A 142,011-nucleotide genomic window follows, 5' to 3' on the forward strand; every position below is an offset into this window, starting at 1 on the left:
CAACTTTAACCATGCCCCCCAAAATGCTCGTTCACATCAAGCACGTCAATTTGCGTACACGTAACAGCACCGCACGTTCATGACAGCATGGTAATGTTTGTTATGATAGATTTGATATTAACGAGGCGGCAGTTAGCAGCTAGCGGTTAGCTAGTAATTATGCTAATTTACACATCAATCGTTATGTACTTTTATATTACGCTGTAACAGGATCTAGTGATATCCAAGCAACAGAGCTTCATTTAGCATGAAAGAATTATTGCACTGTATATATATATATATATATATATATATATATATATACACACAGTGCAATAAGCTTCTTAGTGCAATAAGAAGCTACAGGGACGTTAATCTACGTCGGTAATATTAACTTTATTTAATACAACATTTACGGTACAAGATTTAATCATACAGCCCATGTAGTATAATATGTTATAAATGATGAATTACAGCAAACATGTGCAATATATCCATTATTACAGCTCCGTGGGCTGGCAGTAAGGCGATATGGGTCCGTTCTTATTGTGCATCCATGGGTAAAGATAAACGCATGTAGTGCTGAACACGTAACATGAACGTGCCGGGCGGCGCGGTCCCGTGGGTTAGATGCGCGTTCATAATGCAGAGGGAAATAACTCTCAGAATAACGTTATTAGCACATTTTACAACTTGAGGAACGAATGTTTTTAATAAGGGCTATACAAGTGTTCATACTGGGTAGTTTATTTAGTTTAAAAAAAATTATCCAACGATTTACAGACCACTCTTTCCCCATGTAAGTCAATGGGAAAAAGTGTTTCCGGGCCTGGCAACCAAAAGGAAGTGTAGTACCGCCGTTTGGCCAGCACGAATATTTTCATCAGAGTCCGGCGCACTTCCTGGGGGCTTGGACTTGACCCGGAAATCGATCAAGACACGCCATTTTGAAGGACGTCCCAATAGCTGAAATGCACACGGAGGAGTCGAGGAGGGGTGAGGGAGGAGGGGTGACGAAAGGGAGGATACACGAGAGCAGACTACGCGGAAGTGTTTTCACTACTCGCGTATAAAAGCCCCGCCCCCACCTTCACAGCTGGTCGATTTCAACAGAGGAAAACGGAGAACTGGAAGAATGAGTGGAAAAGCGTCACATAAATGTCTATGTGCTCACAGCTCCGTGGGAATTATTATGTGCAATTCATTTCTTAAAGGTAGGGTAGGTAAGTTTGAGAAACCGGCTCGAGATACACTTTTTGTTATATTCCATGGAATGCTCTTAACATCCCGATAGCAATGAATATCTTAAGTGCTTTGACAAAAAATCCATAATAAAATGTCATACTGTAAAAAGCACGACCAATCATTTTAGCCGGCCCCTAAAATAACTGGATGGCCTACCTGCCTGTCAGCCTTCCATCTGTGCACAGACTTATCTCGTGCCCTCATTGGTCATGTGCGCGTTCGTGTGTGTTGGAGGAGGGGCTCTATAAGGAAGTGGCAGATTTTCTCCGGTTGTGTATTTTCAAATTCTAGCGATCTCGAGCCGGGTTGCGGTCGAATAGTCCATTTAGCTTAGGAACCTTCCTAACGGAGTGAAATGACCCGGAAGTCCCTCAGTGGCAGCCATGATAAGTGCCGTTCGAATTCTCTAAATGAAAGGAAAGGAGGTTTCAAACTTCCTTTATAACCTCCTTTAGCTTAGGAACCACTGGACCTCCCTAACCGAAAGGAGAGGAGAAAATGCTGCCCCACAATGCCTTGCTGCATTTGCCGTCACACAACAGTCGGCCATTCACGGAAACAATCGATTATGAACGAGAAATGAGAGAAGGGTCTAGCTGCGGCCGCGGCCAGTACACGACACTACACGACACGCCCACTACACGACACGCCCACCTGACACGACACTACGGTGGCTGAGAGACATTACCGTACATGGCAGATTAAAAGCGAATTGACGACACTGACGCTGACGCAAGGATATTTAAGGAGACATGAGGTTTACAGAGAACAGACAAACAATATGGCGCACCGAGTACAGGTAATTAACGTATTGTGGTTTTAGATATAATTACATACTATTTATTTAGGTTCTCGTTTGTTTGTCGATGTGGCTGTTTAGCGCAGTGTAATTGTGTTTATTTTGCTAATTTGTATTTTAAATATTAAATGTAAAGGAATGGAATACATATATATATATATATATATATATATATATATATATATATATCTTAGCTCTTAGCTTGACATGCTCGATGTTCAGTTAGCATATATGCTAACTGAACATGCTCGTTCAGTTAGCATGTCAAGCTAAGAGCTAAGATATATGTATATATTTTAGCTTGACAGATGGAACAATGCATGTACTCGCATTTTTTACAAGAATCTGATTTTGTGTAAGTTTTAAATATTCATTGAAGGTGTCTTTCACATTTGATTGTTTAAAAAAAAAAAAACATGTATTAGCTGCTATACTGACATGCACATATGTATAATTATATTATTATTTTAAGTGTGGTTTAAAGTTAAATGATATATAGTTATTGGGTAGAGCCAAGTAACCCAGGTGGATGCAATCAGGCCTCTGTTTTTAGATGGGGTTTGTGCTGTAGGCCTGACATTTAAACCATAGACTGTATATATAAAGATTTAAACTAGCTGAAGGGCTTTCTGTTCGAACCACAGTGACATCTAGAGGTTGTTTTGTGCATAACATGTCAACCAAAAGGGTAGAGCTGGCTGAATCAGATGGAGTTAAACTTTTTTTTTTTTTCAACAAGATATCAAGACACAAAATGTGCTCTACCAAATGGTGGCGCTGGCAGTTAAAGGGTTACCTTCTGAAAGTGAGGAAGTATGACCAGCTTTGTCCCATAGGATTATACAGGCCAGTCCATTGCTGCTTGTTTAAGGAGTTAACTATTTCCAATATTAAAGTCACTGAAATTGTATTCTATTTTATTCACCTATAGACAAACAACACAACACTCCGTGATGGAGCACGCCCAGAGCTCAACAAATTGGACTCGGACACCTTCCAGTGTCCATTTTGTGAAAGGACCGGGTCATACCCTGGTCTGATGGCTCATTTGCAGAGCCACCAGAGGGCACTTGTGAAATATGGAGGTAAGTACATCTATAATTCTATATGATCATTGTATACTTCATCACATTACATTACATGTTACTTGTTAGATGTGTTTAATGCCTCACACATTATGGATACATGTGTTATTTCTGTGCCCCAGGACATCCTTGGTGTAAATTAATTTTGAATTATAAATTGAACATTAAAAATTAGATTTATATTCAGGTTATGAAGTGTTAATAATGCTGGAAAAGTATCCTTATTTGGGGTAGGCACAATATAAGCATAATCACACATTCAATCTGCAAAAATTCAGTTTATAGGCAAAAATATTATTGTTGGTGACATGATTATTTATTGCTCTCGCACAAACACCTTGTTTCAAATTGCATATTTACAAGAAATTCATGTTGGTTTGTTTCTAGAATCCTCTAAACCACTTTCTGTCTCTTTTTAGGTTATAATGTATATCTCAAATGTGTGGCCAGCAGCCATTATCACTGTGGCTTTTGCCCAAGAATCATTGGGAGAAAGGAGATGTTTATTAGTCACTTTAAAAACTGCTGCACTGAACATCCAACTACGTTGGCGGAGGCCCCAGCAACCACAACGACTCCTCCAGTGATGGCCCCGACGACCGCTCCAGTGATGGCCCAGACGGCCGCTCCAGTGATGGCTCCGACGGCCGCTCCAGTGATGGCCCAGACGACCGCTCCAGTGATGGCCCAGACGACCGCTCCAGTGATGGCTCAGACGGCCGCTCCAGTGATGGCCCCGACGGCCGCTCCAGTGATGGCTCCGGCTGCTGCAGCAACATGGCACAATATTTCCACAGCCCCCAACATTTTGATGTCAAAGCGCAAAACCACAACATGTTGTTTTTGTAGCCTACAACTAAAAAGGAACATTTTTCACATGATGTTCTGTTCAATAAATGTTCATTGAGGAAAACGGTATCAGTGTCTTATTGTATATTCATCACAGTGAATGCTGAACTTGCCGGACCATATACTGTAGTTGAAAGTACACAATGAAACACTGGCTTGCTTGTATCAAATCAATACAATTCCCACATGCCCTACCCCGGAACCTGCGGTCTTCAGACTCTGGCCCCCCGCACCAACCTGCGATCCTTCGGGGACAGAGCCTTCAGTATGGCAGCCCCCACTCTCTGGAACGCTCTCCCTGCGGAGATCTGCAACATCCCCACGCTTGACGCCTTCAAAAGGGCCCTCAAGTCTGCCAAGGTCTTTGGCCCCAAATATATTTGTTTTGTCTGTCTAACTGTTCGTCTGACTGCCTTTTTGTTATGTTTGTTTCTACTCCTGTTCTTTTTAAAGCGACCTTGGGTCTCATGAAAGGCGCTATATAAATCCAAGTTATTATTAATACATCATTGGAACGGTAAGAATCTCAGCTACAACACTGACTAAAGCCTTCCCATCTCCAGTATGCCTACATGACAAGTATTTTTATAATATACAGTAAACATATCTTTGACTTATTGCAAAATTATAAAATGAAATTCACCCCTGCTGTCATTCTGGCTTTGACTGTTCAAATGAGATGTCAACCATCAAAATGGGATAAGGGGTTCCAGAAATATCACTGTGCAAAACACACCGGCCAATTTTGACCGATAATAGTATGGGAAGGGGGGTATGACCGAACGCAAGAGAAGAGACAATCATTAAGCCAGATACCAAGGTATTTACAACAAGCAACCACTTCAATTACTTTTCCTTTATGTTATTGTTATTTGGTTTTTATTAGTGCTTATGTCGTTTTGAAGGAAATTAAAATACTGTATTGAGTTGGTTTCTTCTGTTTTGGAAGCCTTGTATATCTTTTTGGTCTTGTTAGAAATACCCCATGGTAAAACTGTGTTCTAGCAGCAGTTAAAGAAGCTTAGTTTGCTGTCTTAGACTGCCAGATGTATTAAGATGGTTTGTTCACAATTTACACATAAAACCTAAATGTTCATCTGTTTATTGTTCTTCTTCCTTTATATTCAAAGCATGTTGATTGTCTATTGGCTATATCTTGACATTATGTTAATTTGATCATACTTGCCATACATTTATTTTAATTGATGCGATTCCTTCAAAGGTTTTGTAATAGACCCCTAGTACTTTTAATTTATAAAGTAATAATACATGTGAATGATTGAGCTCATTAGTGGCCTGACTGGCCCTCCTAATTGGTTCCTTAATGACCCCATGTGGTGATTATGTATATCTTAAAACCTTTAACAACTATATTTAGATGTTCACAAATATCTACATTTATGTATAAAATACATGTGTAGCAGTTAGACAAACATAATCAATAGATTATCTCATTAATACCTATTTTATATATTAAAAAAAAGTTTACTAAACCACCGTTTGTTGACAAAATGATTTGGGTTGAAAGTTATACTGTTGTGTCTCAAACGGATAGACTAGGTTATTAATTTATTTGCCTAATAGTTGCTTAAAATGCTACAATAACATTTGCAATTCGTTTTTAATCTGCCATGTACGATCTCAATAATAATAAGTGTCGTCAATTCGCTTTTAATCTGCCATGTACGGTAATGTCTCTCAGCCACCGTAGTGTCGTGTCAGGTGGGCGTGTCGTGTAGTGGGCGTGTCGTGTAGTGTCGTGTACTGGCCGCGGCCGCAGCTAGACCATATTGAGAAATGATATCATGAAAGTTACGGTTCAAAACGTATGTGGTAAATTGCCAAAGTGCTTTGTTTTGAACGTTCATCAGTATTATAATCAAAAAGAGAAATATGAACGTTAGTTTTTACTGAAATGATCAAATAAAGTCAACATTTCAGTCTTTACTAAGCTGTGTGGGGTTTGTTCAACTTTTAAAAAGATGTTTGAATGGTGATATACACAGTGATAGATGTTAAGGACTAACGTTTATAATAAATACATTTGTATTGCTTTTAAGATCTTTTCATAGTTCATACAATCATACGTATTGGGATCATTTGTATTAATGTGGACCGGAGGGAGAGGGTGACGAGCATAAGTTTCACTTTCCTTTTTTATTTCAATTCCAACTTTGGTCATGAAGAATATGTTTCTCTGTTGTCCCCGTTCATAAAGCATAAAACAACAGCATCAGAGCACGGTGCAGAGTTTACAGTAGTCCCTCGTTCTTATTAAACATCCCTGTTGTAGTCCGCTGTATAGAAAACTGTAGTTTCCATAGTTTCCCCACCGCAGCAGGCACACATTTATGACCTCCGCTGGCGCATCATAAACACGTCGGATAGTGAAAGTGCAGTCGGATTCTCTAAAGTACCGCAGTCTCTTCTCCTAAATCCTTTTGAATTCTCCTATCCACTATCCCTTAACCCCGTGACGTTTCACTCAGAGGTCAAGGAATAGACGATAGGGTTAGAACTTAGGAGCTGTTTTTTTGGACTATTCGACCGCAACCGAGGAGGGGTATTGAGATGAGGCTAGTGTACACGTCATGGATGTATAATAAGAACGTACACGTGCATCAGGTGAACACACCCTCATTTACATGACGCAAGCCTGCGTCCTTACGTAGCACGTAACACACACAGTGCGTTACAGTGCCTCACAGTGGTACAATAACAATATGACATCCCTACAGTACAGAATAGACAATCTCTCTACAGTATACATATAACTGAGGACATATGTAAACATTTCCCTTATCAACTATACTATGTAGTTTCTTTGCATATTTTTGACATGGTACAGTATGTCGAAAATATGCAAAGAAATGACAGGGTATAGTATGTGTACAATTTCAGAAAAAAAACCAAATTATAGAATATTGTTAGACACGTAATGTGCAACGTCATACTGAACTTAAACTAACATATTAGCCCCAATTTACAGTTCTAGTCTGTCCGTCCAAAAAAACTCAAGGACAGAGAAGAGATGAAGTCTGTGCTCTTTATCAGTTAACGTGTACGAACATGAACCCTGCGTAGACCCGCCCTCCACACAGGCGCGTTATGAAATCGAAACTTAGCAACACTCTCACCTTAGCTGACCGCCTCGTGACGTGTCCAGACAGTTTCGCCTGCCAACAGTGGATATTTACCAGGAATATGTCGATGGACGGGTGTTTTGTGTTTTTTGGGGTCTTGACCTTTCTGTTGACGACAAACAGAGCAGGTGAGTGAGGCGTTTAGGCACTTCCCGAACAATGGAAATCCCACATTTGGTTTGTCTTGTCAAAGAAAAAGAAAAAACATGAGACCGTATTAATTATGATCAAATCTAGAAGCATTGTCCAACTAAAATCACACAAACATTATCACACTTTCTTTCCTCCAGTGGCATTCAGATAGTTTCAATGTTATCTGTCAAAGTCTAAAAATGAATTACAAAGTGCTGTTGGGTGTCACTGGTTGAAAAAAAACATTTTACTTCTCACAACTCCTCATTTACACTGGAGTTATTAACTCTGAAAATCTCAGTAGACAGGAGTGAAACCAGCTATATACTGTACATGTGTCTAGAAATGATGGTGTTTTTCCATTTTAATAAAGGTTTTAAAAAGAAAAACAACTCTTACAATCAAAACGTAAGGAAGTGAAACCATTAAATATTCATGTTGTCTTAACTGGAATCTTGCAAAACATGACAGAACACATTCGTACACACCTACACACCCCTACACACACACACACTGAATGCTTTCAGTTTTAATTTCCTTTTATTTTTCTAACTTTTTAATATTTTGTTTCTTTTAATACATTTTCTCATATTAAAACTGCATTAATACGTTTTACTGTGTTTCAGATAAAATTTAAAAACAACACGCAAGTAATTTGTAACATTAACATGTTATGTATTGCTCGCCGATAACACACAGTTATACATATGATTTGAAAGCAAGGACTCATCAATCTCAAATATCCTCATATTTTGTACTTATGCATATAAGTGTTTTTAATTGATATGGTTAAAAAAGTGAATATTGAGGCTTTAAAAATGCCTACTTTTCCCTGAACTGGAGTTTCTTCGCTGGATGTTTTTACAGATGCTTTGGACTGTCTTTTGGAGGAGAGCTGCGTCTTACCGTGTCGTTTTGAGGCTGGTGACGAAGTGATCGTCCACTGGATTCAGTTAGCTGACTCTCTAGCCCACTCCTACTACCACGGCCAGGATCAGCTCAGCCACCAGAACCCTCGTTTCAGCGGCAGAACCTCGCTGTTCAAGAACCAGATCTCCGGAGGAAACGCCTCGCTCCTACTCTCAGGGGTGAAGGTTGAGGATGAAGGCAGATATAAGTGTTTTACCAGCACCGTCGATCACAATAAAGAGACCTTCATCCGCCTAAATGTATACGGTATGAGAAAAAACTACAAATATGTAGATGTTAACATAAAACATCAAATTAATTCATATATATATATATATATATATATATATATATATATATATATATATATATATATTATAGTGTTTCAATAAGTGTTATCCCTATGTTTCTCTTTTGCTATAACAGATCAGAAGTTTCTCATTGTAAAAAAAAAACCTAAAACGTTATGATGTACTTTTTATAAACTATAGAAACTACTCTTAGTACCCAGTATTTAAAGCAATAAAGATCTGTGTGATCTGTGTTGATACAGTAGGCCAGCTTGTTAGTAGAGGCTGACATGTAATTACTTTAAATACATGCACTTTAATTTGGTTAAAATCATTAATATAGCTATTTAATTCCCTCAAATGAATTTGTTAAAATATTGTAAGGAATGATATATAGTTTTGCTTTAATAGCTTGTTGATAGTGCAAATTACAGTTGATCATAAAAGCCTAGCATCAACCTTCGTAATAGGAGATACAAATGGAAGGAGTGGTTTTATATTGAAGTCGTTTGACTTGCAGGAATATCACAGAAACATTCAGTTAACATTAAAGATGATCAGGTTTCCTACAACACCAATTATTTTCCAGCTCTGGTCCGTAAAGTGGAACTTCATCAGGACGGAAAAAGGATCACCTGCAGCTCAGAGGGGATCTACCCTAAGCCGGAGATCAGCTGGTCCACGGACTCCCCGTCCAACCAGAACCTGCCGGAAAAAATCAAAGTGCAGCAGATTGGACAGCTTTATAACATCAACAGTTCTCTTACCTCAGTTCCTGATGTGGAGTTCAAGTGCACCGTCAGCACGGGCAGAAACAAGATGACAGCCACTTTGTTTAAACTAAGTAAGTGTTGCTAAAGAGACTACATTGGGAAAACAAAGTGAGATAAGAATACAACATTTTTTATTAACATTATAATGTTGTCTTCATTTCAGCTTCTCTTACTGGTTCCAGCAAAGAAACAACAATGCCCTGCACCTCTTCAAAGAGTCCTCCAACAGGCCTCATCTGGAGGTTCAACCACAGTCAGATCATCGTGAGTAATGGGTCAGTGATGAAGGAGTGGAGGCAGCAGGTGAAGAGTGCGCCTATGTCCGGAGACCTCACACTGAAGGATTTATCGACAGATCACGATGGGATCTACACCTGTGAGCTCCGTAATGCTGAGGGGACATATGTGACCAACACCTTCCTGAGAATAGAGCAGAGTCAAGGTAAGGATACATGAGGTGTATTTGATAACCAAAAACTGTTATCACATGTACAGTAAGTGTAAATATTAGGTGTTGTTTGGAGACTATATCCAAAATAATTAAATTACTCAGTGTGCTGAGTCATGAAATCATGAACCATCAATCCCAGAAAGAGTTAACGCTCCTGCTCCACCTGCAAAAACCATTAAATATAGAAAAAATAAATAAAATAAGTTATTATGGTGAAAGAATTTAAGAAAAATGCTGTAAGGTCAATTTCAACATTTGCATTTAATATAATTAAATTGCTTCCTGGTAATACATGTGTTGTTACTGATGTTTAAAATATTTGTATTTAGTTTAAGTTTGAAATGCTCACTTTGAATAACTGAATTATATCATTATATTTTTATTATTATACTTGATGATTGTTAAAAAAAAAAATGTATTCAATTTGAATGCACAGCAATCTGCCTTTTTCCAATCCATACATTTTGACACTTCAGTTGTTGACATTGCACTTGTGGAAGATTGTTTGATCAGAAATGTAAGAATTGTTTTTGTATTCAGCTTCAGCTCTGACCGGTGGAGCGATTACAGGCATAGTACTTGGAGTTGTTGCTGTTTTTGGTATTTTGACTGCAGTCGTGGTGGTTCTCTTCATAAAACAGGTAAAGGTAAATATTAGTTCTGCCTCCACAAATGTACCTTTTGTGTGTGTAGTTTGTTCTTATTGTGAATTATTTTGGATTAAGAGAGAGAGAAAAAAGGAAAATGGTGGAGTACCATGGTCAAGTGGCGTTGAAATCTATTTTAAATTCAATAGTTCCATTGTGTGCTTATCTTATCTGCTCTTTTGTTTTATTTATTTTGGATTCAGGCAGAAAGAGAAAGGATTCGAAAAGACTGTGAACTAAAAGAAATATCACTTCAAGTAAGTAACTGTATATTCTGTATTATATAAATATAAAATAAACTGTAGCACTTCTGCACTCTCTGAAGAAGAATTGAGCTGTCATTGACTTATAGCCAAATCTACTGCGGTCAAGTATATTTATATCTGTTGTAGCTCCTATAGTCTCTCTTGTAATCTGCATTTAAAGTTAAACAATTTGGAAAAAGTATAAAAAGGTCAATAAAAACACTAGTTCAGCTTTCAATTATTAACCTATTGCGTGTGGGAGTGTAGTTTGTTTTAATTCGATTTTATTTTTGGATTTAGTCAGAAACAGGTCATGGAAGAAACGGTGGACATCCAGAAAATGAACCCCTGAATGTAAGTAAACTGTTTATTCTGTATTCTATAAATATAAATAAAAATAAAAATACCAACAGCAATGCTCCTGTCTTTAACTTACAGTAAATCTACTTTGGTCAAGTCTTTTAATTGTTTAATTATTTTGCAGTAAATTATTTTATTACTAAATAATCAATTAAAAGCTTTTTTCTTAATTCAAATCTAGCTTGAAATTCACTGTTTGTTTGTAAACCAGAATGATATATCTGTGTTTCCACACATTAAGCATTATATGAAAATAAATGATAGTGACTCAATCAAACTGACCTTGTGTTTTCTGTGATAGTGTTTGCCTCCTGCACAAGTTATGTATAATAAAAGAATAAATGGGAGCTTGATGTGTTTTCAGGACTGAATTCTGTTCCATTTTGTTTGCAGGGAGGGGAACATGAAGTCAATACGTGATTTAAAATAAATACTTGGAAAAGAAAGCAGCACTACAAACCACAGCTCTGGTGAAAATGAAGAAACGGTAGCTCACCCTGAACAACATGTTTGCACTTTATAAGTTACACATAAACAGAGCTGGAGAAAACTACACTGCGAATTGAAGGATTTAAGAGCACTACGATGGACTAAGATGTCTTCCAATAACTACGACCTTTGGATCTTTGATTTGGAGCCAACATCTTTATCGAGACTGACGAACGAGGACATTGTGACTGAGACTCTGCTACACTTTCCCTGAGCTGCAGCTATTAGTTTGTGAGACTTTGGCTTTTAAAGACATGCATGCTGCCTCTATCTCACGTCCATGCTTGAACAAAACGATAATGAAGAAGTCATCTGTTTATAAAAACAAGCACAAAAACAGAACTACAAGGTTTTTTAACATCTCAAAATAATTGCTGGGTTAACCATACATTGTGTTTTGATTGCTGTTTAAAATAATATTTGAGAACTGTTTGTGTGTGTTTATGGGGATTATTAATGACTCTGTAAAATGCTTTGTGTTGTAAAGATTTGTTTTATAAAAAAATATTTATTGTAATCTGGGGGAATATCTGTCTTTTATTTAACTTACAAAATGTTTAAGGTTGATGGCAGTGATTTCTTTTGTTCATTGGAGTTTAAAAAGATAATATTGTTTAGTATCACCACCTGTTACCGCCCATTACAGGAAGAACGGGTTTATTTCCAATAAATGGATCTGTTTCATTTTACTCGTCATCATAAGGTGAGTCAGTGAGTCACCGCTCTCAGGGTGGAAATGTGTCGGTCCATTCATGGTCAGCACAATCTGGTTTTTCTTCATAACGAAACAAATGAAAGCAGAAATATCTATTCCATATCTCTCCTAAAAAATATTGTTCAATAGTTTGTTTGTGTCAAAATAACTGCTAAACTGATCACACTCCCATCAGCCTAAAACCATACTTAAGAACAAATATTGAAAATATTAACAGTATTCATAAATATAATTGTGTAATGACTCTTTTCACAAAGATATAAAGAATGTAAACAGTAGATGAAAAATACAAATCAGTCATTTATAGCACCAAGGCTGTTGCAATGCTAATGTATGGACGGCAACAAAGGGGACATTTTTTGGGGCAGTAACAAGGGTACATAAATGCACATAAAGAGCCTAGGTGGAAAGCTTACTTCTGCCTCTGTCAACGGTAGAGAGACTTTTTTCCCTCAGAGTAGTTTCTAATGCTCAGGTGACTAGTTGTACATTTACAATCCTTTAGTTTCCAGATCTGGATAAGAACCAACTATTGCAACACTCTGCTATCAGCTGGCAAAACCAAAATGTACAACAGAGTGAGACTCACAGAAGAGAAAACTATGCCACACCTTGCTGCTTTTCCCTCGATACCTGTGAGTTTTAGAAATGATATTAACAGATTACTGCCTTTTAAAGCCTATTTATTTGGAATCTACCAACTGTGAGCCTGATCGCTGCTTGACATCCTCTTATTCTGCCTCCTTAACTTGTCCATCATTGAGTATCATTGATACTCAATGATGGACAACCCTTCATGAAAAACTTTAAAGGTCTTAAGGTAAGTTATTATCTCATGGCTTTTCTTCACAGTAGGCGTTTGCTTTTAATGTTTTAATCAACTTAATGTTTCGTTTATTATACTTTGTATTCTCAATCGAATAAAAGCTGCCTACATTTTTTCATAAGACCGGTCAGGCCAGTTTCACGCTCTTAAAGGAGCGTCATTTAGATCTGAAATCATTTCCGTTGCAGGACAGAATACACTTTCCTCTGAGGGAGTTTAACATGAGTGGACGAGGATGAAACGTGTCGTGTTTCTGGGGGTTCTGACCTTTCTGCAGAGTCTTGCCAGAGGAGGTGAGTGAAGTGTTTACTGCTTGTCTGAAACAGAAATAAAAGGCATGTTTGAACTCTGTTGAATACATTGTCATGGTTACCTCTTAGGCAAATGAATTTATGATGACCAAAAGTCCTTAAAGACATGAACTTCGATCTTTGCTCACTATTCTTAAATTGTTGAATAAATTATCTATTTATGCTGCGAACTTTATAATATTGCTGCATGAACTAAACATTTCAGTATTAACATTCAGTGTGATCATCTGTTTTATGCTGCTGTACAGTACACTGACTGCTCAAATGTCAATTAATTCAACTAAATTAAAACATGAGGAAGATGGAATACCAGAAAATGAATCAAAGTTAATTTCGAGTTAAAACTTTGCAAATAAACATGGTAACTAGTCATTCAGATAGTTTGGTTATATTAGTCAGATACATTTCAACATATCCTCTGGAGGAGCAACACACACACACACACACACACACACACACACACACACACACACACACACACACACACACACACACACACACACACACACACACACACACACACACACACACACACACACACACACACACACACACACACACACACACACACACACACACACACACACACACACACACACACACACACACAGGCTGAGTACATTCCTGGGTTATGAATGTAACAGCAATTAGCAGAGCCTGTATTTCAACCTGCAGCATGCTCATCATTCCTGATACAGCATTCTTGGTTAAGGAAAAACAAAAATTCCAACACTAGAAGGTGTGTGTGTGTGTGTGTGTGTGTGTGTGTGTGTGTGTGCGCATTTGTAATATGAATTATTACTACTGTAGTTTACTACTAATATATATAATTATAAATGCATTAATATCTTGTGAAACGGCTTTTACTTCCATCCTCTATCTTCGCTAAAAGCTTTTTTAATTTAGTATTCTTAGCAATGTTACTTTTATGTTGTTTTAATGCAGGTCACCTTAGAGGTTCCCTACAGGTCTGACAAAATGTTTCTACAGGCAATATTCAGTTATTTAGTGAATCTAACTAAACAAAAACATGAATAATCCGATGACATTTTGGCTGAACTAACATTTGATGCATGTCTCTTCACCAGTTGTTGCAGAGAAGGTATCCTGTGTTTTCAATGAGAGCTGCATCTTACCGTGCATCTTTGAGGCTGATCTCAGGGAGGGTGTGGTCATCCACTGGAAACAGGTTTCAACAGAAGACACTACAGTCCACTCTTTTTACCACAACCAGGACCAGTTTGAGTACCAGGACCCACGCTTCAAAGGCAGGACGGCACTGTTCAGGGATCAGATTTTTAGAGGAAACGTGTCGCTGAAACTGGAAAGAGTGGAGATTCCGGATGAAGGCACATACAGATGCTACGCCAGCATCAAAGGAGGCAGCTCTTATGAGGCATTAATCAAACTAAAAGTGGACGGTATGAGAAACATTATTTAGAGCGCATCATATGTTTTATGCAATTCTTCCCATTTGTTTTAGTCACTCCATTTTAGAAAGAAATAAAGTAAAATGTTGACTGTGTTGTCACAGCCTTCATTAGTCTCTTGTCTTACAATCTTATGGGAAACTTACAATGTTCATTGCAAATCAGCCATGAATATATATTTAACAATTCTATAGAAAAAAGTGAAATAAAAGGCCTGTTAAATCCTTTATCCATTTCATTTTTTACCACGTTTTTAGCAATTATTTCTATATAAAATTGTAGTCCTCATGTTTAACTGCTGTTAAATACAAATGGACCTGCTTTAAAATCCATATTGACATAAGAAAGAGAAACGTTTTAAATATGCTTTTTTTGGAAATAAATAAGCGTATGTCACCCCTTTTTAAAATGACTGAAATTACACATAAAGAAAATCCTTTTTGCTGTCTTTTTTTTTCCAGCTCCAGTTCTTAAAGTGGACATTCAGCAAGCAGAAAATAAGACCACCTGCAGCTCAGAGGGGATCTATCCCGAGCCTCAGCTCACCTGGTCCACTGACCCCCCGCCCAACGAGACCCTCCACAACAAAACCACGGTCCATCAGACTGAGCAGAAGCTGTATAACATCAGCAGTTCTTTGAACGTCACAGTTACTGATGTGAACTACATCTGCACCGTCAGCACGCGCAGAAACAAGAGGGCAGCCACTTTGGTTAAACTAAGTAGGTGTTGCTAAAGAGACTACATTGGGAAAACAAAGTTAGATAAGGAAAAACATTTTTTATTGTATACGGTTTCAGCTTCTCTTAGTGGTTCCAGCACAGAAACAACAATGTTTCAATGTGCCACTTTGGTTAAACTAAGTAGGTGTTGCTATAGACACTGAATCTGAAACCAATGTTTGATAAGAAATACCAGACATTTTATCTTGTTTCGTCAGATAGAGAATGGAGAAATGTAAAAAATCTTGTAAAATAAGCTCATTGTTTGAAGTTTGCCAATCTGATTCAGCAGTTTAATCGGCTCAATTCGGATTGACAGTCCGAACAAACGCTACTCTCACTTTTTGTGCTCTATCATTTCAGCTTTCCTTAGTGGTTCCAGCACAGAAACAACAATGCACTGCAACTCCTCAAAGAGTCCTCGAACAGGCCTCATCTGGAGGTTCAACCACAGTCAGATCATCGTGAGTGATGAGTCAGTGATGGAGGAGTGGAGGCAGCAGGTGAAGAGTGTGTCTAAGTCCGGAGACCTCACACTGAAGGATTTATTGACAGATCACCAGGGGAAATACACCTGTGAGCTCCGTAATGCTGAGGGGACATACGTGACCAACACCTTCCTGAGGATAGCGCAGAGTCAAGGTAAGGATACATGAGGTGTATTTGATAACCAAAAACTGTTATCACATGTACAGTAAGTGTAAATATTAGGTGTTGTTTGGAGACTATATCCAAAATAATTAAATTACTCACTGTGCTGAGTCATGAAATCATGAACCATCAATCCCAGAAAGAGTTAACGCTCCTGCTCCACCTGCAAAAAAAATTAAATATAGAAAAAATAAATAAAATAAGTTATTATGGTGAAAGAATTTAAGAAAAATGCTGTAAGGTCAATTTCAACATTTGCATTTAATATAATGAAATTGCTTCCTGGTAATACATGTGTTGTTACTGATGTTTAAAATATTTGTATTTAGTTTAAGTTTGAAATGCTCACTTTGAATAACTGAATTATATTATTATATTTTTATTATTATACTTGGTTATTGTTAAAAAATATTTTGTATTCAATTTGAATGCACAGCAATCTGCCTTTTTCCAATCCATACATTTTGACATGACACTTCAGTTGTTGACATTGCACTTGTGGAAGATTGTTTGATCAGAAATGTAAGAATTGTTTTTGTATTCAGCTTCAGCTCTGAACAGTGGAGCGATTACAGGCATAGTACTTGGAGTTGTTGCTGGTTTTGGTATTTTGACTGCAGTCGTGGTGGTTCTCTTCAGAAAACAGGTAAAGGTAAATATTAGTTCTGCCTCCACAAATGTACCTTTTGTGTGTGTAGTTTGTTCTTATTGTGAATTATTTTGGATTAAGAGAGAGAGAAAAAAGGAAAATGGTGGAGTACCATGGTCAAGTGGCGTTGAAATCTATTTAAAATGCAATAGTTCCATTGTGTGCTTATCTTATCTGCTCTTTTGTTTTATTTATTTTGGATTCAGACAGAAAGAGAAAGGATTCGAAAAGACTGTGAACTAAAAGAAATATCACTTCAAGTAAGTAACTGTATATTCTGTATTATATCAATATAAAATAAACTGTAGCACTTCTGCACTCTCTGAAGAAGAATTGAGCTGTCATTGACTTATAGCCAAATCTACTGCGGTCAAGTATATTTATATCTGTTGTAGCTGCTATAGTCTCTCTTGTAATCTGCATTTAAAGTTAAACAATTTGGAAAAAGTATAAAAAGGTCAATAAAAACACTAGTTCAGCTTTCAATTATTAACCTATTGCGTGTGGGAGTGTAGTTTGTTTTAATTCGATTTTATTTTTGGATTTAGTCAGAAACAGGTCATGGAAGAAACGGTGGACATCCAGAAAATGAACCCCTGAATGTAAGTAAACTGTTTATTCTGTATTCTATAAATATAAATAAAAATAAAAATACCAACAGCAATGCTCCTGTCTTTAACTTACAGTAAATCTACTTTGGTCAAGTCTTTTAATTGTTTAATTATTTTGCAGTAAATTATTTTATTACTAAATAATCAATTAAAAGCTTTTTTCTTAATTCAAATCTAGCTTGAAATTCACTGTTTGTTTGTAAACCAGAATGATATATCTGTGTTTCCACACATTAAGCATTATATGAAAATAAATGATAGTGACTCAATCAAACTGACTTTGTGTTTTCTGTGATAGTGTTTGCCCCCTGCACAAGTTATGTATAATAAAAGAATAAATGGGAGCTTGATGTGTTTTCAGGACTGAATTCTGTTCCATTTTGTTTGCAGGGAGGGGAACATGAAGTCAATACGTGATTTAAAATAAATACTTGGAAAAGAAAGCAGCACTACAAACCACAGCTCTGGTGAAAATGAAGAAACGGTAGCTCACCCTGAACAACATGTTTGCACTTTATAAGTTACACATAAACAGAGCTGGAGAAAACTACACTGCGAATTGAAGGGCTTAAGAGCACTTCGATGGACTAAGATGTCTTCCAATAACTACGACCTTTGGATCTTTGATTTGGAGCCAACATCTTTATCGAGACTGACGAACGAGGACAATGTGACTGAGACTCTGCTACACTTTCCCTGAGCTGCAGCTATTAGTTTGTGAGACTTTGGCTTTTAAAGACATGCATGCTGCCTCTATCTCACGTCCATGCTTGAACAAAACGGTTATGAAGAAGTCATCTGTTTATAAAAACAAGCACAAAAACAGAACTACGATGTTTTTTATCATCTCAAAATAATTGCTGGGTTTACTAAGTTTTAATACATTGTGTTTTGATTGCTGTTTTAAAGAATATGTGTAATACTGAGAACTGTTTGTGTGTGTTTATGGGGATTATTAATGACTCTGTAAAATGCTTTGTGTTGTAAAGATTTGTTTTATAAAAAAATATTTATTGTAATCTGGGGGAATATCTGTCTTTTATTTAATTTACAAAATGTTTAAGGTTGATGGCAGTGAATTTTTTTGTTCATTGGAGTTTAAAAAGATAATATTGTTTAGTATCACCACCTGTTACCGCCCATTACAGGAAGAACGGGTTTATTTCCAATAAATGGATCTGTTTCATTTTACTCGTCATCATAAGGTGAGTCAGTGAGTCACCGCTCTCAGGGTGGAAATGTGTCGGTCCATTCATGGTTCAGCACAATCTGGTTTTTCTTCATAACGAAACAAATGAAAGCAGAAATATCTATTCCATATCTCTACTAAAAAATATTGTTCAATAGTTTGTTTATCTCAAAATAACTGCTAAACTGATCATACTCCCATCAGCCTAAACCAAACTTGAGAACAAATATTGAAAATATTAACAGTATTCATAAATATAATTGTGTAATGACTCTTTTCACAAAGATATAAAGAATGTAAACAGTAGATGAAAAATACAAATCAGTCATTTATAGCACCAAGGCTGTTGCAATGCTAATGTATGGACGGCAACAAAGGGGACATTTTTTGGGGCAGTAACAAGGGTACATAAATGCACATAAAGAGTCTAGGTGGAAAGCTTACTTCTGCCTCTGTCAACGGTAGAGAGACTTTTTTCCCTCAGAGTCGTTTCTGATGCTCAGGTGACTAGTTGTACATTTACAATCCTTTAGTTTCAGATCTGGATAAGAACCAACTATTGCAACACTCTGCTATCAGCTGGAAAAACCAAAACTTACAACAGAGACAGACTCACAAAAGAGAAAACAACTCCACACCTTGCTGCTTTTCCCTCGATACCTGTGAGTTTTAGAAATGATATTAACAGATTACTGCCTTTTAAAGCCTATTTATTTGGAATCTACCAACTGTGAGCCTGATCGCTGCTTGACATCCTCTTATTCTGCCTCCTTAACTTGTCTATCTTTGAGTATCTTTGAGTGACCCCACCTTTCATGAAAAACCTTAAAAGTCTTAAGGTAAGTTCTTATCTTATGGCTTTTCTTCACAGTAGGCGTTTGCTTTTAATGTTTTAATCAACTTAATGTTTCGTTTATTATACTTTGTATTCTCAATGGAATAAAAGCTGCCTACATTTTTTCATAAGACCGGTCAGGCCAGTTTCACGCTCTTAAAGGAGCGTCATTTAGATCTGAAATCATTTCCGTTGCAGGACAGAATACACTTTCCTCTGAGGGAGTTTAACATGAGTGGACGAGGATGAAACGTGTCGTGTTTCTGGGGGTTCTGACCTTTCTGCAGAGTCTTGCCAGAGGAGGTGAGTGAAGTGTTTACTGCTTGTCTTATTCCAGTCTGAAACAGAAATAAAAGGCATGTTTGAACTCTGTTGAATACATTGTCATGGTTACCTCTTAGGCAAATGAATTTATGATGACCAAAAGTCCTTAAAGACATGAACTTCGATCTTTGCTCACTATTCTTAAATTGTTGAATAAATTATCTATTTATGCTGCGAACTTTATAATATTGCTGCATGAACTAAACATTTCAGTATTAACATTCAGTGTGATCATCTGTTTTATGCTGCTGTACAGTACACTGACTGCTCAAATGTCAATTAATTCAACTAAATTAAAACATGAGGAAGATGGAATACCAGAAAATGAATCAAAGTTAATTTCGAGTTAAAACTTTGCAAATAAACATGGTAACTAGTCATTCAGATAGTTTGGTTATATTAGTCAGATACATTTCAACATATCCTCTGGAGGAGCAACACACACACACACACACACACACACACACACACACACACACACACACACACACACACACACACACACACACAGGCTGAGTACATTCCTGGGTTATGAATGTAACAGCAATTAGCAGAGCCTGTATTTCAACCTGCAGCATGCTCATCATTCCTGATACAGCATTCTTGGTTAAGGAAAAACAAAAATTCCAACACTAGAAGGTGTGTGTGTGTGTGTGTGTGTGTGTGTGTGTGTGTGTGTGTGTGTGTGTGTGTGTGTGTGTGTATATGCCTTTGTAATATGAATTATTACTACTGTAGTTTACTACTAATAAAGGAATATAATTATAAATGCATTAATATCTTGTGAAACGGCTTTTACTTCCATCCTCTATCTTCGCTAAAAGCTTTTTTAATTTAGTATTCTTAGCAATGTTACTTTTATGTTGTTTTAATGCAGGTCACCTTAGAGGTTCCCTACAGGTCTGACAAAATGTTTCTACAGGCAATATTCAGTTATTTAGTGAATCTAACTAAACAAAAACATGAATAATCCGATGACATTTTGGCTGAACTAACATTTGATGCATGTCTCTTCACCAGTTGTTGCAGAGAAGGTATCCTGTGTTTTCAATGAGAGCTGCATCTTACCGTGCATCTTTGAGGCTGATCTCAGGGAGGGTGTGGTCATCCACTGGAAACAGGTTTCAACAGAAGACACTACAGTCCACTCTTTTTACCACAACCAGGACCAGTTTGAGTACCAGGACCCACGCTTCAAAGGCAGGACGGCACTGTTCAGGGATCAGATTTTTAGAGGAAACGTGTCGCTGAAACTGGAAAGAGTGGAGATTCCGGATGAAGGCACATACAGATGCTACGCCAGCATCGAAGGAGGCAGCTCTGATGAGGCATTCATCAAACTAAAAGTGGACGGTATGAGAAACATTATTTAGAGCGCATCATGTTTTATGCAATTCTTCCCATTTGTTTTAGTCACTCCATTTTAGAAAGAAATAAAGTAAAATGTTGACTGTGTTCTCACAGCCTTCATTAGTCTCTTGTCTTACAATCTTATGGGAAACTTACAATGTTCATTGCAAATCAGCCATGAATATATATTTAACAATTCTATAGAAAAAAGTGAAATAAAAGGCCTGTTAAATCCTTTATCCATTTCATTTTTTACCACGTTTTTAGCAATTATTTCTATATAAAATTGTAGTCCTCATGTTTAACTGCTGTTAAATACAAATGGACCTGCTTTAAAATCCATATTGACATAAGAGAAACGTTTTAAATATGCTTTTTTTGGAAATAAATAAGCGTATGTCACCCCTTTTAAAATGACTGAAATTACACATAAAGAAAATCCTTTTTGCCGTCTTTTTTTTTTTCCAGCTCCAGTTCTTAAAGTGGACATTCAGCAAGCAGAAAATAAGACCACCTGCAGCTCAGAGGGGATCTATCCTGAGCCTCAGCTCACCTGGTCCACTGACCCCCCACCCAACGAGACCCTCCACAACAAAACCTCGGTCCATCAGACTGAGCAGAAGCTGTATAACATCAGCAGTTCTCTGAACGTCACAGTTACTGATGTGAACTACATCTGCACCGTCAGCACGCGCAGAAACAAGAGGGCAGCCACTTTGGTTAAACTAAGTAGGTGTTGCTATAGACACTGAATCTGAAACCAATGTTTGATAAGAAATACCAGACATTTTATCTTGTTTCGTCAGATAGAGAATGGAGAAATGTAAAAAATCTTGTAAAATAAGCTCATTGTTTGAAGTTTGCCAATCTGATTCAGCAGTTTAATCGGCTCAATTCGGATTGACAGTCCGAACAAACGCTACTCTCACTTTTTGTGCTCTATCATTTCAGCTTTCCTTAGTGGTTCCAGCACAGGAACAACAATGTCCTGCACCTCCTCAAAGAGTCCTCGAACAGGCCTCATCTGGAGGTTCAACCACAGTCAGATCATTGTGAGTGATGAGTCAGTGATGGAGAAGTGGAGGCAGCAGGTGAAGAGTGTGTCTAAGTCCGGAGACCTCACACTGAAGGATTTATCAACAGATCACCAGGGGAAATACACCTGTGAGCTCCGTAATGCTGAGGGGACATACGTGACCAACACCTTCCTGAGAATAGAGCAGAGTCAAGGTAAGATATGTTTATATCTTAGTTTGTGAGGAAGAACTTAACAAAAACACACCTGTTTGAATTTCTAGCTCCAAAATGGTGGAATATCAGGAATGCAGGAAACAAACATACTTATCAAATGTTCTTAAATAAGGAATAGAAAGAAGTTGCAATCAACTTAAGATAGAGAACAAATTAGAAATAAGACCGAAATAGTACATTTTAAATTTTCTTGAACATTTTAAGCATAACATACTTTTTTTCTCTTTCAGGGAATTTATCCAATCTAAAACGCAGAATTGTGGTGATTACACCCATTGCTATTGCAGTAGCTGTTTGTATGCTGCTATACTGTATAAGGTAACATCACATTCTGACTTCAGTTTTGTTTCGTATCCTTTACATTTTTAAAAGATTAGGTGTTTAAATCAGCAATTTAGTTTAGGCTTCAAACCCCATTTCCTTGGAGTTAAATGTACATGGGTAAATACCTCTATACATGAAGAGAGATAAACAAAACTAATGATAATGAATATCACTATTGTTATCAATTGCAGCAATTTGACTTCAATTCACAAAAATAAAGGCCATTAACTTTGTCATTACTTGTCAATTTGTTTTTCCGTATGTTTCTGGAGCAGGAAAGCACCTGGAGAGTCAGGAGAATCACACGAACTGAAGCCGATTAATAAAAAGAAGACGAGCAGTAAAACTAAAAGAGCTCAAGACAAACAATCCTCTCCACAAAGGATGAACTTGGATGTGCTCTGGTTTTGTGAACACCACCTTTTTGTCCTCCAGTTTCTATCCAATATGTTTTCAAAGCTCTGACTACAATATGCTTTTCTTGAAGGACTCCGGGTCATGAAGTAGAGCAAGTTACTCTTACTTATGTCTTGAGACTAAACGGTGAAGAAGAAGTTATAAAAATAGACTCACAGAGGATGTCTGACTACAATAGAAGTATGTCTGGTCTGTAAAAAGCACAAGTCAGATAAGAAGGTGTTAAAGTTATCAGACACATTTTTAATATATGCAGGAAGTAGTTAACTATGGTGCTAATACATTGAAATGAAGGCATTGTGACTGTATACACTTTAGCAGCTAAAAAGGGCTTTAAAATGACATAAAAGGCCCTGAGATTGTGATGTTTCAATTAGCTTCTCACTGTTAGCGATGGGGTTAATTTTGTATTTTTGATAATATTCCAACCTCCATGAGATATGTATTTATTTGGGTGGTTTGTTGAAGTGTTAAACTGTGGTACTGCCTGTGAAGTTTCTCTACATTTTAGTATTTCATTATTGTTTTTTTGGTTTCAACTTATATATAATATTTGCTTGGAATTATTGCCTCTTGTCTCCGTTGATTTTATTGGTAAAAGTAATGTTTTGTGTGATGGGTTCAAACCTCTGGCAACTATTTAAAAAATAAGAAACAATACATTTAACATTTATGGAGTGATATGAAGGAAAATCCAGAATCCCCCTCTGCAAAAACCTTTGACTATAATGTGTCAACAAAATAAAACAAGAATTCTTAACCTGAATTTATCCAATGTTCACATTTCTGTTACGGTAATGTATGCATATTAGCACAAATTAATGAGAACATGCCTCGTTTGCATATTTCAGAAAACGTAATGTTATGTAAGTAACCAGGTAGGAAGTCTCACGGTGATATCTATTAGTTATCTTTTTTACCCTATTCACCGGGTGTATAAGGGTTATTAGATCTTCTTATGACATGTTGTAGCCTCCATCGTTTCCTACATTATGGCTGAAAAATACTAATCTCTTATTTTCTCTTGAAACTGTAAAACCACATTTTAAACCGGATTATAAAACATGCCGTACTTCATTAACCAGTTAAGCCCCATGCCCCCGGTAACGAGGGGCTGCAAGAAACAGCGTCTGAGGGCTTCTTAACATTTAACAAAGACAAAAATAATATTAAAGGATTTTAGTGAACATTTCTATTCAAATCACACAAACAAAATTATTGAAATAGTAATATACTAATTAAGTTATTCACTCCATATTTAAGTCACACGGCTATTAAGGCAGGCGAGGGTTTATTTCGCTGTAGTCGTAGGGGTCTCCCTGGAAGGGCAGGGGGGGTGGGATGTTGTAGACGCCCATGAGGAAGATGATGACGGTGCCGATGGTCATCACCGGGGTAACCAAGAAGAGACACAGACGGTCCACCGTTCGGGCGACACCGCTCCAGTTGTCCTTCTCCTGAGGGGAGGAGGGGGAGAGTCAGGGGGTGGGTTCATATACAAGTGGAGAGAGAGGGGGAGATAGGGAGCGTCAGGTGCTGGTTTTACATACAAGTAGAGAGAGATGGGGGGGGGGGGGGGGGGGGGCAAGATAAAGAGAGAACATCACATGCTGGATTTATATATAGCCTAAAGGAGAGCTGGGAGACCAAGAGAGAGACAGAAGGAGGTAGAGTGAGAGAAGGAGAGCGAGGGAGAGAGAGAGGGGAGAGGGAGGAAGGTACGTGGGGGTGCAGAAGACAGAGGGAGTGTGAGAAAAGAAAACGGGGGAGAGTAGGGGAAAAAGAGAGAGTCGGAGAAATGGAGAGAAGGAGGGAGGGAACGGAACAAAAGAAAGTTGGAGAGTAACTGAGGAAAGGGAGAGAGGTGGAGAGAAAAGGAAAGAGGGGGCTAGGAGACAGAGAAAAAGAAAAGAGGGAGAGATAAAAAGAGGCGGAGGGAGGGTTAGAAGGAGACGGAGCAAGAAAGAGGGAGTATGAGCGAGGGGGGGGGCAGAGGGATGGAGAGAACAGGGCAGAAAGAGAGAGGAGTTTTTCGTCCCCACCGTCTCACCTCGTTGAAGTCGTTCTTGTTCCTCATTTGTTTGATGATGTAGTTCGCTCCGTCCACCGCCGGCTTGATCTCCGCATACAGCTGATCCGTCACCCCGTCTTCAGCCTGAGGCTTCACAACTACACACACACACACACACACACACACACACACACACACACACACACACACACACACACACACACACACACACACACACACACACACACACACACACCACACACACACACACACACACACACACACACACACACACACACACACACACACACACACACACACACACACACACACACACACACACACACACACACACACACACACACACACACACACACACACACACACACACACACACACACACACACACACACACACACACACACACACACACACACACACACACACACAGGGATTAATAAAGGGGTGAGAACGTAGCATCCTTTGGTTAACCATGGGGTGAACACACATTATAGCGCTTTTCACAGTGTACAAATCTTTTTTTATATTTCACCATATATGTATTTCAGTCTTTTAAAACAGCTTAAGGTGGCAGTTGTTATTAAGATATGTCAGAGCTTAAATACACTACATGTCTAAACAAGTTGAAATACATTTTTTGTTTCATCTGTTCCATTTGATATCTGTTTACTATATTTTACCTGGTTTTAAACAATGTTTAAGACTGATGAAACGAATGTAGTTAGTAGTTTTAGGCATTGGGTTAGTGCAGGGGTGGGCAAACTTTTTGGCTCGGGGGCCACTATGAGTTTTAAAATGTAACAGACGGGCCGGGCCAGTAGCAGATCGGTGAAAAAATATTTAGCTGTCCACTGAGTTATTGCGTCATTGCGTCATCGTTTGCGTCATGACGTAACCGTTTACGTGCCTTCTTATGACCCACATGGCGTTTTACGTCACTGATTTTCTCCGCAACACCGCTCACAACAACATCAATAGAGGACTGTAAGCGTGACGTATTTGGTTCTTAGATCTTGCCGGGTTGCCGACTCCAGCAAAGGTAATTTGTGTCTAGAGTGCGCCATCTAGTGGGATCAACTGAAATGCCGGGTATTGCAGGAAAAAGGCAAAATGAATGCGGTCTTTACTATAATTTGGACAATTTTGTACCAATATTCGATTGGTAGATTAAAAAGCCCAACGGGCCGTATATGGCCCGCGGGCCTTAGTTTGCCCATGCCTGGGTTAGTGTCAGGTGTTTTAAGCTTGTAAATGTGTCTGTATAAAACATGAATATTTATAACATTTTTGCTCTTTTTTATTCTCAATTCTTAAGAAGCATCCTGATCAAGACAGTTGATCGGAGTTCCCTCTTTAAATATCTCAATTCTGTATAACAATTGTTTTTTCAACTGTTTGCGAATAAAATGAATAAAATATTCCACCGTTGAAATTCATTGACACTTTTGCCGGTACCTGATGAGTGTGTGGCGCGGGTTATCAGTCCGTGCCTCACTGACTGTTTCTCGAACATCAGCTCGCTGCGAGACTTCACACTGTAGTACTCCTCCGCCGAGGCGATGTAGCCCACAGAGCTGGTTCGCCGTGGCAACGCTCCATCCCAGTATGGCTCCGCCGCGGTCTGGTGGGACATGTGAAGGATGCGAGGCAGTTGCTCGAGGAAAATCTGCAGGAAAGAAAAAAGCAACATTTTAAAGCCAAGGTAATGTGCATACTGTAGAGGGGTGCAGGAATGAGTCCTAAACCTGGGAATGAGTTAGCATTTTAGCACTTCCTGTTTCCACATCTGAAATTCAATAGTTTTTAGCATTTTGGTTTAGAAGACTGAAATAAGGTCTGTGGTTAACACAAGCTGTTGAGATTTTAATGTTTTTCAGGAATCATTAATTTTAGGGTGAAGACTTGGTTAGGTTGAGGGTTGTGTGTGTGTGTGTGTGTGTGTGTGTGTGTGTGTGTGTGTGTGTGTGTGTGTGTGTGTGTGTGTGTGTGTGTGTGTGTGTGTGTGTGTGTGTTACCTTCTTGGTCCAATCAGACATGACGTGTGTGCTCGGGGTCCTGAAGTGCAGGTTGAGGACGACCACACAGTTCAACACCACCACCGTCACCAACACCATGATGAACATCAAGTATCTGACACACACACAGATCAACAAGTATGAGGGGCAGTTTGGGTTACAAATAATTATCATAAACTAGGTAGGGGATCATTTTTAGAGGAAAAAACTGATGATTGAAGTCACAAGTTTGCAAAAGAAAAACTTGAATATTTAGTTTAAACTCATACATATGCAATAAGAAAAACATGGACCTATTCTGAGACGAGACAATGCTTAGAAATCGAATATATGTGAAAACTCAGAATGTATTTTTGTTGCAGGAACTACATGGCTTCAATTTGCATGGTTGGATGGGCATCATTTACAAGTAATGACTTGTAACTGTTAATGCCTTACTTTCTAGGTTTGTTGAAATTGAATTAAAATAAAATAAAGATAATTTCAAAAAAGGAAAAAACCAAGTGAGTGTTGCTTACTTGACAATAAGTGGAACAGACATAGAAGTCTCTGGCAGCCTCTGAGAGATCAGCAGCAGGAAGACAGACTGAGCCAGCAGCACGGAGATAGACAAGGTCATCTTCTCACCACCTACACAGACAGACAGACAGACAGACAGACAGACACGGTCAGTTCAGTGAAATAACAAAAAATGTAAATAGGTTCCTCAGAATCCAACAAACTTCTCCATCTACTTTCCAATAATCTCCATATAAAACTAAAACTTCCTGCAGGAGGTGAGAAAAAAAGCAATTTAAAAGCAGTGAATGTGCACTTATTGTTGAATCTATGCCAATATGAAATGTTATTTTATTGTGGGGGTTGACTGCTTAGAAAAGCTCTGTATGATTAGATGTATTATTGTTATTACTGAATGTCAAGAGGAAGGTATAAGAGTGAAGCCAGGGGATGATGATGATGTTAATTCATCAATCAATACAAATTGACATTACAGCATTTGAATTAATTAATAAACAATATAGATTTCTACATTCTTAAAAGATCAGAACCTAGAAATAACAAAAAAGAAGAATATGTATCTCAATATAAAACTAAAACTTGCTGCCAAGTGAAAAAAAAAGCATTTTGTATGCATGTTCCCATCAAATGTTTTAATTCAACAGTGAGTTTGATTCATTTAAACGTATTATAATATAACTGACTGTCAGCCGGCAGGTAGTAGACCAGGGACGCGAGGAAGGAGATGAGCACGCAGGGGATGATGATGTTGACGATGTAGAATAGCGGCTTGCGTTTGATGATCAGGTAGAAGGTGATGTCCTGGTGCTTGTTGCTCTCCATGGGGATGTGTTTGTACGTGTTTTTCTTGGCCGGGCGGTGGTTAATCTCCCACTCACCGTTCTCTGTCCAAAAACAGCAAAAAGCATAAAGGACGTGAAGCAGACATTGAATAAGGTTCACATGATAGAGATTGGAAATGGGATATTTTTTAAACCTGAGGGGGGCTTTGTGAACAAAAACGTTTTTGTTTTTTTAATATCATTTACATCAGTAGATACCAAACATATTTTAAATGAACATCAGGATCTCTTGCACATAATTAACAACATTAAAATCAATTGAAAAAGAGAGAGGATATTGTGCTATTTCATAATTTTCAGTTGTTCAATAACAAGTTGTGGTTTTTTTAAATATGTGTTTCTTTTATTATTCAAACCACTATTATCACTATTTATTTATTTTTTACTACAGTGCAAACCAAACAAAAGACGTCAGATATACTTACAAATAAAATATACAAAAGATATTTAGGTGAAATCTCTCGCTGGTTTATTATTTATGAAATGATGAGATTCAGATGTGAAGGACACTCACCTGTAAAGCTGGCAGGGTCGATGATGATCCACTCCACCAAGTACAAGAGAGTGTTTCCGTCTTCGGACCACTCTTGCTTAAGATTCATCCTGATCTCTTTGGCATTGTAGGTCAGAGAGCTGCAAAGCAACATGGGTAATGACAGTGTAAGATACAATGTGATAAGCAATAGCCTAAAGAAAACATGTATTAGATGTATCGACTAAAAAGAAAGTCACAAAGCATTTTCGATGCACAAATGTCTGGTCAACATGTTCATATTTGTGATTTCTTGGTTTAAATATATTAGTTAAGAGTTCCTCAGTATCTTGGTGTAAGATTATGATTTGAGGTTTAGAGGCTGAGCTTTCTGAGATAGTTTGGTGAATGTGTGCACCTTTAGAATCAAACAATGAGATACATCCTGATGTTCACTTATTTAGAAAGTTCAAAACTTATTGTCTAGTCTACAATATTCTGAAAATCAGATAACCTGATCTTAAACATGCGAACCTAGCAGTTTTTCCTTAACAAATGCAGATTAAACTTGCAAAAGCGACATTTGCGACAAGTTGTCTCGATATACCAGGATTCCTGTAAAGCTGTTACCGTGACACTGTGTGGTTTAGGCGTCTTACACAAATTTGAGCGTGCAGTTCTGCCAGTCGAAGGGGAAGTAGTTGACGTTGATGGAGCAGGAGGAGCGGAAGATGGCGGGCGGTAACCAGTAGCAGAGACCACTGGAATACACCACCACGTTACTGTAGTACGCCACCTCGAACTGGGCGTCGTTACTGGAGGAGAAAGACAAATCAAAACACAACGTTGGCTGAATGTAATGTATGGAAATTGAATAATTTGTAGTTTACCAATTTAAACTGAACGTCCATTAAGTAGCTATTCTGGAGCTTTCAGTCATATCGTGGAGTTTACATAGACAGGAGGCTCTTTAAGTCCTGATAAACTAAATTAAAATGTGTACAAGTCAACGGCAACTCATTTGATATGTTCGAAAGCATGTATGAGTCGAGATGGTTATGTCTCATTAAAGCTCTGTCAAAACTAGCATGTGGGCTCTCTTCTAGAAGTGCATCTAAAATTTGACATTCAGCCCATTTTCAAGACAAAACCAGACTTTGCAACCTAGAAAGAGGTACATTTATGAAAATGAAAGTAAATGGTTAATGAATAAAGTCATAATTTGCACAAAAAAAAATCAGAAACCAAACCACTTAGAGAGATCCATGATTTCATAATGTCAGAAAATCCAGTTTTTCTAGGAAATGTACTACTTTCATCCTAGAGAATAGTTTTTCTCTCATTAAACTACCACTTTAACACTAGAAATAACAAATTTTCTCTCGCAAATTAATTATCTTATAATCTCATTGAATATTTTTATTTTTTATTCTTTTAAATTTGTGATTTTTTCATTTATATTACAAAAAAAAAGGGGGAAATCTCACTTGTTTTCCAGCACGATCTCCGGCAGCCACAACATTTTGGAAGGCAGACGCAGCTCCGCGATGCCGTCAAACTCTGTCTCATTCCATGCAAGGCGGAAGTCATCCCACGTCTGTCAGCACACACACATCCTTAGTTATTAGACCAGAAAACATCAGATAAAGTAGAGACAGAGATGCAGGCATTCAACATAAAGTGACAGAATATCATTTCTTACATGATCTATCCATACGTTTGTCAGCAGAGTCTCGTCCACCTCTTTCTACAAATAGAAAAATGTAATAATATTAGAACAGAACAAACTTTTCTTCTCTGACATTTTTCAGACTTCTACTCAGTAAACTGGAATATCAAAAACTAAATATATTTTTTCAAATAGGCTTCATAGCAGAGGTGTGGACTCGAGTCACATGACTTGGACTCGAGTCAGACTCGAGTTACCAATTTGATGACTTTGGACTCGACTTGACAAAATCACAAAACACTTGCGACTCGACTTGGACTTGAACACCAATGACTCGGGACTTGACTTGGACTTGAGCCTTCTGACTTGAGGTGACTTGATAATTTAATTCAGGGGTCTCCAACACGCCGATCGCGAGATGCCGCTAGAAGAGCAGACTCCCGTCGGGGAGAGCAGAATCTTCAGCCGCTGCAACTCTTGCTGAGAATCCATGCAGGCAGGGGCGGGTCTTTATTTTGCTGAGCCACCATGCGGCCAATCATATGCGAGGACACACTAGGATCATACCATTATGTGAAAGAAGGGTGGGGGGCAGACGCTCCAAAGACAGCAGGTGTAGTGGTACAGGCCAGCTGCACAGAGCGACGGGGAGACGGGGAAACGGATTTAAATGCAAGCGCGTCGGAAAAAGTCAAGAAATGAGCGAAAACCGAAAAAAGAAGCAGCTTCTGGCTGCATTTCAATGATATTGGAGAAAGCAAAGCTGAGTGCAGGATTTGTAAAAATGAAAATAACCTTTTTTTTTGGTAACCACTCAGGATTTATTGCCAGAGGTGGGAGAAGTTCAGATCTTGTACTTGAGTAACAGTACCAGAGTGTAGGAATACTCGGTTACAATAAAAGATCCTGCATTCAAAATGTTACTCAAGTAAAAGTACAAAAGTATTAGCATCAAAATATACTTAAAGTACCACCTGCAGAGGGATCTAGATTCAGGTGTTCTTTTCCCCATAGAGACGCCTCGCTGCACATTATCCCTTGCATAAAGATAGATTGTGGGTCCCTTATAACATGCTGTACACAGTGGAAATAAACATTCTGGTCACCTCAACATCAGGGATCTTGTACATTAAACTCCTTCTGAATCAAACCGTAGCATTACCTTACTGATCCCTCTTACAATAGAAGAAAACACGTGACTTTACCAGCAGAGAGAAAATGGATTATTAAATGATTAATGTGACTAATAAAGAGCAGTTTGATTATTAAGTATTATTCTGTTGATCGATGTCCTTACATTTGTTGAAAAGCACATAAGGACTTGTTTAATACTCGTTTTGTCAAAGTTTAGGACTTGGACTTGACTTAAACTTTCCCATCCTGACTTGAGACTTGACTTGGACTTGAGCGCAAAGACTTGAGACTTGACTCGGACTTGAGCGCAAAGACTTGAGACTTGACTCGGACTTGAGCGCAAAGACTTGAGACTTGACTCGGACTTGCAAAACAATGACTTGGTCCCACCTCTGCTTCATAGTAACTATATTTGATAATATGAATTACGTTTTGGATAAGAAATGCGTGCAATCCCCAACTCCAGTTTTGTCTTATATATTATGTTCACTTTAATACGATATGAAAACAAAGAAAATCTTGAAATATTCACACTAGAGGATGAAAACAGTATTTTCAAGCAATTTTGCATGGAATTTACGATTAATCGATTATAAAAATAGATGTCAAATATGTATTCTGTTTATTGATAATTCATTGGCAGCTCCAGTTCCAAATCCTTATGTGGGATTTGAGTGTCTCTATTGAGATTATGCCTTTGAGTTAAATAAACCTATAATGCACGCTCAAATCCAGCATGTGACTAGCACCAAATACACACACGGTGTGTACCAGAGAGATGAGGTTGGAGAGTGTGAGGGCGAGGTAAACATCGACGACATCCTGCTGCCTCTTTACGGGTCGCAGCTCTTTGTTGTATCCTTGCTCTGTAATCAGGAAGTTGATCAGACGCTCCTCCTCGTTCCTGCACGAGCACTCGGACACACACACACACACACACACACACACACACACACACACACACACACACACACACACACACACACACACACACACACACACACACACACACACACACACACACACACACACACACACACACACACACACACACACACACACCCACACACACACACACACACACACACACACACACACACACACACACACACACACACACACACACACACACACACACACACACACACACACACACACACACACACACACACACACACACACACACACACACACACACACACACACACACACACACACACACACACACACACACACACACACACACACAGTTTAACACTCATAATTCACATTAAAGTCAGAAAAACACCAGTAACTACTAGAGTTATGAATCCAAAAAAATCCACCTTCATCTTTAGGAACATGCGATATTAGCAGCAAAATGTAGTTTAGCATATAATGCTCTAGGATTAATATTAATGCTAAATCAATATGTAGGCTTCATTTAGTTGTTTTTAACTCATTTATATACTGTGGCCTAGTTTAATCTTCAGGTCCTTTAGGTATCATTTTGTATTCAATTCTCTGACATTTTTCAATGAACTTTTGAAGATAATTATTCAGAAATGTGTTCATACATCTTCAGACTTTATTCACATGCTTCTTAGCATTTTACAAACCTAAATCCTTTATAAACTGTTAAATGCATCATATTCTGTAAAAATGTTTGTGGCTTTGTGCTAGGAGAAACACTTATCTTTACAAAGTGTCTCAGAACAACAGCCCTGTTTTCAGCTTTGTGACAATGCATTTTCCAGCTGATGTTTTTGTAAACTATATTTAGCTTAAGAAGAACAAGAACAAGAAGTAAAGGAGCAGAAGTATAACGCTGTGTAAAAGGGAAATATTCAAGGACATTGAATGTGTTCTTGAGTAAATGTATTTAGTTACATTCCACCTCTAGAAAACAAACGGGGTCGGGGAGTGTGTGAATACTTTCACGCCGGTCATATTTCGTGATGGCAGCTGCTCTGTGTTCAGAATACTACACTGCTGCTGTAACACCACCGAGAGGTTCCTTAAGCCTACATTTACATAAAAAAACTCAATAGAGATCGAACTGTATATCTTCTTTGAGATTATAAAGTTATTGAAAAAAAGGCTCTAGGGTTCAAATATAAAACATTCTTTCAGATATAAATGGTATATGTCAAACTCATACATTTACAAGAGACATTTTTTACTTGAAAGATGTTTAACTCAACTATAAAAACAGTCTATCAAGAAAACTATCAAATATCTACCTTTGAGATGCTAAAACAAGTGAATTACTGGCATTTTTGCTTTTTAAAAATGACCTAAATCAAATACTAAATTTTCAGATTTGTTGACGATTCATTTTGTTGATTGACTTATTTATTTAATCAACTAATGACTCCTAAACTGTTTATAATTTCCCTGAAAAGAGCTGAAACAACAACATTTTAGAGGAGAGTTAGTTTGTCCTACATTATAATTAAACTTAAAAGCATTTAAGGGGAACAAAAAAATGGTGTATGTATACATTTTAAAACATTTCAACTTTTTCTAACCGTTGAGCAAATAATTGAGGGGGGGGGGGGATCGAAGAAAATGGTGGTTTAGCATAGAAATTAAATCAAATAAATATTTTCGACTGCGTATATGCTGCTTTAATACTACGATAGTCAGTATGGGCCTTCAAAAACTCACATCAATTAAACTTGAATTCACTCAACCTTTGGATAAAAGCAGTTTTACTATAAAAATGTGTGGGTGAAATGTCAAACTCACCAGCTGAGAGCAGAGCGAGGAGGAAGACGGAGATCAGAGCGGCAGGCTGGAGCTTCATGGCCGACTGCTGCAGAGAAGAAGCTCGCAGAGATTTTACCCCCCGAAACCCAGCCTGCAGAGTGACGGACAGGCAGCAGCTGAAGGAACACAGGGGAGAGAAAATAGAAAACAGAGAGGGGGGGGGGGGGGGAGAGAGACGGAGAGAGAGACTGTACGGGAAACAGGAGGGAGGTTAGATATAGTTACAAAACAAAGAGCCGAGCTTCTGATCTAAATGTGACTTTATTATTTGCCCCTTTTGTTTATTTGTTTGTTTGTTTGTTTGTTCACCATGTAAAAGCGGCCGTGGGTCCCTTGGAAGGCACTATACAAATGTAATCTATTATTATTATTATTATTATTACATTCAAGTTAATTTCCTACTATTTCCATAGGGATTTGTAGCCTGAATTATAAATCAATCATATAATTACTCTGATATAATATATCATTCATATTTGTTGTTACTTTACTTCTCAAACCTATTTATCTATATTTAGAGCCTAACCTTTTATTTATTAGTTATTCTATATTTATCTAACTTGTTCTCATATGTAGCTTTTTTGCTCAGTGTTGTATAACTTTATATGGTTTTAAATTGTTTGTGGTTTTATTTTGTCTTGTGTTTTACTGTTTTTAAACTGCTTTATAGTTGTATACTTGCATGTGACATTAGAGGAATATCAAATGCTGTCAAAAATAACATTAACTGAATGATATAGTTTTCTTGTTTTAAAAGTCCACAGGACAGTTTTGGTCTCGTTGTTTCTTTCCTTCGCTTTTTGCACACACAGAAACTCAAGACAAAGTCAAAAGCATGCATGTTCGTACTTACCTCAGAATCTGTGGAACATTATTATTTACATTATTGTCTTCTTTAAATTGTAAATGTAAAAGGGTAAACTGTTCACAAACCCACCCAAACCCCTGAATGTGTCAGACAAATAAACTCTAATATGAACTTAACTTAATATAAATTCTCAAATGTAAGAGTGCTCAAGTTTAAAAGTTATTAACTATTATTTGTCCTCCTTACTGGAAAAAGAAAGATAAAATAACATATGGGATTAAATCTGATATATTAAGGGGTAGGGGACACTGGGTGTTTCTCAATGTCAAGGAAGGATGCTCCAGAGCCACTATTTCAAGGATGCTACGTCATCGAGTCCCGCCGAAGGACTGTTCCAATGTCCAGCATACTTGGAATTCTACCGAGCCCGGCGTCCTTCGTAGCGAGAAATTTCGAGGCTGCACATGTGTATCTTCTGCGGTCTTAAAATCCCCACAATGCTTTGCGCACGGACCAATTTCCCAAAATCTGTGGCGGAAACTTTAAGGCGGGGCCTCTCATATGACGCACACCTGCACACTTGCTCGCCTGTTCCACTCTTCGTTTTCCGAATGCCATGAAGGATTCTTGCCTAGCTTCTGAAGGAAGTGAGTCGGAAGACATGTCCTAACAAGGAAGCGTCCTCGACATTGAGAAACACCCACTATAAGCATACATATATTTTGGCTACAGTTAGCATTTTACCTGTAAAAATGTGGACTTGATGTGGAAGTTATCTTTGAGCAAACGTGAAATCATTTATGCAATTTCCTCAACAGGAGATAAAAAAAATAGAAATGCACCAAACAAATCCCAGAAGTAAGACTTATAAAGAAAAGATTTGGCTCTAGTAAGCATGTAACCTTAAAAAAATGTATAATTAAGCAATAGCTCACGACAGGCCGTGGTATATGCTCATTATATCACAGCTAAGGGGCGTGGTTCGGCCCGACGCGAAGCGGAGGGTCGACAACCCCCTTAGCTGTGATATAATGAGCATATATCACGGCCTGAAGTGAGCTATTGCTTTTATAAAACGGTTACCAAGTGTGGCAATATGAAAGAAAAATACACACTCTAATTTAAATAGTTTTTATTAGTAAATAATGATGTTCAAAATAAAATAGTCCCTCTGTTGCCTTCTGCACGAAACATAGTGTGAGGTGGTTGCTATGCAACAACACTAACAACAGCTAGCGAACATATTAGACAGAGAGCGTTGATCCATTATTTGGCTATTTATTTACATTAATGTGTATGTTGCCGTTTATTGTGCACCCACTGAAAAACTGTCCAGCATCAGTAGCATGGCTTACGTGGTTACTTGTATAGGCTGAGGTTGTTCTAGGCTGTTGCTTGGCGTGGCGAGAATATTGCTCCACTTTCTCCGGTCCCCGAGATTCGGCTTCCAGTAGCTCTGGAGAGAGCTTTCGCACCTGTGGCCACTAACGGTCATCATTTCTCTGCTTTGTTTCAAGACCCGCATCAGAAAGCTTTTGAATGGTGATACTTTTCCAGTTGGTCTACCTGCTCTTCACGTAGCTCTACATGTCGTCGTTTAGGTGCTTTTTGTTCTGGAGATAGGCACTCCTCAATCCACTCCTCCATAGTAAGACCCCCCCCCCCCCCCCCGGAGGTCGAAGTTAATCTTAAATGTTTTTGCGGACCTTTTTGATTACAGATTTGAAAACATCGTTGCTTGCTTTAAAAGTAGCACAATTCATTATGTCAAACCTTGGAAAGTATCTAAATATCCCTGCCCTAATGCCAAAGGAACTGCACACTGAATATGTTTTTGCCGTTTGATGTCTATGTCTGGACCGTTGCGTAAAAAGGAGGGTTTCTGCCCTGTTACTTCTCCGCTGCTTTCTTGTTCCAGTTTGAAAAGCAAACTGCAGGCAGTTTGCTTTTCAGCCCAACTGTATACTGTTTATCTCAGACGCGGAGGGATACTGACTTGTTGTGAAAAGTAACTTACAATTCTACCCGTGGTATACGCTCAGTATACCACGGCTAAGAACCAATCAGATTGCTTTATTTTACTTGTCCGTTTTATAATATAAGTTCACACAAACACATATTATACTGGGATAGGAGGCCAACAAGAATACAGATCCATCATTTATTTACCAGACATTAAAAACAGACATACAAATATTTAATATCACTTAGTTTAGTATATTTGATTAAGTGTTTGTTTTAAAAATGTTAAATCATAGTCCATAAAGTTTTAAAAAGTCCATCATGTTCCTATATCACTCATCTGCTTGCTGTTTGCGGTCAGAGCGACAGGTTGACGTCGTTCTTCTGCTTGCCGCTGCTCAGGCTGTGGATCATGGCGATCATGGAGGAGTGTTTGTTCAACTCGTCCTCCTTCTGCTTCAGCTTCGTCGCCAAAGTGCTCTTCTGCATCTCCAGAGACGACGCCTGAGAGACAGGGAAGGTTCAGAAAAGAGGAGCGTCAAATCTCTACAGCTGTGTGTGTACACAGATCCATCTCAACATTTGAGTCTGACGTGGTGAATATCTCTTTCTGACAGATTTATCAAAATCACCTTGATGCTGGCGTCCTTTCTGGCCTGCTCCGTCTTGTTCAGCTCTTTCCTCAAAACGTCCACCGTCTCCTCCAGATCTCTCCTCTCTTGATCCTTCTCCTTCATCTTCTCCTCCTCGGCCCGCAGTGCACCTCGCAGACCTGACAGGAACCAACATTCATGGAAGCATTAGGGATTAATGCTGGGAGTTGAGATCCCACGTCTACCAGGCTTTCCTCAAATCTGCTCTGGTTACATAGTAATAACACCTGGAGGAGGACCCGTGTGCTTTTCTATTTGCCTGTACTGACACAAAGTCGTTTTCTGCAAATATCATTAACAAAAAACCTCACTGTAAAAGACATAGTCTAAACCTTAAAACCCTACATGTTATGCTAACTTGATTAGATCAAGAGAAGCCCTATTTTTTCACATTTTGCATTTATTTATAAACAAATCTAACCAGTAGATTAGACTGTTTTGCCACTACGTACATTATATTTTTCTTTTCGATTTGTGCACACAACTTGAAACAGTGCCGATTTTATGTAGCATCGTTTACAGTTTTTTACACCTAAACGTTCATCCACTGCCTGCTGTTATACAAATGCATATGGAATAAAGATAGGGGCAAATCTGCTTTATACAATTAATCATTTCTACAGCTCTGTTGTTAAAAAGAAATGTAAGGTATGTTTATGGTGAGAAATCCTGGGGGAAAAAAAAGAATATATAGGATAATAAATAGTATATTCATGCAATTTCCGCGGCAGGAGATACAAAAACACACTCAAGGAATCCCAGATTTGCACATGCAGTGTTTACACGCTGTCTGATGTTAATGTTAGACCCACCTGTGATGTCGCTGTTCTTCTGCTGTAGATCTGCATGGAGAGATCTGATCTCCTGCTCTCTCTCCTCCAACACTGATGCCATCCTGAGAGACACACGCAGAATTTAGAGAGGGTGCTAATACCTGAACCTTTGAACACAAGGTAACTTCTAGGAGTAACTTTGAGAGAGAAGAAAGATGCAGATGTGAGTGTGTGTTACTTTTCGTGCTGCAGTGTCAGAGCTTCCTGGTTCTTCCTCAGAGTGTCGCTCTGTTTGGTGAGCGAGATGTGAGCGGCCTGCAGCTCCTTCAGCAGACGCTCGCTCTCGTTAAACCTGCACAGATCCACCTGTTAGGTACTTAAAGAGACTGAACATTCCAGAAAAACATGTGAGGCTAAAACAGGGTTTCTGTTTAAACCAAATTCAATGTAAGATTATAAAACCACATCGAATACAATCAAAGATTCAAAGGTTTTAATGTCATATGCACATAAGCTACAGTGTAGAAATGGCTAATCTTATGTCCCGAGCTCCTCCAACAACATAAGACATAAAACAATAAAACTTCAAAAAATATATATCACTACAATACAACGATGATTCCAAATATATTTAAGTGAATTATTGATACTTATTACTTGTATCTTGTTAGTACTTCCCAAGTGCATAATACAGTAATTCCTAGAAATATAATGAATCTCAAATCAGATAAGTGGCTAAAAATTGATAGATTGATTTCACTAATTTATAAGAAAGTAATGAAATCAATTAAAGACCTGACTTCGAAACCACATATAATTTCAATTATTTTTTACAGTTGTACTGCTCGAAAATGAACCTGAAAAAAAGCCCAGTAATAATAATAATAATAATAATTCCTTATATTTATTATAGCGCTTTTCCAGAGCTCAAAGCGCTTTACAAATACACATTACACACATATCATACATGTAACGGTCATGTACTGTGGACAATACCCACAGGAGCAAATTCAGGCGAAGTGTCTTGCCCAAGGACACAATGGCCTGACGCAGTGGCGGAGGCGGGTTCCCCAACACCCCCTTGATCTGATGATCAACGCACAACCCACTGCGACACTCCGCCCCAGTAGACACGAAGGCTTACAATTATTTAATAAGTGTATGAGTTTATTGATATCTGTATCAGATGTATTTGTCAGAACTTCCAAAAATCAAAGTAAAGTAATGCCTAGTTATAAAAAATGTTTAATCAATTTAAGCTTTAAGTTTATTTAAGCCTTTGCTAAAAATCTAAATACTTTTAGAAGTTACAAGAAAAGGTCTTGAACGTAACATGTTTTTTGAAAGACTTTTCAAGCCCTGCAGATATTCTGAATCTGAATGAATCTGTTGTGTTTGTCCTGCCTCGTACCTGTTGAGCAGCGCGTTGTAAGCTCCTTTGAGGCTCTGGTGCTCCTCTGAGTCCTTCTGCAGCCGGGCGTTGTGCTGCAGCAGCTCCTCCATGTCGGCCTTGCAGCGCTCCACCTCCAGCACCTGGCCGCTCAGCTCCGACTGCAGATCCTCCCGCCGACGCTCCGCCTCCTTCAGCAGGCAGCCCAGCTTACAGGCCTGCACACAGAAACACATAGAGAACCATGATGAGAACATTTAGGCTGTTAATGCTGAAACTGACCAGTTCTGTGGTGTTGCATGTCACATTCGAAGTAAGTATAAATAAAGATAATTCTGAGCATTGTGATATCCGGCAAGAAACCTAGGTGGAAATCACAAAAACCAGTAAAAAAGCAGCAATATTCTCACAATTAAGAGACTGGAAGAGAGTAAATGTTTGCCTTTTTTTGCTTTATAAGTCTGGGAAATGATTTATTAATCATCTAAATAGATGCAAATGAATTTTCTGTCGATTAACTTTTTGAAAAATCAACTTATTCTTTCAGCTCTACTTACAAAAAAGTTGCAGGTTTAACTGAGGAACGTAAGGGCAAGGCTTGTTTAACATGAGTACCAGTGTGTGTGTGTGTGTGTGTGTGTGTGTGTGTGTGTTTTACCTCTGCCTCAGCCTGAGCTCGTTGGAAGCGATACTGAGCGATGAGACGGTCGGCCTGAGACAGAGCGAGGGCCTTCGCCTCCAACAAGTCCTGCAGACGACTCTCCTTAGACTGACACAGAGAGATAGAACTGTTGGAAAAACTGAGCCAAACAATAAATGTTAATATAAAAATATAATTTAATATTATAAAACATACTGACCGCGAACGCTGAGAGCTTCTGTTCATAAACATCTATGATGTCCGACACATGGGAGTCCTTCACCTGTTCCTGCAGCTACAAACAACAACAGGACGTCAGTGAATAATGCTTTTCACTCTGGAGGCAATCACTTTATTTGTATACTGAAACAGTTATAGGTTGCAACTGCTGGCTACGGTATTAATTATATGTCGTTTATAAAAAGGAACCATGCACACACACACACTTCACCTCTAAGCCGTTCTGTATCCTGTCAGCCAGACAGTAGACGCTCCTGCTCGATCCACAAGAAGAGTCAAGGATGCTGGAGGGCGGGCCTTCCTGCACAGCGACACGTTTGACGGACAGCTCAGACTCCCGCTGGCGATAGGCGTTGTTGGCAGCCATACTTTCTCCCAGACTTGAGAAATATGGGTGGATTAGTACAGGTAACTGGCATCCACGCATAACAACAAGATGCTACAACAAGCTGAAAACCAAAACCCGGCATTAAATCATAAATGAAAGATCTTATTTTCAGTTTATTTTTGCAGAATGTTGTTTGGTGATTAATGAAATGTGTTTAATAAACCTGAGCTGCTTCATATTAGTAAAATAAACATGTTTTTTTTCCAGCAAGGGACTCACACCAGAGAGGGGAAGTCTGGAAGAGGAGTGGCCTCAAACAGCAGAGAGAGTCCCGTCTGGACTCGCTCTCTGTGGTGGGACGTCAGCGCCAGAGAGAGGGGGGTCACGATCCTCTGGTCCTGGAGGATAAACACAGAGAATGAGAGGGCAAAGAGAAAACACAGAAACCTGAACTCAGTCAACCACCACATGTTCCGACTAAATTAATACATATCTACAGTTTCTGATGGACAAAAACATTTCGAAATGTCACCTTGGATTCAGGGAAACTGAACGTGTGTGTGTTTACCTGTAACATCCGGTAGAAGCTGGTCTCCATGTCCTTCACCTGCTCTCTCAGTTTGCTCATTAACTCCAGAGTCTTCAGCAGAGCGTCTGCATACACCTGACTGGAACACACAACTTTAACTCTTTCTACCAAAACTGCAATTATGAATCTCATTTTTTGTTCATGAAATGAACACGAAATAAAGCATTTTAAAATTGTGATTCAAAACGGCAGCCGCCACTAACCTGAGATCATTGTCAGAGCCGGGGGGGTGGCAGTTGAGGGAGCTGTTGCTGTGACAACAGGAGAGGAGGGACTCGACCTGCGTGAGGCAGAGCTGAGCGCTCACCTGTCGGGACACCAGACACCTGGTGGAGTCCTCGGCACACAGGAGTGCAGGAGTTAAGGCTTTAAAAACAAACACAACACAGAGCAACACAGAAATACAGAGCAGACTGCCATGTGAAGGATATTGAGCAGCAGGCTGGTGACGTGTGTGATGCGGTGGCACTGTTTCCTGAGGTGAGCGTCCCCCTGCGCAGCTTCGAGGCCCCTCAGGAGCCCCAACAGGACGGGTAGCAACATTTCTACGAAGCTCAGCACACACTCAGACACACTCTTCGCTCCCAACGCCTCCTGCACGCAGAGAGAGGAGATAGCATGGAGAGGAAGAGAAACCATTATCAAATGTTAAGCTGTTATTAACAGCCTTATTTTCTTAAAGGTCACCTATTATGCAAAATCCACTTGTTCACGTCTTTTATACATAAACATGTGTCCCCTCTGTGTAAAGAGATTCTGAAAGTTTCAGGAAAAAAGATTCTCTCTCTTTTTGTCCTGATCCATTTATATAAAAACCTGTCTGAAAATGAGCTGATCAGATTTTGGCCACTTTATGATGTCATAACGATTTTTTTGGCTTGTGTAACCATTAGCCAATAACCAACCAAGGTAAGCCCCTTACTAATAATTTGAGTTCTTGCTTGTGCTTTAATCTGACTGGTTTGACCATAATTCAGTGCTTTGCTGTAGAAAGGAGTATTATGGCTAAGGAACTGTTTTAAATGTTTTAATTTCACTGTACTACTCCTCTTACTATCTTTTTAGATTTTGGTCAAACCACTACAACATGCTGCCGGCTCAAACCTCTCAGTATTAAATGTGTCCCTGTAGAGTTGCCGTACCTCCAGCAGCTCATTCAGCAGCTGCAGGGCCTGCAGGGAGCAGGACTCGGCACCCTCCACAGGCAGGCTCAGCCACTGCACCAGGGCCAGTCCCGTCTCTGTTTTGCGTCCCCCGTCCAGCCCGTCTGCCTGCCTGCGGCCTGCTGTTCTGAGTTTGGGCGCGGCGGGTTTGAAAACCACCTCACACAGCAGAGAACGCAGCCCCGAGACGCTGCACATGGCCAGGAGGAGCTCCAGCACCTGCAGACAATGCAAACAACACAAGATCAAATGTAAACTAAATGTTAGTTCTAGCAATAATACTGACAACTTATAATTAAATAATTAACTATTGTACATCATTTTTTTTATCAGATGCAGAAAACTTTAGTTATCCTCGATTAATTGGGTATATTAAGATAAATAAAAAATAGAAGTTAAATGTGCAGTTAAACATAAGAAGCCATTTTAGCATTTTCATTACAGAAACAACACCAACGGCTCAAGGCTTTCAATATCATCTGTTCCTCTATCATCATCTTTCAATATATATTTAAGGTTATTTTACTTGTTTTTAAAGCTCCCAATAGGTTGGGAATTGCCTACGTTTCTCACTCTGGTTTTGTTATCCTTTTTTATAATCCTCCTACTGCCTTTTTAAAAAAACACAACCTTTAAGCACAAGAACATGGGCAGCGCTGCTATTTTAAACTATGCTGCAAAACATCTCAACCCCCCCCATCTTCCTCTTTATTTCCTGTGGTTGCTCTATTGTCCTCTAATAGAATCAAAAAGTACTTTGACCTTAACCTTAACCTTTGAGTTTGTACAGACACAATCCGCTCTTTTGCATAGAAGCATTTTCTTAAGAGAAACATGATGAATGGCACATCATCTTTACAATCATTCATCCATCATGATAACATCTTTTTTTATAGAGATGTTGGGGTTATTCTACTTGTTTTTAAAGCTCTTCATAATTTGGTACTGGCCTACATTGCTGACTCTTGTTTTATAATGTTTTTATAATTTGTATAGCGCTTAGTTTTTTCGAAAACACAGAATCAGACACATAATAAGAAAATTGGCAGAGCATAGTTTTTTTAAACTATGCTTCAAAATGTACCGTCACTTACTGTCACTGTTATTTCCTGTCGCTGTACTGTGCTCTATTTCGAAAAGGCTCACTCTATTACCACTAAAAGACAGTGGTGACTGCATAGTTTCACATATGATTAGTTGCACCACATTAACCATCAAACACAACTGACACATTTTAGCCATCGCGGACGCTTTTAGTGTCTATTTGTGCAGTGGTTAAATACAGATATACAGAATAATGTGTCAAATGCACCTTTGCTGCAGAGTCAGGGTCCTTCGATTGCAGCAGTCCTAACACTTGAGACACACATGCTGAGAAGTGCTGATACCTTCAAATGGAAAACAAATGGTTTCATTTCACAGTCAGGTGGTCAACGGAGGATGAAGCAAACACTGTGGTGAATCGCTGAACATGAGGCATGTGGTCGCACCGTGAAAGGTGATCTGCGATCTTAGGGTTTCTCAACAAGTCCACCAAAAGGTCCACGGAGTATTTTCTGGTCAGAGTGCCGTCACCGTTCACGATGATGTTGAACACGAGCTGGAAAGTCTGGTGGATGTTTTTTGCATCAAAGAGCTGCGGGAAAAAGACACGTTATTAAGCACATAGCACAACATAATAGTTATTATTGTTTGTTACTACAATAAAAAGGGTTGCTAAGTGCTGATAGGCCAACAGGATTGAATGCAAAATGACAAAATATATGTAACTGCAAAAAAAAAATTGGTTTAGTTTAGTTTATTTATAGTGTCGTGGACAGTCCCCATCGATGAACTGTCACACAAACAGTAAATGGAGCAAGAAGATACAGGCGAAAGGACAAGTAGATACAGGCGAAAGGACAAGTAGATACAGGCGAAAGGACAAGTAGATGCAGGCGAAAGGACAAGTAGATGCAGGCTAAAGGACAAGTAGATGCAGGCGAAAGGACAAGTAGATGCAGGCGAAAGGACAAGTAGATGCAGGCGAAAGGACAAGTAGATGCAGGCGAAAGGACAAGTAGATACAGGCGAAAGGACAAGTAGATACAGGTGAAAGGACAAGTAGATACAGGCGAAAGGACAAGTAGATACAGGCGAAAGGACAAGAAGATGCAGGCGAAAGGACAAGTAGATACAGGCGAAAGGACAAGTAGATACAGGCGAAAGGACAAGAAGATGCAGGCGAAAGGACAAGTAGATACAGGCGAAAGGACAAGTAGATACAGGCGAAAGGACAAGAAGATACAGGCGAAAGTACAAGAAGATACAGGCGAAAGGACAAGTAGATACAGGCGAAAGGACAAGTAGATACAGGCGAAAGGACAAGTAGATACAGGCGAAAGGACAAGAAGATACAGGCGAAAGGACAAGTAGATACAGGCGAAAGGACAAGTAGATACAGGCGAAAGGACAAGAAGATACAGGCGAAAGGACAAGTAGATACAGGCAAAAGGACAAGAAGATACAGGCGAAAGGACAAGTAGATACAGGCAAAAGGACAAGAAGATACAGGCGAAAGGACAAGAAGATACAGGCGAAAGGACAAGAAGATACAGGCGAAAGGACAAGTAGATACAGGCGAAAGGACAAGTAGATACAGGCGAAAGGACAAGTAGATACAGGCGAAAGGACAAGAAGATACAGGCGAAAGGACAAGTAGATACAGGCAAAAGGACAAGTAGATACAGGCAAAAGGACAAGTAGATACAGGCAAAAGGACAAGAAGATACAGGCGAAAGGACAAGTAGATACAGACGAAAGTACAAGTAGATACAGGCGAAAGGCAGTAGTTTCCACAATGAAATAAGAATTCAGAAACAATAACTACTTATGTGCAATATATAATTTGTTTTAATTTAGTAATGTTATTACTTGCTGCTACTTCAATACTTTTAAATGTTCACTTACTTGTATAAAGCTGCAACTTATGTTTTAACCTTGGCTTTGTCTTAAATGGATTATTATGTAATTCATGTGTACTTACCTCTTTATTTATGTTTATGTTGTATTATTCATGTCTACTCATTTTATGTTGCCTTTTATCTGCACTTTGCTGTAACAACGTTCATTCTAGGACTAATTAAGTATGTCTGTTTATCAAGATTTTGCTTAATCTGAGTGAAAGGATAGGATACATTTGAAAAGATACATGTGAGCTCTCAGTATTTTGTATTTCACGCCTACCTTCTCTCCAACCTTCTCATTCAGAGTGAGGCTGGCCAGGATGGACAGCGTGAAGACGACCACCGTCAGACTGTTGTGAGCCAGGAAGTTGATCAGAGTGCGGTAGAATGGTTTCACGTTGTCCTGAAACACACACACAAACACATATTTACAAGATATCTAAAACTAGCCACAAACTGACGATCTTTATGTTTTGTGAAACTTTTGTCTGCCATGTTGAAATAGGTTTAGTCTATTATGTGGATTTGGAAGAAACACTTTAGTTACTGCTCAACAGATGACATTTATCTGATGAAAACCTTGTCAGGGTTGTCAGGACTTGTGATGCCTTTAAAAAAAAATTTTTTTTTAGATGCTTTGTGGTTGTTTATAGTTGTGTCAATGCGTCATCAGGCATGGACTAACCATCCAATTGCATGTCATTCAAACACAACACGCATCAAATACTCTTTGTCACTTAAATAACATCTAAAGAAGGTATTTTTTGCAAACATGTTTGATAATGTATGTGAAATAAGTTGAGGAACATTCTCAAAGAAATAAGAGAATGAAATGCTGCAAAATAGTATTTCCTTTAACAAATTATAAATTAAAACTGTTCCTAATTAATTGTTGTCAATTGACTAATCAGTTAATTAAGTGATTGTTCCTCTATTCTATGCTCTACACACAGATACACTCTGTAACCCCCTAACCCTATTCAAAGCAATTCACATCTCTCTTTAACCAGACATCCTGTTTATTTCCTGTGTGCAGTCACTCACCAGAGACTTGATGTGGCTCTGCACCGAGTGGTTATCGCGACACAGGTTAGCCATAAGGCCGAGGCACGGCATGATGATGTCCTCATTGTGAGACTGGCTAAGGGACCCAAAGTCAAACGGTTGGTGAAATGTCAAAAACACATCCTTCAATGAATCATACTTGGAGATGGTGGTTCTTACATGTTGGTCATTAAAAAAGCGATGAGCTCGTGAATGTAGTTTGTCGACTGGAAGATGCGAGTGTTGTAAGTCAGTTTCTGCAGCACCTGCAAACACTGAAGGACACAAAAGACAACATTACAATCAATTATTGTTTAGTGAATTTACCATGAATAACACTCAAAATTATTCAAAGATTGTATCTCAACCATGACCAACTGTAAATCGATTTATCGTATTTTAGAAAAAGAGAATTCATATAAATATGTGCCTCACTATTTGCCTAACTTTGATAAATAATATATAAAAATAACCAATAAGGAAGCATTAACCAGAAAATACAATAGAAATACAATATGCGCTGTGACGACCCCTGCTTTACTGTCTCCTGTGGTGTGTGTGTGTATGGCCCTTTAATGTTCTCCCTCTGTTGTGTCAGCGCTGATTGAGGACACCTGGCTGCTGGCACCGGAGGATTTAAAGGCCAGGGGCCTCATTTATAAAGGGATATACGCTCAAAAAATGGCATAAGCCAGTTTCTACGCAATGTTTGCGATTTATAAAATTCTAACTTGACGGGAAAATGTGCGGTCCTCCACGCAAACTCTAACCCATGCGTACGCACTAAGCACACAAACGGGAGAGACGAGAAACTGCGACACCGTTGGCAGAAGGAAGAATGGAGAGAAATATGTGGAAATAAATAAAATGTTACCTCTCATTTATCATATGAAGAATTCATTTTCAAACATTGATTAAAGCCAATCTTAAAATGATTAAACAAACGCCTGTTTGAGACTCCTCAGTGCACACAAAAACTTGGAGAAATAAATAAATACGGATATGTTATTTAAAACCACCTCGAATATGTTGTGTTAATGTTATGAAATGTTTTCTCATAAATGATGCGGTAAGCAGGAGGACAGAATAACATCTAAACTGACGCCGTTTTGCATTTCTATAGGTTGTAGATACGAGCATGGTTTTATATACTATCACGTTTAATCGTGTTTTATGCCGTTTGCCAAGACTTGATAAGTCGCTCGTAAAACACAGGAGGTATGGAAACAAGAACACCATATGTGTAAATTGTACAGCTAATATAACACAACACATTAGTTGTATTTCCTTTAACTGGTGGATTATGGATATATAGTTGCTGATCGACAGCTGGAACACAAACCACCAAATACAACAAAATAATTCAGATCCAGTCGTCATGACTCCACTCCGGAGGGATTCCCCGATCATTTCTTACAGTTTCTCATCAAGGGGGTGTCTCCTGTCCCCGGTACAAACACACTGCCTGAGGAAGGTTATGTGTCTTTTTTTTGTCATTAACTTTTTTCGGACCACTTTATTTATTTTGGTGACGATCCGACCTCCATGCTGCTACTCTGGTTCAAACTGCATCCACCAAACAATATGATTTATCTCGACCTCCCCACAATAACCTAAATCTGACACGGTGCGAGATGTCTTTTTTAGCTGTTCTATCGTCATTTCCTGCGATCTTCTTCATGCAGTCAGTCAAAATGAATGAATGAATGGGCGTTTCTTTGACTATTTATAGGCAAATATGGGCGTTACGAGTCGATTGTGATTTATCAAGGGAAACAGGCGTAGGGAGTGCCGTACGCACTTCCCTCGCCGGTACGCAATGTTTTGTGAATCGGAAAATGGCGGGAAATGTATGTACCTATTTTTGTGCTTTGTACTACGTAAGCAACCTTCCTACGTCAATCCTACGCAAGGCGTTATAAATGAGGCCCCTGAGCAGACTCTCGATCTCTCTCCCCGCAGAGGACCGGACCTCGGAGAGCAGCCACGTCGTTTATTCTTTTTTTGCCTTACCCTTTGGTTTGTCTTTGGCCACATTGAGTTTAGCCAAATAAATACCTTTTCCTATATATTCTTGTCCTTCCCACGCTTTTTGTTATGGCCAAGAGCCAGGCCATGACAACGCTGTATACTGAAGACATGCTGTAAAGTCCACTGAGACAAATGTAACATTTGTGATATTGGGCTATATAAATAAACATTGATTGATTGTTTGATTGATTGACTTTAATAGAGGAAATTATCCTTTTGAAACTTTATTCACATTATCATATAAAAAAAAAAACTTCATTAGGATATTTTCACATATTTTGCTTTGATTTCGGACATTACACTAGCCCAGGGGTCTGCAACCTTTTTGACCAAACGAGCCATTTTGTCCCCTTTTCCACCAATTTTTTTTGTCTGGAGCCGCAAAACATATTTGATAGCTTGATAGTTTATAAAGTTGTATATATTGTTACATCATAGACAAAAACTACAGTTTTTTTGCATTTATTATTTATTACATTATAGAAAACTGTTTACCTCTAATAATAAACAAAGAACTCTTATAAGGAGAATAAAAAAAAATACACAGGCCTACTTTAAAATAAATCAACACAGCACTTGGGGAGTCCTCTGCCCATTTGAAGAAAATTAATATAATTCAAATGGGCCCACTATGAAATAAATAAAACATATAGCTGCACCCTAAAAAGAGTTAACTGATTGAATTATGACTGAAGATCGTCAGCTGTCTTCCTCTTCCGTGTTTTTCCTCCAATACGTAAAGGCTGCAGCACCTTTGACAACTTCTCTCAACATATCAAATATACCGGTAAGCCAGCATCGTTTGCTGTGAAAGCAGATAACTCTAACCACGCAGAATTAAACCCTCTGTGTTCCTCCGATACTTTTATTTCCTTTGATGTATCCATAGTTCGCTCATCGAGCCGGGGGTCAGGTTATTCACCTGCAAGAAAAGGCGCTTCTTATTTTTGTCTAAGCTCAAGGGAGCCAGAGTAGAGGGCTTAAAGAGCCGCGGGTTGCCGACCCCTGCCCTAGCCCATATTACGATTTTGATATAATAACGATTCTATGTGCAAGCCCAACAATGACCAACTGGAGCTTATTTCAGGAAAAATGTGTCTCAGACTCAGCCTACTCTACCTTATTTTTTACAAAGAATATTAATAAAATAAACAATAGGTACTTTTTTAACAACTGATTAAAACAATGTATTCTGTGTACTGAAAATATGCTGTACACAGAAGAGAAAGCAGCTATGTGTGGACCCATGAGCGAAACATTTGACCAAATGCAGTGATGTTCTTACCTGCAGTACCAGGGGCTCCCCAGGTGTGGCGCTGTGGCAGTGGATGACAGACGCCAGGGAGCTGGTGAGGCTGTAGCTGCTGTGAAGAATCTCCCGACTGTCATCATCACAGGCTGGAGCAGCAGGTGGGAAGAAGGACAACGATTTTTTTAGAAAAGGGCTGGATGTTCAGTTTCTGCCTCATGAATCACACTTATAACTGCTTTCTCCTTTTAGTTTTTCAGTATGCATTTCATTGCATCTTGTGTTTTTCATTTTTGTATTTATGTTTTGATTATGTGTATTTAATCTCTTCAAATTCTATTGTATTATTTTCCTCGCTGAACTGCTAACGTTATAAGAATCATAGACGTCAAATTAAAGTGAAGAGTCATTGCTTTTACAAGGCAACATATGTGATATGTTATTAGTAACATGTGAGATTTAAACCAGCAGCAGAGAGACGTGCGAGATCCTATTTAGCATCTATATGACACCTATCATCTGTGTCAGAAAGATTTTACAAAAGTGGGTGAAACGCCAGCAAATCGGCAAAATAAATACCCTGGCTCCTGTTTCTCTGATGCCACCATGAAAACACTTACTTAGCTCATCGCGCATGTGGATGTTGATAAATGTGTCTGGTATGTACTATGTACCTAGTTGTGCCAGCAGGGAGATGATGGAGCTCGTCATGTTGGGGCTGGTGTTTGGGTTTCCAGCCAGCTCCACCAGCCCGCTCACACACTCCCGGGCCAGAGCCTGACCCGAGGACAGCAGCTGGTCACACTTGAGGCCTGACACCTCCTGCAAACAACCACAAACACAACATGCACTCATAGGGACCTGCAACTTGTTATGTACACATGCAACATTTCAACCAACATATAGTAAAGCCACAGCATCTCAGTTTAGCTTGTAATCACAAAGGAAAGGCTAGGCTGGAGCCACACGAGGATGATAACGCAAACGGACCGCAATCGTTATCAAAAAAGTCTTCCGTCCACACGCAACAGGCACCAGAAATGTGTCCGTTCACACGAGACCGCTCGAAAGCGCTGGAGACGCTGTTGTACATATGCCAGGCCTGTAAGTGGCGCTGTAGTCCTGCCACAAAAGCAGCGAAGAAGACTTCCCGCGCATGGTTGCCCTTCTGTTTATTCTCCGCTGTGGACGCTCTGGCTCTTTTTCTCCCTCCCAGAGGCAAGCGTTTGCTCCCGCTGTAGATCTCTCCGGTAGTCCACCAGCAGATGAAAAACACCCACCTCTCCGCCTCTTCCAAGGGACGAGGGGACCGTGCAGCAGTTTCAGTTAGATTTTTTTTCGCCGGTCAACATGTCCGTTAAAGTTTAAATCTTCCGGACAAAATTAGAAAAGTGCCGGTCAAAGGTCTTCTTTGTTATTTATCGAACAAATGAATAACGACTCTATATAATAATAAAAAACAGAGCCTCTCTTTTCCTCCCCCTCTTCTGACAGCCCAGCAGCTGATCTCTGAGCAGGAGAGGTGGGGAGAGGCGGGGCTATTGCTTCAACGTTATCCGGAAATTATCGTATAGGCATAAACACGGAGCCGTTTGCCCCCCCCAGAGCGTTTCATTTGCAGATCTACCCACCTTGGGACCCGTTATCGTTTTCTGCGTTTCCATGTCGGCCTCGTGTGGCCGAACCATCTATCTGATAGTGAACTGTAGCAGATACGACCGTTATCGTCCTCGTGTGGCCGGGGCTTTAAAACAGAGTATAATGTTATTAAGATAGTTTATACTCTTTTGTGAATCCAGGGACTTTGTCATGGAACTTAAAGCCATTTCCACAATTCCTTTATTCTTACTTTAATTTATAGTATCCAAGAGTGGGTTAACAAAATACAAAAGAGGCAGAGGTGGAAAAGCACTCAGATCTTGTACTTAAGTAAAAGTAGAAGTACGAGAGTATAGGAAAACTCTGTTACAAGTAAAAGTCCTGCAATCAATATGTTACCCAAGTAAAAGTACAAAAGTACTAGCATCTAAATATACTTAAAGCACCAAAAGTAAAAGCACTCATTATGCAGATTGGCCCATTTCTCAATCATATATTACCATATGTTTTGATTATAATTATTAAGGTATTGATGTGTTTAATAAAGCTGGTAAAGGTGCAGCTAGTTTTAATGACTTCATTGACTGCAGGGTAGCTTCTGAATTGGACTCCAGGTTAGCTAAATCGGATTTAAGTGTTGATTATATTTCACATCATTAATCCAAATCTGAAAAGTAACTAAAGGTAGGAAATAAATGTAGTGGAGTAAAAGTTCACGATTTACCTCTGAATTGTAGAGGAGTAGATGTATAAAGTAGCATACAATGGAGATACTCAACTAAAATTAAGTAAAAGTATTTCAAAATTGTACTAACGTACAGTACTTGAGGAAATGTATTGAGCTACTTTACACCACCGAAAATAGGCTTTTCTAACACAAAATAAACAATACACATCCGAAAGCCAACCATGCTCCCTTGGTATTGTTGTGATGTTATATGTCTGTTATAAAGTTAAATTAAATCCGATTATTAATTCAGGCTCACCTCCACTTGTTTGTGTAGCTGCGCTGCATTTTGAGCAGTCCTGCCGCCTCTGTACTGCTGGATAGCCAGCAACAGAGACTTTAAACACGTCGTCATGTCCATCCTGTTGAGCAAAAGTATTATCTATAGGGTTATAACAGTGACACAACACATTAGCTCGCTTTCAAAGAGAAGTAACTGACGTTGTACACCTCCATCTTGAACCTCCAAGATGCTAACGCTAACACTAACGTTAGCTAACCAGCCCACCTAAGAGCTTTATAACAATAGAAAATTACACTAATACAAAACTGGCTCAACATTTTTGGACTACTCGATATATATTTCTAACTATTACATGAGTTATGGTTGTGCTTTTTTGTGTATATCTGACTACCTGTGGTGCTTCTTCTTCCCCAAGAAACATCAACAACAACCGGCAACACAGCTACTTCCTCCCGCGCTGAGCTTCGAACGGGAAAGGGACGGACCATGTCAAAAGGGGGGGGGGGGGGGGCAAGGTTATCTCGACATTATAAAAGCTTGTATGATTTGTGAATGATATAAATGAATCAATCATATTATTTGAATACTGTACTATTAAATATGATGACGTCTGAAAGTTTAATGTGATTTTTGTTTTAAAAATCAAGTTGACTAAATATCAATTCCCCCCTTTTGCATGTATTGGGCGGGTACAGGCGAGGACACGTAACGTAAGGGGGCGTAACAACTACCAGACGCATTTAAAGTAAAATACAAAGAGTGAAATAAAAATATAATATCATGTAAGAAAATAAATACATGAACGAAATATAACAAAATCATCACCAGTTTACTTGTTCAGAGCAAGATCAGTCAGAATTCAACGTTTTTTAATTATTTATTTTTTACCAGATTTCTCAAGTAATTTATATATATTTGTGGTAAAAAAATAATATATATAAATATATATTAATATATTTTTGCCATTTTTAAACAGAGACAGTAAATAAAGCGGTTCATGCTGAAAGGGTGCTGTTATGGTATGCCATTAACCTCAACTTCTTCTTATTAAGCAGCTGACATATTTCCTACATAAAATGCTATTGGCTAATAATATCGGCCTGTTATCAGTGAGTCCATACAACCATAAACGAAATCATCAAACTTCAAATAAAATACAAATCTCATGAGTAGATAAAGATGCTCTGCTATAGAACATGTGAGTGTCGAAGCTGTTTATGTCGGTGTGGCGAAAATGTGGTTATACTATGCATGTATACTCTTGAAGCCCACCACTGAATTTGTTTTGCTTTTCATCTTGTCTCTTTGCTGTTTTCTTTCTTGCACATAAACAGAAGCATGCATCTGCTTAAAATATGCACAAATCACCCATAATTACAAAAATAACCTCTTACTAGAATTATGCTTACAGTAAAGCAATGAAAATGCCAAATGAAAACTATCTTTAAAATGTGTCATGAGTTGGTATTGCAGGTGTGAAAGCAACAGGATGTGAAGTGATATCAAGTGATGTTTTTGTCCAACAGACAATGCAGAAGTGGTTTTGTTTGGTCTCTTTAGCATAGTGATCTGCCATAAACTGATATAAGGTTCTCAAGTCATATCTTAACATAATTCTGCAAAGTGAGGAAGTTCTCTAAAGTCTATGAGTTTCAGGTATGTTGTGTCTGCAAGAGGGATATTTTACTGTAATTGCACATAAAACACAAAAGATTATACGGGTACAAAAGAAAATGGAATAGATTAGTATTTACAAAGCGTAAATGTATAACAAATACCAGCCACCCTGTCATTCTACATGTCTGTAGGAATGGAAACAAATGCCAAAATGTTCTTTACTGTATACAATTATAGAAATAAAAGCCATGACATAAGGAACTGCAGTGTAACTCAAAAACAAACACTGTTTTGCTGGATTCATGTAAATGCAATGCCCAGAGGCCAAAGAGTCAATATTCTTGGAACTGGAAACTAGTTCACAGTATGGTAACTTTGAGATAAAGGATATGTTTCCACATGCGTCATGATAATTCAGATGCAAATCTTGATAAATGCACTTGCAATCACATTTCAGATTGCTTTCAAATGGAAACTTGAGTTGAGTGTCTCACAGCAGGAGTAAAAAGTATCATGTTATGTCTCTGCAGATGAACAGTTCTATATTCTACACATGTACAGCGGCATTAACAAGGAATTAAATGCTAACAAGTGATTTCAAGTATATTTACTATACTGCACAAGTGTTATTTTTAAGTACTTTACTTACAAATATTGTATTTTTTACTTAAAAAGTCAACTAAATTTGACCTTTAGAGACTGTACAGTATGTTAAGTTATTAAAATTGGCTCGTCCTTAACCAGCTGCATCATCTAAATGATGAAGACAGTAATCCATCAATAATTATAATTTAGCTAATAATATATATGAATTTGTTCTGAAATGGGTGATGAGGTGTGCTTTTACTTTTGTACTTTAATGTAAGCTTGATTTTGAGGGCAGTATTTTTAAACTATCTGAGAACTTCTTCCAACACTGATGCCAACTATGAATATTGACAACATGCTAATATTTAACATCTTAGCTTAGCATGTTATAATAGCACTCAACTCCAAGTCACATTTTTGCAATTCACAAAAACAATTCATCCTCTGGGTGTCATGAATGAGACAAATTGCATAAAAGTCCATCCACTGGAGGCGAGTCTTTTTCTTCAGCATTTGTCCAACCTTATTTATATTTCTGAATTTGATCCAGTCTGTAAGTTTTTGATACCAAATGTATTTTCCACTCTGCTCGTGTTGTTTAAGCTAAATGTCAGAGTTGTTCATTGAGGCAAGACCTCAACGTAATCAGTGTCAGGAACATCTAGAGGAAAATAAAGACAATATCAGGTCAATCAATACAACAAATAAAAGAAGATGCTGATGATGTTTAATGGAAATTGTGTTTTAAATGTTTTTTTAAACCTATATGAAGAATACTATTATTTTTTAAATTGTCCTCGGGTTATCAGGGCACATTTTCTGCAGAAATCCCCTCAGTGTTATTTCTTTTGTGTTTTATATTGTTTTATTTTGTATATGCTCATTAAAAAGCTGCATGTTACTCACTGTAAGGAGATCTTAGGTTGATTATTATACAAATGTTGTGTTTTGTGCATTTTCTGCTTTACTCTCTGGACATAAACCGATTTTAAGATATAAAATATGTGACGTACTCGCATAGTCAGATTCGTCAGGTTCCTCATAGTCAGGTTCCTCAGGTTCAGCCATCCTCTGTGGTTCTGCCATCCTCTGTGGTTCTGCCATCCTCTGTGGTTCTGCCATCCTCTGTGGTTCTGCCATCCTCTGTGGTTCTGCTGGCTGCTTGATCAACATGGCTGTCTTTCTTTTGACAGAGTGCCGCAGGTGCATGGCGAGGCCCTGGTTCTTCTTCTTATAGTGCCGGATCAGATCGTCCAAATTCTTAAAATGTGTTTCTTCAATACCTCCTGCAGTCTGAAGGGAGAAAACAGCATCCAGTAAATAATGGAGGAGGAAAACACAATAAAAGAGACATTGCATGTTAAAGCAAGCTAAGGGTTGTCTATACATTTGTCAATTTGTAAAAAAAAAAAGAAGTCAAATAAGACATTTAAATATCCATTATCTGAGCATAATGTCAAATCCTCAGATTAAACAAGCACATGTTTTTGGCAGTTTTGCTTGAAATATTACTGGATGATTCAAGATAATAAGAGTTGTCAAGCAATGTTGAACTAACTGTTTCAGTACTAAATCTGACAACAACATATAAGAAGGGGAATAAAATAAATCATGTAAGAAGGGGAAATGATGAGAAAAGGAGTATAAAATAATGACTTTGAAAAAAAGATATGAATCACCCAAAAACAACAATCCAACGAAGAATAAACTAGATTGTAAATAATGAAAAAAAGAAAGAAAATCAAAGAGCCTTAAAAATATTGAATAGCCCTGTGAGTTTTAAATTTGAGCAGCCTGATAACCAGTTGCTATTTCCATCTCCTGTGTGTGGGCGGCTATTCAGAGTTCTGGAAATGTGTGTTTGTGTCTAATCACACGTCAGGGAAGTTCCTGTGACATGGGCATGAGTTTCCAGTTAGGAATCAAAACCAATCAACCCTCCTGATCTGTGGTGAATTAATTAATTATTTCTAAATTTAGAAAAATGACACTGAGGAAGTGCTTCTGCTGCCGTTTCTGTCTTTGAACAACTCAGTTTAGATGTGGGCATTTTAGTTTGGTTTCATTTTGAAGTGTTTGTCACTGTGGTCATTTCCTCAGTTTTAATGCACAAGCTACTTTGCATTTAACAATTACACTCAGAACCAGTAAAACGTTTGCACACACCTGCTAGTTTAATGTTTTTTCTGTATTATTATAATGTCCTACATCTTGGATTAATACTTAAGACATCCAAACAATTAAATTACATGAATGGAATTATGCAGAAAGTGTAAACAAAGCCAAATATTTTCTGTATTTTACATTATTTAAAGTATCCATCTTTGGCTTGATGTGGTAGAAATGTTGAATGAGAAGGTGTGTACTTTCTAGGCCGTCAAAATATACATAAATAAAGAACTAAGGAAGGGTGTGTACCATCCATTACTTTGTGGGACATTAACTTGTTTTGACCACCTTTCTCTTTACTATACTTACAATATATATATATGTGTGTGTGTGTGTGTGTGTGTGTGTGTGTGTGTGTGTGTGTGTGTGTGTGTGTGTGTGTGTGTTTACCATGAGAGTATAGTGTCCACTGTGTGTCTTAAGCACTCTGTAGGTATACACCACCTTCTGTTTGCTGTGAAGATAAACGTTAAATGTTAAATTAATTAATTATTGATAAGAGCTGCAAAAAACACGTAAAGGAAATGGTATTGTTCTTTACGGTGGCTGAGAGGTGCAATCGACAATTACAAAGTGTGAAACACTTTAACAAAGCTTGAGAACGGACAAAACATGTTTAACGACCATAAACACACTCGTACCGTCCATAGGTACCGGCGGTCTATCCGCCAAAACAAACTTAAGTTTGTGTCAATCTTTGAGTATTTGTTCTTTTAATTAGGTATAAATAAAATTACTTCAACAGTGTAATATAGATTTTCTTAAGTTATCTTATTGAATGTATCTTGATTTTTGAAATACATTCATAACATTCTCTAGCTTTGTACATTTTATGCATCGAACACCGAAGCAAAGTCCTTGCATGTGGAAGTACAGTACAATAACAGTTGCCTCTGAAATGTAGTTAGGTAGAAGTAGACAAGTAACATAACATAACATAGATTTTTCACATTCTTATTGTATTTTTCTTCCAGGCTTCTTGATTTTTGCAATTTTATCTTACTTTGTTTATGTTATGCACCAACAATCAATGCCAAATCCTTGCATGTGCCAACCTACATGACTTAAATCCATTAAGAGACTTTCTCCACTGCAGTTTACTCACTAAACACAGAGACACATGGCTCCCTGGATGGTCTCGCTTTCTCGGATCAGGTATGCTCCATTCTTGTTCTTCTTCCCCAGCATTTCCTCACACTCGGCTTTGGTGATGGCGCCGTGATAACTCACCGGCACAGCTGCTGCCATGGTGAGGAGAAACTGTCAGACATCCACAAACACGCCTCAGAACAGATTCATTTCCAAAAACAGCACCTTAGACTTATTACAGGGGCCATAGAAGCAGACCTGCAGAGGTAAAGGGGAATGAAAGAGAAAGAGAGAGCTTCACACATGGAGGTGTACAGCAGAGTGACTTGTGGGAGCTAAAAAGACAGAAGTAGTGGCCTGACGGTTTCACAGGAAGTGTGATGTGTATGTGACAGACAGAGCATGTGAGTAATAGAGCAAGGGGTGAAACTGACTATATTAACTTACACTGTACTTTTTGAGCAATAATGAGCTTCAGCTTTATTATCTTCTAATTATACGAATCAAACTCTGTATATAGTGTAATTTACACACGTTTACATAATGTTGTTAAGTAGTCAAATTAGCACATTTTTGTTGATACTGGTAATTCTTATGTTCACTGTATAAAATATATTTATTCTGTTTTATTGTCTTCTTTTATTTACATTTTTTTTTATTCATGTATTTAAATTCAAAATTATTATTATATGCTATTTTTCTATTTATTTATAGATTACAACTCAAGCAATGTTTTGTTTGTTTGTAAGATTTTTCTCAATAAAGTTTGGAGGGCAAAAGGAGCTAATGGCTTGAAAATCAGTTCAACTTTGCTTTAGTGTTAAATATAGCGATATAAAGTAACTTGAAACGTGTTTATCGGCGATACGGAGGGTAATGCTGGGGAAAGATGGAGGACGTAGGAGCCCGCCGCTGGTTGGAGTCTTCGGGGCGGTGCTCACCCTCCTGTCCACGGCCTTCATCCTCTTCACCTTCCCCCTCTCAGCCTGGATGTGTGCTAAGGTATCCGACACAAACACACAGAAGAAACACTGATTTATCATTCACCTAAGGCTTCCACCATTAAGATACACACTTTATGCAATTAACATGACATTGTTGTTGTTTTTAAAGTGTTCCGTAACGGGATTCTTGTTAACTAGTGAAGCTCCTTATTCAAATGTAAGCAAAAATAGTTAAAAGTTAAGAAACTGGTTTGGAAAATATTATTATAGTATTAATACCAATACACCACTGTAAATATTATTATTATATAAACACACATTTTTTATTTAACTTCAATGTTTATATAAGTATTTTCTTATCTTATATTTAATCTTATTCTTACTTAAAGGTGGGGTAGGTAAGTTTGAGAAACCGGCTCGAGATACACTTTTTGTTATATTCCGATAGCAATGAATATCTGAAGTGCTTTGACAAAAAATCCATAAAAAAATGTCATCTGTGGAAGCCGTAATACTGTAAAAAGCACGACCAATCATTTTAGCCGGCCCGGCTAAAATAACTGGATGGCCGACCTGCCTGTCAGCCTTCCATCTGTGCACAAACTTATCTCGTGCCCTCATTGATCATGTGCGTGTTCGTGTGTGTTGGAGGAGGAGGGGCTCTGTAAGGAAGTGGCAGATTTTTTCCGGCTGTGTATTTTCAAATTCTAGCGCACTCGAGCTGGTTTCTCCAAAATTACCTACCCCACCTTTAACTGCTTATGTTATAAAAATATTTGTATTCTATTTTATTTTTTATTTTTTTTAACCCTTTTTTACATTTCATTATAAAATGAAGCAACTGTTTCAAATTGTATTATTGTAGTTTAGATTCTTGTGTAAAAATTATGACATACAAAATGATATTTATGAAATATACTCAGTCTTTGCTTAACTTAAAGGCAATGCTTTCTGTCCTGCAGGTCATTAAGGAGTGTGAGAGGGCCGTGATCTTCAGACTGGGCCGTGTTGTAAAGGGACGGGCCAAAGGACCCGGTACAAATATATATTTTTCATTATCTTATTATTGGGGTATACAAATAATGTAATCACTGTCATACTATGTAGAAACCTTTACTGTACTTAAAGCTGAAAATCAAAAGATAATATAAAAGGAAGTGATGACCTATCAAAACAATTCTGGCATAGAAAATGAAATATCTTTCTGTGTCTCTGCAGGTCTCTTCTGGTTCATCCCCTGGCTGGATGTCATCCAGAAAGTGGACTTGCGGACCGTTTCCTTCACCATCCAGCCACAAGAGGTCAGCAGCATGAACACTACACACAGGGAGAAAACTGTCCTTTATTCTATGATCTTTTCTCTCTTCATCCCCTGCTTAGGTTCTGACTGCAGACGGGGTTCCATTAATGATGGATGCTGTTGTGTTTTACCGAGTGGTGGACCCCTCGCTCTGGGTGACGCGTGTTGAAAATGGCAACCAGGCCACACACTCTCTGGCCCAAACGACCCTGAATGCCACGCTGGGCACACACACACTCTGACAGACATACTGTCACAGAGGAAAAGCATGGCAAAGAGAATGGAAGTTAACAAAAAATTAACAAAAACGGTGGCGGAAATCAATTTGAATGATGCTGTTTTGTAAGAGCTATTTCATATTATAACATACTCAACTCATTAGTTTTTCTCTAAAGACAAGTCTTTGGGTTTTTTCTTACAGGAAGAATATTTTCTATTTATTTTTGCACACAAAAAACATGTTCTTTATCTGTTTCCCATCTTGAAACTCTATTCCTTTATGATTTTTGTTTACATTTTATATAGGTGTTCAACAGGTAAAAAATAATCCAGTGTTAAAAATATATGGGACACTTTTTTTAAATAAAAAAATGGTTAAATGGTGCCACTTGCACCATAATATTGGGATATGTACCTGATACTTTGATATAAATAAATGATATATTTTGTGTGTCCTGCAGGAGGTGCTCTACTCTGCATCCAGACTGTGGGGCATTCAGGTGCAGCGGGTGGAGCGGGTGGAGCTGAAAAATGTGACGCTTCCCTTCACCCTACAGCGCTGCATGGCTTCAGAGGCCGAGGCCATCAGGAAGGCCAGGGCCATGGTACACACACAAACACACACACGCACACGCACACACACACCGGCTATCTCACACACACTCCTGTTATAAAACACACAAAGCTCCTCCATCTGGTTAATTAATCACTGCAAGTTGCTGTTAAGACCAGGTATCGCCACCGCTCAGTGAAATGAATGTATATGTTGGATATCTTTGCACATTTATAGACAATATTCGAGTGATGGAGAATTCCGCATGGAGGTAATAAAGTAGGATTATTTGGAAAGACTAAAAAATAATATAAATAGTGATGCTAGCTATATAGAATGTAGACTATCCTCCCTATAGGCTTTGGTCATGTTTTTTCTCCCCTTTTCGCAATGTAAACTTTCTTTAATAAATCTCTTTTTAGTAGTGCTATATTTAATTTCTGCTCCACTACATCTCGGAGGGAAATATTGTACTTTTGACTCCGTGCAGAGCAGCGCCCACATCGTGGTCTGCCCCCCTCCCCACAGAGCTCCTCCACATATTATGATCACATGTCAGTACCTCTGTTAATAAAATATCGTTTATTTGTACGTTATGTGTTTGAAATCAGCTTTTTGCCTATTTTAAATGGAAATCTGAAGTCCTGAAGACTCCTCCAATAAAGCAACATACTATAATTAAAAGCAAAAAAGAAAACAAAGAAACATATAAAATAGAATAACAATGGAATGTAAGATAAAATACTGTTCAGTAGAATTAATACTGAGTACTGTAATAATATTTAAAGATGGATATGTGGAACAGCAACATTTGTGTATTATAAACTTATGTAAGTGGTTGCAATATATTTATTTAAGTTCTACCTCTGCTATGGGTATCTCCATTGTTAGTGCTTCTTTTAAATATCACTAATCCTCAGAAAATTATTGTGTTTTTTTAATAAAAGTTCACTCCAATACATGAAATAATTGTTGAGATATGTCATTAAATAATGGTGGATAGCTGGTATCCGCAGCTGAGATGGCTAAAAGTAAATCTCTTTTCCCCTCATTCCTGATAATGCAGCTCACGGAGGCAGAGAATGCAGAAGGGATATAATTATGGATCATCCCATTACAATTACCTAATACTGCAGTTTACTGAGACATGAATATGTTCAGGTTCAGAGGTTTAGCTGTGATTATCTCCAAGCTTTAGCTGAAGACTCCTCTAATAGAACACCCTGACCTCCAGATCTTTACATCACCGTTCACAGAGGGAAATATTCCTTATCAGATAGCTTATTACATTTTTGCACCATTTTTATACTGATCTAATGCACACCAAACCTGGACTAAAATGTGTAATATGTAAGCTGATATCCAAATATGTCCATTTAAAAGAAATTCTGAATTTAAGTTTAGGATTTGGCCATTTTATCAATATGTAATGTTGGGCTAGCAAAACCGAGAGAAGGTATAATTCTGAATCAGGAATGTAACTAGCAAATTAAGTCACATTATTAATTGAAGTATAGTAGCAGAAAAATGAAAAATACTGAAGTAGCTCAAAATGTTTTCTACAGTAAGTACAGTTTTTTTTAACACTGTCAGATCAGCTTTTTAGCATAGAGATAACATGAACTGGATAATGACAAAACCTCCACAGGAGACAGGTGATGCTTAAACACAAACGTCACGCAGTTTTCTGTGTGAACCAAAGAAGTGCAGCCTGACACACGTTGCTGGTTTTATAATCTCGTACCGGCAGCTCTGTTATTTGCCAGGCAGGTGACTAAAAAGAGGGCGTGGCCTCAAAGGTAAGCTCTTTACGGGCCGGGACACCGTGACCTCACACTCACCTTTTACCTGGCTGCTCCCTGCCAATAGCTGCTCAGTCAGCAGCAGAGACACAAAACTCACAGATCCTATTAGTATTTAGACAAAAACCTGCAGAATTTCAATACTTTTCTTATTGTTCTCTTATCAGATGTACGGATGCATTTTGCATTAGAATTTGAATTCATTTCATTTCGTGAACATTAAAATCGTAATAATTAAGACGCTGGGTCTTGTTTAATTTTTCTGGACGAAAACCAAAGTGGTAAAACAACAAGATTGCATACAGAAGGCAGCAGTATTCCTTGTGATAAACACATTTTGTAGAGGCCAGTTCGAGTTTTCATGTCGGTTTCTCTGCCTTACGACTGCTGATTGTACGTTTTCAGCGTGCACTCTTACATTACTGAAACCCTCGGTTCAGTTTCGCTGCTTTTGAAGTGTTTTCAGAGTCTCTGGATGTTAAATTACACGATGAATTCAGTGAGTACAGGGCAGCAAGGGCTGGGTGCCGTGTGGTTAGAGCCCAGGGAGCTATTAATAACCAGAACTGGAGTGGCCCCAGCTTTTTAAAGTTACATATTACAAACAATCATACTCCAACCTCACTAATCAGAGGAGAGGAGCAGCTATACAAGGGCCACCTACTGTACCAGATTTACACTTTTTCCTCTTTGGTATATATTTATTCAGCAATAAGGTATTTTTATTGTATTTTGTATATATATATGTTTAGAGTGTAGTAGGACTGGCTGTCAATTTCATTGAAAGTTTATTATTTGAAAATACTAAGTACATTTTTTGGAAAGGTTTTCTCAATATAATGACTTACAATGGATATTCTTTCATCAAAAATAACGTTTTTTGCTGATTTTGAATTCCCAAACTTTGGGTTGTTATATTTGAAAATCCTTTTCTTGCACGCTTGAACTAAGTTTAACTCTGCAGCACTTCAAACTCTGAAAAAAATAAGCAAAAACGTATCACATTTGTTTCCAAACTCTGACACCTCTTGTCTCTTTTCTCCTCCATTTATTTGGTATTCCTCTCCATCCTTCTAGAAACTGATCCTTACTGTACTGTACCTCCTCTCCCCCCTCCCTCCCTCTCACAACAATCCCTCCCTCCTTCACTTACTCTCTCCCTCCATCCCTCTTCATTCACACTTCTTCCCCTCTCTGTCTTTACCTCCATCGGTCCCCTCTCTGTCTCTGCTGTTGTAGGAAGGATGCTCTCCTGCAGACTCCTGCTTCTGCTGGGTCTCCTCCTGCTCTGCAAAGGTAAGGAAAACACCAACGATGCTGCTTATTCATTCAAGAAAATGTGAACTTCTTAAAAAACAGTGAAAGCTGAAGTAAAGTATGTGTGGCTGCAGACAGCTTAAGGAACAGATAAGTATCCCTTTCCTGCTGCTCTTTGTTTAGGTTGTGTGCTGTTTCTGTCTGGTGGTTTTAAAGTAAATATACAACGGGTCGCACTCACACACACACACCGTCTCTCAGCCAGCTATTCATAGGTTACTAATGTGTGTGTTTGGGGCTGGATTGGGGCCACCCTCTTGCTCAGGGTGGGGCGGGTTGGTAGGGGATGAGGTGTTTTTTTATAGCAGCATGATCCTATTGAGGGCAGTGATGAGCTCTGTGTGTGAGCGGGAAACGCAGCAGGGAAAATACCATTAACTGTGATGCTAAATGCTACCTAAGTGTGTTTGAAACTACTAGGGCTGTGCTGAATGTTTTTGTTGTTTTTTTACATTTGAAGCTTCTAATTAGGTTGTTTTTAATACGTCTTTGAATGTTTGTCACATAAGGGCTTGGCTTCTTAAGAGTACATCAAATGTATTTGTAATCAATACCTCAATATCAATAGTATTCCAGTTTTTGCTGATATGATATTACACTAGATTATGATCAGAAGACTTTATTTTTACCGGGGGAAATTAGTTTTGTGACATTTTAGAGTGAAACTAAATAAAATATATATAAACATTTGAATAATAATAATTGAATAAACATGATAAGTTAAAGTAAGAATATGCAATAAAAATATAAAATAAAATAGAATTAAGCCAAAGTAAAAATGTCGATTAAAATATAAAATCTCTGGATCTCTGGAGCATCATTAATGTCTGACCTGCTGTGTGTCCAGGTCAGGAGGAGAGTGGGGGGGGCGAGTCCTGCGATAACTTCACAGACCTGAACCTGTCGCACTGCTTCATGGGAACCGTCCTGTACGTGCGCCTGCTGCTTTACACCCGCTCCAACCTGGACTGCGGCCGCGAGCTGGATCACCACCACCCCTCCTCCCAGCCGTTCTTCAACGTCTCCCGACCCACCGCCTTCGTCATCCATGGCTACAGGCCCACCGGAGCCCCCCCCATCTGGATCGACCACCTGGTGCAACTGCTGGCGGAGCAGGAGGACATGAACGTCATCGTGGTGGACTGGAACAAAGGAGCGGCAAACCTCAACTACTTCACCGCCGTCACAAACACCCGCGACGCAGCGCACAACCTGACAGGATTCATCAAGACCATGCAGGTGAGACGACCTGTGTGGGGAGGAAGTCAGCAGCTCTTTTAGCCTCTTTTTTTTAAACTTGAATTTACTATTTATCTCAGTCCTAATGTTTCCAGGCAGCTGTGAAAAGTGAACAATATTCACAACACTTTAATAAATGTTGTGTCTACAGGGGGAAGGAGCGTCTCTGAGCTCTGTCCACCTGCTCGGCGTCAGTCTGGGAGCTCACCTGGCCGGATTCGTAGGAGCAAACCTACATGGGAAGATTGGACGAATCACAGGTGAGTTAAATATAATTAAATCAATATATGACTTGTCAACAGAGAAGCAGCAGAGCAGTATTCCGTTACACGAGTGCCAAGAGATCTTTCTGTCCCCCTCCCCTCCAGGTCTGGATCCGGCCGGTCCAATGTTCACCAGCGCCATACCAGAGGAGAGACTGGACCCGACAGATGCCATGTTTGTGGACGTGCTTCACACCGACATGGATTGTAAGATTCTGAATTATATTTATTGACTATAACTAAACACATAGGATTGTCTCTGGGACATTAGTGCTTTAGAGAAACCTAAAGCACTAATGTAAGTACTTGACATGTGCTTGGAAGTTTGGAAAGCAAACCTGTTAGTTTACAGTATATTTAAAGGTCCCATGTCATGGCTATTTCTACTGATCATAATTCCATTGTTGAGGTATACTAAAATAGATTTATATTGTGCAATTTTCCAAACTCACATTGGTTTCTCATACAGCATCTCTGTATAGTGTATAGTGTATTCACTCTCTGTCCTAAACGGCTTGTTGGAGCTCCTGCCCCCCCTCCCTGTGAGCCCAGTGGCAAGACAGCGAGACACAGCGAAACCCAGCCCGAAACCAGCCCGAGCACACACACACACCCTCGCCGCGTCCCGCCGCCTCAGGCTGAGAAATCCCCGGAGCTGCAGCTGAGAAAAGATTGAGTGTGTGTGTGTGAGGAAGTCTTAACGTAACGGCTCCGCGGACGTTACGTTACGTCACTATACCCAAATACGTCACTATACCCAAGAAGAAAAAAATGGAAAAAGAGAAATCTCCAACGAGGCGTTCTGGGGCAGCATAGACAGGTCTTTTCTGTGTTAGAGTTTTACTCGCTACAGGGTGTACTTTGAGGGTTTGTGACTCTGCAGACCGTTCACATGCATACAAAGCTACATAACACACAAGGGGACGGGTAATAACCAGAAAAGCATGACATGGGACCTTTAAAGAAACTAAATAACCAGCACAAAAATGATGTCTTATTTTCAACATGTATTTTTCCTGTGCAGCGTTTGGACTGAGAGGAACTCACGGTCATATCGACTTCTACGCCAACGGTGGAGCAGACCAACCAGGGTGTCCAAAAACCATATTTTCAGGTAAACACACACACTAAGCAATCCAACACACACTCATTAATCACCGCACACACTCACACTGCAGTTGTGTGTCTCCCTCAGGTAAAGCGTACTTTGTGTGTGACCACCAGCGCTCCATGTTCCTCTTCCTGTGCGCTCTGAATCGGACCTGCAGCCTCACCGGTTACCCCTGCTCGTCCTACAGCGACTTCCTGGAGGGCCGCTGCCTGCAGTGTGAGGCCTTCAAACCCGCACCCTGCCCCGTGCTCGGTACGTGCTGAAACCAGAACCAGAACCAGGTTAATGCCAAACTACGTTTACACATCAAAGGAATTTGCTTTGGTGTCAAACAAAAATAATTATGAAGGTGTAAAAAAGGGGAAACTATAGAACTATTTTAAAAACGATTATGTAATTAACAAATAAAAATAAATGTTTTTATTTAATCTATTTTGAATAATTTTGAAGTTTTGGGTTTATCTGGATTGAGTCATTTTACTTTTAATAATTTAAGTGCATATTCCTAATTATACTAACAAACTTTTAACTCTAAAAACGAATACATATTTTGTAGTAATAGATTTTACTTTTATTAGTTAATTTACTTTGAATAATGAGAATTTAGGCACTAAAAACAAAAAAGGCCCCATCCGCCTTATTCTCTCATGTGAGCCTTTAAAAACTCAGAAAAATACTATTTATTTATATAAACTGTAGAAAAATTGAATATGTGTAGTATATCAGAATTTGAAAGTGGAAGAGCGGAGTTTCATTGTGCAGAAATGTGCAAAAGATATAGAAAAAGTATGACAAATAGCTCACCAAATGTGCACTAATGTAACATGTAATGCTAATCTAAGCTCTTACTGTGATTAAATGGAGCTTGTGTTTGTGTTTCTTTCTGTTTCTACCTGCAGGGTATGATATGAGTCAGTGGAGAGACACGCTGCTGAAGCTGGGGCAGACCAGAGCCTTCTTCAGCACCACCAGCACGCTGCCCTACAGGAGTGAGTCTTAAAAACATCATGCACAAAGCGGATTCACTTAAAATATAACATTGTTATAGCTTTAACCGACATGCAGAAGAATCATACTTTTATGAGTGAAGGAATGTAACAATAAACTGTCTTTTCATGCTATTTACGGTTTAAATGTATCTGGTACCTTTTCATACTTTTTTGCTTTTAATTCAACTTAATAAATGTTTTCTGTGTGTCAGAGATGAGCTACAGAGTGGACATGGTGACCTGGAACCAGTACCTGCGCTGGGGTGTCGTCTACATCCGTCTGCACACCGGAAGAAACTTCACTGAGGCCCGGATAGATCAGTGAGTCAGGGAAACATCTGGATGCCAGGTTTAACCTGTAGGAACATCTGCACAAAATAATGTTATACTCAATTCCTTCCCTCTCTATTCACAGTAAGCAGCTCAGGTTCGAGCAGTACACTTCCTCACGGCTACTGGCTCAGTTCGATGAGGATCTGCAGCAGGTGCACAAGATCTCGATGAGAATCAACACCGGGAACGTGATCGGCCCCCGGTACAAAATCAGACTTCTGAGGATACGCTTCACACCGCTGGAGCGCCCAGAGAGGTCAGAGACACGTTTTGCGAAGTTTGGACATTTCGATGACTTATTGATTTAGATGAGGGATGATAGGATTGAGATAATTGTTTTACAAGACCAAATATTGAGTTCAGCATAGAATAGTCATCAAATTAAGCTTAGACAGATTTGCATTTTCTTAGTAGTTAAAAGCTGATTTATCCCTAAAATGTGTTTGTATAAAATGTTAATATTTTATGGTTGCCATTACTAATTACAGTCTAAAACATGAAGTGTTTTCAGTCTGTATATTCATTTTTGAGTCACACAAGATATAACGAAAAAAATTGTTTTAGTTTTATTTAGTTTATCAAGTCGTACGACCACAATAAGATCGTAATTCGAGTGTTAGTGACAGGCATACCAACATGTAAAAAAGAGGACGATTTTTTGTGCATTTCCAAAATAAAGTCAAATGGATAAAAAATAAATACCTTTTTGAAACGAGCAAAACTAAATGGTATTATTTATAAGAATATTTTTCATTTATTGGAAGGGGCTACTTCAAGATTTCAGAAGTGTACCCCTTTAAATGCCAGTGTTTTCTATATAATAAAATAAATATCTAAATGTTGTCTTTCTCTGTCAGGCCTCTAATGTGCCGTTTCGACATCATCCTGGAGGAGAACATGGAGGTGGCGTTCCGACCGTTACCCTGCGGCTCAGGCCTCTGACTCCCCCAACCACACACACTTTTTCTTCTTCTTCTATGGAAACACATTTAACTCACCCACCAGACGTCCTCCTGGTGCTACAGGGTCTCCGGGCCCCAGGAGGACCTCCAGGGGTCCCACAGGAGGAGCTGCCGCCTTCTTACTGGATAATGAGGAGCCGAGGAACACTCATGAAGCCTGCCTGTCTCTGCTGTCGCTGCTGAGGGGTTTTTGGAAAGCTGATACAAGTATTAATCTCAGAGGTTAGGAAACACACTCGTTTTTTTGATTATCAGAAACACTTATTTTTCCTTTACTGGTTAAGAAAATACTCCTTTTTGTGTGGAATGAATAAACTGTTAAACTGGTGATATTGTATTTGGAGCTTTAAGGTTAACCTATGTCAACAACTGTATTTGTTTACGTGAAAATTACACAATAGGAATTGCTGTAGGAATTTGTCTCACAAAAATGATTTATAAAAAATATGTATTCTCCACTTTTGCTCAGTTTCAGTGCAGCTACCAAGACACATCAATGCAGTTTTTTTTTCTGTGTGCCTTCTAACCAAAGTTCTCAACTTAAAAGAATCAATCAATGCAAAAAATGTGCTGCTGCTTTAACAGTGACGCTGCTATGTTTGTCCACAGCTAAATGTAGTTTTGTATTAATGTGTGAAGTTGTAAACTGTGAGGTTTATTATCTAAAAGGTAGCTAAGACGTGTTGTGAATATGGGCGACTTTAAGCTGTTAAAATTGTGACTCAAGTGTCAGTAAATGTTTCAGCCTATACAAAGACAAATAACTCGTGAAAAAGTGTTGTAAACCTTAACTGTTGTCTTTTTTATTATGTCTTTTCACCGTGGTTTGAAATAAATAATAATGACAAAAAACATTAAACGCAAACTTATTGTTTTTTTTATATCTTGATTGTATACAGCTTTCTATTACTCATACTGAATAAAGGTTTGTATCATTTAAAATCAGGCGAAAACACGTTACTTGTGTGAAAGTGGACACAGAATATTTACAGCAAAGTCGCTGTGAATAACTTCAAATTGAGAAACTAGAACAAAACCTCATGATAGAATATGTGCAGTACATGTATCTGATCTTTTCACAGAACACAATTTGACAATGAAGAAAGAGGTTGAAAAAAAAATGGTCGTTAGTGAAACTAGTCAAAATGTCTTCTGTGAAAAAGGTCTTTCAAAACATTTGATAGCTATTCTTTTTTTTAAAGTGGCTTGGTCGTGAGCTTCACTAGTTACCCAATAAGAACAGTTGACTTGGCAACAACAAATGACACAAAAGCAAAATGAGAAATATTGTATTTATTCAGCAATAACTGTGTGACGTTAAACTAAACGGTACAGACGTGATAAATCTGAGACAAAGACAGAAATAACGACTTAGTGAACAAAGAGCGTTTTTTTTAAGTACCGTTGATTCACACGAGCGCCATGAACTAAATGTATTCATCTCCAACAATAAACCTGTAGATGTTCGAAAATGAAAAGAGTTCTGATAAACAGCGACCATTTGAGTTAAAAAAAAAGCATTGCTTTAAAATCAAGACTCGATAAAGACGAAGTGTATCGATCAAAAACACAAAGACACATTTAAACAAAGATGGAAAGGTGTGAATGTAGGTTTCAACATTCATCTTAATCAAATAGCTTGTTCTTCACTGAGACTTCTTCACAATTTGATGCAAGGGAAAAACCGGCACCATTTCTTCGTCCTGAAATGGAAACAATATACATTTGATTGGCTTTTTTTGAAGGTAAGGTTTAAAAGTCATCCGTAACAGGATACATGTCCAGTTTCCGATCACCAGTTAGGACCTAAGAGAGGTGAATACAGAGAGAGAGAGAGTTGAGGTCAGGTAGAAACAATATGAGGGAGATTCAGACCGAATGGAAAGAGAGGAGGTGAGGAGGTGAGGAGGTGAGGAGGTGAGGAGGTGAGGAGGGTGATGACCTCGGCAGCCAAACACTCCATAAAACAGTTACGTTTCTAAGGGTCGAGAGTTTGGTTTGAGGTTACATAAATAAAACATGACTTCTGACAGATTTCTAATTAGTAGATTTAAATACAAATGTTAATAGAAATGGTACGACTTAAGCTAGGCAATAATTCAAATGTATACTCAATTTAATGCTGGCTGGAAAACATGCGCTTTAAAAGGGTTACGGTAAAATATTGATGTTATTATTTATTTTAAATAGTTTAATATCGACTGCTGGCAACATTATATTGCAAAGATACAACCAAACAAAATGATATGTTACCCAAATTGATGATGAGAAGCACACTGGATTAAAAACCATCAGTTTGAGTAATATATATTTTTTATGAGAGATCTTGCAAACATGGGAAAAGATCCTTAATAATATGTTTCTATTGCTGATGGATCTGTAAAGGAAACCAAAGAGCTACTACAAAGCTGTAAGTCTGATATTACAGGAATATGAATTCTATCTGCGTTAAGTGACCCCAACTGAAGCTGTATTCGTTTTTCAGGTGTGTTCAGTACCTGCGGGGGGGTTTCAGTTGTTTGGTCGTCTCATTGGTCCGAGCCGGTTAACGGGGCGAGTGTTTCTGCGCTGGGAGGCGAAGGGAGCGCCTCTCCTTGGTCCCTAAAGAAGGAAAGAAAGGTTTAAGATTCACTCTAAAATATCACATGCAGTCTCCATTACATTGTAGAAAGGTCAGAGGTCAAACTCTAGCTCTTTAACCCTCACCATGTTTCCTTCTCGCCTCCTGCTCTGCTCCTCCGGCCAGTTGGAGAAGCCTTCCTCCTCCATCGGAGACATTTTGTCTTCGTACTCTAAACTCGGCTCGCTGAGAGAAACATGAACACAATGTCCACAAGATGTAAGTTTGTAGATTTTCTTATTTTATATTTACACAATATTACTCTCTGAGATGGAGTATAAGAAGAAAATAGAAATACTCGGGTAAAGTAAAAGTACCTAATAAGATATTTGTGTAAATATTCTATTTCTTTGCTCCCCTTATTAAATGGAAACTTAATCAAGCACATTCAATTAAAATAAAGTTATTTAAAAAAAAAAAAAAAAAAAGTAAGTTTGGTAACTTCTATGCAACTTAAGTTTTTTATTTTTTTTTATTTGAAGAGGGACAATGCACATTGATGAACATTTAAAACAAATAATGCTTTAAAAACGTAAACATGCCGGATTTTAGCTTTGAGCTAGTTTCCATCCGTAGTCCCTCACATTTAAGAACATGACATTTATATACATAGCAAAATAAATACATGATATGCAGAAAGAGCATGAGCAGCATATAAGCATTTACCACATGGCAGTACAATTATGGTTTTGTATGATTACTGGCTTAATACATAGTGCTCTTTTTAAGGTCTAAACAACTGCACCTCACAGCATTAAAGAGATTTTAGGGTGACTAGAAAAGTAATGACAGCAGGAAGAAGGAGTGTAATGTCACCTGATGGGCCCGAGGGGGCGCTGTGACATATTGCTCCCTGATATCGTGACTTTGACTCCCTCCAGTCTCTCCTGCCTCCTCCGCTCCAGGTCGTGCCTCAGGTCCCCCGGGCCACGCACCGGCTGTAACATCAATCAAAAAACATGTTTTCAAGTAGAAATGTATCCAAGAAACCAATAAGGAATAAGGGCTGGGCAATATGGATTTTATAAAATGTTGCAATATCTTTTACACGATACCTCAAGATCAATACTGCTATGATACTGTCGGGTTGACTAGTGTTGCTTTCATAAAACGCGTAAGGAACATTAGAAAATAACATGACTTTACTGTTGTGAGGAAGGTGCAAGAAAAGGACATCCTTTATTAAAACCTGAGATAGATATAATATGAATGTATCGCAGAGCCTTATGAGAAGGTCTAGTGGTTTTAGGATACCAAGTTAAAAGATGTTTATTTACCGGTAAGGGTCCCAGTCTGGAGAACAGAGTCTCTTCTTCGTCAAGCAGCGAGTTCATATTTAAGCTGAAGCCTCTGCAAGAGACAAAGCAGTCATTTCAGACCCGAGAGAATACAAACAAATCAAGATATATAGAATAAAACAAGTATAAAAGACAGGAATAAAGTGACAGTAAGATATGTGGAGCACATGGAGCTTAAATACAATTTTACAAGGAAGGGATTTCAATATTTTAAAACCACGACAACAATATAGCAAATAATGAATATAAAGAGTTCTGTATGAATTATACAAATGTAATTAGTGATTTCTTTACATCTGTACAACAAGTTTACGAGAAGCAGTATGCACGTCTGTGAACATTTTACGAACCGGTTTTCGCTGAACCTCTCGTCCAGCGTCAGCTCCTCGGTCTCCTCCTTATCAGAGAAGACCCCTTTCTGAGGCGTTGAGAATCTTTCATTCAGGCTGGCCCCATCAGATCTGAAATACTGCTCTGTAAAAGCAGATAAGAAAGAGTTTTATCATACCTAAATATGTCGGGTATTTATTTTGTTTCATGATATAATTTTTGTAAGATGTCTTGAATCAAATTTAACTCTGTTTTTGTGTCCGTTTGCTGTAATTGTATATTCAATTCTAGCACTTTATTTGAGAGATATTTCAGCACAAGCGTCAATACAACACACACAAATATCTGTCCACTTACATCTTGTTACTGTGAATTACTATATGCATGGTGTAATATGTGAAGTTCATTCCTCTTGAAAAATAAAATATTGTGCTCACGTAAATCATAATTCCATATTCACTTACATCCGGTTTGACTTAATCACCTTTACTACACCTTATTTTTTATATTATGTCTTTTTTTTTTACAAAACATTATGCTAACAAAATAAACAATTTCTGTCCTCCTGTATGTTTTACTGCTATAGTATTAAACCAAAGCCATAACAGATAGATGTGTATGCAGTGCTGACCTTTGACCTGGTGCACCAGTGTGATGATTTCCTGGGCGAAGGTCCCGTTGTGCGTGGCACTCTCCCGGTACGTGCCCGAGTGCTCGAGCATCGGCAGGAAGTCCAGACGCTGCCGGCCGACGTTAACGAGATCTAACGAGAGCTGCCGGTCGGAGGAGTAAAACAGCAAGCTGCAGGAGGAGAGGAAGAATGAAACCTAACCAAATGTATAACTGTGTATAACACATTGGAAATGACCTTGACTACTATCAAGGTGACAAGTAGCCAGTAAAATAAAAAGGTGTTGTGTCCTGAAAGACCAAATGTTAATGTACTTTTTATTAACATTTTAGACAAAATGCTTATTTCTTTTGAAAAATAATGTTTCTTTCGAAATCACATGTAGGTAAATAATATTACATTTAAATAAAAGCAAAGTTTACCTTACCCAGCAAACTTACCTTCCCTGAGTCCCACAATTGATAACTAATGTGTACAATAACTACACCCTACATGTAGCATAACAAAAGGTCGATGTTCACCCTTGAAAGTACAGAGAATCGTACAAATTCATTATATTTTATGGAGTTTTTTTTTCAGAAGGAAATTAAGATATCTCTCTTTATAGAGACAGGGGAGTTTAAAATGTCGGGAGAAAGTTCACACTTCTTTTCTTGATTCATCCATTAAATGTTCAATATCCCGTCAGCTGTTTTGGTTCTTCTGATATGTTGACGACTGTAGTAATGTTTTGTGACTCCGCTATGGGGAACTTGGCTTCATCAAATATCGTGTCTTGATCAATAATCTGTTCAAACTTGCCTCCCAGTTCCTCCGGGATGATCCTCCTTCAGCTTTTGGATCCACTTGGCATGGATTTACATTCTTGCAGAATTTAGGATACTGTTCTTCTCTTTTCTCTTAAAAGCGCTGATGAAACTTCTTTTTTTCCATTGATTGCCATGGATTATATTTGTGGATTATATTTGTAGTTTACCAGCAATTTGAACTTTCTTCTTTCATAAGCAGAGATGTTTATTTTCAGGCTTGAATTTTCTTCTTTTCAGGATGACAATATGTGCATGTACGGCTTCAAAGCATGGATGACTTCCTCAATTATCCAGATATGTAGATGTTAATAGCTTTGAGTTGAATGCTGCACATGTCTCCTTTAGCAACACCAATATGTATTTTCAAGGTTTGCACTTTTATGTGAACCCAATGTTGCTCCAGTTGCTTTTGTTCAGGCTTCAATTTCCCCTTCTAAAAGCATTGATATTTATCCTCAAGGCTTTGATTAGGAGTCTGCAATCCATCTGATGATGATGATGATCGTGTGCAGGGCTTTCATTTCTCTGCTGAGAATGTTTATGTTCTTGTCTTCATATTTTCTTTGACACAGCATCTCATTGAAAGTGATGACGTAATGATTTACTAATTTCTTTCAACAACGTGTATGAATTCTGCCAGGTGTCCTATTTTGCTGCTTTTGTGATAACTGAGATTCACAGCTCATATTTTCCGATATCAGCTGTAGGTGAGGTATATATATATGTTCATCCATCAGTCTCCTACCAAGCTGGACAAAAACAATATTCCAGAGTTAGAAATGTTTGCCTTAACTTGGATGAGTCTCAGCATTTGAATACTGGACATGCTTTCAATCCTCTTCCTGAAATATATTTGCCAAGCTGCAAAAGTGTTTCAGTATCTGGCCAATGCAGATCTTCTTCTCACTGCTCATCCAGATAGTGTAGAAACCTATTTTGACCATGCTCTTGTTCCCCTCTTTCCTCCCACTGATCAACGTATGCAGGTTTTTTCCATTTCAATAAATCTGATGTGGCATGTGGACCAACAGCTTTGGTCAAGCTGGAAAAAGCCCTCATCCTGTCAGACATCTTGTTTATCCCGTTAAAATATACCAGATGTTTTCTTTCTCAATGGCAGAGCTATCAGATCTTCCTTTAACAGCTGATTCCTTTCTTATGTGTGCTCAGTTGAAATTGCGATACATCACAACGTAGTATATTGCCTTTCTTTGACTTCCTTCCTTTGAGCGACATTTCTTCAGGAAACAGATATTTCCTCCTTCAGTTTCAGTGGTGTCGGGTTTCCAAATCTAGCTTCACATCGTAACAGAAGTTTCTTCAAATGAGGCCAAGAATTCCTAACAGATAATGTTGAAATCAGCTCATCCAGAGGTGTGTGGCCTCTGAGGATTTGGTTTAACCTGAAAATGTGCATCAAATAGATTGTCACATCAACGAATGATGTCCGTCCATTTCAGTCCAAAAAAAAGGATAGAAAAAATGTAATGACATACCAAAGCACATGTCATGTTTGCAGGGTTTTTCCTTTCTCATGGGTCATGTGTTTTCAATATACTCTTCGTAATGGTTCTGGTTTCAAAGTCCACATTGTACATTTCCCACTGCGAGAATAATAAAGGAAATGTGATTGTGATGCGATCCACTTCTGCAGCCTATTGACTCACAACGCTTGCTCCTTTTGTGGTCTGCCTGGTGGTGTGCAGTCTCTCTATTGTTGTCTTCTGCATCTGAGTGCAAACTTGATGAGACTTTGAATAAAAGTCAAAAATATAGTACATTTCAGATAAATGTTGTCATTATGATGCTTCTCTGCCACAAATCAGTAAGGTAATGCAGTGTTTCCTTTTAAAAAAAAAAACGATATGCCTTGACAGAGTTTTCTTCAGTTTTTTGGAGGTGTTTTGCTCTCCTGCATCTTGCATTAGGCCAAATCCTCCCAATCTTATCATGGCATTAGCACAACAGCAAGCTGGTGAGTGTTCCTATTTGTGTAGAATATAAAAAGGAGTGAATTGCAGCTTTTGTGGCCACTTTCCCAATAACACTCCCTCTCTTCAGTTCTTAATCTTGGGTTTGATTTCTTTTCGGAGGGGTGCGGGTTTCCTGGGCTTCTACAGCAAACACGCGGTGTGTCTCTTCCTGATTTTCTTTGAGGGGGACTTCCCCTTCAGATTAAACTTCTGCAAAGCATCCTGGTAGTTTGATTCAACAGCAAATCTGGTAGATGCTTCTGGCAAACGTGCTTTACAGTACCAATGGGGGGTATAAGCAGAGGTACAAACTGCAACACAATCCAGTTAAAATGTAGTCTTTCTGAGATTTTCAACAAGCCTTCACTTTTCCTATGGTTTTCCTTCCTTCTTAAGCAGCTTTCAATGATCTTAGAAAGAGAAGTGTGAACTTTCCCCTCTCACCCTGGATGATTTATAAAAAAATTACTCTACCTGTTTGTTTTTGCGGGTTGGCTCATGTCCACTTTGATGGTTAGCGATTCCTCCGTTGCGACGCTCGTATGGTTGTTGGTTTTCTGTTCGTTCAATCCTCGTTCCCTCTGACGGGGCATTTTCGGGTCCAAGTAATTCCTCTCTAGGCGATGGTCCACGCTTACAGGCCTCTGAGGTTCCCACTGCTGAATTCTGTCTTCTTCTGCCCACTCATGCTCCTCTTCAATGGGATCCTCGTAGGAATCATCCCTTAAGGGTCGGAAAGCTGGTCTTTGCTCTTCAAGATCTTGGTATCCCTGGGAGGACTGCTGTACGCGAGGTTGATTCCTTGGAAGTGGGGTCCGTCCTCCTTGACCGCGATTAAATTGCCCTTTTGCTTGGCGAGGACCGCCCCTCCCCCTGTGGTTCACATGACCTCGATTACCATATTTCACGGGGTTTGGTATATCTTGGGGCGTGGGGATCCTCCTCGTTTCATTACAGTTGGATTCTTTCCAGTTATCTTGAAAATGGCGTCCCCTTGTGTTTTCACCATCATCCACCCTGCTGTCCGGCGCCCTAAAACGCTCCTGGGAGGAGCTCATGGGACGGGGACTCCTAGGTCGACCAAAGTCAGGGTCTCCACGACTGCTACATTTTGCCATCGGTTGTCTGCTGTTTGCGATGCCGTGATCATGTTCAATGACGAGTGCTCCCGAGTGCCGAATGTCTCTACGGGGGAGGCCCACCTGAGCGTCTCCTCCAAACCTATCTCTGGGAGAGTTCACCGAGTAACGCTGTTGCCCAAAGTCCTCCTCATTCCTGTGTGACAGCATAAGAGGAGGTGACATGGTTCAACAATTATTCATGCTTAAAATTCAACTTGAATGTACACTTTAATTAGCCTTGGATTTATCTCACAGTCTATATCAAATATCTGTTAAACCTATAACAAGAGATCTTTAAACAGATTTTGCCAACAATGCTGCCTTTTCATTAAAAACTGTTGGTTCAGTAAAATACATGCAGATTTTTAAGGAATCAGAAAGAGTTGCAATGCAAGAAAGTTTTAGGCCATGCAGAATACAAGTAATTTATGTCATGCCAAAATAGGGTGTGATGACAAACAGTAAGGAATTTTGCCCTATGGAAAATTTGAAAGATGAGAATCTTCTGCATTCTTCGTTTCCTTGAGACAGTGCTGCAAAGCATTTTGCTTTAAATTTACCCAAGGTGAGTGGCGTCATCCATTTCTCTTCTTTGCTTTTTAAAGGAGGGGTTCCTCTCCTGCTGTGAATCCTCTCTCCGTCTGTCTCTAAAAGGACCCTGTGTGTTCCTCTTTTCTCTCTCCCTACCTGGTCCTCCTCTCTGGTCATCCGATCTCACACTGGGACTGAGGTCCCTGAACCCCCCTTGACCTCTGCCCTGCTCCTCTCTCCTCCAGCCTCCTACTGGCTCTCTTTGTTTGTGGTCTAAGTGAGGCCTTGGCGTCAGCGGCAGTGTTTCCCTCTCGAACCTTGGAGGCGACTGTGGCAACCTCTGCCTGTTTTCAAAACTCTGGAATATTTCTTTGAAGCCTCCTCTGTGTCTATCTCCTGCTCCATCTTGCAGCGGGGAAAGCCTCCGGTCATCTTCAAAGCCAACAGCATCACGATGCGACGATAGTAGTCTTCTGTGGTGAAAGTCCTCCTTGGTTGGATGACGTTGATGCCCAAACTGACGGTCATCTTGGAAAGGGGGGGATCTTCGCTGGGCTTCAGGGTGCATGTCCTCCCTAAAGTAACCCCAGTGTTCCTCAGGGAAGGGGCTCCTATCTGACGGATTAGTGTCCAGGTCTGCAACAACTTTGTGATGATCAAAGTCGGGTTCATCCCATGGGAACCTCCTGAAAAAGAAAATGTAAAAAGAGAACCTGTGTCACCACTTGTAATACAGCAAACAATAAATAAACCATTAATATTGGGATTCCTTACAACAACAAACATGCAGATATTCATTTCTGAGTTTTAAGAGTAAATTAAATAAAATCTAACGCATTTACCTGTAATGCGGTGATCTGGACCGTGGACGTGACATTTTGTCAACCTTTAGGGAAATACGTTTTTAGTTACAAAATAGAGGTTGCAGACAAACACAGCACTACTGTAGAAGCAGTTATTACTGAACTACCTGAACTAATGGTATTGTCAAGGAGAATTGTTTGCATTTCATCTGACTGAAAATGATCTAGACTGTCTAGTTTCCAGCAACAGGGAGAAAGGTCTATCAAGGGTCACCTTTAATTTAGAAGCCAATGTCACCCTAAAAGGATTTCAATAATAGAAGACGTCTGTTTACTAAGTGAATCCAAACACTCCTCAAAGCTTGAAACTCAACAGCATAGATTGCAGTTACTGTAAATGATCTCCTGAAACAAAGATAAAAACTGTTAGGAACATATGTATTATATTTAATAGCTGTACAAACAACTTAACATTATTATTAAGCCAACGTAATAATACAACAAGATTAATTTGTATTTACTTGCACTATTTTATCTGTTTTATTGTGTTGCACTGTTGGAGGAGCCTGTGACCTAAGATTTTCAACGACATAACTAGACTGTAGCTATGTACGAATGACAATAAAAGCCTTGAGATAATTAAATGACATGTTAAACATTAACATTAATCCTTTCGATAAAAAAAACTGTTACACTTAATTTGACAGTTGCAAACAAGCTAACTTTAGTTGACGTCAAACACTCTTGTTGGGGTACATTGGTGAGCATGAGATAACCCCTAGTAGATGTGTTTATATTATTCCCTTAACCTTCCAAAACATGAAAATATGAAATAAATTAAGCTTACTTTTAGCTGGCTGATGCTAAAGCTAATGAGCAGTTAGCAGCTAACCTAGCTCTCTTACCTTGGTCGGCGACACGCGATGGGCTCACGCGGCTACGTTATCTAAAGCGATGACAAACACGCAAAACCCTGAAATAAAATAATTTGTAATTTTAGATTAAACCCTATTTATCATCAGATATAAACAAAAGCTGGCTAAATGTGTTGTGTTTTTAATTAAAGTCTTCAGGAAAATGGCTGTTCACTTCTCTTCACTGCGGTAAACGTTGTGGCTCTGGGTGTAACTACCTATGCATGGTAACTACCCGATACGACACTTCCGCCACGGTCTTTTCAGAATAAAAATATGTGTTGTTAAATCTACAGATGAACACATAACATGAACGTATAAATCTATGATGTGGTTATTTTATATCAAGAAAATAACACGTCAGACTTTTAAAGTTGTAATGCTGACTTACCAAAACAATTATTTTCATTTCTAAAATAGTAACTGTAAATGTACCTCAGGTCATATTTATATTGACCTTTAATTCTAACATAAAAAACTGCGTAACTCCTCTAAATTAAACTTTTCTATAGATCTAAAGGTTTACACACAGTCAAATTACCTTCAGTTAAATATTTGCAACATTTATATGGTTGGTTAGACTTAATGTTGACAAACGTGTTTTATTTTGAAATCTGCAAGGCCAAACCGGAAGTTTAGTTGTTTTTGATAATGAAAAAGTAATACTTTATCTGATATCAGAGCTATACTCCTGTACAGAAACTATTAAAATAAAGAGATAAGATTTTAATTTCAGTGCGGCAAAATGTGCAAATTATAATAGACTACATTTATCATCTCTTATGTCACTTGATATGAATGTATACTATTTTGTTTAATTTCTCAATAAAAGTGTCTGTTTGCATTACAACACGTTTGTTTGTTTATTCATACCAACTTAATGACACAATAGGCTTGATGAAGTTTATTGTTCATTTCAGCAGTTTTCCATGCACCACATCTACAATGATATATTCCACCAAGCTGCAGTGTCACAGAGTTAAGTAATATTAGGATAAACATTATGTCCTTTACTTCATATACACAGGGACCCCGGAGACCCTCTTACAATGAGCTTCAGCAGAATCTGGAGGAATAAAGAGTTAAAGTGGAGAGAGGGAAGCCTGCAGAAGAGTGAAAACATAAAACAAAGTGCTGAAGGTTGCAGCAGTGACAGCTTTACAATTTGTCCCCTCAATGTGGCACCTTATATGAGCAGTAAAGACGTTTTTCTGCAACAAAAGGTATTTTTAACAACATTCTTTGCACCTGGATCAAAAGTGTTCTCTATTTTACTTTTGCTACCCAACAAAAAGTTCCTGTGACAGTAATCATTATTTTTAGCCATGGTTGAATTAACCTACAGAGGCAAAAAAGAGACTCAGCTAAACATCAGCTTACTCTTTCCCTTCAATGTAACAGATCTATCAAAAAATATGCATAAATGGGTCACATTATAAATGTAAATAAAAAAAGTGATGTTCTCTAATATGTCTGGAAGTGACGTAGATTTATAACGGCATGAAAAGTTTACAAAATTAGAAAAAGAATGTGATTTTGCCTAAATACTTCAATAATTGAACAGAGTTTGGTTGGTGGCATGTTGAAGTATTGTTCAACAAAATATAAAAATTAAGTCAGTCCATAATGGAGGAAGAAAAACAAAATATTTGAATAGATAAAATTGAACGTTATTTTTCCTTAATATGCAGAAATTGTACAATTTGATTGGTGCCTTTTAAAAAACAACCAAGGGAATTTTGTGTTCTTCACCAGAATGGCATACCTGGCATCTGGAAATAATGTAGTGAGAACAAATGTACAGAAAAATAAATACAATGTGATTTTCTTTAAATACACAAACAATTGCACAGAGTTTTGTTGGCCATTTTTTAAAGTTCTACAGAGGGGAGTTTGAAATGATTACCTCAGTCTTTCTACAATCAATCATGACTGTAGACCTGATCATGTACACATGAAACCTTATGTGGCCCTTGAGACTCTGTGGCCCCTGGAAAGTTGCATGCTTTGCCCTGCAGATCTGTGTTATAAGGTGCAGCTGAAACTCATACACAACCTCAAGGGAAATGTGTAGTTCTTGTTTCTCTTCTTTCAAGATGTTTAAGTAAAAAATGGCAAAAATGCACATGCTGAATGAAACACAGCCTGAAGGCAGAGCGCAGAGGGCGGGTTGGTTTTACTTCACAGAGGTGTAAGGCCTCAGAGGTGATGAGACACTAGGCTTCTGAATTGGTGAGGTATATTTAAGTTTCGGGGGTGGGGAGGTGAGCTGAGGTGCAGATACAAGCGTCTTCAGAGCAGTGGAACACACAACTACTGTAAGTGCACACTATTAACTGCAGCTAGCGTGGTTACAGTCAGTGCCAGACAAATACACAACACACTGTGTCAACGTTTTCCCGACCTGCAGATAAAAATACAGGACTTTTTAATTTTTTTTTTTCGCTTCTTCATGTTTTTGCTGTGGATTGTCCACAAAATGTCCACGAGCAGCAGAGAAACCAAAGCGACAGGCTAAGTGTGATTAAGGGTCAACAGCGGGGGTTATAATGTTTTTTATCCTGTGTCGGGGTGACAGGAAATCTACAGCAGACTAGGATTTTATAGAAGTCGCTGTGAGCAGAGGTGAGATAAACACACACAGAAACCATCGGACATAAATTCCCACACACTGTTCAACACGGCTACAACCATTAACAGCTCAACTAGCTAGTCCTCACTGAAGATGCTACACAGAATTCACAGGATTTTTTACAGCTTCCCCTCCAGATAAACTGCTGCTATAGAGCCGCTCGTCCACCCAGCTGGGTCTATTTACAGTTTTACAAAAGCAAGGATGAGATATTAAAGCAGGTGATACTCGAGTGTTATTTTGTGGCAGTGCAGCTGGGCAATACTGGCTTCAACAGATGAAATGATGGCAAGATGATGTGGAATGTCTGGGAATTTCAGGAGATGTAATCTGTAAACTAAAGGTTAATTGAGGTCTGCAGATTAGAGCTGACTTTGAACTAAAACATTCCCAGACTCATGCCTTTACAGTAGGTTTTATAACAGAGTGTGTAGCGAGTTTCCTTAGTTAACAGTCTTTTTACTTTCCTAAACTCAACCTTTTTTATTTGACATGCAAGAATGCTGATCCCACTTCCTTCTCTGTTACATAATCGTATTCATTTCTTGATATATTTCACTTTATTTGCATGATTTCGTCAAACTGTGTTGTGTTTTTAAGAGTCAGAATTGCCCATTTGCACTGCCTCAAATGTTTTGCCAGAAGCTCCACTGTTATGCATTGTTTGGTAATACAGATGTGAAATTAGTTGTGTCAGCATTTGTTCATTGTTGAAATGTTGATTGTTGGTGATGTTGCAGACAGAAGCGACGCTCTTTTGGTCTGTTCCTCCTGTTTCTGTCCAACATGCCAGCTCCTGAGAAGGTCCTGAGGCGGGACATATTAAGAAAGAGAAGTGAGAATTATCAATAATGGCAAGGTAGATAAAGTTTAATGAGAAAAACAAAAATAAAAAGAGAGAATAATGAACATTCTATTCTACTTATTATTAGTATAATTTGTAATATAAAAAAAAATATTTTAAACATTTCTGATTTCTACAATTCCAATAATGTTACCTTCGTGAGAGGCCCTCTCATTGTAAGACAGATTTTTATGTTAAAAAAATAAAATAACCTACATGGCAGTTTGTTTGTGTATTTTGAATAGTGGTACATGACACAAAAATAACATTTAAAATGTCTTTACTGTAATGGGATAGTCCTGTTACATTTGAATTGTTGAAAAAAAGACAGTGCCTTGCAGTGTTTTTGTGATTTTAGCATAATATAACAAGTGTTACAGGTGTGATACTAACCTGAATGTAAAAAGAGTGTTGAGGTTGTGTATCTGATTTTGAAGGGGGGTCTGTACCTGGCTACTGGACGTCCAGCTTGCTGGGGCCGAGGCTGTGGATGAGCTGCGAGGACTCGGAGGAGGCGCTGTACGCCTGGATCAGCAGGTTCTTGTTCAGGTCCCCCACCCCGCTGCCCGGCTGCAGTTTAGGGTAGGGGGCTGTCTCCGCTCCCTGCCGCTGGGCTCGGCCGTGAGCCTCCAGGTCCATCATCAGGTCCCCCCCCCTCTGTGAGCGGGGAGAACTCATGAACGCTCGGCTGCTCGTCCCTAGACACCGGACTGATGGAGACAGATGGAGAACTTCAAGACACGATGGTGACAGAGACAGGATAGTCTATAATTATTTGAGCTTTTAAAAGTCAGTAGACATTTTGAGGTTTCGTTGACAACATGAGATCAGTTAGCAGTTGCCGTGTTAATGCATCTTGTGCAATTTTTCTACCTTCACCTCAAACGTCCAACAGAAACTTTTGTCTGTTTGGACGAGTTTATGGGTCGACAATGAGATGCAAGAATGGGTGAGACAGACCTGGTGAATATATAGCGACTCAAAGCGCTGTTTTAAGATGCTAGAACGGTTACTGAAATTGTGAACAATTTAATTGAGCATGAAGTTTTGAGAAAACACAGACACAGAGACAGGTGGAAGACTCACCTGACGTCCATGGACTGGACTCCATCAGACAGCTCATCCACAAAGCTCTTGTTCTCCAGGGGTCCCAGCATGATAAGGGGGGCCTCAGCTGGAGTTGGGGCGTCCTCCTCTGAGGGGACCCCAGCCTCGGGCCTCAGGTCAGTCACTGCCATCACACAATATAATGGTCAGTTGCTTTCAAAATGCTCAGCATCACTAAAAAAACAATACTGACAGAAAACCAGATGGTTGATAATGACTAATTCGGTGGAAATAAAAAGCTGTCCATTATGTACACTTTAAGATTATGTGCAGTAACAATAAAGTGTAACTTAGTGTGCTGATATCACAGCAATGAAAAGACACTTTGAGTTCAGAGAAGTCAGTAAATGCTGCGGTATACTTGGTGTTGTGTTGGTGTTTTAACCAGCAGGTGGCGCTGCTCTCCTGCCTGTATAACACTGCTGAGTCACACTGCAGCGACTCACCTTATCTAATTATACAGAAACTAATTAAGCTGGAGGAACAGCTAAAGTTTTGTAACATTATTAAAGGAGGGTAATTTGTGTTTCTTTCACCTGCAGCACCAGACAGAGGCTCCACTTCACTCTTCCTCGTCCTCTTCATGATCTCCTCAATTCTCTGTGATGGAACATTTTATTTTGTATTATTTTAACGTTTTTTTACTTGTTACTTGCAATGAAACTGATCGTATGTGTAGATGTGTGCTACCTTCTTCCTCTGCAGCCTCTCCTGCTCCTCCTGCAGGTGCAGCAGCTCTCTCTCCTGCCTCTTCCTCTCTGCCTCCTTCTGTGCTCGCAGGCAGGCCTCCTCCCTCTGAAAAACATCCCATAATTCACATTTGCTGTCTGTACTTCACAGTTAAGAGTAAAGCTGAGTTACAGTTGCACATACCACATTAATGCAAAGAATGGTACAAAATAAACAATGGATATGTCCTTAATTTTGTATCTCTATTCATCACAAGGAATAATAATTACCAAGAGTCGATATATATATATATAAACATGTCAATTAAAAGTATATAAAAATAAAACACAACAGTTAAAAAACTAAATGAAAATGAACAAATTCATTTATTATGAATATAGTTTTTTTTCTGACTAAGGTTAATTACAATGTGTTCTTTATTTGTATGTCATTGTTGTATTATGTTGCATTATTTTTTAATTACAAAAAATAATCTGGCATCCCTTATGTATGTTGTCAATGTACAGTACAGGGGTGTATCAGTGTGAGTGGTTTCAAACTCAATTAGTTGTTTCCGGGTCGATTTATTTGTACGAGTACAATATACACTCACCAAACCACAACGGAGTAATGGTGCTTTTAAAAGAACATAACATTTACACAAACAAATAAATTGTGCCCTGACCTCTTTGTCCAGCTGATCCTGCATGTCCTTCCATCTCTGCTCCTTCTGCCGTCTCTCCTCATCCTCCCTGTTCCTCTTCTCCTCCTCCCGCTTCACTCTGTCCTCCTCCGCCTGCACTGCAGCTCGCTCCTGCCTCTCTCTCTCCTCCTGCTGCCTCCTCTGCTCCTCCTCCGCCCTCAGTCTGCAGGAACAAAGCAATTCAAATGACTACATACCTTTTCATTCTGTGTCAGCGTAGTTTCCCGACGTAGCTATGCTTTAACACACTTCATTTTGCGTCGTGGGGTCTACTTTTTTACGTGTACCTCTTAGAAATAGACCTGGGATTTTATTTCGGAAATAATTGATTGCAAAATAGTAAATGATGAGAGACTATGTTGGTCCCTGTCTATAACAGATAGCGAGACCACAAATGATTTTATTGTGTAAATTACACAAAATTCAAGAATCATAAAAGGAATTTGTAATATGTTAATCGTTTTGATTTATTTATTATGTTAATATATAACAAATATGTAAAAATGTATCTGTTTTTAAAATAATAAAGAGTTGGTTACTTAAACAGGTTATTTTTAGATTTTTTGATTTTTCAGCTTCAGCCCAACTAATATGATCCATTAAGATACATGCAAAGTGCACATTCATACCTAAATACACATGTAAACATGCATATTAGGCTAATTACTGATTATCTAACAATTATTTTCTCGATCGATCTATAGAGTTTCACATTCTCTTTATCAAAAGATGATTTATACCCCAAAACTCAAAGATATTACATTTCCCATCACAAAGAAAGAAACATTTGAAAAGGAATTACTTTGTTATTTAAAAAAAGACATATATTGATTCATGTATTTGTGAAACCAAGTGTGTCAGCTGTAATGCACCCCCACCTCTCATCCTCCTGCCGCTGCTTCTCCTCCTGCTCCTTCTGTATCCGGGCCAGACGGCGTCTCTCTGCCAGCAGCCGGGACGCCTCCTCAGCGTCTGTCGTCCCTCCAACGCTCCGCCCCGTGGGCGTGCTCGGAGACTCTGTGTGGAGGCAAAGATGGTGCAGCATGACTTAACATAAAAAAAACAGGGCTGGACAAATCTTCCAGGAGTCAGGAAAAGATGCAAATCAGACCTAACGTGTTAAATATAGGCAGGTTGTGCAGGGATACAGTGGTGTATTTATCTAGCTCCCCACAAAACACAGAGCCTTTGTTTTGGGATTGATCAGTGGACAGACGTTTAAACCAGAGCGAATATTTATTAAGTAGTAGTTTTTACCTAGAGAACAAAAAAAGACAAACATATTCAATTTATAATCAACTATTCTGTGTCTCATTCTGTCCACAAATTCTCCTTTTGTTATAGGAACACATTTTTCAATTCAAAACAGTTTGATTTTTAATGGAATCATAGAAACTTTGTAACTTTCTTAATTTATGAAAACAATTTGTATACTCTAGGGTTCATAATGTTGTTTTTTTATTTGTATGTTTTGACTGTTTTTAGGTCAGGTCAGATCAGGTTTAAGTTTAATGGAGGAGTCTTCTTTAGTTTATCATTTTTGATTTGAGCCCTTTTCTTTTCTAATTGACCTCTTTTTGAGTTCATATATTGGTAATGTAAGTCCCTTGAAACAATTATTTAACTTTATGAAATCCAATTTCTTAAATGTTGCTTCCTCTTTCCCTGGAGAGCTGGGTGATAACGGGGCAAACCTTAATTCAAATGTCAAGGTTTTATTATGTGAGCAGCACATTGACTTGATGCTGTCTTGAGATATTTATTCATTCCCTATAAAAAGGTGTCTGAGTAAATGCAGCTGAATTTCTTCCAGGTGGGTGAACTCATTTCCAAACATTCACCAACACACTCCCTGCTCCGTTACCTGCGTTCAGTTCTTTGCTGGTGGATTTAGGGATCCTTTTCTCAGAAGTTTCAGATTTGTTCGATTTCCTCTCCAGGGTGGTGTGACCCTTCCCCTCAATGTGACCCCTGTCATCGGTGCCGGGGGTGGTGGCCCTCTGCCGGAGCGGGGAGGGGGGGTACTGGCCGGGGGAGCAGGGAGACTGGGCGCGACTCCTGTTGGACCTCACCCTGAAAACCAGCACAACCACGTTAGGTCACCTGGACTGTGATCGGTGTGTGTGTGTGTGTGTGTGTGTGTGTGTGTGTGTGTGTGTGTGTGTGTGTGTGTGTGTGTGTGTGTGTGTGTGTGTCTTACCGTTTCGGTGTAGCGGGGCCCTTGCTGTTGGCCCTGAAAGAAGAACTGCGGTTGGGAATGTTTGAATTATCCCCCTGCAAGTCACCAAAATGACAATTAGATTATAAACAGGTATTCAATTGTGTGCCAGTGTCCCTCAAATCTAAAAAATAATAACATCTGCAAAAAGTAATCTTATAACGCAACAATGGTCACAATGTTTTCTGTTGATGTTTCTATAAATCAACTTTTCACCTGCTTTTGACACTTGAAACATCCTTCTGTAAAATACTGAGCTGCAACCATAGCATGTAAATTATTCTGACTTTGGTGCACTTCTGAGGCTTGATTCAGAGATTCAGCTCTTTACTTTGCATTTCACGTTAAGAGCCACTCGGTCAAATCAGGACAGAATTCTGCTGCATTGCTTATGCGACACAAAACTTGATGAGGGAAGCTGAACAATTGATTGTATTCGATACAACAGAACAGACAGAATCTATCTAGATATATACAAGAAAACATTTGACCACATCAGTAGTATCTTCTTTCAAAAACCAGCAAGGTTAGTGGGAAATGTAATCTTATTTTGAAGAAACAATAGCAACCCTTCCAACAAGTCACCCTCACATACATGTCTTTACAGTAATTCTACAGATATTGACATTAATGTACACATAGTAGGAACCTGAATCTACTGATTAAGCATCTGTGTGTGTGTGTGTGTGTGTGTGTGTGTGTGTGTGTGTGTGTGTGTGTGTGTGTGTGTGTGTGTATTTATCTGCAAGATGCAAGCATGACCACAACAAAACAAAATGTCATAAGACTTGCTAATGTGGCCTTTGAGTCTTGAACAGCTCACTGTTAATGATGCTGTGTGTGTCTAGTTCTATTTGTGTGTGTGTGTGTGTGATGGCTGACCGTGGGTGTTTTGGCTTTGGTCTCTTCAGGCAGTCCAGCGATGCTCCTGCGGTTGGAGGAACTTCTGTGCGGTCTGTGGTTGTTTGGGGAAGCTAGTCGATGAGACACAAAAGACACTAATGCATCACGAACCAACACACATGCAAAACACAAAAACGCACAAATGCATACAGACCATGACGATAAATACAGAAAATCAGAAACTCCAATTGAGTGACGATGACACACTTGAGCAAAATATTCATGTGTGTGTGTGTGGTAATTCTCCTTTTGATCAATTCTATCAGATAATCACTAGGATATGTTTTTATTGCATGTTTTGTAACGCTCTTTCTTACCTCTCTCTGGTGAATGGAGGGCAGCTGAAGAGTTGGAGAGCTGTTTGTTGATGATCTGATCCATCCCTGCTGGAGACAGGAAGTCACCGACACAAATTACTCACAGACACACATGACAGAGAATCAGAGCACTGCCTGCTGGGGCTGTATCGAAGGAGGATGTAGATGTCACGTTCAATAAAAGGTCCCGAAAAACAAACACCCATCACACGACAAACACAAAACTGCTGCCTCACACAGAAAATAATCCTGCTGATCGATAAACCATGCAGGCAGGAGAATAAATTAACCTTGGTGATGTGAAATGAAGCAGCAGAAACCAGAGCAACCTGCTTCATCATGAAATGGAGGCTGATGATACAGAGGCTGCCATTGCAGTCCAATAAAATATTTCCTATAGCTTGTGAAGGCACCATGACAACATCAACATGCACAAGGTAACCAGATTACTGTGAATCACAAGAGTAGGATTATAATGTGATTTTTGAAGGTTGATAGTTTTACAATTTGTGATATTATTCAGAGTAACTTGGTTTGTTACTATTAACAGGAATAGTTTCAGTACTGTATTCGTTTAATGTGCTTTCTGGTGGAGATTTTAATGAGAAAATCCATCATTTGATGCAGGAGCGTTTTAATTTATATATACACAAATAGAAAAAACAAGATAACAATCGAGAGTTAGAGATGTTGACTTTGGGCGCCAAAATATAAGAAGTATACGTTTTTATGTCAAGCCAACTTGAGATGTCACCATCTTGATGCAAGGGAGCCACGCCCTTAAATACAAGCTGTTTTATTGTCTTTTTTTACTATAAATAGTACCATAGTTTACTAAATGAACATCATGCTGTATTGAAGAGGACTTGAATCTAGAGATTAAGACTATACAATCATTAGAATCATGTTAATTTAGGTAATAAATCAAGTAAGAGGTAGGGTCATTTTCTCATAGACTTCTATACAATCTGACAATCAGACAAAGGAGTTGCCCGCTGTTACATTACAAATACTCTAGATTTAAGGCATTGCCCTTCAATTTACAGACACTGAGACTATTTCCAGATTTTTCTAAAATACCCTGCAGGTTTGCGGCAAAAATGCAGCGGTTCAGCAAAAGGGCTGCTTCTGTAACAGGGTGTGTGTGAATGTGTGTGTGTGTGTGTGTGTGTGTGTGTGTGTGTGTGTGTGTGTGTGTGTGTGTGTGTGTGTGTGTGTGTGTGTGTGTGTGTGTGTGTGTGTGTGTGTGTGTGTGTGTGTATGTGTATGTGTATGTGTGTGTGTTCTAATATGATGTGGGTGGTAGGTGGGGTCTAATACGTTTCCCAGATTGCTGCAGGGTAAATGTCTGGAATGATGTACGGTGAGAGTGAGAGTGTGTGTGTGTGTGTGTGTGTGTGTGTGTGTTTTATAGTCTGGGTTCCCTGCTAAGAATGATATATATGCATCACTAAACACAGCCCTGGGCCAGGAAGACAGGAAGTGGAGCAGCCCTTTGTTGTGATAAGGGTGGGGGTCTGTGTGCTTGTTTGTGTGTAGGGGGTCTCTACTGAACGAACCGATGATGAAAATGATAAACTGAAATGATGATGTTTCTCTCTCTGTTACACACTCACAGTCACATTGAGTTTGTGTTTAGTAAATATATTTAATATTGTCTCAAATTCCTATCTAACTATACACTGTCTGTTTGAAATAAATGTCAGTGTCACTGTATTTATTCAGCAAAAGATTCATTTTTGTGTGATTTAAGAGATTTTTCTGCAACCAGATACAACCAAAGTACTTCTGCAAATAAAAACAATCTCTAGTTGAGATTTTGAAGGAGATACCAGTGCAAACTATAGTTACCCAGATAATTATTTTGCTACATCTTTGTGCAAAGATGTTTATGTATGATATGGAATGTGTATGTGAGGCGACGTTCCTCCAATGGGACCTTAATATATAGATAGATACTTTATTCATCCCAAATTGAGAAATTATTTAATAATAATACTATTTTGGAAAATATATGCACTGCAGTCAACAGTGACAGAGAAAAAATGGGTTGACCTTGTTTGAATCTTCCCATGAATAACACATGATGTTTGTCAATTTAAAAGACACATTTGCAAGTCAAGAAAGGAGCAGTTGTTGACTAATACGTTAATTAGAAAGACTCGCCCAAACAAATCAGGTAATGTAACATCCCATTTGTGCATGGAATATAATAAGTTAGCTAGCTAGCGATTGTTGGTGACATAGATTGTGCAAGACCTCAGAGGATGTTTACTGAGCAGTTTCACACAAACTAAATTGGACTACGTCAAACCACAACAAACTGTGACGAAATTATCTTTCAAATTAGCAAACATCATATATGTACAGTAGTTCATGCCCTAATTCAAACAGGATCGATAAAAGATTGATCTCACGCTGTTGACTTCAAAACATTTTCTTTCCAAAATAAGGTCCTATAGTGGACTCCCTTAATGGTAGGGACTCTGCCTCTTAATTGAGAAATAAGAAGATTTTACAAGCAACACTGCAGACACAGTACACACACGCCATAAACACACTGCAGACGGTAAACAGCCGATGCGGCGGTACACACACGTCCACACACACCACACATGCAGACAGAGGGACAGCTGCAGGAGGGACAGCAGGATCTCGGTGGTGGCGGTGCGGTGCGGGGGGGGGGGGGGCGGTATGAGCGTAGCACACACAGAGTCATGTGATCTGTACCGTTACGGGATTGGTTGGCGTTGGATGCAGCAGGAAGCTCATTGGGCTGAGTGGAGCCAATGGCATTGCAGGGCGGGGTCTTAGGGTTACCTGGGCAGCAGGTTAAGCACAGCGGAGAGAGCAAAGCATTACACACATACACACACTCTTGTCCACAAGCTAGACAAACACACTGACATAAACAGTGAACAAACAACTTGATCCACACAAGACTTAAGGCAGGGGGTTGACATACCTCTTAATGCCGAAATGATCAAGTCAAAAAGATTCAAAATGCAACCAGGCAATAAAGCACATTCAAAATTAGCCTGTGAGATAGTTTTGGTCAATTAAGTCATACAAAAACTGTTAAAAAGATTATGTCTGCACAAACCATGAATGTCTGCACCACATTGTGTCCAAACAGCTGTGGAGACATTCTCTCTAAACCATGATGATGCTAGAGGATAAATAAAAGGATCACCAAAATCATTAGGATTCATCCTTTGGGATCTAGTGTTGTCAAGAAATATTGATTCTGAATATTATAAACCGTTTCAATACCTATTTTCCGCACAATCGCTACACTGATACCGGCTTAGCTTTATCGCTCTCTTATTGTTTCTCTGACAGCAAATAAAACACACCGCTGCATTTTATTATAACATGAACAGTAACAGCAATACAAAAGTGAGTTATCTAGGCTTTAACATATTTACAAACATCTTGATAAACTTGGGAACCCAGAGGATCATCAATTTAAATAACACCACCCAACTTAAGTCCCTAAAAACATTCATGTATTCTGCATATTATTTCACACTTCCTGACAACATATGTTCAGTGTTTGAGCTCTGAAGTTCATTCTGACAGATTTTCATCCTTGCAAAACTCTGGGATCTCCACTAGATTTTAAAATCCTTTCTGTGGTTTGAACAGTGTTTGGCTGCTCAGCATGTTTCCTGTGTGCATTAGCAACATGCTGAAGGAGCCTATTATAGCCGCTTGATTTATAGCTTATTATTGGCCGATCAATTGGCTCCATATTTCTTTCAATTTTCCAGAACATAAAGCATGTGAACACGAATAGGTCAGTTGAAAGGTATCCCATGTTCAGAGTGTCGCCATCGACATAAAACGAGCAAATGCAGCTTTTATCAGATTTTTAAGTGGACCAGCTAGGAGAAAGGTATGCAGCACACACACACACAGACACACACTTTAGTGAGTCCCTGTCCTTTAAATTGAGTGGCGCTGTAAGATGAGATGCTGCTGTTTCTGCTGCAGTGAGCGTTCTGCAGACCGACTGATCCCAGAGCAGCCTGACTGCCTGTCAGCTGGGCCCCGTCCAAACCAGGACCCTCATCCCAGGTCAGTGCCAGGACGACTGATGGCTCAATAATAGATGGCGTTATGAATGCACCGCAGGATGTAAGGCCTAGCTGGTGGCCCTCTGGCTCCTCAGTGAGACGTCTCGAAAAGGACGATGTGATACGGAAGATAAACTGAGACATGGACGCTGGCCTTGTGTCGCACTTTGTCTGTGTTTATGTCAGCGGCCTTGGTGAATTCAAGGTTAGAGGTGTAACTCTTCTGGGAATTGGAGCTGCCTCCCAGCTTGGAAATTAAACAACACACACACATACAAACACACACCTGTCGCACAAAACCCCAGCGTCAGTATGTCTGAAGGTAAACACACACACACCGCCTCTCTAACCCTGATGGTGTTTGGAGACAAAGCGAGGAGCAGCTCCTGCACTGCAGCCTCCACACCCTTTTCCATGCACTGGCCTTCTCCTTCCTCCACCTCCATCACCTCACCCACAGCCTCCGCTTTGTCGTCCCCACCCTTTCATCCCACCATCCCCCCCTTAAACACCTCTCCCCCCCCCGGCCCCCATCAGTATCCGCCCGTGTGCTCTCTCCTGTTCTACATCGCAAACCAACCAAAACCACACTGACATCATCACTCGTCAACAAAAGCCCCCTCCTCACCCCTCCATCGTACTCACCATCCACTCCATCAGGGGGTCCTCCCCACGTCCAGCGTTTAGGCCTGTTATCCAGTTGGTCCCCCCCTCCTCCTCCTCCTCCTCCTCCTGCTCCTCCTCCTCCTCGTCTCTCTGAGCCTCCAGCTCTCCGGCGCACCAGGGCCTCCAGCCTCTCCTGCTCGTTGCGTTCAGAAATGGGGAAGAACAGACATTCTCTCACTGAGCCATCACTGCGGCGACGGTTGCCGGGTGATGCGCACGGAGACAGCTGCGCCATGGTAACCGTGTAGAACAGCGAACCTCGCCCCTCCGTCCTCTGCACACTCGAGCGTTTCTCTGGCGGTCACCGGCGCTCGATCGCTGGCTCGCCTCACACTCAGTGATACATAATACAGCAGCTCGGCTCCCTCTCTCTCTCTCTCTCTCTCTCTCTGTGTCTGCCTCCCCCTCTAGGTAACACTGACTCCCTCCCTACCTCCCAATGTTTCACCCCACCCTCTCCCTTTCTCTCTCTCTCTCTCTTTCTCTACCTCGATCTCCCTCCCTCTATTTCAAAGAGCAGTTTAGTCAGACAGGAGGAGAGGAAATTGCAACCCGTCACCACCCCCCACGTACGTGCATTAATACACACACACACAGGGGACCATGCCTCCACACACACACATGCACAATGGGAATACTGGTTTTTTATCTCCATCACTCTTTCTACCTTCACCTGCTTGTCTCTATACACAGTATCATTGTTTTAAATGTACAGGTAATTGATAAAACACATACAAATCATAGCAAAACAACACATTATATTCAATACAACATAGGATATTGTGCAAACGAATTGTTCTTTTCCATCTAAGTGAGGAATAATAAATGTTTCCCTGTAGAGTTTTACATATTCTTTTGTGTACACTGCACTAATCTGTTCTTTTTCCTCTTGGCATATTAATATTGAAGAGGAAATGAGTAGGGTGTGGCTTGAATGTAGAATATAATATAATTCAGGGTTTAATTGTTTAATAAATGGCTCTTTGACTAATATATTTGTATTTTTCTCTCTTTCGCTTCCTGCTTTTTCTATTTACAATTTTTTATTGCCATAAATGTGGCAGCGTCAGAAAGCAGATTCTCATTTAAATATTCCTATATATAATGGATTTTGTGCACACAAGGTTTATCAGTATTTGCTTTCTTTAAATGTCCTCTTATCTATAGATACTTGCTCATTTATATTTAATACAATTATCTTGGCTAAGTGTCGCTTTATAAGGAAAATGATTTGTTATCGAGGATAGGAGTTTGTGGATAATGTTCTGTGTATGCACAATGAACAAAAAGCCCAATAAGATGAATGTCAGAAGAAAGCAGACAGCAGTTTTATATATAAGAACTTGAACTGCAGAGTTTAAAGCTGAAACATGCCATGTGTATATTTAAGGATGGAAATGCCCCACCTCAGCAGCACAAAGGGGTTTGCTGAAGGTGCATGCAGAGTCACGCACAAACTGCAGGAGGACGACGGGAGGGGGGGGGGGGGGTAGAGGCAAGAAGGGGGAATTAAAAAGAGACAGCAGATGAGAGATGAAGGGGGGTGGGAGTGGAAAAGAGATATACCTTAGATATAGTTGCTATGCAATGTGATACTGTTGGTACCTGTAAATGTCCTTAGGTATGTACATTGTAAATCCCTGTATCTATGTTGTATGATGTCCTTTTAGTTTGTCTGTTGTTTCATGTTTTCCTGTCTTCATGTGGAACCTACTTGCAGCAGGTCTCCCTTGAAAAAGAGATCGATGATCTCAATGCGATTCACCTGCTTAAATAAAGGTTTGAAATTAAATTAAATTAAAGAACAAAGAAGACTAAACCATTTACAATTTCTCTGCAGAAAATGATACATTTCAATGCAGACTTTGAAGTATTTACTTGTTGGCTATCTTATTTATAAAGGGCACTGCAGCATCAAGTTAATATTCATTTATTAAAATGTGGCAAAGTGAAATCCTTATGTGGTCACAGAGGTGACCTGTCAGACTGTTTTATAACCCTACGTGCAAAGATTGAAAGCCTGACACACTAGCACATGAATTACAGGTACAAACGGAGAGCTTTCGGACACCTTCACGCGTTAAGATTTAGCCAAAAAGCTATCAATCAATCAAATAATCCTCACAGCAAATACCATCTAAATTGCCGAAAACCTGAATATGAACAACTTAAAGGAGCTGACTGTTTGAAAAATGATCCTTCACTGAGGCACAAGTTGTTTACATTTCTAAACTCCAATATAAAATAAAAAAATTATAAAAAAGGTTTTAAATTAGAAAAAGCTTCTGTAAATCAATCTATTTTGGGCGATAATTATCACAAAACTACAATCTAGAGCTCGAATGATTAGTAAATTCATCTAAGAAATTAGCAACTATTTTGATAACAGAAATTGTTTTAGTAATTTAACATAAAGAAATGTCAAGCATTTGTTAGTTCCAGCTTCTCAGAGGTGAGTATCTACTGCTTTCTTTGTCATTTTAGAGTAAACTAACATCTTCATTCCTCTGTGTGTTTCTTTGTTTTAGAGTCCTCTTCAAAAGATGGCACATACAGGTACAAATCTTCTGATATTTTTCCGCCCTGCCATTTTCTGAAATCTATGTTTTCCTCATTGAACCAGCCTGATGGTGAGATTTATTTCCCTTTCCGGTGTGAAATATGTGCTTGTCAGAGCACAGCGAGCATCGAATATCTCTTCCAGTAACCGGCACATGATACGCTGCCGGTGATGTCATTTCCCCATGAGGCTGACCAATCATTATGTCATTAATTTATGCATATGAGGGAAGGGGGAGGGGGCTGTTAGCATGCAAACAGAGCTTTTTAAATCAATAGAGGCTGCGACCCCACCTCTCTCTGAGCGGTGAATGGTGAACTCTCTCTGGATCAGCCTGTCACTCAGCGGGGGGGCTTGTTAACCCTTGGTGTGCTGCGTTTCAAAAGCCATTCATAATTCATATTCTAAAGGATTATAACAGAAAACACAGCAGAGGATATATGTTTAACCCTGAAAAGGATTATAATACCAACATGTCAATGGTTCTCAGCCAAGTGATGCCCACTCATGATGACTCATGTTGGGAGATGATGCATGTTTCAGGCTTCTTCGCTATTCTATTAGAAAAAATCCCTAAACATGAACTGAAAAATCATCTCTTATCGCAATTTTCTCACGTTTTCCTCACCCCTATACGCTTATATAGCAAATAGCAATTAAAATAGCTTGCCAAAAGTCCTTCACCTGTGTTTTTTACAGAAAGAATTCAGAAGCTAGAGGTATAATAAGAATAGCTTCCATCCTCCATTCAGCCAGGGAGCTGTTATAGAAATCCTCTGACAATTAACACATATTTAACACAATTAAGACAACATATTTTAGAAGATTTATCTAAGAAGTAGACAATTGAAGCCACAGATATTAACATGAACTATTTTAATGTGTAATATAAGTCTTTCTGTTCTTGTTTTACAAAATATTTTTCAGCTTTTTGTGTTGCTGTTTCCTGTCTTTATGAGCAGCAGAAAAAGTATATATATTCTATTTTGACCTAAAGATTATAAAACATTTCATCCGTTTTATGCACATAACTACTTATAGTACATCTTGTCTGTATTGGTTGTGGGTGTAAAGGGTGTTTAATCCAGTGTCTGGGCTCTGTGGCTTTAAGTCTGAGCAGAAAACCAGCTTAACTTTTCATGTTTCAGTTGAATGCACACAATTGGTCAGCTGACAGAAAGCCATTAGAACAGCTGCATTAATTACTTGCTATTCCCTTAAAGTCCTGTTCAGCCCAACAACAGCTGGAAACACACTGACTGGGTTATGGATCGACACGATTAATTTCACGTCAGAGCTCAGAGAGAGAAAAAGAAAACGGGAGAAAGAGAGAGCGATGATTGGGGGAAAACACGCTTTTTTGATCATGTGATAACAAACGTGTGAACAACAGAGTGATGAGAGTAAGATGAGAAGTAAAGCATAGCAATGTAGAGGTGGCTTCAGCTGCATTTGTGTCTTTTTATATCATGTATGAGATATCATAAAGTTATTGGAGGAGTATAATATTTATTTTAACAATAAATTCATACCTTTTGGGATTAAAATGAACAAAAGGTGTTTAAGACATTATATAAAACACATTTTAGAAGTATAAGATAAAACAAATATTAATTATTAGTTGGATTTAGTCAGATTGAGTTCATTTGAATTACAAATTTAGCAAGTAAACATGTCAAAAAAAGAGTTATATAGGATTTTGGTGCTTGGTCTCAATGTATTGTGACTGCTTTGATGTTAGTCACTGAAAATGGAAAAGTACCAAATCTAGCAACCAATCAGATCCTAGTTTTCTGTCTTGTTTACTTCATACACACTGCGTTTTAAAATGCTTCTGCTTTCACGTTTATTGTTTCTAGTTTATTAATTCATGAACCATTATTTGAATGACAGTATTTTAAGCTATGTTCCTTTAGGGCATCACGCGCCATTAGTGTGCGGTGACCTCTGACCTTCTCTGCCTCTTGCTGCTGCCGTCTCTTCTCCCCGGCTGCGGTCCGGCGCTGCTGCTCCTTCCTCTTCTGCACCTCCATCTTCCTCCCTCGCTCCTCGGTGCTGCGCTCCAGCTGCTGCTGAGCACGCCGGCTCTTATCCGGCAGCCCCTCGGACCCCTCTGAACACACAGAAACCAGAGGGGGGGTAGAACATTTACTCACACATCAGCATTATGTTGTAGGCACTGGTGAATATTAGGTTGTTTGGGGAGATGTTCTACTGGTTTTAGATGTTGACAAAGATTGAAGGTATTAAGTTATGAAGAAAGCATTCGGAACACCTACTTTTTAGGATTTGATTATTGAAATCGGAAAAGTTGCTGCAAATGAAAGATTATAGGTCATATAATGTAATATGTAATAAGGCAGGAAAATATGGGTTTTAGTTTAGAAGGTATATTGCTTTTATAAAAGAACGAAAAAATAGAAGTAGAAATAATGTAAGGGCAACTTAATTACAAGGTGAGGTGGATTTCATGTTCTTTGTGTATTGCTGCAGTCTTGGCAAAGACTACCTTGTAAAAGAGATTCTGGATCTTAATGGGAAATACTTCAGTCTGAATATAGTTGAAATACAAATTATAAAGAGCATTTTTTTCACTTATTATTTCTCTTGTTCCCTGGGTTAAACAGTGTGGGGATGTAAACAGTCAGAAATATATTTGACACTGTTACATATGCATATTTTGCATTCTGAAGAATATAAATCACAAGTCATGAAAGAAAATGATTATGTGCTAAATCAGGACACGCCTTAAGGCTTTTATTATGTCAGTATTGTGATTTACTGGTGCATATTCTTGAGCAAATATTCAATTAAATTAGCACACACCAGTTGACAGAGTTAGCTACGGGCACTGTTGCAGCTTCAACATTAAATGAATATGAATGGTCTGGAGTACAAATATTTTTCGACTTTTTAAGACATGCCTAGGGGCCATGCTGACCATGAGTGCAATTTAGTGCTGATACTAATTTAGTTTTTCTTAAGCACATATTTACCTGTAGGACTTGAAATGTAATATTTCCACTGAGCTATTCTTTGGATGGTCGCACGTTATGACATATATTCAACACATCTGGAAAGACATGATGTTCACTGGACAGAAGGTGGTAAAAAACTGTAATCTGAAAAGTAACTTAAGCTGTCCGACTAATGAAGTTGAGTAAAAAAAGTATAATATTAGTGTAAATAATCAAGTAAATGGATCTGGCCCTTCCTACATCCAGGACATGGTTAAACCATACACCCCAGCACGTGCACTCCGCTCTGCATCAGCCAAACAGCTCGCTGCACCCTCACTGCGAGGGGGACCCAAGTTCCCATCAGCAAAAACACGTTGGTTTGCTATCCTGGCTCCAAAATGGTGGAATGAGCTCCCCATTGACATCAGGACAGCAGAAAGCTTACACATTTTCCGGCGCAGACTGAAAACTCATCTCTTTCGACTCCACTTCGAGCAATAAAATGGCTAACAAAGCACTTGTATACTAACTAAGCACTTGTATACAAACTAAGCACTTATATACTAACTAAGCACTTATATACTAACAAAGCACTTATATACTAACAAAGCACTTATATACTAACAAAGGACTGGCTTATCTAAAGGCAGTTGAGTAACACTTGAAATGTTTTGGCTCTATGAAACCTGATGTACTTATATGATTCTGTTTGTATCTTCTTGGTCGAATGCACTTATTGTAAGTCGCTTTGGATTAAAGTGTCAGCTAAATGCAATGTAATGTAATGTAAAGTGCAAGTATCTTTAATCTTATATCAGGTGTTTCATAGTGTATCATTGTTCTGTCAGACAACTGGTACATTAACATTATTCATTAAAGTAATTATATTAGTGTGATAAAACCCACATCATAAGATTATAACTATTAAATAAGATAATTAGAGGTGGATCCAGAGCACTTGCAGCATTTCTACTTGTGTCTACTGTGTTTTTTTTCCCATCTTGATTCTGTACTATTTTAAGATGTGTCCTGTCCTGGGTTATGAAGACGTATATCAAACGTGTTAGGGAATAATTTGCTTAGGTATTCAACCTTCGACAGAGTTCATCATTTTCTCCTCTCACTTGTCTCCTTTCCTATGGCATAGGTCTACGGCCTTGGGCATTGCTGCTATCTCTCTTAAGGAGGAGCAGCTTGGGCGCATTGTTGTTGCCAGTCTATGACAGAGCACAAGCCGCCATGAGGTAGTTTACTGTTCAGGGACGTAGGTTCCCTGACGCACATTCTTTCCTATGGACGAGAGCTCTAGTTAGATTCAGGGTCCATAATTGTTTAGTCTCACTGATGAAGAATGTTGATTATTACACTCCGAACTAGTTAAAACCTCGAGCTACAGAAGAGTTCTTCAGAATTGGTTTGGCAACCGCTGTGTCAACTTGTGACACACCACTTGTTTTGTCAATTCTCCGGCCGTAACTCGTAATAAACCACCAGTGTTTGCCATCAAAGCTCCAGCTCTCCTCGTGCCTCTCTGAGTCCTGTTTCCAATTGCTTCAGAAGTTTCCCCCACAAAACGATTTAATGTGATTAGAGGTTTGATGATAAGTTTACCTGTAGGGCTGTGACTGGATGGGGACCGAGCAGGAGATGCATTCCTGCTGGTGGTCAGCGGTGCAGGAGGAGGGGCCAGCGCTGTGTTTTTAAGAGAAAACAGTCACACATGATTCATGCTACGCTGCCCGAGAGCTAAATGCTGCTAAAAATGTAAAGCTGGGGCAGTGAACGTGACTCCTGCATCTATCAATAGCCTCTAAATGTAATAAATCTCATGTTTGATGACAGTGCAGGACCCCTGTGTGTCACCCTCAGCCTTCTTCCTGTTATGTTTTTATTCCTAAAGCTGTCATAAAAGCGTCTGTGCAAACGTACACAAACACCCAAGGGACGACCTCCCAACACACAAGCTGTTATTTATAGATATGCAAATACGTTCACATCTAAAGCTAAATTCTTATTGTTTGATCTTCACTCAAAATTACATCACATGCAAAATAAATCAGCTGCATCACATGTTTTTGAAGACGATATGAGGCTGGAAATAAGCTGCTGCATTATTGAGGGAACATGGCTGATTTAAGGAACATCTGAAAGAACATTTAGCAGTCAGTCTGTTGTTTGAATCAGAAAGTATAATTAAAAATAAACTGTATATTGTAAAACGTGGATCAACATCACTTATTCTGATATTAGTCAGAAATTATACTTTATACTGTATCAAATGCAGCTATTGGGTATATATGTTGGCATGTAAAATACTGCAAATACAATGTTTCACTGCAGTACCAATGACTGATTAATGCTAATATTTAAACATCTAGGATGCAAATATAATGATCTCCATAAAATAATAAATACATATCTTGATGCATAGCACAAAAAATCTAATTTTAGTGATGACGTTATTCTTTAAGGAGCCTCAAACTGTGGTGAACATTGCTGCATAGCCTATACATCTACATGAATCCAGCCCTATCAAGAACTGCTAGGGTGTGAATGCGTGTACAAGTACATTTTGCACCCATCCCTTGACAGTCTATGTAAATGAAATAAATATAAAATATCAATTACAGAATGTTATCCCTCACCTGTCATCTCAGGGCAGCTAGAAGCCACTTCAGTCATGTCAAATGTCGTCGAGTGTTTTCATCAGAGGGACCTGATAGGAGACAGAGAGCCGGAGAAACACTCACAGGAGACCGCCGGAGAAACACAATGACTCAGGGAAAAGAATACGGAGGAAAATATGATGGGGAGCGGGTAAGAGAGACGGAGAGGGGAGGGGGAGAACCGTATGCCTCCGAGCTAGCTTAAATGGCACTTGTCATAGTGTAGCTACGGTTAAGGTCGTTTAAACACGTTTAAGTGTCAATACTGTGGCCAACATAAAGGTTGGTTGGCGGAAAAGAAACCGTGGGGTCTACTTTCTTCCTACCTTCAACAAATGACCTTCGACAAAAAAAAGAAATATTATTAATAACTGGAGGTAAAATGTCTCTCTTTCTTTTAACAACACAAAAAATTGTTTATTTCGTATACATTTAAAATAAATATACTTGTTGTTTGGTCGGATCACCAGTCTGTCAGAACGAACCTGCAAACCGCATCACAAAAAATTGGCCAATTTACAATTGAATGCGCCAAAAGAATAAGAACAAAAAAAACACTGCTGACGCTGTTCACATGTTGCTTAGCAACCTTCGGCGTTAGACTTTTGTTGCCTGTCGGAATAATAAATAATAGCCAGTCAAAGTAGTAAAATACAATGCAAACCTTTTTATTAACTCTATAAATGTTCATATTATTTTTGTATGTTTACTTTGTTGATTTCTCATCCTATAATGGCACATTTTAAGCAAATAGAATGTCAAAAATACATTTCAATTACAAAATATATTAATAATTGTGTATGCACTCTCACGTGCCTTGATTTGGCGCCGCTTCTTTGGCCCGTGCCAAAGCACACGTGCCAGGCACAACCAAGCCCCAGCGGCGCAGTGACGTAATTCTGAGGCAGGCGTGCAATATGGGTCACTCGTGCTCATACTGCCACAATACTATTAATAACTACACTAAGTATTTTATTGGAAACCAGCATGAAAACAATCATGACCGCTTATTTGAGCATGTGCATACTGCTAAATACAAATGCACCCACATGGTTGAGTGTAGATTGCATAAAAAGATATTTGCTGTGTTAACAAAGAAACAAACCTGTTCATTAAAATGTATTCAAATGCATTAGAAATGGCAACAATTGCAAGCAGTAAGGGAAGAAGTATTCAGAAGCTTTAGTTGAATCACTTTTAGGTCTTAAATGTCGAGTGAAAGTAGCTATCATAATGTAGAAATACTGTTACAAGAAAGTCATGCATTATTAGGAACTAGCATCAAATATAATAATAATATATTTGATTTATATAGCGCTTTTCCTGGTGCTCAAAGTGCTTAAATATAGGCTACTTTTACAATGACCCATTTTAGAATCACGTTTAGTATATAATATAACTAGAATAAAAGTATTGGTGCATTAGTGCACAATGTGTAGAATAAGGCAGATTTATTATATTTGTATTATAGTAGCAGAACATTTAAATACTTAACTGAAGATAAAATATCTACAACTGTACATAAAACTATATATTTTTAGCCCATGTTTTATTTTACTTTTTGGGAGGATCCTGTAAAATGTGCACATTTTGTGGAAAAAATAAAATTAGACAAGATATCTCTGAAACATTGGGCACAAAACACTGGCTCCCAATCCCCACTAGGGGTCGCGAAAGCCTGACAGGGCCTTTTTCATTTAAATTGTCTAACTATTCAATTAGACAATATCTCAGCATTTCTTGCTTTTCTGTGAAAGAAAATACATTAAATATTTACATTTAAAAAAAAAAAATAACCTGAACAAATTTACAATGACATGATTATAAAGTTTATAAAGTGGAAGCACCAGTGGTGTCGCCTTTCTGTAGCCCCGGACAATTCTCCCTCAATAATATAATACATTAACCGTGCTTTACCTGAACCTCATCATGACACTAGAGAGGACGGCAGGATTGTAATTTCCCGTGTTCAGTGAATGCAATTATTATGTAAAAGATTCTTTCAAAGGCACACCTTCATATGATCATTATAGTTATAAAAAAAGTAAGAGAATAAAGGAAAAACTGTTATGAAATACTATATGACAGTAAAACAAGAATACAGTTTAAAAGGGGAGTGATTTGTAAAATATCCATAAAGAAAAAGAAAATCTGTTTACAGTTCTGTTTCATATGGGTGTTGAGAGATGTATCCATAGATCTCTTCATTTTGCTCTCAAAGTGCACCAGATTGATGCTTTTAACTTCAATATGTAAATATTGCATGCCCCCGGACCCCCCCAAGAGGATATTAGGTCCACTCCCCACTTATAAAAATAGTACTTTACCCCTGCTTACACCTAGCCTATATGCCGTGAGCTGATTATCGAGCCTTCATTGTAACAGTCGCGGGCGTACTGTGTACAGTATGTGCGTGTGGGGAGTGTTGCAGTAGAAAATTCCACTGTAGCGCCCGGTACCTTAATGGGAAACCCTACATGTTTGAGCACCCTCTATGAAACGTCAAGCTACCCCACAGCACCCCCAAAAGAAAATCTCTGGAGCCGCCACTGTGGGCTAAGCCCCTAATGTTTCCAGGTCCAGGAAACGCCCCTGGGAAGCACACAGAAATAAACACACACCTGATGGCTCAGGAGCTGCATGGGACTCAGCTCTTTGCTCAAGGACAGAAGGCTAATAAAGTGATTTCTCTAATGACAGAAATGGAACCTGGGTGTACATATTGTTCCCTTTCAACATCCAGCTCTGTAAAACGTGAGGGCCTTCATCTCTACTTCAGCTCAAGCTCGCCACCTGCAGGAAGTGTGTCCAAAAAACACCCAGTTAATGGAGTTAAGATCTTTATTGGAAACCCAGCCTTCAAACATCTTTTTAGTCATTCATTGTTACAACAGACTCCATGTAAACTACAGCAGCGGTTCCCAAACTGAGGGAGGAAAATAAACGACTATTCATGTGACATTTTCTTTTTTTAGAGTTTATTGTTTGAGCTGTGATCTGAGGTTACTGATGGAAAGGTTTTGGAGCCGCTGCTCTAGTTTTGTGTGTGTGTGTGTGTGTGTTGAAGCCGCAGAGCAAGCAGCGAAGAGTTCAAAACAGAACATGATAACAGAAAAGACAAATAAGGAAAACGATAGAAAAATACATTGTTTCTTCTTTTGATTTCAATCTTAAAAGATGTCAGTGGAAACCGCTTACGAAAAGATGCAGAGCTGTACTCAAAGTGTTATTTTTTTTCTTCTGTCATTAAACAGCATTCAAACCGTCTAAAACTGCCTCACAGGCTACAACTACATTAATACAGACTGCCAGAGAAAAACACAAACATGGTTTATCTTTTTATTGACGAATCCTGAGATTCGGTACTTCTTGCTAAATTCCACATAGTGTGAAATCAATATAAATACATTTTTTAAAAGATGGTGCATCTGGTGTGAGATATTTTGCAGTCGTGGTATCGTCGAGAGAGTAAGTGTTTCAAGGACAATACAATAAAAAAAATGAAGATGGCTAATTTGCCGTTGATGTTAGAATAAAAAATCAAAAAGATGAAAATCTAGCATCCAGACATTCACCCTAAATATAACGCTGGTGATCAGCCTACTCTTGATTCTCCAATCCAACTGCATGAAGTACTAGCAGCTTCTCATTCATTCAACAATAAACTCAAGAGTCCGTTTTTCAAGAATGATTTTCCCCCTACGTGAAAAGCACTTTAAGTTCTTAAAAACAACAAAGATGTTTATTGAAGGTTAACAAAATGGAATCAATTGAAACATTTTAATAAACTGTATTGGATTGGCATAGGCTGATCTTAATGAAAAATAAGAGCTGTAGGTTCGGTGTATCGGCTCAAAATATACCAATTGGAGCATCTCTTGTAAAATCCCAACTTCCCCCTCCAGTAGCAGTCTTTAGATCTGAAGAGAAAAAACAGAAATATTTCATTTTTATTATGGTCTTTCAAGTATTTTCTTTCTTGTGCCGTTAGCCATAAAACTTATTCTGCAATGAACACAGATCTATGAATATAGACAGTCTATTTACAGTGTGCTATTGCTACTTTAATACAAGTCAAGGTTCTCAATAGTCAATCAATTGAGAATTATTTCCTTTTACTTTTGACAAAGTTCTTCTTTACGGCTGCTTGACAAGCATTTGACTTAAGGTATATGCCTTTTATGCTGCTGTAACAACAACAATTTCCCAATTTGGGATCAATAAAGTACTATCTATCTATCTATCTATCTATCTAAAAAAAACGAATAGTGTCACTATTAAACACCGCAGAGTAGTTCATTGTAAAATTAGATAAGCTTACATCATCAATGTCATCTTCATCGTCGCCAATGTCATCAAACTGGATTTCATCATCGTCACCGGGCCCGAAGGTGTCTGTCTCGTTGATTTTGGCTGCGAGAAGGAAGATGGAGGGAAAGAGTTAGAAAGCAAATACAATACATGTTAACAGAGCAGATTGAACACTGAACATGATTTGTATAAAAAAAACATAAAAATAAGTTTAAATAAAAGGTCCAGACAGTGAGAACCTCTGCTGTTTAAAGTCAGAAACTGAAACTGATAGCCGTTCTTTAAAATCGCAGCAGTCTGGTCAGCTTTAGGCACAGTTAACCTCAGGTTATAGGCACAACAATAGATAAATAACCAACAGCTGTGGTTTTGGTTTAACTCACCATGCTCAGGCAGCTCTCCGTACGCTTTCAAACTGCGAGCCTCGTCTGCGTTGTACTTCAGAATGACGTCAGCTTTGTTGTCCTGAAACACAAAACGATGACGTAATGTTTAGGTTAAACATAAAAACCAAGTGCTTAAAATGAGCGACAAGAAACGCAGTAAGTACATTACTACGATATTAACGCTTGGGTAGAATACTCTTGTCTGAGTTTAATTTACATTTGGTGTATGTTTTTTTTTTACTAAGTACTGTATACAGGGAGTAACTGGATTTTATATTCCTTTAAGATGAACTCGTTAAAAAAAGACAAAAAAAAATACTTTTCACGTTAACAAAATGATATTCAACTGTAACAGTAATTTAGTAGCGGTTCCTTCATTAACTTTAGAACCCTTAAAAGGTTAAATGCAGCAGAAATGTTAGTGTTTTATTATCCTAAAAGACAGCCATAAGACGCGTGGTGTCTTCATAGTGAGAGTTATCCAAGCATTATATACATGTATATTGTCTTTATTCGTATCTGTGTTGTGTGTGAGGGAAATACACACCTGGTAATCTCTCAGTCCCACCAGGATGATGTCTGACGTGTTAATCCAGACCTGGAGGAAACAAACAGATCAGAGATTACCCACCCGCTGTCACACTCTGCACTTTGTGACCCTCAATGGGTTCCATGCAGACACATTACGGGCGGCTCACTGACCACTGAGAACACGCCGACTCAGCATCCCGTCAGGAGGTTTCCTGTGTGTGCTGGTCGGGGGGAAAAGGTGCGAGAGGACTGTCGGGACATTCCTACCTTTTTTCGGAGTTTTCCTCTGATGTGACAGAGCCGCTTGGTTCCATCAAAGCACATGGCCTCCAGACGCCCGTTCCCCAACATCTTTATCACCTGAGCATACTCTGGAAGAGACGAGAGAGAGGAGGGTCAAAGAAAATACACTAAAGAAAAAACCTTAAAATGAGAGATTACATGAACAAAGTTACTGTTCTATCAAGAATAACAGGCAGGCACCAAGTGATTATGGGATGGTATAGGTTTATCATATTGAGAAAAAAAACACTCGCAATAAGTGGTACATTTCAATTAAAATGTTCATAACTTTGATTATCCTTACCGACTAAAAAGAAAAGGCACAGAAAATGTAAAAATTGAGTATGGTCCCCAAAAAAAAATTGTAGTATAAAATCCTGTTCCACACACTAAGCTCACTCTCCTGCCACCAGAGATTTTGGCAGCAGCGAGCACTGCAGACGATCTGAACACTGACTGCAGGGGGTTACTACCATCTAATGAGACGTTCAGTGACAGCGTGCCCAAAAAACCTTCACTGCTGAGTGTCTGTTTCAACATTATGAGTTTTTGGCTACGCATTCTTAAATTGTAGTCAACTGAATATATAGGTTATGTTTTTATTATTTATTAGATTTCATCAGATTCCTCTAAACTGCTGCATTGTTGTTAAAGCTACACATGTGAAACTGAAAATGAACGACTAGATTCATTACTATACAATTGTGGCAGCCCGACAGTTTAGAACACTTTTTTTTGCTAAATTAATGACTGTTACACATTTTCATCTTCATTAACACTCAGTCAACCTACAACTCTGAGGTTTTTAGTCTATACGTTTATTTATTTTAATCGAAATTTCTCAAAGCCCGAGCTTAGAATTTCAAACTGCTTGTATTGTGCAACCAACGGCTTAACATATTCAATATCATGGAAGAAAACCAAAACAAATGAGACAATGGAATCAGCAATTTGTTTTTGCCCTTTTTGCTGAAAATCGATCGACACTTTTTCTGATTATAGACCAACGTCAAGGATTTACTCAGATGGGTGATTTCCCCTGTTTTTATCCGATGTAAATTACTAACAAGATTTATTTTATCTACCAATAACAGGGATAGTGACTTCAGTTGACCCATATTGACTTATTCAGACCAAATGCGAACAGTTTAACTCTGTGTCCTGCATTTGCTTATAAATAAGTCAAACCAAACACACATCCCCCGGCAAAAAGATGGATCTTTGGTGCCATTGTCCAGGAAGCAGCTGGCTCCAATAACCCGATCACCTGAAGAAACGGTACTCACCCTGTCCGTCCTCTTTGAACACCAGTTCTCTCTTCTCAGACTCATTTTCGTTCTTTCCACGTCGCCTATTCTTTCCTCCCTTTCCTAGGAACATAGAAAAAAAAGATGGTTATTAATGTTATATGTTATATATATATATATATATATATATATATATATATATATATATATAATACATTTTTCTCACTGAGGATGGGGAAAGTGTATCAGTTAGCTCTTATGTACAGCTACTTCTCATACGTTTTATAAACACATTTTCTCCACAATCTTAAGTGGTTATTAATATAACACGTGATAAACACTAGTGTCAACACGGGTAAAATGTTACCTAGTACGTTTACTTGTACACAAATTTAAAAGATAATTGTCTCTTTGTACACAACTACCAGTTAGAAGAGAATAATGAACATTACCCTCAACCGCACTAATCTGCCAACTAGTGACTTAAAAAAACTATGTTTACATCAAATATATCAGATATTATAAAGTATGATATTTCAGTTACAACGAAACTAATCTACTGTGTTTACACAAGGAAAGCTGAAACCTAAAGCAAATTAATCTGTTCTTGGTTAGAGAAAATAACCAGCAGATTAATCCATGATGAAAATAATAATTAGTTAATAATTAAAAATAAGCTTTAGTAATAACAATCAGATGATATAAAATAGTAATATAATAGTATCAGGGGACTTTTAACAGTACGAGCATTTACCCGATTATATCCTAACACTTGTACTGGAGAAACATTCTTAATGAAGGGCTTTTAGTTTTAGTCAAGCGTTTTACAGGGTGGCATTAGTACTTTAATAAAAAGGATCTGAATACTAAATGGTAAGAACAGTAGCTAACGTTTAGGTTGCCTTGCTAGTAAACACATCTAGGTGACATTCTAAAGACGTTAGATTTATCAAAGTAGTTTAATATCCAGGAACAAATATACCATGTTGGCGTTTTAGTTGTTTATTGTGAAATTAAAGTCGCAGCAGTCACAGGCCTCACCAGGGTGGGGTGAGCAACTAGCTACTTAGCTAGCAACGGTATTAAACTGCTAAGCACGTTAGCCATTAGCCGGCTGGCAGGCACAAAGTGTTTAACAACTTCATTTAGCCTAGACTAAATTCATCATTATCTCAGCCGAATGTATGTTTACATAGTTAGTTACACAGAGAAACTCGTGACATTTGATTAAAATACTCATAATTCCGTGTTAATAAAAGATACAATAAAATGCATTAGAAAACCTTGATGCTAACTAGCGTTAGCTGGTCGGTGTCACGTTTTCACTGCGTGTCTTCACGGCGGACTCGACAGACAATCAACAATACAGACACACTATTCCTCCGTCTCTTACCTTTATTCTTGGGCATATTCCTTTAAGCCTTGGTCACGTTAATCCTGCTCGTAGAAACGACGTACAGTTAATAAACGAGAACTGTGTACAACAGTCAGTTCTAAATTGACTGAACCGTACCAAGAAACTAGCTAGTCACCGCTGATTCGCTCCGCCGGTTTGCGCATGCGCCTTCCAAGACGTTCAAAACCACGTTGCTTTATTGTAAAAGGTGATTGTTACAGAGACAAAAGCCTGCAGAACTCCCAAAAACTTGTTTAAACTGTTAAGTAACGTTGTCTGGTTCTTAACCGAATACACACAATTCACCATCAAATGAGGAAACAGATAGCGTGACACTTGGTCTAATTATTATTTTTCAATTCATTGTCTTTAAATTATAAAGGGCTACATTTAAAGTAATATTGACTTGTTAAATGCAGGTATTTTAATTGTAACAAGAGTATTTCTACAGTGTGGTATTAATGCTGAATACTTCGTCCACCAATGAATGATAATGACTTCCAACCATGCTTCCAACCTATGCTTCCAACATGTATTTTTAATCAGTATCAGATTCCCCTGCATTTAACAATAACTGTTCATTGCAACGAGGTATCCCTCCGCGCCAGCAGGGGGAGGAACTCGCTGCGCTGAGCCTTTACTGTGTTTATTTCCCCAGAACAACATTACATTTAGCAGGAGCTGAGCTACTGATCGGGACCTTTTAACCCTCCTGCAACGCACACAGCTCAATTATCTCATGGTTTATACATTTAGAAGTGCATTTCATCTCTGTATTTTTGCATAAAAATAGCAAAGTGACGCAAAGTTATAAAAGGTGATATTTATTCGACTGTTAACTTGGAGTCACGTTAGCTAGCGTGTTGCTAAGCTAGCTGCAGTTTTGTTTTCAGCACAACGAGGTTTGTCTGTGATGGCTGACTTTAGCAGGACAATGGTGAGTTAAAATGTATTTTATAGATAACATAAATGTCGCCGCTTCTCTTTGTGGTAATTACAACTGGATATTATATGCGGCGTTTTCCATATTAGCAACAACATGTACTAAAGTGCTGAAGGCTACTTAAAGAGCATCTTGCAGTTTTTTTTTTTTTTTACTGCATTTATGCTTAACCTTGCCTGAAAATTACAATTAAAAAAAGTTAAGGCAGGATTTTACATGTTTTACGAGACATAAGGGCAGGAATTCAGAGGGGAAAGTAGCCGTTTTGAGCTTTTTTTTAAACGTCATACGTCAAACGCGTCATATTACCTCACATAGGGGAGCAACATTCTCGGACTCCTTCTCTGACCGCGCCCCTGTAGTAGTTGGTTTGAGCGGTTGTGATTTAGTGGGCTGGTATTTTTTCGGTAGTTTTACATCATGGTGTACCATTGTGTTTGTGCTGGTTGCACAAACTCCAGCCTGTCAGGATATCGAGTCCACACTTTCCCTAATAGGAAAAGGACCGGAGCTAGCTTTCGTTCCTGGGTGCGTTTTGTGCAGGCGGAGAGATGGGACTTCACTACCGCATCTGCGACGAAAAACGCGGTCGTTTGTGGAGCTCATTTTAGACAGGAGGATTATGAGGCAGGTGATCTGATGCAGTTCAGGATGGGATATCGAAGCCAGGACCGTGTGAGGCTGATAGCTAGTGCGGTTCCGTCAATACACCCAGCTTCTTTATCAGCTCCGGTAGCAGCAGCAGCAGCCGGTGGCGGGAGTGATGGTCAAGGATCGGTCAGAAAATCTGAGGTACTTTACTTTGCAAAAGTACTTTACTTTGTAAAAGTACCTCAGAGTATTCTCTTGCAAATTCTTTTTACATAGTTATTTTGTATGTTTTCTCTTCTACATTTGTTACCTAACACCTGAAGATGAATGCGCACAAGACATAAACAAATATAACGTTTTTTATTAACTTGTTTATTTGTGTTCCATTATGGTTGTTTTGTACATAGAAGTATATATAAAGGCTAGATGACTCAAGGGGGAGTCGCCAGCGTAGCTCACCGGTGGCCATCTTGCCACAGTCAACAACTACTGCTACAGCTGTTGTAAGGTGAGTAATCTGCACAAAAATACTCTTAACTCGCTGAAATCTTGACTGATTTACAAACGGTTTGGTTTATTATAAACGTTATTAGCATGGCTATGATACAGGAGACAACAAGACATGTTGAAAAAAAAAGTCCATGATTATAAGTATGCAGTATCATAACTACATCTTTGATGTTTATAACAAACCAAACCGTTTGAAAATTGGTTAAAAATTGAGCAAGCTACGGTTATTTCAATAGGGCACCATAGACATAATGTTATGAATGAGCGAGCTGCCTGTGGCAAGATGGCCGCCATGTGGCAACGTCGGTCTCCATTGGCTAGCAGCGCGGGTGAGTCATCTAGTATTTATATATATATATATATATATATATATATATATATATATCAGAGTTCCCGTTAGAATATTTTTTCGCCGGTCAAAATGTCCGTTAAAGTTGAAATCTTCCGGACAAAAGTAGAAAAGTGCCGGTCAAAGGTCTTCTTTGTTATTTATTGAGCTTTAAAACAAATTGATATGATTCGATATTAAACAAACTAATTATAGTAGATTAACTACATTATTCAAAAGTGTACAGTAATTTACAATAACACGGGAATAAAAAACGGAGTGCTCTCTCCCTCTCCTGACAGCCCGCCAATATCATGCAGCTCGCGGATCAGTAAGGACCCGACAGTAAAACTAAACATATCTATAACTAGTTTAGGTAGTTTGAGAGGTAATTAAAATAGCTACGTGTGATATTCTAACCTGAAGTGTGTGTTTTGTTCCGCTCGCCGCTGCAGGTGATCATGCAGAGCTGCATGTCGACTCGTCAGCAGCAGCTGGTCTCTCCCGTCAGATTAGACTTCACTCGCATTTATGTCCATATCGATCAGATCTAGCTAGTTCTAGCCATATACTGTATATATAAAGGTTCTAGCTAATGATATGACTACCTGCTTATTAAAAGACACCTAAACAATAAGCGTCGCTATGCAACCGGGTGAGGCCACGCAGCAGCATTATGCATTTTTTACATGCCCACCGGAACCCCGAGCCATTACCAACAGATCAACGCACAATCAAACCATACAGGACATCTCTTTCTCCACATTAAGTGTTAGACATTAGAATTGACTATTCTTGTCTGTCACATAAGTGGCGCAACTGAAGCGGTATTGCGCTAAAGGGGAAATTATTTTGACCGGACATTTTGACCGGAGAGATTTAGATTTGCCGGTCTTCAGCATATTTTACCGGTCATAGTCCGGTAATTACCGGCTAACGGGAACTCTGATATATATATATATATATATATATGGTTTTGTAGGTGTCTGTTCTCTATTGTTTAGCTAAAGAAGGGAAGAAAGATGATATCCTACAATGTTGTGGCATATTATAATTTTTTTGCTTGCATGTGTTTTTAAGCTTTATATTCCATAACATAAACCTGCTCAGGTTTTCTAAATAACATTGGTATATAATTGAATCAATAGAAGGAAATGGTGATAATTTGAAGTTTGAAATTGCATGAAAAAACTGAAAACACAAAATGAAATATCTGATAATAGTGAAAAATAGTTTTAACAATTTCCCAAAAATCAAAGACGGACATCTTTAAAAAAAAAAATTGTTTCAAACCCAAAGGTACTCAGAATAAAACCAGAACATATTCACATTTAAGATGCTGTAACCAGTGACTTTACTTCACCTCTTAAAAAAAAAAGGATTGATTCAGATGTTAATTCATCACCAAATAGTTACACATTATTTTCCTGTTGATCAACATAGTTAGAAAACATAATGCATGTTCTGTTGGATATGAGTTAATCTGTTGCCTGAAAACATAACAATTTTATATATTTTTTCCGTGTTTAGATGTCCTCTGAACACCCTGTGGTTGCGGGTGGGCTTGCAGGAAAGTCCACTTCATCCTCTGGGGTGAAAGGAAACATATACTGGGACTGTGACAGCAGCTTGGATCAGATCACGGTTGTGAGGATCGACGACACGCACATCGCGGAGGATAAAAACTCTGCGGCGTGCTACGATGTGGAGTACTCCATTCCCGCTGAGGAGGAGGCTAACGACGAGGACGACGGCGTCTACGTCATCGAGTACTCAAACCCTGAAGAGGAGGGAGAGAGCTACCAGTTCACCATGTCTGTGGATCGACCACTGCCCACCAAAAAGCAGATAGTTACACATGCTGCGGCGAGAGAGAGCGTGATGTCCAAACCCTCCAGACCTCAGAGGCTGCGGCAGAAGAGGAAGATGGACATAGAGGAGGAGGTGGTGAGTAATAAGTGTTTGCTTGAGCTTGGGGAGGACTACAGGGACATTATGAGGACGAACTCTGATAAAGAGCAGCTGGTGTGCAAGCTCTGCCCGCCACCCGGACGCTTTTTCAAGAAACCTGCCGGTCTGGCCGTGCATCTGAAACACACGCACCAGTTTGGGGGGAAGACGTTCTTCTGCACCACCTGCCAGCGGTCGGTCCGCACTCAGTTGGATCTGGATTCACACACCAAACGCCACGCCAATCAGGAAGCCGTGTTCACCTGCCTGCTCTGCAAGGCGCAGGAGGGCAAGGCGGGGTACACAGGGGCCAAGCTCGGTCTGAGGAGACACCTGGAGCAAGAGCACCCGGGCGTCGTGCCGCGTTGCGACATCTGCAACAAAGGCTTCCTGTCGCTCACGTCCTACCTGGCCGATCAGTTCAGGCACGTCGGAGTGTCGCCGTACTACTGCGCCCGCTGTCAGATCTACGAGATGACAGAGCGGGGTCTGAGTGTCCACATCAGGAACGACAACTTGAGGGAGAAGAAGCTGCAGGAGTCTCAGAACAACCTGCTGGTTCCTCAGAACAACCTGCTGGAGCCTGAAAGCAACCTGAGAGAACTCGGAGTCTCCGTCAGCGACGATAATTCTGCCACAGACGACTCTGACTTCTGACTCTATTTGTTTTATTTCCCTCAGTGTTTGAGGACTAAAGCAGCACAAGCGTAGCCACCTTTCTTCATGCATCTTTAACTGCTGTGAATTGATATTTTGGAAACAGATTTTTATTTTCGAATAAAAGAGATAGTTTGACATTTTGGGATCTATACTTGTTCTTTTTATTGCCAGAAGATATTACTTATTAATATCATCAGTGTCACAATGCAGTTTTTAAGACAGGGTCTAGCTTAAGCTCCATTTGAAAGAATAATTTGACACTTTGGGATCTACGCTTGATTGCTTACTTGCTAAGAATCCAATGAAGAGGTTCCTATCCCTCCCAGATATGACTTACTTTCATATATTAATTATCTTGTTGATTAATCGCTGAAGAAATGAAAAAAATACCATAATAAAGGTCACCTATTATGCAAAATCCATTTGTTTATGTCTTTTATACATAAACATGTGTCCCCTGTTTCAGATTCTGAAAGTTTGTCCTGATCCATTTATATAAAAACGGAAAATGAGCTGATCCGATTTTGGCCACTTTATGATGTCATAGCGATTTTTTGGCTTGTAAAACCAAAGCAGAAGAAGAAGTGACGTCAGCGGCTTCATTTGCGTAATCTTCCCTCAGGGAATTTATTCCGGTGTGAACGCGATCGGCTCTTAGTTCCATGGGGGTACTAAGTGCTGGAAACTAAGTACGGCAAAGTACTTGGTGTGAAAGCGGCTAATTTGTTCTTTTTAAGCAAATATCTGGCGTGGGGAGTGGCTCCTTATTTTACAGATAAGGAGTAGTAAGTAACAGACAGAGAATCAGCACTTTTGAAACAGGGCTGAAACAGAGGGGATTATGGGATGCTGCAATGATCTGTTGGGTATTTGGAGCCAAACACTTCAGAGACATGTTTTGTATATATCTGAGACCTATAATATATTGATGAGAAACAGTATAATAGGGGACCTTTAAAGTTTTGTGGTTTTGTTTGACCAACAGTTATATGATATGTAATGATATTAAACAATCTTTACGTTTGAGAAGCTGAATCCAGATCACTTTTGGTGATACAACAATAAATCAATTAACAAAGTAGTTTGCAATTGCTTTCCCATGAATTCTCTAATGTTTGTTTTAAGACCCAGATTGTAAAATAAGCTGGTGTTAATGCTGTATTTGAGTTGATGCATGTGTTTGTAAATACTGTATATTCTGTGTTACTCAGCAGCGTTCGAGCTACAGGAGAAGACAGTAAAACATTATTTGTACGCTGATTTAATAGAAATGAACTGAAACGGCAGTAGAGCTCATATCATTTGTAATAAATGGGACTGAAAATATAAAAGCTATGGTCCTTTTTACAAAAAAGCTTCTACAATTTAGTTTCTTTTTGAGCACAGTGGATTTAAACATGAATGACTTGAAATTAAAATGGAAGTAAAAAAAGAATTAAACAATATTTGACACATTAAAGACAAATAAAATATTTTAAACATTTAAAAAGGGGATGTTTTCTTTCTTTTTGGAAATGCAAAATAGTAAATGTAATTAAATCTTGGTAATTTGTTAGTTAAAAATATAATTTTACATTATTTCACTCACCATGAAATGCTTCGTTTGTAGGCACTGAATGTTTTAGAAAAATCTGTAATATCAAATTGACATTTTCAGTGTCCTCTTGCATAAAACCACTTAAGCTCATGTTGTCAGTACATCTTTATCTAAAATACCCTGTATGAAACACAACTTAATATGCATTTGTGGTGAAGTTGTGTATAAAAAAACAACCAAAACGTATTAATTTCTTCATACCACTTAGAGGAAAGTAGTCTTTGTATTTTGTCTGAACTTCCCCTTTGTAAAATCTCTAAACTATAACATGCTCAAAGAGAGTCAGAGTGCGTTATCAGCTGATTATCCTTTTTATTGTTTTTAATAGAAAGTCCAACTCTCGCTGCAGGTACAAAAACAGAGAGCTGGAGTAGCAGCAGGCTGAACGCTGACAGAAGAAGAAGAAAGCTATTCCCCAGTTCATAATTACAGAAAAAAATCCTTTTACATTCCTTTATCCCAGAGCTGTACAACGAAAGACGAGGCAAACAACATTTATATATTTCATATTATATATAAAACAACAAAAAAATCTATAGATCCCTTTTTATGTTGACGGACATTCGGATGAGCACAGGGAGGAAGAAGTATTTTAAATCATTCACAGAAAGATTACAGTATTTCTGACGGATGCAGGAGGGACTTTTGTTTCGTGCTCGCTGATTGTCTTCAGTCTGTTTTGTTTTGCAGCAGAGAAACACACAGGCGCACCTTTATTTTATTTACAGGCCTAACACAGTTTCCAGATTATATTACAAAAGAATTACGTTTCGGAACAGATTCTTTAATCACTAATCTATCTGATTTGTGTTGTAATTAAAGGGCCAGTTCACCATTTACACGTTGATCATTCTATATAATATTCTGCAACGTTTCCCAAAAAGAAGAATGCATTTGGTTTCAGTATTAAAATAAATATATTTCAAGTGTCGGCTTTTGAAATGTGTCACCAGGCATGAAAAAAACTAAGTATTGAATTGATTTGAAATGGAGTTTGTACTGGATGATGTAGTAACTTTGTAGAAATCATTGGGAAATTGGCAAAAAATCCATAAAATGCAAGTATTTAAATGAGCTTTTCCCTTCATTGCATTATGGGAAATGTAGTTTCAAGTGTTCTAGGAGCATATTAGGGATTAAAAGCCACAATGCCTCGACTTCTGCTGACTTTAAACTGACTTGAATTAATAAATCAGCGGTCTATTAAGAAAGAAACGTATGGGTGAACCAACCCTTTTATTCAGTTAGTTTTTAAACTGGAATACAAATATTTTAAAATGTACCAGCTGTGGATTGTTTTTTCTGCTACACTTTGCGTTTAAAACAGACAGAAACATCCTGGTTACACGAAGAAGAGATGCCTCAGGATGAGTTTCACTCCAAAAACAACGACGTCTAAAGCTATAATAAATCTGTAACGGAAAGACAAAAAGCATCGGGTGTTTGGAGTGAAACATTTCTGCATGTTAGTTAAACGCCTCATACATCTGTGTGCTTATTCTATTTTATTCTATGTACACCTCTCTCCTCCTGGACATATAAAAAATGCATTTTCTTGATTTGTAGAAACCTGAGATGCTCGTACGTATTTATATTTACAGTTCAGCTCTCCATCGGTCGGCTACAGAGCAAGGTCACTCCGGGGCGAAGTGTCTAACATTGTTTTTGGAAGCAAGAAGCTTTCTCGCGTTATTTAATTTAACATTCTTTTAGTTACTTCCTGTAAATGTACACATTTATTCTCAGAGAATAATTAGGGTTTATTTTTCCTCGTAAATGTATCTATTTTTGACGTTTTACCCCTCACACATCCTTTGAGTTTGTCTTGCATATGCTTGACTTATTTTTTGAAAATGTACCTCTTTATTCTCAGGTAATATTTAAGGGTTTCCTTTAAGTGCATTTTAACATTTCAGATTAGTTATATATTGCCCAATACTGATTTCTTGTAAATGTACCAGTATCAGATTCCCCTGCATTTAACAATAACTGTTCATTGCAACGATGTATCCCTCCGCGCCAGCAGGGGGAGGAACTCGCTGCGCTGAGCCTTTACTGTGTTTACTTCCCCAGAACAACATTACATTTAGCAGGAGCTGAGCTACTGATCGGGAACTTTTAACCCTCCTGCAACGCACACAGCTCAATTATCTCATGGTTTATACATTTAGAAGTGCCTTTCACCTCTGTATTTTTGCATAAAAATAGCAAAGTGACGCAAAGTTATAAAAGGTGATATTTATTCGACTGTTAACTTGGAGTCACGTTAGCTAGCGTGTTGCTAAGCTAGCTGCTGTTTTGTTTTCAGCACAACGAGGTTTGTCTGTGATGGCTGACTTTAGCAGGACAATGGTGAGTTAAAATGTATTTTATAGATAACATAAATGTCGCCGCTTCTCTTTGTGTTAATTACAACTGGATATTATATGCGGCGTTTTCCATATTAGCAACAACATGTACTTAACCAAAAACGGGCCGCTACAGCGCGGAGCAGGGTTTAAGAGGGCTGTGACGTCAGCGGCCCGTTTTTGGTTGCGTTTCCACTTGGCCTAGTACCGGCTAGCGGGTCCTAATTCACAGTTTTTCTGGCCTCATAAAATCGTGGTTCTAGGGCCAGGGACAACCAGGCCGAGTGTGTGACGTCAACACTCGACTGCTGATTGGTCACAATCGGTGCGCGACATAATCCCTAGCGTCGCATATATATATAGCGAAGCTTGCAGCATTTTTGTTAACAGAGGAGCTACAACAATGGCAAAGAAAAGCACGCCATGGTCGGTCGAGGAAGTGACGACGTTCCTCCATTATATTGCAGATGATAAGGTCCAGCGGGAGCTCGACGGGACAACTCGCAATATCAAAGTCTTTCAGGAGGTCTCTACACAGACACTGGACTCTGCAACGGCGTTACTAGAGTCTGCATGGTAAGTTTTTGCTAACGCTCTGTTATTTGCTTGAAAGCTTTGTGTCCCTATCTGTTCTAAAGCTCACTTCTAACAAATAAGTCCTTGCATTTATGTTCGACAACCCATGCTTTTATGGAGCCCCGAAGGCTAGCTAGCTAGCTAGCTGAGGCAGATAGCATTAGCTAGAGCTATTGTTTGCTAACACCATATGTGCCATTGTTTACGTTCAGTTTGTCTTTTCTATAGTTGTTGTTGTTGCTATTTATAGTATTGTGCTGCAGTAGTTTGTGGAATTTACAAGTCATGTTTCTGTTCTAGATGATTACATTGGGACTAGCGAGGAGGAACAGTTCCGAACAACGTCCTCTGCATCGACATCCTCCACATCAACAGCACAAACTCCAGCTCGACCACAGACACCAACGCCGAGTGCCAGCTCGACACCGCTGCGTGTGGTTCTAGGTAAGAAATAGGCTGGAATTGTGACTTTAAAAAAAAAACTTTAGAACATCCATCGTCAGTAAGTAAAATAAGCTGTACCACTGCTAGTTACTTTACAAGTAAAGTAACTAGCTAGTAAGCAGCTAGTATCTAGGGCCAGAACTTTATTGAATTCATCCTTGCTGTTGTTCTGTTTATACATTTTATTCTTATATCCTTTTGTGACCTGTACCTGTCCTGTGTTTTTTCATTCTTATTGCTATAATTATCTTGTCACCCAGGCAAGAGGAGGAGAGGATCTGGCCCTGCAGGAACGGCAACTGGCCCAGCAGAAGGAACACCAGGAGCAGAACCTGGCCCAGCAGAAGGAAGACCGGGCCCTGCAGGCTCAGCACATGAACCAGACCTTGGTGGAGGCGAGGCTGTTGGAAGCAGATCGCTCACGCAGAGACCTTTAATTTATCCTTCCTGCGCACTCTTGGCCAGGTGCTAGGGGGAACGGGCAGCTGACGTGCCCCGTCTCCTCCGCCTCTGTGATCGAACAAATAACCTCTTCCTGAGATTATATTGTTTATTTACATTTGTACTTTCTTGTTTATTTTTTATCTTTAAAATGTTTATTTTTACAATCAATGCCATGTCTTTTTATGCTGCTGCAATACAAACATTTTTCTTTATTTGTATTGTACAATGCCATGCCTTTTTTATGCTGCTGCGCTGCAACCAACATTTCTTATTTTTTTATTTGTAAGTTACCATGCCTTTTTTATGCTGCTGCAAGAAAACACTTTCCAAATTGTGTTAAATAAAGTACTTCTTTGACTTATCTTATTGCTTGTTGATAAATAATTGCACCCAACAGCGATCACACAGCAAGATGGCATCATCTAGGCGTCCCTCTGCAGTCAGAAATATCATAAACACCATCATCGTCCACAAAGCACTGTACAGGGGTTTATGGATTTAAGAGAATACTTATCACAGTGAAACCTTTATCATCTGTTGCAATTAAAGCAAATAAGAGAATAAATACTTGGTTAAATAATACATTTTAACTCTTTAGCAGGACAACTCTGCATACTGTTTGAAATTGAGTTTGCTAGCTTGAGGTCCTCTAAAACATAACATATTTTGTAATGGTATTAAGAATACATGATAAATAATACATGTAGTAAAAATTACTCAATTGTAATACCCTCGTTGTGCTAGACTCAAACACATTGCTTATATCTATAAAATATATTTCAAAGAGAAGAGAACAAAAGATAACACCTATACAAAGAGAGCGGTGCACAGCGCTTAATATTTACTTTCACTATATTTCTGTAAATCTTGGTTATTTCGTTGCACTGTTGGAGGAGCCTGTGACCTAAGATTTTCATTGTCATAACTACACTGTAGCTATGTTCGTATGACAATAAAAAAACCTTGAACCTTGAGGCTGTGTCTTTCAGACAAACCATCATAATCATATTATTTTATGCTGTGGATACTTTAGCCTCCATCCATGTTAACAATTTTTTACACTTATGAATATAGTTCTGCTGTGTTTTACACTTTTGCATTTATGTTTGTAGTTTGCTTTGATATTTGCTTAATTTATTAGATTATTATGGGGCAGTAAGTACTGGTGCTTGAAATTCAAATATTTACTAAATAGTCAATTCTGATAACATTTTTTTGGTTTAAATAATTTGACAAACACATGTATGTGAAAAAAAAAAGATTTATATATGTTCAATACAATACAATGAATATTTAGGTATTACATTATACATTCTAGGTATTCAGGTAGCGCATCAGACCCTCTCGTATGTCCCTGCCCTCCTCCTCTGCACTTCTGAAATACACAAACAAAAGCATACATATTTTAATACGTAAAAGTGGTAGCTACAATTAATTAAATACTTGAAATACTTTGGTCGTATAGGGAGCGTGAGCCTAAACACATTGCTAGTTAGCGAACGTTAGCTTACCAAGTAGCATTGAAGTCTAGAAGAAGTAGTAGTGATTCGAGTCGTCCTGTAGTCTCTGCGGCGTAGGACTGCCCGAACTCTCGCGTCAGCTTCTTCTATACCTCGTCTTGCTATAAGTCGCCTCTTTCGAAACAACTCTTGCCTATTTCTTGTGATAATAAACCACACAGCAAGAAACAAGCAAACGATCGCTTCCACATCCTCAATTGTTGTGTGTTGTGTCGCATTGAAGATGACGTCACGGCAGTTTTAAGCAGCGTCGCTCCGCCTACACTCCGTTACTATAGATCAGGGGTACTCAAATACAAATCTTAAAGGTCCAAACAAATTGTTTCAATAAGACAAAGGTCCGTTTATTACGGTCATTCAAACTTTTAAACAATTGCAACAAGATTCTTAACACGAGGTTGCAAAAACAAAAATAATCTGTATGCAGCAGTTTTCATTGTTATTGTGTCTGTGATTGATCCCTCAGAGTCGCAGTGTAAGAGCTGCACAGTTATGAATAAAGGCAGCTGCACCCTCTTTCATTCAGCATTCCCATTATTGCTTTATAAATGTCTTGCCCCCTTGTGTGTCCACTGAGGTAAGTAAGTAAAACTTTATTTATATAGCACCCTTCTCAACACGAATGTACAAAGTGCTTTACAGTACAGTACACAATTCACAGTACAACTAAAATGTAGAATAAAAGGCATAAAAAGGCATAAAACAACAGCAGGTAATACATAGGATAAAACATACGATAAAACACCAATAAAAGACAGCTACTAACTCACCTCCTCCGACGCCCCAAAGGCCTGACGGAAGAGGTGGGTCTTTAACTGCCCCTTAAAAATCTCTACTGAGGCAGAGGCTCTAGTGTCTGGGGGAGTTTGTTCCAAAGCCTTGGGGCCACCACCTCAAAGGCACGGTCCCCCTTAGTTTTTAGCCTGGTTCGGGGCACCCTTAGAAGGCCTTGCTCAGAGGACCTCAGGGCCCGGGTTGTGCTGTGAGGGAGGATCAGGTCATTGATGTAGGCTGGGGCTTGGCCATTGACAGCTCTATATGTGAAAACCAATACCTTGAATTGGGTTCTGAGATGGACAGGGAGCCAGTGCAGGGCAGAAATAATCGGGGTGATGTGGCATGTTTTTTTGGACCGAGTGAGCAATCTGGCTGCAGCATTTTGGACCTGTTGTAACCGGTTTATTGATGTTTTGTTGAGGCAGGAGAACAGAGCATTACAGTAATCAAGCCGGGATGAAATAAAGGCATGAATAGCCATCTCCATTTCTGCGTTTGATAGAACCCCCCTGAGCTTGGCAATGTTTCTGAGATGGAAAAAACAGGTACGGGTCAGAAGTTTGATGTGTTTGTCTAGTAGCATAGACTGATCGAAAGTTACACCAAGGTTTTTTATGTTTGCCCTTATGTTACCACTGAATGAACCCAGGTGGCTTGCTACCTTAGAGGCGATGTTATCAGCCGCTAAGATCAAGACTTCCGTTTTTGATGCATTGAGCTGTAGGAAGTTGCTTGACATCCAATCCTCAATTGCAGACAGACATGTGATGAGGGTGTTTACATTTTCCATTTTGACGGGTTTGAAAGAGAAATATATTTGGATATCATCTGCATAACAGTGATATGAGACACCCTTGAATTGGCTAATTAAGCGGCCCAATGGGAGCATGTACAGGGCAAAAAGAAGGGGGGCTAAAACAGAACCCTGGGGCAGGCCGCAGGATAGGGGAGTGCTATGTGATGAGAGTGTTCACCGCCACGGAGAAACTTCTCCCACTTAGGTACGAGGCAAACCACTGGAGGGCAGACCCTGAGATGCCTACCCACTCCCTGAGTCTATCTAGCATGATGGCGTGGTCCACTGTGTCAAACGCTGCACTCAGGTCCAACAACACCAGAACCACGCAATCACCTGCATCCGATGCCATCATGATGTCATTGGAGACCCTGAGGAGAGCTGATTCTGTGGAGTGGTGTTTTCTGAAACCTGATTGGAATTTGTCATGGATTTTATTATCATTCAGAAATGTATTGAGTTGATTAGCAACAACTTTTTCTAAAACTTTTGACACAAATGGGAGCTTTGAGATGGGCCTGTAATTATTCGGGAGGGAGGGATCTAGATTGGGTTTTTTGAGAAGGGGCTGAACAACCGCCTGCTTAAAGAATGATGGGACGGAGCCAGAGACAATGGAGATGTTTATAATGTGGAGCAGGGGTGGAGCGACACACGAAAAAACTTCTTTTAGCATGGACGTTGGTAAAGCATCCAGAGGGCTTGAGGAAGATTTCATAGCGCTCACTACAGCGGTCAGGTCGGCTATGGTGATGCAGGAGAAATTACTCAGCGTGGCCTGCCTAACTGGACAGATAGGGAGGGGGGAGTGGGAGGGGGTGATGCTCGACCTCACATCAGCTACCTTGTTTATAAAAAAGGTGAGAAAACGGTCGTTTGAATAAATAGGAACTAAGGGGGTGGACGGGTTTACAATGGTATTTATGGTTTTAAATAGTACTCTGGGGTTGTGCTTACTAGAGGAGATGAGGTTAGAAAAATAGGTAGCCCGGGCATTTTTGACCAAATTGTTGTAATCGCAGTAAAGGTCCTTCAGATGGAGACGGTGTACCTGGAGGTTAGTGGTTTTCCACAGCCGCTCAACTTTGCGACAATGCCGTTTCAGTATACGGGTGTCCTCTGTTAACCAGGGGGATGTGTTTACAGCTAGGGAGCTGCGTGTCACCATGGGAGCGACGTCATCTAAAATGGCGGAGCAGTGTGTATTGAAAGCGTTGACTAGACAATCAACGTCATCAACATGCGACACCAAAACATTGTTGTCAAAAGCTGTTACAAATTTCTCAACCGCTGCGCTATTTAAAATACGCAAGGTTTTTACTCGCTTCCCCTGAACATAAGCGTTATCTAAGGACATGACAAATAGTACGGCTTTATGGTCGGAAACAGATAGCTCTTCGATACAAACATTGCTGATATTTAGACCAATTGTGAACACAAGATCCAATGTGTTACCTTTGTTATGCGTTGGGCCAGACACATGTTGACAGAAGTTTAAAGATTCGGTGACATTAAGGAAATCACTGGCAAATTTGTCTGAGCAGTCATTTACATGAATGTTAAAATCCCCGCACAGAAGAACTCTTTCATAGCGGATGATGGAGGTTAGTAAGTCACCAAGATCGGATAAAAAAAGAGCCATTCTTGCCTGGAGGGCGGTAGATTAAAATACAATAAAACGGGTTTGAGCGACCCACTTTTGTTATTAGCACTTCAAATGTTGGGAAGGATCCAGTGCTCACCATGTTGGTGGAGAAGCAGTCTCTGTGGAACGCGGCAAGTCCTCCTCCTCGGCGGGTGCGCCTAGGAGCACAGGAGTAGCTGTAGCCCGGAGGACAAAGTTCGTTCAAGGAGGAAAACTCCCCGGCTCTCTGCCAGGACTCCGAAACAAGCATAAAATCCAGCTCTCTTGAGACGACGTAGTCATTTAATACAAAGGATTTGTTTGTAATGGATCTGGCGTTCAACAAACAGAAGGATACGGTGTCAGATCCGGCTCTTCCTATCTTCGAGGCCCGAGGCAGTGGGCGCAGGCAGCCGGACACAGGAGCCATGCCGAAACGAGCCGATGGTCGATTTCCAGAGCCCCCCGGCCCTTGATGCGGACACCCAGGCACTGAAGCCACACTGGTGAGTTTTGTGAATTGTCGTTTTGTGAATTGTCGTTTGGCAGGAGCAAACGCGGGTAGGTGGGATGTTGATGCCGGGAGAATAGGACGGAGGCATGACGGCCTCACCCTGGGGCCAGCTGTCATGGAGGTGGTGCACATTATAGACGAGGAGCGGCCTTCTGTCAGCTTGCGGAACTTTACCGCCGCTCCGGCTCGCCTTCCCCTCCGTCTTGCTCTCCAGGTTCGGGGGCAGCAATAGGTTGCAGACCAGATTACCTCTGGTACCTGGGGACGCAGGGTACGGTGACAACTCCACTGTGCCTATCGGTCCGACAGTGATTGTGCCACCGAAGCACCTATATCCAGCAGAGTTTGGCGATCATAGGAAACTGCCGATTTGACATTGCGTACGCACAACGATAAAAACAGATAAGCGACAAACAGGAGCGGTAGCGAGTGAAGACGACTAGCAGCCAACATAGGCGCGGCCATCTTGCTCTGACACCTTGCTCTGACACCTTACAGGTTCGTCAGGCCCAACACATCTTCAACAAACTCCCCCTTTGCCTCATCATAAAAACTCACAAACACCAGCAACTGAGCATTGTCAGTGGTGTCAGTGGACTCATCCACAGCTAAGGAAATGCACTGTGCATTTTTTATTCCATCACAAAGCTGATTAATCAAATCACCAGCCAGTATTTATGTTCTTCTGGTTGCTGTGGAATCTGAGAAGGGGATTTGCTTGATTTGACCTGTTATTTCCTCTTTTTGTTTGCCTTCAAACATGGTCTCCATCACTTCAGTCATGCATTCTTTTATACTTCAGTTATTATCCAGTGGAATGCCCTTACCTACTGGCCTAGTTAAATCAAAGTGGTTACTTTTTTTTGTCTGGGCAGTGTAGTTTTACACACCGTCTTATTTTACTTTCTCAGGACTTAAAACAGTTTTTTGGGGGCAGACCCCCACAAAGAAAAATATATATTTACACACGTAAGGTCATCATCTTAACAGTTTTGTATGCTCATCCGTGAGCAGAGCATCAAGTTGACATTTATATTACAGCTGATGCGGCGATTACCATTTTGTTCAGCAAAACGCCTCACAAACTTATTAAGATCAACAGCTTTAGTGCGTTTTGATTCAATGCTGAGTACAGCCAAACTTCACAGTCTCTTCTCTGTCATTGTAGACTGCACATACCTCATTCCTTCAGTACTTGGGTCCGAATGCTTCTCGTTTTGCGCCGTGCCGTTCAAATGAAATCAGGGCCGGGGGAGGGGTTACAAGACATGCGTCTTGTGCTGCATTCACTTGCACTCGGACATTAGAGACTTTCTCTCTCATATGTCCGATGAGCCACAACTTTTCTTTCAAAACAAAGCTGCCAACTGGGGTGGCAGCTGGGGTGGCAAGGCCTATTTTTAGGGTGGCAGTTGCCACCCCGGTAGGTGAAACTAGGCTACTAGCTACAGTACAGATGCAACTAGATGAGCTGTTAACTCTCGCTCTGACTTTTTTTTTAAACACACACGCATTTTTCCCACCGGCATTCCGCGAAGACCCGCCCTACTGTGCCTCTGATTCGCAGACTGTTGGTGGGGGGAAAAAACGCTGACGGGATGCTGAATGTGATTGGACCAATGCGTTGACAGACACACACTAGTGATGGGAATTATGGCTCTTTGAAGGGAGCCGGATCTTATGGCTCCGTTCCTTTCAAAGAGCCGTTCAAAAGAGCCGTTTTTTTAAAAAGGGGGCGGGGTTACTAGGTTTATCTGCGAAATAATCACCAGGATAATGATTGACTGCATTGCCAGACCTAATGTCAATAATCTGCATTGTAAACATGACACAAGGTGGCGCCATATCCATGTCATTCATGTCAGTGAATGTACTTTGAATTTACCCTCTGCATGTGTTAAGTAAATAAAGTTGCCTTGCCTTGAATGAAATTCACGCAACTCTTAATATTAGTAGTGTGTTTTTAAGTGGCGATGGAGATTATTTGTTGACCCTGCTTTAAAGGATATTTTGCCTTTACAAATGGTGCGCTTTATCACTGCCTGGGTTTTGGTTGAAGTGCATCCAAATGCTGCTGCGTTTTCGCGTTTGGCTCATTTTACATCCGAAAAACACGTCGTCTATCTGTCCAGTACCACTTGTTATGACTTCTCTCTCTCGCGTATTCCGTTAAGACCCACCCCACCTAACTCCTCGTGCTGAAACCTACAAATCAGAGTAGGGGCGGGTCTTCACAGAATACGTTTGGGGAACAAAATCAAGCTTTTTAAAAGGCGAGTGAATTTTGGCAGGCAGTGAGTGCGGACCAACTTTGATTGAACGATAAGAAGAACGGCTCTCACCAAGTACGACTCGGTTCCCCTCGTTCGTACCAAAGAGCCGTTCAAAAGAATCGGCTCGTTCGCGACCGACACATCACTAACACACACAGACAGTGGAACAGTCGTACATGCAGAGCGCTGTTTGCAGTGGACATAGCGGAGCATTTTGACTCGTTGCGTTGTGGCGATGTCTCACAGATAACACAGATAATACATATGAAAAGTATAATTTGCTCAGAGTCCAGAGACAGTTGTGGTTCGGTCCGGATCCGGACCGGAGTCCGGACTTTGAGGATGCCTGCTATAGATACTACCCCAGTTCCTAAACTGTAATGGAAACGCGCCATAAAGTGAGCTGGTCCTAACGAGGCCAAGCGAGGCCGTGTAGTGGAAACGCGCCAAAAGTGCTGAAGGCTACTTAAAGAGCAACTTGCAGGTTTTTTTTTTTTTACTGCATTTATGCTTAACCTTGCCTGAAAATTACAATTAAAAAAAGTTAAGGCAGGATTTTACATGTTTACGAGACATAAGGGCAGGAATTCAGAGGGGAAAGTAGCCGTTTTTAGTTTTTTTTTAAACGTCATACGTCAAACGGGTCATATTACCTCACATAGGGGAGCAACATTCTCGGACTCCTTCTCTGACCGCGCCCCTGTAGTAGTTGGTTTGAGCGGTTGTGATTTAGTGAGCTGGTATTTTTTTCGGTAGTTTTACATCATGGTGTACCATTGTGTTTGTGCTGGTTGCACAAACTCCAGCCTGTCAGGATATCGAGTCCACAATTTCCCTAACAGGAAAAGGACCGGAGCTAGCTTTCGTTCCTGGGTGCGTTTTGTGCAAGCGAAGAGACGGGACTTCACTACCGCATCTGCGACGAAAAACGCGGTCGTTTGTGGCGCTCATTTTAGACAGGAGGATTATGAGGCAGGTGATCTGATGCAGTTCAGGATGGGATATCGAAGCCAGGACCGTGTGAGGCTGATAGCTAGTGCGGTTCCGTCAATACACCCAGCTTCTTTATCAGCTCCGGTAGCAGCAGCAGCAGCCGGTGGCGGGAGTGATGGTCAAGGATCGGTCAGAAAATCTGAGGTACTTTACTTTGCAAAAGTACTTTACTTTGTAAAAGTACCTCAGAGTATTCTCTTGCAAATTCTTTTTACATAGTTATTTTGTACGTTTTCTCTTCTACATTTGTTACCTAACACCTGAAGATGAATGCGCACAAGACATAAACAAATATAACGTTTTTTATTAACTTGTTTATTTGTGTTCCATTATGGTTGTTTTGTACATAGATGTATATATAAAGGCTAGATGACTCAAGGGGGAGTCGCCAGCGTAGCTCACCGGTGGCCATCTTGCCACAGTCAACAACTACTGCTACAGCTGTTGTAAGGTGAGTAATCTGCACAAAAATACTCTTAACTCGCTGAAATCTTGACTGATTTACAAACGGTTTGGTTTATTATAAACGTTATTAGCATGGCTATGATACAGGGGACAACAAGACATGTTGAAAAAAAAAGTCCATGATTATAAGTATGCAGTATCATAACTACATATTTGATGTTTATAACAAACCAAACCGTTTGAAAATTGGTTAAAAATTGAGCAAGCTACGGTTATTTCAATAGTGATTTGATTTGATTTGATTTGATTTAGTGCACCATAGACATAATGTTATGAATGAGCGAGCTGCCTGTGGCAAGATGGCCGCCATGTGGCAACGTCGGTCTCCATTGGCTAGCAGCGCGGGTGACTCATCTAGTGCAGTGGTTCCCAAACTTTTTGTGCCCAAGGCACACCAAAGGACAAGTAAAAATCTCAAGGCACACCTATTGTGCAAAATAGCCCTTATAACACGTGTTATCACTCATATCATGTAAAATATCTGTAAATGTGCATAATTATTTACTAATGCCAAATAAAATGTGACAAAGACAACTATATTACTCATGAAATATTTATTAACGAAATATTTCAGAAATTAATTTGAAACTTTATCAAATTAGGCTTCATCAAAGCAGCAACACACTCATTTAAACCAGACAGGTCACAAAATTAAAAATTGTGGAGGATCAGGCTTTGGTGGTCGGCTCCCATCTCGGCGCACAGCTGGGAGAAGAGGCGAGATTTCAGGGGCCTTGATTTGATGTAATTCACCATCTGCACAGCCTGATTCAGCACCTCAGTCAACTCCGGGGGGCATGGTTTTGGCAACTAATGCCTCTCTATGCAAAATGCAGTGGTTTGACACGATATGTGGGTATTGTGCTCTCACCTTAGCAATAAATCCTTTCACTCTCCCCGTCATGCTTGCCGCACCATCTGTGCAAAGACTGATGCACATATTCCAGGTCAGACTGTTCTCTTTTAAATAGTTATTAGTTACCCTGAATATTTCTTCTCCCGTAGTATGGCTTTCCATTTCTTTGCAGAAGAAAAACGTCTCTTTGATAGAGTCAGCATCAACATATCTGACGTTTGCCAGAAGTTGGGCAGCCCCACTTATGTCAGTAGATTCGTCTATTTGTAGGGAAAATCTGCCGCTCGCCTGCAGTTTCTCTGTCAAATGTTGCTCAATGTCTTCTGACATGTCGTCGATTCTTCTTTTGATTGTATTATCAGACGACGGCACTTTGGATAGCTCATTTGCGGCATCTGGACCCAGCATGACACCTACAATTGTTTTGCAAGCGGGGAGGATGAGTGTCTCCGCTATTGTGTGAGGTTTCTTCTGCTTTGCAATGAGCTCCGCTAGCATCTAACTAGCCTCCATTGCCTTTTCAGACACTTTCACACAATCCAACAAACGGTCTTGCTGCCTCTGGTTCAGATCCCGCGCTCTTTTGAAGTAGGCCAAGTTTCTCTGAACATGGAAGGGATTTTTGGTTTCCAAGTGCCTCTTCAGCTTGCTTGGAACCATGTCCGCATTAGCTAACTTCTCCCGACAGACGACGCACTCGGGCTGAGGATTGTTGAGATCCCCGGTCCAACTGAAGCCATAAGACAGGTAACTTTCATGATACTGTCTGCTGACAGTTTTTTTCCTGTTTTCTTTCGGTGGTGGGTTGTCGGCAGTCTCTGTACTGGTGGTTGGTGGTTTGCTCCGCACAAGAAAGCGCTCCATTTTCCCTCTTGCGTGTTTCTCTGTTTTAATGTTGTCCTTTAGCCTTCGATGTGTCACGGTCTTATAATTCCCACCTGCAACTGCGTTAACAGCGAAATATGGGGTTCTGTGAGGATTTTTTTTTAAAGAATTGTTTTTAGGTATAGAGTTTGCCTCTGTATTATGAAATGAGTGCATACAAAGTACTGATACAGTAAATTAAAAAAGTATTATTTTTGTGTAGTTGTATATTGCAATAATAACGTATGGTTGTCACAAAATCCCACAGCACACCCGGACTTGCCTCACGGCACACCGTTTGGGAACCACTGATCTAGTGTTTATATATATATATATATATCTATGGTTTTGTAGGTGTCTGTTCTCTATTGTTTAGCTAAAGAAGGGAAGAAAGATGATATCCTACAATGTTGTGGCATATTATAATTTTTTTGCTTACATGTGTTTTTAAGCATTATATTCCATAACATAAACCTGCTCAGGTTTTCTAAATAACATTGGTATATAATTGAATCAATAGAAGGAAATGGTGATAATTTGAAGTTTGAAATTGCATGAAAACAGAAAATGAAATATCTGATAATAGTGAAAAATAGTTTTAACAATTTCCCAAAAATCAAAGACTGACATCTGTAAAAAATGTTTGTTTCAAACCCAAAGGAATAAAACCAGAACATATTCACATTTAAGATGCTGTAACCAGTGACTTTACTTCACCTCTTTAAAAAAAGAATTGATTCAGATGTTAATTCATCACCAAATAGTTGCACATTATTTTCCTGTTGATCAACATAGTTAGAAAACATAATGCATGTTCTGTTGGATATGAGTTAATCTGTTGCCTGAAAACATAACAATTTTATATATTTTTTCCGTGTTTAGATGTCCTCTGTGGTTGCGGGTGGGCTTGCAGGAAAGTCCACTTCATCCTCTGGGGTGAAAGGAAACATATACTGGGACTGTGACAGCAGCTTGGATCAGATCACGGTTGTGAGGATCGACGACACGCACATTGCGGAGGATAAAGACTCTGCGGCGTGCTACGATGTGGAGTACTCCATTCCCGCTGAGGAGGAGGCTAACGACGAGGACCACGGCGTCCACCGCATCCACGTCATCGAGTTCTTTATAATTTTTTTATCTTTTATTTTTTTTTATTTAACCTTTATTTAACCAGATAAAAACATTGAGATAAAATCTCATTTTCAATGCTGACCTGGCCAAGAAGGCAGCAACGTTACACATAACACATAACACAAACATATAAAATACAGAGAACATAACTAAGAAAACAAAAGACGAAAAAGCAGTCACTACATTGTGCACATTAGGGACAGTAAGAAAAGTACACTACCTGTTACTGCAAGAGCAGCTGGTGGTGAGGACTTCAGACAACTTCAATTTAAAACATGATATAGAGACAAGTGCCCTCAGTTTAAGGCGTGATTGAAGGTCATTCCAAGACCAAGGACCATAATAAGAAAGACTCCTTTTTCCAGCCTAGTCCGTACAGTAGGTACCTGGAACCGTATCCAGGCACTGGATCTGAGGTTGTAAGAGTCACAAACTGGGGCAAATCTGACACATATGTGGAGTGGAAGCTTAACTAAAATGGCTTTATACATTAATAAAAACCAGTGCTGCATCCTACGCATAGTAAGTGAGGACCATCCAGTTAGGCTATACAGTGTGCAATGATGAGTCCTATAGGGTGCATTTGATATATAACGCAGTGCAGCATGGTAAAGTGGGTCAAGTTTGGCCAAAACAGTGGGACAGGCAAATCTATAGATTGTATCACCGTAGTCCAGCTGGGACAGGAATAAGCCAGAGACCAACCTTTTACGGGATGAAATTGAAAAACAACATTTAAGTCTGTAAAGGAAGCCAAGAGTGAATTTCAATTTCTTTGTTAAAACTTCAATATGGTGTTTAAAGTTCAGATTACTGTCCAACCAAAAGCACTCAAACCCCGAAGAGGAGGGAGAGAGCTACCAGTTCACCATGTCTGTGGATCGACCACTGCCCACCAAAAAGCAGATAGTTACACATGCTGCGGCGAGAGAGAGCGTGATGTCCAAACCCTCCAGACCTCAGAGGCTGCGGCAGAAGAGGAAGATGGACATAGAGGAGGAGGTGGTGAGTAATAAGTGTTTGCTTGAGCTTGGGGAGGACTACAGGGACATTATGAGGACGAACTCTGATAAAGAGCAGCTGGTGTGCAAGCTCTGCCCGCCACCCGGACGCTTTTTCAAGAAACCTGCCGGTCTGGCCGTGCATCTGAAACACACGCACCAGTTTGGGGGGAAGACGTTCTTCTGCACCACCTGCCAGCGGTCGGTCCGCACTCAGTTGGATCTGGATTCACACACCAAACGCCACGCCAATCAGGAAGCCGTGTTCACCTGCCTGCTCTGCAAGGCGCAGGAGGGCAAGGCGGGGTACACGGCGGGGTACACAGGGGCCAAGCTCGGTCTGAGGAGACACCTGGAGCAGGAGCACCCGGGCGTCGTGCCGCGTTGCGACATCTGCAACAAAGGCTTCCTGTCGCTCACGTCCTACCTGGCCGATCAGTTCAGGCACGTCGGAGTGTCGCCGTACTACTGCGCCCGCTGTCAGATCTACGAGATGACGGAGCGGGGTCTGAGTGTCCACATCAGGAACGACAACTTGAGGGAGAAGAAGCTGCAGGAGTCTCAGAACAACCTGCTGGAGCCTGAAAGCAACCTGAGGGAACTCGGAGTCTCCGTCAGCGACGATAACTCTGCCACAGACGACTCTGACTTCTGACTTTATTTGTTTTATTTCCCTCAGTGTTTGAGGACTAAAGCAGCACAAGCGTAGCCACCTTTCTTCATGCATCTTTAACTGCTGTGAATTGATATTTTGGAAACAGATTTTTATTTTCGAATAAAAGAGATAGTTTGACATTTTGGGATCTATGCTTATTCTTTTTATTGCCAGAAGATATTACTTATTAATATCTTCTGGCTTGCTAACTTTGTAAGATTGCTTACTTGCTAAGAATCCAATGAAGAGGTTCCTATCCCTCCCAGATATGACTTACTTTCATATATTAATTATCTTGTTGATTAATTGCTGAAGAAATGAAAAAAATACCATAATAAAGGTCACCTATTATGCAAAATCCATTTGTTTATGTCTTTTATACATAAACATGTGTCCCCTGTTTCAGATTCTGAAAGTTTGTCCTGATCCATTTATTTAAAATCATAGCGATTTTTTGGCTTGTAAAACCAAAGCAGAAGAAGAAGTGACGTCAGCGGCTTCATTTGCGTAATCTTCCCTCAGGGAATTTATTCCGGTGTGAACGCGATCGGCTCTTAGTTCCATGGGGGTACTAAGTGCTGGGAACTAAGTACGGCAAAGTACTTGGTGTGAAAGCGGCTAATTTGTTCTTTTTAAGCAAATATCTGGCGTGGGGAGTGGCTCCTTATTTTACAGATAAGGAGTAGTAAGTAACAGACAGAGAATCAGCACTTTTGAAACAGGGCTGAAACAGAGGGGATTATGGGATGCTGCAATGATCTGTTGGGTATTTGGAGCCAAACACTTCAGAGACATGTTTTGTATATATCTGAGACCTATAATATATTGATGAGAAACAGTATAATAGGGGACCTTTAAAGTTTTGTGGTTTTGTTGGACCAACAGTTATATGATATGTAATGATATTAAACAATCTTTACGTTTGAGAAGCTGAATCCAGATCACTTTTGGTGATACAATAAATCAATTAACAAAGTAGTTTGCAATTGCTTTCCCATGAATTCTCTAATGTTTGTTTTAAGACCCAGATTGTAAAATAAGCTGGTGTTAATGCTGTATTTGAGTTGATGCATGTGTTTGTAAATACTGTATATTCTGTGTTACTCAGCAGCGTTCGAGCTACAGGAGAAGACAGTAAAACATTATTTGTACGCTGATTTAATAGAAATGAACTGAAACGGCAGTAGAGCTCATATCATTTGTAATAAATGGGACTGAAAATAAAAAAGCTATGATCCAGATTGTGTCCTTTTTACAAAAAAGCTTCTACAATTTAGTTTCTTTTTGAGCACAGTGGATTTAAACATGAATGACTTGAAATTAAAATGGAAGTAAAAAAAGAATTAAACAACAATATTTGACATAAAATATTTTAAACATTTAAAAAGGGGATGTTTTCTTTCTTTTTGGAAATGCAAAATAGTAAATGTAATTAAATCTTGGTAATTTGTTAGTTAAAAATATAATTTTACATTATTTCACTCACCATGAAATGCTTCGTTTGTAGGCACTGAATGTTTTAGAAAAATCTGTAATATCAAATTGACATTTTCAGTGTCCTCTTGCATAAAACCACTTAAGCTCATGTTGTCAGTACATCTTTATCTAAAATACCCTGTATGAAACACAACTTAATATGCATTTGTGGTGAAGTTGTGTATAAAAAAACAACCAAAACGTATTAATTTCTTCATACCACTTAGAGGAAAGTAGTCTTTGTATTTTGTGTGAACTTCCCCTTTGTAAAATCTCTAAACTATAACATGCTCAAAGAGAGTCAGAGTGCGTTATCAGCTGATTATCCTTTTTATTGTTTTTAATAGAAAGTCCAACTCTCGCTGCAGGTACAAAAACAGAGAGCTGGAGTAGCAGCAGGCTGAACGCTGACAGAAGAAGAAGAAGAAGAAGAAGAAGAAGAAGAAAGCTATTCCCCAGTTCATAATTACAGAAAAAAATCCTTTTACATTCCTTTATCCCAGAGCTGTACAACGAAAGACGAGGCAAACAACATTTATATATTTCATATTATATATAAAACAACAAAAAAATCTATAGATCCCTTTTTATGTTGACGGACATTCGGATGAGCACGGGGAGGAAGAAGTATTTTAAATCATTCACAGAAAGATTACAGTATTTCTGACGGATGCAGGAGGGACTTTTGTTTCGTGCTCGCTGATTGTCTTCAGTCTGTTTTGTTTTGCAGCAGAGAAACACACAGGCGCACCTTTATTTTACTTACAGGCCTAACACAGTTTCCAGATTATATTACAAAAGAATTACGTTTCGGAACAGATTCTTTAATCACTAATCTATCTGATTTGTGTTGTAATTAAAGGGCCAGTTCACCATTTACACGTTGATCATTCTATATAATATTCTGCAACGTTTCCCAAAAAGAAGAATGCATTTGGTTTCAGTATTAAAATAAATATATTTCAAGTGTCGGCTTTTGAAATGTGTCACCAGGCATGAAAAAAACTAAGTATTGAATTGATTTGAAATGGAGTTTGTACTGGATGATGTAGTAACTTTGTAGAAATCATTGGGAAATTGGCAAAAAATCCATAAAATGCAAGTATTTAAATGAGCTTTTCCCTTCATTGCATTATGGGAAATGTAGTTTCAAGTGTTCTAGGAGCATATTAGGGATTAAAAGCCACAATGCCTCGACTTCTGCTGACTTTAAACTGACTTGAATTAATAAATCAGCGGTCTATTAAGAAAGAAACGTATGGGTGAACCAACCCTTTAATTCAGTTAGTTTTTAAGCTGGAATACAAATATTTTAAAATGTACCAGCTGTGGATTGTTTTTTCTGCTACACTTTGCGTTTAAAACAGACAGAAACATCCTGGTTACACGAAGAAGAGATGCCTCAGGATGAGTTTCACTCCAAAAACAACGACGTCTAAAGCTAAAATAAATCTGTAACGGAAAGACAAGAAGCATCGGGTGTTTGGAGTGAAACATTTCTGCATGTTAGTTAAACGCCTCATACATCTGTGTGCTTATTCTATTTTATTCTATGTACACCTCTCTCCTCCTGGACATATAAAAAATGCATTTTCTTGATTTGTAGAAACCTGAGATGCTCGTACGTATTTATATTTACAGTTCAGCTCTCCATCGGTCGGCTCGTACAGAGCAAGGTCACTCCGGGGCGAAGTGTCTAACATTGTTTTTGGAAGCAAGAAGCTTTCTCGCGTTATTTAATTTAACATTCTTTGAGTTACTTCCTGTAAATGTACACATTTATTCTCAGAGAATAATTAGGGTTTCTTTTTCCTAGTAAATGTATCTATTTTTGACGTTTTTCCCCTCACACATCCTTTGAGTTTGTCTTGCATATGCTTGACTTATTTTTTGAAAATGTACCTCTTTATTCTCAGGTAATATTTAAGGGTTTCCTTTAAGTGCATTTTAACATTTCAGATTAGTTATATATTGCCCAATACTGATTTCTTGTAAATGTACCACTCAGATAATATCCCCCTTTTCCTATGTCTTAATTGTTCCCTTTCTGCAGGTAAATCTTGAAAGCAACATCTTGTTTATGTCCTTCTCCGTAGTGGCCGTGCTCTCAGAGGCTTCTTGAGGTTTAAATACAGAATCTGCAGCTACGCAGACCCTAACGACAGTATGATGACCATCCTAGCTCTTTAGATGCATACATTAGACGTTCCTATGTTCCCCTGTTTGAAGTAAATAAATACAGTACTTTTATTCTCCTCGCGCCGGCTCCCTCTCGGGGTCTGCGCTGATTGTCCGAAGCAAAAACAGGAACGGATTATTTCTCGAGCTGAGAGATAACCGGCCAATCACAAGAGTCCGTTAAGGTGCAGGACGGCGGGCGGGGTCGGCAGCGAGGGGCGTGGTCTCTGTTTCTATTTGGCGTTAGCGGCTCCTGGGTCCATCAGTAGTCTGTCCCCCGGACCAGAGGGAGGAAGAGGAGGAGGAGGAGGAGGAGGAGGAGGAAGGTCCGGTGGAGTTCAGAGTTGAGGGGGGGGTGGAGGTCAAAGGTCACAGAGCGGTGGAGGTGATCTTCTTCATCCCCCTCCTCTGGGCCAGGGTGGAGCAGCCCACCGGCTCCAGCACCGGGGGGACGTTCCTGTTCAGAGCCGAGTACGTCGCTGCCATCGCACCCTGCAGGAAGAACACAGAATGCATTATTTTACATAAATTGGTGCGTTAAAAAATGGAATAATAAATCAAAATGGCTAGTAGTATCTGAACTCTGCTGTCAGATTCTTGGCATATTTAAAATGCATAACTACTGGAGACTTACAGTAAAGATACCAGTGAATTAATTTCCTGTTAAAAATCTAATCTAAATCAAAATGTTTTGGAACACTTTTTTAGCGTGAATAAGCATAGACTGACATTAATAATCTCTGAACACTGAGGATACACCATGTGAACTTCTTTGGGGATGTATCAACAATGATTTCATAGTTTGAGACCCAAACTCTCCTTCTTCTGCACAAACCCCGCTCTCCTTTATTTTTGAAATACCTTGACCAGGTGTGGGGCGTCCTGTCTGTTCAGGGTGTATTTGGGCAGCTGGTCCCGGTGAGTCACCCAGGGGTGTCGCAGCACCTGACCCGCTGTCAGCCGTCGGTGAGGGTCCACGTGCAGCATCTTAGACACCAGGTCCTAAAAGGGTGGGGGGGTTTGTAGAAAAACACAGTGAGGTCATAAGTATTAGACAGGATACTTAGAGTCGGACCCAAATTTAATTTAAACACTAAATGCACTTTCAATAAAAAGCACAATGTTCCGCTCTGGGATGTAGTGGAGCAGAAGTCAAATGGAAATACTCAAAGAGAAAATGTAGCAGGGTTGTCTGTCCCCTTCAGACACATCTTTGTCTAAATGAAAGTAGTTTGTTTTTACTCTCGTTTCTGGGTGTTTGTTTTCAAATACAGTTATGTTAAGAGTCCATACCTTAGCCTCAGCAGAGACAGAGTTCCAGTATCCTCCAGTGAGGGAGAACTTCCCGCTGCCGATACGAGCCAAAATCTCCTCCGGCGTGTCCTCGGGACCGTTAGCAAAAGGCGTGAACCTTTAAAACATATTCATATTTAGATTTGTTAAGTTTATGACATTTATCTGTCAGGAATCATTTACAAAAACATTAATATCATATAGGGACACAAAAAACACTTAAGATAACATGAAATCACTACAAATACAAGTTAAAAATACATAAATACTAAATTCAGTTATTTAGATCTCATATAATAACAAATGTTTTCATGTTGATAAAATAAAAGGCTTACCCTGTTAGCATGGTGTAGAGCAGGACTCCCAGACTCCAGATGTCACAGGCTGCGTCATAACCCTGCTTCTTCAAAACCTGCCAGAAACACAAGACAAAATCACTTTGATAAATATACCAAAAGATTCACACCCCCACCTCTCCACATACTGGACAGCTGTATGAATGGTCTTTAAACAACCATTTCTTTAGCCTTTTTACTTCACTTTTGTTTAGTTGCATTCAAATAAATCAAGACAAAAGACACTCAAATAACAGTTTCAAAGAAGTTAAAATAGACTATTTGAAAAACTGATCGCAAACAAAGCTACAACAAACACTGAAACATAAAGACATAAAGAGTGAGACATGTCCTGATGCTGTAGTAACGGACTTCGTACCTCGGGGGCGACGAAGTTTGCGGTGTAGCACGGCGTCATCAGAAGACCGTTCTCCGCTCGCAGCTGTTTGGCGAATCCGAAGTCGCAGATCCTGATGGACTCGGCGTTCCCGCTCTCGTCCACGTACAGGATGTTACTGGGCTTCAGGTCTCTGTGCACCACCTGGAGAAGTAAGATGTTTATTTACAGGGTACATTTTCTGTTCAAATCTGTACTCCAAGATATCTATGCAAAATCCATGTATCTGCTTTTTTAATAATTATTTGACTTGATTTTATTATCTCTTCCACCTTTAGTTGAAAAATTCTTTGTGACCCGAAAGATGAATGAGAGACGATAAATCTGCACAGTATACCACAATAAATAATCAGAGAGAAGAACTCGTTTTCACATGCTGCATTGAAATCAGATTTAATGCTATCATTAAGAGCAGAAAAGTAAACAATTCTAAAAGGTATTTTTCTCTTAAAGACAGAAACGTACCCCCTGCACATGCAGGTACTCGAGCGTCTTGGTGATGGTGTACAGGACGGCGCTGGCTTCTCTCTCTGAGAAAAACTTCTGCCGCAGGATTTTATCGAGCAGCTCGCCTCCTTTCATCAGCTCCGTCACCAGGAACACCGAGCGGCCGTCGTCATACACCTACCACACGGCAACAACACAAAAATAACCTTTTAGTCACTACATTATTCATTACAAATCATTTATTCTGAGAGATTTCTAAATTAAACCAATCACGCCTTCTAATTCTGGATATCCGTTCCTTCAATAGAACATAAAACATGCAGCATTATCAAATTACAATAACAACTAAGAGGTTCAGCCTGAAAGGTAACGTAGACCTGATACTGATTCATTGAGACTATGAGGTAGACTTGGTACCGGTGTTTTCTTTTCCTAAACAACACGTTTTACACTATTTTATATTTGAGAATACAAACATTCAAGAAGAAATTATTTGAGTCCATTAATCAATCAGCAGAACATTCATTAGCAGCTAGTTAAATAATCAAATCTGTTTTACAACAACCTTAAATAAAAGGCATCAATGTAGGTATAATCGGCTTCAGTTACAAGAAGTGATTCAAGGAGGTTTTCACCCAGCAGCCAAGACAATATTTTTAACTCCAATAATTACGAGTGAGTCATGAAACCATTGCATCAAACCAGGGAATTTAAGTTCTTTTGTCCACACAGAAATGTGGGTTTAGCCCGACTGAGTCACTCTGGACAAACACGCAGATTAACACCTACAATTACAGAAATACATATGAAATTCAGTGGATGGAAAAAAGGACGTCTATGGCGTTGTCCCTGGCATTAATAATTAAAAAAAACACCATAATAAAAAGGCATAAATTGATCACAGATATATTCTTCAGTATGTCCTTTAATCCAAATGCTCATGGATAATATTTTATAATAGGTTTCATTCCACTCACATCTTTGAGTGTGATGATGTTGGGATGTTGACCGTATCTGAGCAGGATCTCCACCTCCTCCGTCGGGTCTCTTTTCGCCTTATTAATGATCTGAAGAAAAACAGAGTTTAAAGTAAAGGAAAAAGTGAAATGTGGACATATATATAATGTTTGGATGTTTGTGTGTTTCTTACCTTCACCGCGTACTCCATGCTGGTGCCTTTGTGCACGGCACGTTTGCAGA

The 142,011-nt window shown here is 39.3% G+C and overlaps 11 protein-coding genes across 25 annotated transcripts in view; 4 read left to right on the forward strand and 7 right to left on the reverse strand.

The window, feature by feature from the left end:
* Positions 1-23,223: 23,223 nt before the first annotated feature.
* chrnd (cholinergic receptor, nicotinic, delta (muscle)) lies at positions 23,224-34,512 on the reverse strand. 2 transcript variants are annotated; one of them, XM_034146374.1, is made up of 12 exons: positions 34,415-34,512; positions 32,456-32,601; positions 30,584-30,628; positions 30,369-30,478; positions 29,541-29,696; positions 28,924-29,042; positions 28,251-28,451; positions 27,567-27,678; positions 27,049-27,163; positions 26,489-26,699; positions 25,052-25,170; positions 23,224-24,458 (listed from the first exon to the last, which is right to left on the reverse strand). In XM_034146374.1, exons 1-12 carry the CDS (start codon positions 34,470-34,472, stop codon positions 24,276-24,278), a joined length of 1,575 nt encoding a protein of 524 aa, XP_034002265.1. In that variant the 5' UTR covers positions 34,473-34,512; the 3' UTR covers positions 23,224-24,275. The 2 variants fall into 2 exon arrangements, with proteins under 2 accessions (XP_034002265.1, XP_034002273.1); XM_034146382.1 differs by lacking the exons at positions 32,456-32,601; positions 34,415-34,512 and having other exon boundaries at positions 30,369-30,497; positions 30,584-30,627.
* A 2,873-nt stretch (positions 34,513-37,385) lies between these two features.
* cip2a (cellular inhibitor of PP2A) lies at positions 37,386-53,290 on the reverse strand. 2 transcript variants are annotated; one of them, XM_034150807.1, is made up of 22 exons: positions 53,212-53,290; positions 52,836-52,938; positions 50,925-51,072; positions 50,287-50,399; positions 47,151-47,245; positions 46,971-47,067; positions 46,207-46,329; positions 44,472-44,617; positions 44,294-44,369; positions 42,961-43,200; positions 42,250-42,412; positions 42,022-42,169; positions 41,798-41,897; positions 41,509-41,627; positions 41,113-41,281; positions 40,882-40,950; positions 40,680-40,790; positions 40,043-40,239; positions 38,870-38,983; positions 38,671-38,753; positions 37,838-37,977; positions 37,386-37,709 (listed from the first exon to the last, which is right to left on the reverse strand). In XM_034150807.1, exons 2-22 carry the CDS (start codon positions 52,935-52,937, stop codon positions 37,563-37,565), a joined length of 2,700 nt encoding a protein of 899 aa, XP_034006698.1. In that variant the 5' UTR covers position 52,938; positions 53,212-53,290; the 3' UTR covers positions 37,386-37,562. The 2 variants fall into 2 exon arrangements, with proteins under 2 accessions (XP_034006698.1, XP_034006692.1); XM_034150801.1 differs by having other exon boundaries at positions 40,882-40,956.
* A 1,191-nt stretch (positions 53,291-54,481) lies between these two features.
* si:ch73-264p11.1 (uncharacterized protein LOC100000923 homolog) lies at positions 54,482-58,639 on the reverse strand. The gene is made up of 4 exons (XM_034150638.1): positions 58,300-58,639; positions 57,585-57,648; positions 56,039-56,318; positions 54,482-55,686 (listed from the first exon to the last, which is right to left on the reverse strand). The coding sequence occupies exons 1-4, from the start codon at positions 58,440-58,442 to the stop codon at positions 55,646-55,648; spliced, it is 528 nt and encodes a 175-aa protein (XP_034006529.1). The 5' UTR covers positions 58,443-58,639; the 3' UTR covers positions 54,482-55,645.
* A 436-nt stretch (positions 58,640-59,075) lies between these two features.
* On the forward strand, positions 59,076-61,551 carry zgc:112408 (uncharacterized protein LOC550260 homolog). The gene is given in 7 exon segments (XM_034149895.1): positions 59,076-59,285; positions 60,190-60,262; positions 60,446-60,528; positions 60,608-60,754; positions 60,757-60,813; positions 61,208-61,351; positions 61,537-61,551. Coding segments are annotated over 7 exon segments (645 nt in total). The 5' UTR covers positions 59,076-59,159.
* A 2,794-nt stretch (positions 61,552-64,345) lies between these two features.
* lipib (lipase, member Ib) lies at positions 64,346-69,295 on the forward strand. The gene is made up of 10 exons (XM_034150268.1): positions 64,346-64,397; positions 65,266-65,657; positions 65,809-65,917; positions 66,026-66,127; positions 66,945-67,034; positions 67,116-67,283; positions 67,931-68,020; positions 68,233-68,341; positions 68,436-68,609; positions 69,211-69,295. Exons 1-10 carry the CDS (start codon positions 64,346-64,348, stop codon positions 69,293-69,295), a joined length of 1,371 nt encoding a protein of 456 aa, XP_034006159.1.
* Positions 69,296-70,593: 1,298 nt separating this feature from the next.
* Positions 70,594-80,551, reverse strand: zgc:112982 (uncharacterized protein LOC503771 homolog). Of its 3 annotated transcripts, none has more exons than XM_034147229.1 (11): positions 80,337-80,551; positions 79,471-79,514; positions 78,658-79,314; positions 77,451-78,251; positions 74,195-74,364; positions 73,584-73,707; positions 73,213-73,285; positions 72,752-72,873; positions 72,022-72,121; positions 71,814-71,916; positions 70,594-71,018 (listed from the first exon to the last, which is right to left on the reverse strand). In XM_034147229.1, exons 2-10 carry the CDS (start codon positions 79,503-79,505, stop codon positions 71,827-71,829), a joined length of 2,172 nt encoding a protein of 723 aa, XP_034003120.1. In that variant the 5' UTR covers positions 79,506-79,514; positions 80,337-80,551; the 3' UTR covers positions 70,594-71,018; positions 71,814-71,826. The 3 variants fall into 3 exon arrangements, with proteins under 3 accessions (XP_034003120.1, XP_034003104.1, XP_034003112.1); XM_034147213.1 differs by having other exon boundaries at positions 70,594-71,121; XM_034147221.1 differs by lacking the exon at positions 80,337-80,551 and having other exon boundaries at positions 70,594-71,121; positions 79,471-80,328.
* A 3,723-nt stretch (positions 80,552-84,274) lies between these two features.
* On the reverse strand, positions 84,275-102,952 carry map7d2b (MAP7 domain containing 2b). The gene is given in 16 exon segments (XM_034150345.1): positions 84,275-84,464; positions 84,466-84,552; positions 84,908-85,052; positions 85,465-85,528; positions 85,619-85,723; positions 86,283-86,463; positions 87,179-87,317; positions 88,165-88,373; positions 88,501-88,574; positions 89,401-89,516; positions 89,739-89,804; positions 92,469-92,558; positions 94,463-94,616; positions 98,996-99,156; positions 101,615-101,695; positions 102,649-102,952. Coding segments are annotated over 16 exon segments (1,899 nt in total). The 5' UTR covers positions 102,686-102,952.
* Positions 102,953-105,496: 2,544 nt separating this feature from the next.
* Positions 105,497-111,000, reverse strand: eif1axb (eukaryotic translation initiation factor 1A X-linked b). Its single transcript, XM_034149246.1, has 7 exons — positions 110,820-111,000; positions 109,466-109,549; positions 108,165-108,268; positions 107,914-107,964; positions 107,364-107,445; positions 106,991-107,082; positions 105,497-106,589 (listed from the first exon to the last, which is right to left on the reverse strand). Exons 1-7 carry the CDS (start codon positions 110,833-110,835, stop codon positions 106,584-106,586), a joined length of 435 nt encoding a protein of 144 aa, XP_034005137.1. The 5' UTR covers positions 110,836-111,000; the 3' UTR covers positions 105,497-106,583.
* A 472-nt stretch (positions 111,001-111,472) lies between these two features.
* Positions 111,473-115,941, forward strand: si:dkey-226l10.6 (zinc finger and SCAN domain-containing protein 31). Of its 4 annotated transcripts, XM_034150128.1 has the most exons (4): positions 112,543-112,557; positions 112,764-112,864; positions 113,103-113,195; positions 114,725-115,941. In XM_034150128.1, the coding sequence occupies exons 3-4, from the start codon at positions 113,127-113,129 to the stop codon at positions 115,799-115,801; spliced, it is 1,146 nt and encodes a 381-aa protein (XP_034006019.1). In that variant the 5' UTR covers positions 112,543-112,557; positions 112,764-112,864; positions 113,103-113,126; the 3' UTR covers positions 115,802-115,941. The 4 variants fall into 4 exon arrangements, with proteins under 4 accessions (XP_034006011.1, XP_034006024.1, XP_034006019.1 ...); XM_034150120.1 differs by lacking the exons at positions 112,764-112,864; positions 113,103-113,195 and having other exon boundaries at positions 111,473-112,557; XM_034150133.1 differs by lacking the exons at positions 112,543-112,557; positions 112,764-112,864; positions 113,103-113,195 and adding an exon at positions 111,473-111,759.
* Positions 115,942-119,471: 3,530 nt separating this feature from the next.
* On the forward strand, positions 119,472-133,073 carry LOC117498084 (THAP domain-containing protein 10-like). Of its 7 annotated transcripts, XR_004557534.1 has the most exons (4): positions 119,472-119,753; positions 120,217-120,325; positions 120,626-120,769; positions 121,030-121,574. XR_004557534.1 is itself a non-coding variant. In XM_034150162.1 (2 exons), the coding sequence occupies exons 1-2, from the start codon at positions 119,730-119,732 to the stop codon at positions 133,066-133,068; spliced, it is 315 nt and encodes a 104-aa protein (XP_034006053.1). In that variant the 5' UTR covers positions 119,472-119,729; the 3' UTR covers positions 133,069-133,073. The 7 variants fall into 7 exon arrangements, 2 of the variants coding, with proteins under 2 accessions (XP_034006053.1, XP_034006045.1); XR_004557536.1 differs by lacking the exons at positions 119,472-119,753; positions 120,217-120,325; positions 120,626-120,769; positions 121,030-121,574 and adding exons at positions 129,202-130,161; positions 131,556-131,778; positions 132,778-133,073; XR_004557538.1 differs by lacking the exons at positions 120,217-120,325; positions 120,626-120,769; positions 121,030-121,574 and adding an exon at positions 126,281-126,993.
* A 3,395-nt stretch (positions 133,074-136,468) lies between these two features.
* The window catches only part of rps6ka3b (ribosomal protein S6 kinase, polypeptide 3b), a 34,846-nt gene continuing 29,303 nt past the window's right edge, over positions 136,469-142,011 (reverse strand). For both annotated transcript variants that reach the window (XM_034150099.1, XM_034150109.1), the window contains exons 15-22: positions 141,962-142,011; positions 141,789-141,878; positions 140,830-140,988; positions 140,347-140,508; positions 139,968-140,044; positions 139,633-139,750; positions 139,201-139,341; positions 136,469-138,831 (exon numbers count right to left, since the gene is read on the reverse strand). The exon at positions 141,962-142,011 is cut by the window's right edge. In XM_034150099.1, the coding sequence (XP_034005990.1) occupies positions 138,709-138,831; positions 139,201-139,341; positions 139,633-139,750; positions 139,968-140,044; positions 140,347-140,508; positions 140,830-140,988; positions 141,789-141,878; positions 141,962-142,011 (920 nt within the window). In that variant the 3' untranslated portion in view covers positions 136,469-138,708. The remainder of the gene's footprint in view (positions 138,832-139,200; positions 139,342-139,632; positions 139,751-139,967; positions 140,045-140,346; positions 140,509-140,829; positions 140,989-141,788; positions 141,879-141,961) is intronic.

The sequence above is a fragment of the Trematomus bernacchii genome, unplaced genomic scaffold (genome assembly GCF_902827165.1).
Source record: "Trematomus bernacchii unplaced genomic scaffold, fTreBer1.1, whole genome shotgun sequence".
Lineage (NCBI taxonomy): Eukaryota > Metazoa > Chordata > Actinopteri > Perciformes > Nototheniidae > Trematomus > Trematomus bernacchii.

Excerpts from the sequence above, each read along its gene's own strand:
- cip2a (XM_034150801.1), bottom strand. The coding sequence starts at position 52,937 with ATGGACATGACGACGTGTTTAAAGTCTCTGTTGCTGGCTATCCAGCAG. Across the intron at positions 41,282-41,508 it reads CCAGACTTCCCCTCTCTGGT|TCTGGGAGAAAGTATGGCTG; the intron begins GTGAGTCCCTTG and ends ATATTTCTCAAG. Across the intron at positions 38,984-40,042 it reads TACAACGCGCTGCTCAACAG|GTTTAACGAGAGCGAGCGTC; the intron begins GTACGAGGCAGG and ends GGATCTGTGCAG.
- eif1axb (XM_034149246.1), bottom strand. Across the intron at positions 108,269-109,465 it reads GTTCAAAGAGGACGGACAGG|AGTATGCTCAGGTGATAAAG; the intron begins GTGAGTACCGTT and ends CGTCTCTTCCAG. Across the intron at positions 107,965-108,164 it reads GAGGAAAACTCCGAAAAAAG|GTCTGGATTAACACGTCAGA; the intron begins GTAGGAATGTCC and ends TGTTTCCTCCAG.
- si:dkey-226l10.6 (XM_034150120.1), top strand. The coding sequence starts at position 112,186 with ATGGTGTACCATTGTGTTTGTGCTGGTTGCACAAACTCCAGCCTGTCA. Across the intron at positions 112,558-114,724 it reads GATCGGTCAGAAAATCTGAG|ATGTCCTCTGAACACCCTGT; the intron begins GTACTTTACTTT and ends TTCCGTGTTTAG.
- si:ch73-264p11.1 (XM_034150638.1), bottom strand. The coding sequence starts at position 58,442 with ATGGCAGCAGCTGTGCCGGTGAGTTATCACGGCGCCATCACCAAAGCC. Across the intron at positions 57,649-58,299 it reads GCCATGTGTCTCTGTGTTTA|CAAACAGAAGGTGGTGTATA; the intron begins GTGAGTAAACTG and ends TTATCTTCACAG. Across the intron at positions 55,687-56,038 it reads TGACGAATCTGACTATGCGA|ATGTTCCTGACACTGATTAC; the intron begins GTACGTCACATA and ends ATTTTCCTCTAG.
- chrnd (XM_034146374.1), bottom strand. The coding sequence starts at position 34,472 with ATGAAGCTCCAGCCTGCCGCTCTGATCTCCGTCTTCCTCCTCGCTCTG. Across the intron at positions 30,479-30,583 it reads CAAACGTATGGATAGATCAT|ACGTGGGATGACTTCCGCCT; the intron begins GTAAGAAATGAT and ends GTGTGCTGACAG. Across the intron at positions 26,700-27,048 it reads TGTCTGATTGGACCAAGAAG|ATTTTCCTCGAGCAACTGCC; the intron begins GTAACACACACA and ends TCTTTCCTGCAG.
- lipib (XM_034150268.1), top strand. The coding sequence starts at position 64,346 with ATGCTCTCCTGCAGACTCCTGCTTCTGCTGGGTCTCCTCCTGCTCTGC. Across the intron at positions 65,918-66,025 it reads GAAGATTGGACGAATCACAG|GTCTGGATCCGGCCGGTCCA; the intron begins GTGAGTTAAATA and ends CCTCCCCTCCAG. Across the intron at positions 66,128-66,944 it reads GCTTCACACCGACATGGATT|CGTTTGGACTGAGAGGAACT; the intron begins GTAAGATTCTGA and ends TTTCCTGTGCAG.
- LOC117498084 (XM_034150154.1), top strand. The coding sequence starts at position 129,483 with ATGGTGTACCATTGTGTTTGTGCTGGTTGCACAAACTCCAGCCTGTCA. Across the intron at positions 129,855-132,777 it reads GATCGGTCAGAAAATCTGAG|ATGTCCTCTGTGGTTGCGGG; the intron begins GTACTTTACTTT and ends TTCCGTGTTTAG.
- zgc:112982 (XM_034147229.1), bottom strand. The coding sequence starts at position 79,505 with ATGTCACGTCCACGGTCCAGATCACCGCATTACAG. Across the intron at positions 74,365-77,450 it reads CAACCCGCAAAAACAAACAG|CTTGCTGTTTTACTCCTCCG; the intron begins GTAGAGTAATTT and ends CTCCTCCTGCAG. Across the intron at positions 73,286-73,583 it reads GAGAGGTTCAGCGAAAACCG|AGGCTTCAGCTTAAATATGA; the intron begins GTTCGTAAAATG and ends TGTCTCTTGCAG.